The sequence below is a fragment of the Kogia breviceps genome, chromosome 18 (assembly GCF_026419965.1).
Source record: "Kogia breviceps isolate mKogBre1 chromosome 18, mKogBre1 haplotype 1, whole genome shotgun sequence".
Lineage (NCBI taxonomy): Eukaryota > Metazoa > Chordata > Mammalia > Artiodactyla > Physeteridae > Kogia > Kogia breviceps.
The window spans coordinates 14,969,706-15,103,008 of record NC_081327.1 but is presented as its reverse complement, the minus strand read 5'-3'; the positions used below and the strand labels follow the sequence as shown (position 1 = coordinate 15,103,008).

At 51.0% G+C, this 133,303-nt stretch overlaps 9 protein-coding genes and 1 long non-coding RNA gene across 15 annotated transcripts; 7 read left to right on the top strand and 3 right to left on the bottom strand.

Annotated features, from left to right (window-relative positions):
* Positions 1-21,508: 21,508 nt before the first annotated feature.
* On the bottom strand, positions 21,509-26,381 carry LOC131744683 (protein FAM187B-like). Its single transcript, XM_059044403.2, has 2 exons — positions 25,600-26,381; positions 21,509-21,920 (listed from the first exon to the last, which is right to left on the bottom strand). Exons 1-2 carry the CDS (start codon positions 26,364-26,366, stop codon positions 21,533-21,535), a joined length of 1,155 nt encoding a protein of 384 aa, XP_058900386.2. The 5' UTR covers positions 26,367-26,381; the 3' UTR covers positions 21,509-21,532.
* A 6,779-nt stretch (positions 26,382-33,160) lies between these two features.
* Positions 33,161-33,785, bottom strand: FAM187B (family with sequence similarity 187 member B). The gene is given in 2 exon segments (XM_059045697.2): positions 33,161-33,634; positions 33,636-33,785. Coding segments are annotated over 2 exon segments (624 nt in total).
* Positions 33,786-42,867: 9,082 nt separating this feature from the next.
* On the top strand, positions 42,868-58,199 carry LSR (lipolysis stimulated lipoprotein receptor). Of its 3 annotated transcripts, XM_059044354.2 has the most exons (10): positions 42,868-43,839; positions 45,019-45,363; positions 50,670-50,789; positions 52,671-52,727; positions 53,277-53,423; positions 56,492-56,653; positions 56,803-56,862; positions 56,962-57,093; positions 57,350-57,978; positions 58,073-58,199. In XM_059044354.2, exons 1-10 carry the CDS (start codon positions 43,557-43,559, stop codon positions 58,106-58,108), a joined length of 1,971 nt encoding a protein of 656 aa, XP_058900337.1. In that variant the 5' UTR covers positions 42,868-43,556; the 3' UTR covers positions 58,109-58,199. The 3 variants fall into 3 exon arrangements, with proteins under 3 accessions (XP_058900337.1, XP_058900334.1, XP_058900339.1); XM_059044351.2 differs by having other exon boundaries at positions 43,463-43,839; positions 57,350-58,199; XM_059044356.2 differs by lacking the exon at positions 52,671-52,727 and having other exon boundaries at positions 43,468-43,839.
* Positions 54,697-58,651, bottom strand: LOC136793037 (uncharacterized). Its single transcript, XR_010837766.1, has 2 exons — positions 58,539-58,651; positions 54,697-55,232 (listed from the first exon to the last, which is right to left on the bottom strand). It is a non-coding gene; the product is annotated as an uncharacterized lncRNA (long non-coding RNA).
* A 192-nt stretch (positions 58,652-58,843) lies between these two features.
* On the top strand, positions 58,844-68,786 carry USF2 (upstream transcription factor 2, c-fos interacting). Its single transcript, XM_059044404.2, has 10 exons — positions 58,844-59,425; positions 59,696-59,742; positions 59,853-59,971; positions 60,108-60,308; positions 60,730-60,880; positions 61,005-61,092; positions 61,452-61,510; positions 67,664-67,758; positions 67,915-68,043; positions 68,138-68,786. The coding sequence occupies exons 1-10, from the start codon at positions 59,361-59,363 to the stop codon at positions 68,225-68,227; spliced, it is 1,044 nt and encodes a 347-aa protein (XP_058900387.1). The 5' UTR covers positions 58,844-59,360; the 3' UTR covers positions 68,228-68,786.
* Positions 68,787-71,138: 2,352 nt separating this feature from the next.
* Positions 71,139-72,651, top strand: HAMP (hepcidin antimicrobial peptide). Its single transcript, XM_059044435.2, has 3 exons — positions 71,139-71,322; positions 72,295-72,354; positions 72,441-72,651. The coding sequence occupies exons 1-3, from the start codon at positions 71,236-71,238 to the stop codon at positions 72,540-72,542; spliced, it is 249 nt and encodes an 82-aa protein (XP_058900418.1). The 5' UTR covers positions 71,139-71,235; the 3' UTR covers positions 72,543-72,651.
* Positions 72,652-76,661: 4,010 nt separating this feature from the next.
* Positions 76,662-91,610, top strand: MAG (myelin associated glycoprotein). 4 transcript variants are annotated; one of them, XM_059044358.2, is made up of 11 exons: positions 76,662-77,203; positions 78,977-79,036; positions 79,534-79,602; positions 79,783-80,151; positions 81,562-81,858; positions 81,945-82,202; positions 83,454-83,714; positions 88,286-88,573; positions 88,925-89,021; positions 90,009-90,108; positions 91,096-91,610. In XM_059044358.2, exons 3-11 carry the CDS (start codon positions 79,557-79,559, stop codon positions 91,258-91,260), a joined length of 1,881 nt encoding a protein of 626 aa, XP_058900341.1. In that variant the 5' UTR covers positions 76,662-77,203; positions 78,977-79,036; positions 79,534-79,556; the 3' UTR covers positions 91,261-91,610. The 4 variants fall into 4 exon arrangements, with proteins under 4 accessions (XP_058900341.1, XP_058900342.1, XP_066875127.1 ...); XM_059044359.2 differs by having other exon boundaries at positions 77,122-77,203; positions 90,379-91,610; XM_067019026.1 differs by lacking the exon at positions 76,662-77,203 and adding an exon at positions 77,577-78,088 and having other exon boundaries at positions 90,379-91,610.
* Positions 91,611-106,567: 14,957 nt separating this feature from the next.
* Positions 106,568-118,335, top strand: CD22 (CD22 molecule). The gene is made up of 14 exons (XM_059044339.2): positions 106,568-106,613; positions 108,715-108,770; positions 109,034-109,408; positions 110,321-110,614; positions 111,625-111,891; positions 112,027-112,290; positions 113,335-113,592; positions 113,790-114,050; positions 114,133-114,396; positions 115,978-116,074; positions 116,229-116,304; positions 116,498-116,622; positions 117,024-117,108; positions 117,418-118,335. Exons 2-14 carry the CDS (start codon positions 108,737-108,739, stop codon positions 117,547-117,549), a joined length of 2,532 nt encoding a protein of 843 aa, XP_058900322.1. The 5' UTR covers positions 106,568-106,613; positions 108,715-108,736; the 3' UTR covers positions 117,550-118,335.
* A 5,011-nt stretch (positions 118,336-123,346) lies between these two features.
* Positions 123,347-124,246, top strand: FFAR1 (free fatty acid receptor 1). Its single transcript, XM_059044407.2, has one exon. The coding sequence runs from the start codon at positions 123,347-123,349 to the stop codon at positions 124,244-124,246; it is 900 nt and encodes a 299-aa protein (XP_058900390.1).
* A 4,093-nt stretch (positions 124,247-128,339) lies between these two features.
* On the top strand, positions 128,340-129,364 carry FFAR3 (free fatty acid receptor 3). Its single transcript, XM_059045696.1, is given in 4 exon segments — positions 128,340-128,755; positions 128,757-128,955; positions 128,958-129,039; positions 129,042-129,364. Coding segments are annotated over 4 exon segments (1,020 nt in total).
* Positions 129,365-133,303: the final 3,939 nt, after the last annotated feature.

The window sequence follows — 133,303 nt, the reverse complement described above, 5'->3', positions numbered from 1 at the left end:
ATTTGAGCTGGATACTGAGTTGCTGGCTGAGGGCTCTGAGCTGGAGGCCAGAGTCTGCTCTGTTGGAGGAGAGCATCAGGTGTCAGGGCTGTGATTGTTTCCTTACTGCCCAAAGACACTGCAGGGTTTGGGAGGCCCCAGACCACCCTTGGGTTCGATAATTCACTAAAAGGACTCACAGAACTCACTGAAAGTCATTATTCTCACAGTTATGGTTTATTACAGTGAAATACAGCGTTTTACAGTTCCCGACAGTGAAGGGAACCAGATTAGAATTAGCCAAGGAAAGAGACACATAGGGCAGAGTCCAGGAGTGTTCCAGCCATGAAACCCCCAGTTGTCCTCTCCTAGTGGAGGTGTGGACAGTGCTAAACTCTGGCCACAGTGTGTGACAGTACACGTGGAGCACTGCCAACCAGGGCAGCTCCCACAAGCTCTGGTGTCCAAAGTTTTTATTGGAGCTCAGTCACAAAGACATGACTGACCACCCACGTGGTCACCTTACTTTCCAGCCCCTCTGGGGCTGATATTGTGACCCAAAGGCCCTACCATAAATCCCATTGTTAAAAACTATCTAGGGCTTCCCTGGTGGCGCAGTGGTTGAGAGTCCGCCTGCCGATGCAGGAGACACGGGTTCGTGCCCTGGTCCGGGAGGATCCCACATGCCGCGGAGCGACTGAGTCCGGGAGCCATGGCGGCTGGGCCTGCGCGTCCGGAGCCTGTGCTCCGCAACGGGAGAGGCCACAGCAGTGAGAGTCCCGCATACCGCAAAAAACAAACAAACAAAAAAAAACTATCTAGGCTGGCCCAAGTCCCCCAGATAAAGAAGACACTCTTTTCAGGTGGGACATTCCAGGGGCTTAGAGATTACCTTTCAGGAGCTGAGCACAAAAGCCAGCCATCTCTTTACTAAACAGAGTCTTCCTCCCTCATATCATTTGATGGGTTAAAAGATATTCAAAAAGCAATTTACTCTCGTGATGCAATTCAATGTGAGTTAATATTGTTTGGGGCCTAAAACCGTTTCGCACGCCACCACTGGAGCACAGCCTGAACTTGAGGAATCACCAACAGACAAGCGTGCCTGACGGCCTCCAGGGCAGAACTAGGGCAGTGCTGACCCACTTCGTCATAACTGGGGAACTGGTGCTGGGCGTCCACGCCCCCCTCATTCCATCTTCCCATGGGGTAGAGATGAGAAAGCTGCTACTGTTTTTCAAAGATGCCCTGGATATGGAGTTCTGGATGCAGATTCAACTCTGCTAATTAGGGGCCCTCGTATAAAATTGGAAAGCCAGAGAGATCATCCTCTGCTCAACGGGCTGTTTTCTGCTGACAAGTAGGGTTGCCAAGGTGATGGGTTTGGGACCGCACCATTCCCGTGTCCAGTTGCTAGCTTCGTGGGCATTAAGAGGCAGTTATGCACACGCACACACACAAAGGATATCTAAATGGCCGATAAACCCCTGAAGAGATGCTCAACATCACTAGTTATGAGCAAAAAGTAAATGAAAACGAGAATGAGACACCACCCCACACAGAATGGCTAAAATTAGAAAGACTAACAATACCTAATGCTGCAGAGGATGTGGAGCAAGTGGAACCTTCATACGTTGCTGTAAATTGGAGTGTAAATCAGTATAGTCACTTTAGAAAGCTATCAATTCTTTAAAAAGGTAAATGTACACTTAACAGATGATCCAGCAGTTCAATTCTTACATATCTATCCAAGAGAAAGGAAACCAGATGTCCAGAAAAGACTTGTACTACGCAAGTGTTTATAGCAGCAGTATTTGTAATAGCGAAGAACAGGAAACGATCTACATATCCAGCAGCATAGGTGAGTGGATACAAACTGTGGCATACTTGTGCGATGGAATACTACTCAGCAATAAAAAGAAGAATTACTGGTACACACGTCAACATGAATGAATCTCAAACGCATTATCCCGAGTGAAAGGAGCCAGGTACAAGAGAGCACACACTGTATAATTCCACTTATATGAAATTCTGGAATAAGCAAAACTAATTGATGGTGATAGAAGTCAGGATAATAGTTGCCTCTACTACTATTATGTTGCCTTTACTGTGAGAGCAAGAGGTTGATGGAGAAGGGACATGAGGGAACTTTCTTGAAGGATTGAAATGTTCTGTACCCTGACAGTGATGCAGATTGATTGAATGTATATATTGGTCAGAACTGGCTGAACTGTACACTTAAGATTTGTGTACTTTACTACATGTGAATTATACCTCAACACAAAGCACAACAAAATGGAAAACAAAAGGGCAGTTATGTCCTGGGCTGCGATGACTTCCAGGCCCTGGATCAGAGATAGAGCTGCAAGATTCTGAAGATGCCATGTCCAGTGGATCCCCTTGAATGGGGTGGAGGGAGAAGCTCCCAGGTGGGTCAGTTTAGTCATTGTGAAATGAGAAAAAAATATATATATCTACCTATATATTTATATTTGGTTTTGCTTCTAGTTCCTGGCACACAGTCCCTAAAACCCTTGTAATTTCCTAAACGATAGGAAATTACATTAGGAGCAGCTTTCATTCTAATATTTGGTCTCAGATCGCAGTTCCTGATGTGGAGCTCCTAAATCCCTTGGAATTTCCTGGCTGATAGGAGTGTCTTTTGTTCTAATGAAGCAATGCCTGGTGGGCTCCTGGATGGGGGCTGGTCATCAGAAAGACCAAGCCACGGATAGAAGCTTGAAACTTTCAGCCCCACTCCGTACCTTCCGGGAAGGAGAGGGGGGCTGGAAATTGAGTTAATGGTTGACCATGCCTATACGATGAAGAAACCTCTCTAAAAATCCCAAAATTATGGGGTTCAGAGAACTTCCAGGTTGGTGAACACATCTACATACCAGGAGGGTGATGCACCCCAGCTCCAGGGGGACAGAGGCTCCTGTGCTCAGGACCCTTCCAGATCTTGCCTTATGAACTTCTTCATCTGGGCGTTTACCTGTATCCTTTATCACATCCTTTATTATATGATAAACTGGTCAATGTAAGTGTTTCCCTGAGTTCTGTGAGCTATTCTGGGAAACAATAGAATCCAAGATTTGGGGGGAGTCATGGGAACCTCCAATGGTAACCAAGTTGGACACAAGTTGTGGGTGATCTGAGGCCCTGCTAGTGATCAGCATCTGAAGTGGGGGGCAGTCTTGTGGGACTGAGCCCTTAACCTGTGGTGTCTGCACTAATTCTGGTTAGTGTCAGAATTGAATTGAACTGTAGGACATCCAGCTGGTGTCACAGAGAACTGCTTGGTGTGGGAAAAAAACCCCACATCTGGTATCAGAAGTGTTGTGAGTGTGGCAGTAGTGTGAGGGTAAAGGAGGAGGAATGAGTTTCTCCTTACAATCATGTTTCGGGAATCATCTGCAAAGTCTTAACCTAGAACCCATTTCACTAGCCTTTTCTTTTCTTTTCTTTTCTTTTCTTTTCTTTTCTTTTCTTTTCTTTTCTTTGCCACTAGCCTTGTCAAAGAGCTTGTCAGTCCCTAATTCCCTGTATCAAGCCAGCCCACTTTTGCTTAAATATGACAGTAATAAAGAATAAAATCTAAGTGGCTTACAACAACAAAGATTTGTTTCTCACTCACACTGCATGTCCATCATGGATCAGCCAAGAGCTATGATGTGACCTAAGATGATGGAGAAGCTATTATGGAAATATTCCTGCTTATCATTGGCAGAAAGAAAAGAGAATAAGATGAAACACATCCTGACTCTTGTAGCCTCTGCCAGGAAGGGACACTTATTATTTCTGCTCAGATTTCATTGGCCAAAGGAAATCACATGGCTACAGTTGAGTTCAAGAGAGCAGGAAGCTACAACCTTCTTATAGGGAGGGAACTGGATATTGGTGAACACTAATATAGCTTGCCGCAGAGGAAGTTTATTCTCTCACATAGCAAGAATTCTGGAAGCAGAAACCGTATTCGACTGCAAGAGACATAAGCCAGAAACAACAGTGGTGTAAGCAAGGTGATTTATTTCTCTCTCACATAACAGAACTCTGAAGCATGTAGTCCAAGGCTGGGGAAGGGGTTCTTTGATGTCATGAGGGACCAGGCTCCTACTGACTTACTGCTCTGCCATCCTTAGAATGTGGCTCTAATCCTCAAGGTCACAAAATGGCTGCAGGAGCCTCAGCCATCACGTCACATTCCAGGAGAAAAAGCAAGAGCAAAAGAAAAAGGCAGGGTTAACCACTTGGTGAGGTTAACCTACATTTCCCAGAGTCCTCCCCTTCCCTGTGTGCTTCTAGTTAGGGTGGGCCACGAAAGACATTCTAGTGGGAGGGTTGCTGGATGGATATTAGAGCAGCAGCCATTTTCTGGTTCACATTGGTTGTCACTTATTTGCCCATTCACCACTGATGAGTCAGCTCCTTTTAAAGAGACTTTTCAGGATCTCCTCCCAAAGACTTCTACTTACTTCTGATTGGCCACTCCTATCTGCAAAAAGAAACTGGGAAATGTAGTCTTTTGGCTGAGTCTACAACACTCTGAACACCACCAGGGAAAATGATAGCCTGGATGAATTTGTGGATATGGTGAGAAGGATGCTGAGCTTCTCCCAAGTCAAGGGATGGGAGCTCAAGCAATTTTTATTCAAGTACAAGAAGAGAAGGTAATTCTTAAGACTGGAGTCTGCTGAGACCTCCAGGGGACAGCAACACTGGATCTCAGACTTGGAAAAGACACTCAGAAACCTCTCCAGTAGTGTCCCAGGGCTCCCCAAAGGCTGTTATCTGATGCCCAAACCCTTTCTAGCACGACACCTTTTTCTGCTGCGTAGTGTCTGAACTGAAGCCTCTTCCTCCACTCTTGCATCAGGGGCGAGATTTCTTGCCAATAGCTAATGCAGTGGTTCTTGTCATGCAGCCAGGCTCTTGAGTATAATACTGACAAGGTTCTTGTTCTGGAAGAATTAAGGCCAAATCACAGTAACTGGAAGAAATTTGCTTTGCTCATATGAGACTAGATTGTGCTTTTCTAGGGGCATCGGGAGCGTCCTCCAAATGCTTGCTTCAGGCAGGGGTGCTGCTTCTGAAGAGGCTGGTGAATGAATGAACTCCGGCTCCTGCTGGCGGGAGATTAAACAGGATTTGAAGTACCCTCTGAGTGGCTTTGTGAGATGTCCACTTGGGGAGGTTAACCTACATTTCCCAGAGTCCTCCCCTTCCCCGTGTGCTTCTGGGTAGGGTGGGCCAAGAGAGATGTTCTAGTGGGAGGGTTGCTGGGTGGAGATTAGAGCAACAGCCGTTTTGTGGCTCACACCGGTTGTCACTTGCCTGCCCACTCATCTCGGCGTCAGGCAACAACCGGGCCTGCAAATGCTCCAGCTCTGCCTGGATCCATCTTCAGCTTCTCCAACTCCCGGGCCAGGTGCATGCTTAGCCCTGTGATCGGGACCCTCACTCCGCTGGACACCCGCACCACCAAGGTCAAAGGTGACAAGAATGACGGGGTTCACTTCCTACACTGGTGGTGGGAATGTAAAGTGGGGCAGCTTCTATGGAAAACAGTATGGAGGTTCCTCAAAAAACTAAAAATAGAGCTGCCATATGATCCAGCAATCCCACTCCTGGGCATATACCTGAACAAAACTATAATTTGAAAAGATACATGCACCCCAATGTTCATAGCAGCACTATTTACAATAGCCAAGACATGGAAGCAGCCTAAATGCCCATCGATGTGGTATATATACGATGGAGTATTACTCAACCATAAAGAAAAATGAAATAATGCCATTTGCAGCAACATGGATGGACCTAGAGATGATCATACTAAGTGAAGTAAGTCAGAAAGAGAAAGACACCATATGATATCACTTATATGTGGAATCTAAAATATGACTCAAATGAACTTATTTACAAAACAGAAACAGACTCACAGACATAGAGAACAGACTTGTGGTTGCCAAAGGGGAGGGGAGTGGGGGAGGGAAGGTTGGGAGTTTGGAATTAGCAGGTGCAAACTATTATATATAGACTGGATAAACAACAAAGTCCTACTGTATAGCACAGGGAACTATATTCAATATCCTGTGATAAACCATAATGGAAAAGAATATGAAAAAGAATATATTTTACTGAGTCACTTTGCTGTACAGCAGAAATTAACACAACTTTGTAAATCAACTATACTTTAATAAAATAAATTAAAAAAAAATAAAGAATGATGGGGTTCAGTCCACCCTCGTGGCTTCCAGATTGTTCTTGCTCTCCCTGGCTTTACATCCGTCTGCCCTTCCTGACTTCTGGCCTGTGGATTTCAAGTTCCAGCATCAAGTACAGAGACAACAGCCTTACAGAGACAGCTTACCCAGCTCCCACAACGGGGAAAGGTCAAATCCCTGTAACAAATCGTGTGTGTGTGTGTGTGTGTGTGTGTGTGTGTGTCAGTGGTTCTGTTTTGATGATATAGAATTGGCTCTAAGAGTGGGCAGACTCTTAGAAGAACAGACTCTTAAGGATGAGTTTTGTTTTTTTCTGGAATTGGTTCTCTGATCTAATCAGATTTGAAGTCATCAATGACCCTGTTTCCAGAGGTAAAGGGGGCACTGATAATCCATAGCATGAAGTGGCAGAACAGTTACTCAGATCATTACCTGTAGCTTCCTGAATCAGTTCTATAGGAGGCAAGGTTCTGGGTGAGTAAGCATTTACTTCCACGGAACATTTCAGTAAAATGAAGGAGTGTGCTGGATTGGTTGATTGTTTCTAACTGTGCTGGAAAACATGGGGGAAAGAAAATGATGAGCTCAGAGCTTCAAATTCCCAGTCAAGACCTGTATGAGAGACTCGAAAGCTTCTGTGACTACACTGAAAGAAACTTATTTCTCATGGTCACCGGGCCAAGAGTTCTGAAGACCAAGCTCAAAGTCCGATCCTGTGAGTGGCTGAATTACAACACAAAGTGAACTTCCACCTCACGGGGTCTTTTTTGTTAAAGTTAGGGCATTGATTGGGAAGGACTAGGATCCTGAAAATTGGGATTAGGATGTATGACGAGATTCTAATAAGTCTGGGGACATCAAACCCCTAAATTCTGCCATCTTCTTTGCCCAAAGCAGCAGCCTGTACCCCACATAGCGGCCTCCCCAAGGCAGTTTCCCTGCAAGGCACTGCTGACCCTCGTCAGAACGTACTCCTACTCCCTTTTCTCGCTTCCAACACCTATAACTAGACTCAAGTCTCAACAGAAACCAAAGGCTGATGTACAAAACATGACCCATGAGGAGGTGTGATATAATACCAAAACAATTGCCAATTTCGGTTTGCCAGTTTATATCAAGAGAAAACTGGGGCATATGTATGGAAATGGGTCTTAAGAGTGATGAATCAAGGTGGAAGAATATAAAGTGGGTCAGGTCGAATTTGTTGACATTGGTCCACTAAATAGAGATTCTGGATTCAGTGGTTGAGGTAGAGGGGCTGGGAACGGCTTTGACAATTTACCTGGGTATTTGACTGATGTATGTTCCCAAAGGTGGCCTGTCCTGGGTGGAAATGTCAGAAGTTCCTTGGTAACCTGCAGAGCATGAGTCAGCAAACTTTTTCTTTAAAAGGCCAGATAGTACACATTTTAGGTTTCACAGGCCAGTGTCAATAGTGACTATTCAATTCTCCCGTCATAGCTGGAATGCAGCCAAAGACCATCTGTAAATGAATGAGCATGGCTGTGTGCCAATACAAGTTTATTTACGAACACTGAAATCTGCAGTTCATATCATTTTTTAAAGTGGCACAAAATATTCTTCTTTTGATTTTAATTTCCATTAAAAATGTAAAAACCCTTTTTAGCCTGTGGGCTGTACAAAAACAGCCCCGAGGGCTAGATCTGATGAGCAGGAAGTAGCAACCCCTTTAGACACATTTGTAAGACACTTGCATGCCAGAGGATGGGAAACCAATCCCACCCACAAAAATTCAGAGGCCTGTCACCTCACTGAAAGTTCTTGGGGACCAGTGATTTGAGGCACGTTGATGCGGAAGGAAGAGTTGCTGCACCCGGCGGCCCCTCCTAACATTCAGAGAGAGGCACAGACCTGGGGACCCCCTTTGGATTTTGAAAACAACACACACCTCATGTGCTGTGGTTCATTTACTGAGCGACCTGAAAAGCTGCCAGTCTTGAGTGGGCTCCAGAACAAGAGAAAGTTCTGCCACAGATTCAGGCTGATATGATGGTGCTTGATGTGTCAGTGGTAGATAGGGATGCTGTTGGAGACTATGGCAGCCCCCAGCTGGGGAATCACTATGTGGACCTCTAGGATTTGGAAGACAGTTATGTCATTCTTTGAAAATAATTACCTTACTTTCGAGAAATAGTTTTTGACTTTCTACTAGGCTTTAGTAGAGACTGAACGCTTGACCACGGGCTCCAAGATACCATGCAATCTGAGCTACCCATCATTACCCGTGTGTTGTCTGACCCAACAAGCCATAACATAGCGCACGCACAGCAGCACTCCGTGGAAGTGGTTTATGCGAGACTGGGCTCTAGCAGCTCCTGAAGCACAGGTAGTTTGCATGAGGAAGTTGCTCGGATGTCCAGATCCCTTATTCGTGATTCGTTGTCTTCTGTCTCTCGAACAAGACCGATGGCTCATGGGGAGTTGCCTGTGACCAGCTGACTGAGGAGGAGAAAACTCAGACCTGGTTTACATATAGTTCTGCGGGACATGCAGGCACCACCCCAAACTGGACAGCCATACCACTATAGCCCCATTCTGGGACGTCCCCGAAGGACTGGGGTAAAGGGAAATTTCCCAGTGGACAGAAATTTGAGCAGTGCACCTGGTTGTCCATTTTGATTGGAAGGAGAGATGTCCAGAAATATGGCTCTACATCAATTCACGTGTTGGGACTAATGGTTCTCGGCTAGACGGTTAGAGACTGCGACAGAGTCTGGGGAAGAGGTGTGTGGATAGATCTCTACAGAGTGGGAAGATATTTGTGTCCCGTGTGACCTCAGAAAATAAAATTTTAGGAATAACCCGCACTGTGGGTTACTTTAGGGTAACCCACTCTGTGGACACCAGTCAGCCCCTTTCTCCAATGACTCTTTTTTTTTGTTTGTTTTTTGTTTTTGTGGTACGCGGGCCTCTCACTGCTGCGGCCTCTCCCGCTGCGGAGCACAGGCTCCGGACGCGCAGGCTCAGCGGCCATGGCTCACGGGCCCAGCCGCTCCGCGGCATGTGGGATCTTCCCGGACCGGGGCACAAACCCGCGTCCCCTGCATCAGCAGGTGGACTCTCAACCACTACGCCACCAGGGAAGCCCTCCAATGACTCTTGTACTTGCCCAATAAGCTCATAAATAGTGTGGCCAAGGTGGCAGCGATGGAGGTTGTACACAGGCTCAGCAGCAAGAACTTCCACTCGCCAAGGCTGATCTGGCTCCTGCCGCTGACACGTGCCTCATCTGCCAGCAGCGGAGACCAACACTGAATCCCTGCTACGGCACCATTCATTCCTCAAGAGGATCAGCCAGGTGGACCGTGCCTGATTGATTACATTGAACTCCTTCCTTCATGGAAAGAGCAACACTTTGTTCTTTTTTTTTTTTTTTTGGTAACAGTTTTATTGTAATATAATTCACTTGTCATACGATTCACATCTTTAAAGTATACAAGTCAAAAATTTTTAGTATAACACTGCTATATATAAAATAGATAACCAACAAGGACCTACTGGATAGCACAGGGAACTATACTCAATGTTTAATAATAACCTATAAGGGAAAAGAATCTGAAAAAGAATATGTATATATATGTGTGTGTGTGGTGTGTGTATATATGTACATGTATATATATAATATAAATAAATAAACATATATATCTGAATCACTGTGCTGTACACCTGAAACTAACACGACATCGGAAGTCAACTATACTTAAATAAAATTTTTTTAAAAACAACAAAATAATAATTTTTAGTGTATTCACAGATATGTACAACCACCACCACACTCAATTTTAGAACATTTTTATCATCCCAAAAAGAAACCTCAGGAGCATTCTTGGAAGATGGAGTACGAAACAGCAAGAATGTCTGTCTCCCTGTCTAGGCAACAACATTGTACTTGAACCGGCAGGATCTGTCTGATGGAACTAATTTGGAACTCTGGCTCACAACTACCAGGGGGAAGTCTTGGATGGTAAGTAGCGGTTAATTTTAGGTAAAAGCATGACTTTGTTACTCTATTTGGAGATTAAGTATGGTTTAAGGAGATGTGTATGTGCAAGTTGACAAGGGGAGTACTGTGGTGGCTTTGTAATGGTTTGACTCACTTAGATTGAACTACATTTCCCCGAATTCCCTTTTCAGGATGCTTCCAGTTATGTTGAGCTACAGGAGAGATTATTATTTTTTCTTTTTAAAATTAATTTACTTTATTTATTTATTTTTGGCTGCGTTGGGTCTTCGTTGCTGCACGCGGGCTTTCTCTAGTTGCGGCGAGCGGGGGCTACTCTTCGTTGCGGTGCGCAGGCTTCTCATGGCGGTGGCTTCTCTTGTTGCGCAGCACGGGTTCTAGGCGCACGGGCTCAGTAGTTGTGGCGCACGGGCTTAGTTGCTCCGCTGCATGTGGGATCTTCCCGGACCAGTGCTCAACCCCATGTCCTCTGCATTGGCACGTGGATTCTTAACCACTGTGCCACCAGGGTAGTCCCTTCCTTCTTTGTAGGGAGAGCCCTGATTTTATTGGCTTGTTTATTAGCCCTGTCCATGTGTTCAGAAAAAGTGGTCTAAGCCGGTCATAGCTCTCCAGCCTTTCTGTTAGTGATTAGTTCTGAAAGGGGCTGTGACACACTACTGGCCAAGATAATGTGAGGGGAAGTCAGTTGGGGAGTGGTTAGCGGGAGGTTTCTGGGGTAAACTTTTTTCTTTAAAACGTAGTGCACGGGGGCTCCCCTGGGCTCCCCTGGTGGCGCAGTGGTTGAGAGTCCGCCTGCCGATGCAGGGGACACGGGTTCGTGCCCCGGTCCGGGAAGATCCCACATGCAGCGGAGCGGCTGGGCCCGTGAGCCATGGCCGCTGAGCCTGTGCGTCCGGAGCCTGTGCTCCGCAGCGGGAGAGGCCACAACAGTGAGAGGCCCGCGTACCGCAATAAAAAAAAAAAAAAAAAAAAAAAAAAAAAAAAAGTAGTGCACGGGAAAGAAATTTCCCTCTTCTGCCTCGCACAGAAAGTGGGGCAATGTGAGGAGGTATTAATTGCCTTGGAATTCAATTCTTTTAGACTCTTAGTCTAAAGCAAAATCATAAGAGAGCTATGTTTTGTTTTCCCCTCCATCCATGTGAGAGAAGAGGGGGTGGTAATAACATTCTTTTGGTTTAACAAAGAAAAAGCTCATAAATATTTCTTTTTCAGAATCTACATGCCGATTTAAGTATTATTCCCAGCACAATAAATTATTAAGTAGGACAAGAAATCAGAATTACAGATTTTGGGAAGTTAAAATTTTCTTTCATGGGATGTTCTAACCACCTCTGAAGCCCCTATGGCCTACAAAGAATATTTGTATGAGGGGTTTAATGACGCTGAGGAGTGTCTGATTTTCTGCAGCTGCAAAGAAAGATACTTTTTCCACTTATCTTTCTGTAATATTTTTTCACTGGCACTTAGAAGAGCCAACAGCCTCAAAGCCAAGGTCAAGAATTCCAGTGGTTAGTACCAAGAGCAAAATCAGAGAGGCTAAATGCTTAAAATATGGGGGGAAAGTGGGTGGAGTAGGATTTTAGCAAAAGGAAGTGTAAAGCTGTAATGTTTTGTATCTATAGGAAATGAAGGCTGGAATAGTGGCAGCCATGTTGCCACCTTGAGGGATGACATTGCCAACATGCCAGGGAATCTTAGCCCACGAAGATGCCATTCAACTGAGGCACGGACCTCGTAGAGCCTCCCTACCTCGGTGGAACTAGTTGTTTTGTCAAATAATAAAGGCTTTTATTTTTAAGATGTTTGGAATTTGTTCTTCCCTTACTTCAGCCAATAACATCTTATGCAGTACATCCAGGATAAGTGATGCACACGAGCTTAAACAGTATAGCTCATTCATTGCTCAGGCCACCGCCTTCAGCAGAATGGTCCTGGCTGTCAACACTGAGAGACCCTCATCCTCTCCAGTCCCAGGCGCTGCTGGCATCATGGTGTTGACTATGGTCCCATATTCTGTAGAAGGGAACAGTGAATTTTTTTTCAGCTCTAGCTACTAACCCACAAAATTTAATTAAGATCACTCCCAGAACATACATGTATCAACCTTGATAATTTAATGGTAAATGTATAAAAATATTAGAACCATGATTGCTTTGGGGGCTGGAGTAGGGGTAAAAGGGAATTTTATGGGATGATGGAAGTGTTCTTTATCTTAATAGGGGCTTGTACTGCACGGTATATGAACTAGTCAAAACTCTGCAAACATGTTTAAAATGTGTGCATTTCACTGTATGCAAATTTTACCTCATTTTTGAACTGTAAACATTGAACTCTAGTTAGTGACATGAATGCTAAAGTGTTTAAGGGTTAAGAGTACTGATGTCAGGGGACTTCCCTGGTGGTTCAGTGGTTCCACTGCAGGGGGCACAGGTTCCACCTCTGGTGGGGGAACTAAGATCCCACATGCATGGTGGGCCAAAAAAAAAGAGTACTGGTGTCTGCTTTCAAATACTTCATGATAACTTATTTAAAAATCCATCAAAGAAACCACATGGATTGATGAATAAATAGAGGGAAATACAGGTATACGATATGGCAAATACGGAAAAATGTTAACAATTGTAGAATCTAGATGAGGCGTATATGCGTGTTATGATAAAATGCATTTAACTCTTCTGTAGGTTTGAAAGTTTTCATAATTGAATGTTGGGGAAACAGTAAAAGCCTAGGCAATTAGTTCCACTGCTGTGGCAGATACCTAAAATAATGGTGGCTCAAATCAGGCAGAATTCTGGATCCTTCTTGGTGACAGCCCAGTTGGCCCTTTTGTCCGGCTGCAGTGTCACCCACCGATGCTGTCCTCAACGGCTAATGACTGCCATGCCCACATTCCAGGTCAAGGGAGAGAAAAGGTAAGAAGAAATGGAGATCTTTGTTACTGAGAGTTAGAAAGACAACCAATAGAGAAACCAAAAATGATGATTATAACAACAGCCAAGGCCCTGTTCTAAGCACGTCACATGAATGACTTCATTTGCTCCTCAAGCAAACTTACGAGGTAATGATATGGGTAATAATAACTTATGAGATAAGTCCAGTTATTATTCTCATCTACGGATGGGGAAACTGGAGCCCCGGGAGGTTGAGTGGTATCATTACATCAGAAGAAGATGGTAGGAATCAAATTGTCATCTTCCAGGGCAGGAAGTCGACAGAGAATGGCTTTGTGGGTAACGCTGATGAATCAAAAGCCAGAGGCATAAACATCTTGTTAAGAGATGTAGAAACCGTGACAGAGGAGGAACGGAAAGGCACCGCTCGCCCCTGGAGGGAGGAAGCGGAGGAGGGGGAAGCCCCGGGCTGGGGGCGGGGTAGGGTAAGGGGACAGGGCACTGCCACAGCGGCCGGGAAATGAGGCCCGGGAGCTATGAATCTCAGAATCTGGCGGCCTCCGCTCATGCGATCCCAAGTGTCTGCACCTCTCATTCGTGTGAGCGTCCACACGCCACTGATGGTATCTGGGAAGAGGGGGTGACAAAATGAGAGCTGATGATGGAGCTTTGGGGGTCCCCATTGGAGGCTGGACAGCCTGACAGCAGAGAAGGCCCAGCCTGGAAGCATGTGGCCAGGGGCAGCCCACGTGGGCAAACCCACAGGGCTTCGTCCGGTGTCCTGCCCAAGCTCTCCAAAGCCAGGGTTGAATAACAACAGCGTCAGCTAGCACAGCAAACACCGACGAAGTGCGTGGTGGGCCAGGCACTGTTCTAAGCACTATACACGTATCAATGCATTTGAGCCTTCCAACAGTAAGGATGGGAGGGGAAACTCAGGCACGGAGCAGCACTTCCCCACACCCCCCTGAAGAGCCATCACACTGGGGGCCACAAATAATCACTGCAGAGTAAGAATAAACCAAACATCAGCTTCCTCCAACGTTGGACACTTTGATTCATTGCTGGTGCCCTCTCTTGAATAACAGCCACAGTGACGGGATCATCGGCCGGGGCAAGTGCTGAGAGCATTGGCAGGAGGGTGGCAAATCCTAAACGCACCAGGAGACGCAGGCTGGGGGAGCCACTTGGCATTCTAGCTGATGTGGGTGGATTACTCACCTGATCTGTGAAATGGGGCTACGAATAGCATTTCTTAGAGAGTCGGCTGAGGCTGGTGAGTTTCTGTCTGTGGAGGGCAGAGGGCAGACCTGATCTCTCTCTCTAATGCTACCTACCGTGTTATGATGATTGCCTTGATAAAAGGACATAAAGAAGAAAGAGGAAAACATTTGAATCTCGAAGAGGAAGGGAGAGTGTGGGGAGGAAGGGGTGGGCGAGGAAAGAAGAAAGTGTGAGGTGTTACAGGGATCCAAAGATTCCCAGGGACAACCGAGGAAAGAGTTTTGTCCTCAGAGGACTTGTTGGCAGGGTCCGGACCAGGCAGCCAAGCCCGTTTTCTGGGCGGGTTGAGTCCTTCTGGATTCCATTCCCAGCCCTGCCACGTCCCCGCTATGAGGGATGAGAGAGGCTCGGTTTCCCCGGGACCACAGGTGGTCACGAGAATATGAGAGCCTGCGTGGCGAAGTGCACTCACTGTCATTGCTAAGGGACGGGTGGCCTCACCTGGATTCTGCTCCTGGGATGTTATTACACTTACCCAGTTCTCAGTCGGCAGGCAAATCAAAAGGCTATAAATAGTTTCTCATAACTGCATTAAATATGACTTGGCATCTTGGCCAGCCTCCCTGTCAGGGCAGTCGGTGGGCAAGGGTTGTTTTGCAGAGGTCTTACGGGTGTCAAAGTCATGGGCTCCAACCCCCCAGCTGCCCCGTGACACCAGGTGTTGTCCTTCCCACCCCACGCCCGCCTAGGGACTGCCTCACATGGCCTCTCTTGGCCACTGCCTGTTTCTCTGGACTCAGCCCTCTGGCCCAGCCTGCATTAGGTCAGTCTGTTCACACGTGGGTTCTGGGAAGGCTGTGCCAGGCGGCGGGTGGAGGGGAGAGGAGGGAGGGGCAGACCCAGCTGGTGAGCGCTGGGCCGTCCTGGGGCCTCCCTCCATTTCACTACATCAAGTTCTCAGAGGCTGACCTCACCCCTGGCTCAGGAGTGGGACCCTGAAGGCAGCAGATACAGATTCTGGACCCTACTCTCTGGATTCAAGTTTCAGTTGCCCCACATGTGACCTTAGGGTTCTCTATCTTCTTAGGGCCTCAATTTCCCCATCTGTAAAATGGAAATAATAACAGTGCCTACCCCATACGGTTGCTGGAAGGATTACATGGATATTATTATTATTATTATTATTATATTCTGATGTTCCAGACAGTGTCAGGCAGTATCAGAGTATCTGCTGTGAATAGCGTTTGCTGTTATTACTACTTTCCCACCAGACTAGGTAAGTAGCTAAGAGCAAATACTCGGGAGCCACAGCCTGGTTGGGTTCAGCTCCCAGCCCCACCACTTATTACCTATGTACCCTTAGACATGGATCTTAACCTCTCTGTGCCTCAGTTCCTTCATCTGTAAAATGGGGATGATGATTATGCCTAATAGGGTGTTGTGAGGAGTGATAAGTTAATACTTGCTAAGTGCTTAGAACAGCACCTGGCACACAGCAAGTGTTCCATTGTTGCTATTGTTACAGGAGGTCTGCTCTCTTTCCATCGAGGTTGCTAAGCTGCTGTGATGTGATTCTGGAGTGGCCCTCATCTATTCTTGGGAAGCGTTGCTTGAGGATGAAGGCAGCACAGAAAAAGGTGGAGTAGAGAGATGAAGGAAGACAGTATTGGAGTATGTCTTTGGAGCACCTGGATCTAACTGTGCCTGAAGCAGGACTACCACCTGCTGGATTTCTTATTCCAAGAACCAATAAATTCCTTCTTAGCTTAAACCACTTTGCTTGGATTTCTGTTACTTGCAGTTAAATGTGTTCTAATACAGAAAGCTATTGAAGGGCTCAAATAACAGATAGGGAAGATATTAGAGGAGGTGGAGAAGCTAAAGAAAGGACAGAAGTGATACACCTCAAGAAGAGAAGGCTATGTGGAAGCAGTCATCCTGGGTTAGAATCCCAGCTGTGTTACTTACTGCCCTTGGTAAAGTGATTACATAAGGGTCGTAATACTTCACTCCTTTATATATACATACTTACAATGTGACTTTGTCACTCTTCCCATCAGGAGATGTAGTCTATTCCCCCACCCCTTGAATCTGGGCTGACCTTGTAACTTGTTTTGGCCAATAGAACATGGTGAAAGTAATGCTGTGCTAGTTCTAAGGTTAGGCTTCAAAAAGCCTTCCAGCTCCCACTTGCTCTCTTGGACTCTTGTCATGACCTTGTGAACATGTCCGGGCTAACCTGCTGGAAGATAAGAGACTGGAGGTTCCCCAAGCAAATGCCATTTATCCCCCTGAAGCAGAGCCATCTACCCACCCAGAGCTGACTATAGATGCATGAATGAGTCCAGCCGAGACCCGAAGAACTACCCAGCTGAGCCCAGCCTATACTACCAACTTACAGACTGAAGACAGAAATAAATAATTGTTGTATTAAGCTACTGAGTTTTGGGTGGTTTCTTATGTAGCAGTAGATAACTGATATCTAGCCCAGGGACCTCACCCAAACCTGACCTTCAGGTCACATGGCAAGCCAAGGCCACCCTGTCCCAGTCCCTGGTCATGTGCTAGTTCTGAGCCTGGACCTCAAGAGGCCCTCTATTCACTTTCTTGGACCCCTGCCACCACCTTGTAGACAAGCCTGGGTTGGCCTGCTGGAGAATGAGAGACCACGTGGAGGACAGCCCAGTTTCCCCAGCTAATGGCACCTGGTCCAGCCTACAGACAGCCAACCCCCAGATATGTGAGAAAGCTCAGCAAAGATCAGCAGAGCCAACCCCAGCCCACCGATGATCAGAGAAGCATGAACGATCGATCCCATCTGAGACCAGAAGTACTACCCAGTTGGTTTGTAGACTTGTAAGCAATAATGAATGCTTACTATTTTCAATCTCTGATTTGGGGTATGTTTTCTTTTGAAGCTGTAACTGATACACGAACTTTGTATCCGTGGGCAAGTGAATTCACCTCTCTGGCCCTTGGTTTTCTCCCGTGAAAAATAGAGCTACCATTACACGCCTATCAAAATGGCCAAAATCCAGAACATTGAACCGTTATGTAAACTATGGGTTTTGGGTGATTATGATGTGTCAACGTAGCTTCATCATTTGTAACAGATGGACCCCTCTGGTGGGAGATGGTGATAATGGGGGAGGCCATGCATGTGTGGGGGCAGGGGTATATGGGAAATCTCTGCACTTTCCCCTCAGTTTTGCTGTGAACCTGAAACTGCTCTAAAAATTGTCTTTTCAAAATTATAATATGGAAAGGAAAAGGTAGAAGAAGATGGCTAAAGATGGAATATGGGGCATGTTGTGTCTTACACTGCACTTGGAGGTGTGGGGAAGAGGTGGCATTTCTCCTGCTAGGTGATGAAAGCTTCTCATTGTCCAGTTGGCTACATGGAGAGTGGCTGCTACCCCCTGCTCCAACCTGTGGGCTGCCCCCACCCCTACCTGCAAGGAGCTCTACCTTGTCAGAATTACCTTTTTCAGTGAATATCAGATCATGTCCCTCCACTGCTCAGAAGCCTCCCATCTCACTTCAAATAAGGTCCAAAGCCCTCACCTTGGCCCACAGGGCCCTACACGATCTGGCCCCTGGTAACCTCCTTGGTAGTCCTCCATCCACTGCAGGCACCCACCCAGAGCCCTTATAAATGCTACCTCTGCCTGGAACTGCTTATGGTAGGCTAAATAGTGGCCCCCCAAAGAGGGTCACTCCTAATCCCCAGAACCTGTGAATATGTTGCCTGACATGGTGGAAAGGACTTTGCAGGTGTGACTAAGGTAAGGATCGTGAGATGGGCAGATTATTTTGGATTATTGGGTGGGCCCAATATAATCACAAGGGTCCTTCCAAGAGGGAAACAAACAGGAGAGTCAGAGAGAGAGAGAGAGACATTTGAAAATACAGTGTTGCTGGCTTTAAGCAAAAGGATTCTCTGCTTCAAGCCTCTGGAGGAATCCAGTTGCTGACACCTTGATTTTAGCCAAATAAGACCCATTTTGGACTTCTGATCTTCAGAATTGTAAGATTATAAATGTGTGTTGTTTTAAGCCATTAAGTCTGTGGTAATTCATTACAGCAGCTATAGGACACTAATACACCCTTCCTCCAGATCCCTACTTGCCCAGTTTTTTGTTATTTGGGCTCATCTGAAATGTCATCTCTTCAGAGAAGCTGTCCTTGGCTACTCCAGTTAGCAAATATTTGTTGAATGAATAATCAAAAATGGAAATATACCCTTGACCTCAATCAAGGTTGAAGCAAGACCTCACAAACTAACAGCCATGGGCTGAATTCAGCCTGCAGACATGTCTCATTTGGCTGGCACTGTGTTTGAAAACATTCTTGAGCCAACATTCATAAGTTGGATAGTTTCACTCAAACATCTCAATCTCTAGAATCACATGGAACTTTCAGAAGTACCAGGCCCATCAACCTGGGGTAAGAACCCCTACATCGCAGCAGCCCCCCAAGGCCTCTTCCCTGACTTATGTTTCCTGCTTGGCTCATGGGGTCCACTGAGTTAGCAACGTTGGTGTCTCAGTTAAGGTTTCCCTAAAAGCAAATATGAAAATAGAACATATCAATGAGGAGATAGAAGATCCTATAAAGAGCAACCAGATGGAAATGTTAGGACTAAAATATACAATAACCAAAGTAAAAAGCTCACTGATGGACTGAACAGCCGAATGGCTATGACAGAGGAAGAAGTCCGTGAACTTGAAGACAGATCAGTAAATATTCTCCAGCCTGAACAGCAGAAAAGATGGGAGGAAAATTAACCAAGTCTCAGCAACCTGTGAGACAACAGAAGCTCTAAATTCATGTCTTTGGAGTCCCAGGAGAGGGGAGGGAATGTGGGGCTGAAAAAATATTTGAAGAATATTTTCTCAGGAAGCAGAGGTAAAAGACAGTGAGGCAGGGCAGGGGGTAAGCTGATAAAAGGTGCCCTACTGAGCTGGTTGTAGCTGTGCACACTGGGATCACTGGGCACCCTCCTAGAGAAGGTGTGGAATGTGCCTCTGAGTTGTACCATCAAGGGCTGGGGAAGCTGGATGTCTACCCTCCCACTCCCACCCTTCATGAATATGGATTTCTCCTGGGAGCACTGACTGCCTGGCTATCAGCCTTCCCCACACCTGGCTCAGCAGGCCTCTGAGGGGAGTTAGGAAGTCACTGGTGCCTTCAGGAGCCATCCATGTGACAGCTGAAGCTTCAGGGGACTTCATGGTGGGCTGGGGGATATGGCTGGGTGTTATCAGTTGTCTATAGCTGCATAAAAAATTGCCATACATTTAGTAGCTTAAACAGCACACATTTATGATCCCCTAGTTTCTGTGGGTCAGGAGTCCAGATGTGGCTTGGCTGAGTCCTCTACCCAGGGTTTACAAGGCTGCAGTCGAGGTGTTGGTCAGGCTGTGTTCTCATCTGGAGGCTCAACTGGAGAAGAATCTGCTTCCAAACTCATTCGAGTTGTTGGCACAATTCATTCCCTTGTGACTGTGTGACAGAGGCTGTCATCCTCAAAGGGTGAACACGTGCATCTCCCAGAGGCTGCCCACAGCTCCCTGCCAAGTGGGCTTCCTTAACACAGCTGCCTACTTCAGCCAGCCAGCAAGCCTCTCCTGCTCTAGCTGGCGGAGACAGAGTCTTAGGTAATGTAACCCAATCAAAGGAGCAACACCCAACACCTTCATAATATTCCACTGGTTAGAAGCAAGTCACAGGTGCCATCTACACTGAAGGCGTGGGTAGTCACACAAAGGCACGGACACCAGGAGTTGGGAACCACTGGGGTCACCTTAGGGTCTGCCCTCCACAGTAGGGCACTGACAGCCTTGGCGTGGGTTGGGTGGCCTTCAGTGCTGTGCAGACAGGCCTGCGCATTGGACCCATGCTTGGCTCCGGCTGTTCCTACTTCCAGCTGCTACAAAATGGGCCGCTGTGGATACAGGGCCCTGGGGGTTTCCTGGGAGCAGGTCTGGGGGCCGCCCAGAGGTCTTCTTTCACTCTTGCATTGCTGGCCCCTTCCCAACTTCACTACATGACCTCAGGCAGCTTGCTTGAGTCCTCTGTGCCATAGTGTTCTCGGCTACAAAAAGAAGTTCAGAGTAACCCCAGCCTCATGGGTGGCTGTGAGGACATAACGACGTTTGCAAAGGGTGTGCGTTCTGACCATGCTAGGAGATCTCCAAATGTTTGCTATTATTGTCATTATTCTCTGCTTCTGCTTCCCAATGGACCCTCTTTAGTTCTCCATGAACATTTCCCCTTTCTGCAGGAATCTTTGCATCTCTGGGCACCACATGGAGCCTTAGGTGTTTTGGCAATGGTGTCTGGGATGTGAGGGGTGAACGCTTCTCTCTCCTCGGGGGCAGAAGTTCTGGAAGTTTCAGATCTGCCTTGTTGTTGCTTCACAATGGAATAGCAGGGCCATGAATTTTACAAGGCATTAATATTTTACGTCTGACACTTGCACCCTGCTCAATAGTGTATAACATTTTGGGGAACAGCTGGGACTGGTGATACCCACAGGTCAGCTGGGCCAGGCCTGGTGCCTTGTCCCAGCAGAGGGGCCTATCTCCCCTTTCTGGGGTGGCCGAGGGAGTTCTCTCCACTGCAAGAGCCAGGAAGGGTGATGCGTGTCTGCTGCCCGGGCCACCACTGTGGTGGCGCCTCTAACTTGGGGAGCTATGGTGAGAACTGGAGGCCCTAGGCACCACTGAGGCAAGGTGGGAGCAAGGGACGGGCGAGGAAATGCAGCAGCCCAGTGCAGATCTGGGGGGTGTGAGGGTGACCCACTCCCATCCGCCATCCCCGCCTTCGTCCTTGAGAGAGCAGTGAGTGACGTGGCTGCAATTTACACACCCAGAGCCTCGTCCCCGAAATGGCCTCATTGCACCCCTCCCTTCCTCCCGGTGAGGAGCACGAGGCTTGAGCCAGGCAACCTGGGTTTGAACTGGCGCCCCGCCCACCATCCAATGACTAGACAGCTAGTCTAGCCTCAGTTTCCTCATCTGTGGCATGGGGATTGCGAATGAGTTAACAGAGCAGGACCCGGACCAGGGAGAGGTCAGTCACCCTTGGCTGTGGCCCCGGGTCAGTTTTGGTCCACACACGTTCAGAGTGGGAGGTGTGGGTGGGCCCAGGGCGGGAGCTACGGGAGGACAGGTGGGGCGATGAAGGCACAGGGGGCCAGGTCTCCTGGGCCCCGAGGGCTCGCTTTATTTCACCAGCAACACCTGGTTTCTCTTCCTGCCCTGGGAAGGGTGGAAGAGTTTGAACAGCACCCCAAGCAGGCCCAGAACTGTGCCCACTAGCAGCATCAGCCTCAGCCTCTTGAGGACGGAGTCAGCCTTTCCTTTCTGGGCCTCCTCTACCTCCGGCTGTTGTCCAAAGTCTTCTGTGCTCAGAGACGCCAGTATATCCAGATCGGACATGGGGTTGAATTGAGCCGAGAGCTCCTGCTTCACGAAGCACTTATAAGTGGCTGGCTGGAAGGCCTGCAGCCGGCTGCCGCCGTTGGAGGCGTCCAGGACGGCGCTGACAGCCTGGCCCGAGAGCTGGTCCTTCCAGGTAAGGGGGATGTTGTCGGCTTCCCAGATGATGGGCCTGCAAAGGAGGACAAGGTCAGCTGCAGCACCCCAGAGAGGAAGGGGGGACCGATGTCTGAAAAGAGGTGGAGACGGCAGCACCCTTCTCCTTTCTCCCTGGGAACAGCGAACAGAGCACCCCCTCCGAGGAGAGAGACCCAGCAGTGAGTAAGGGGAGGATGGGGGCTGGAAGGCTGGGAGGTCTCAGAGCCCTGCCCCTTACTGCCCTGACCACTGGCCAAATGCCTCTATAGCTCTTTGAGCCTCCATTTGAAGGCTCAAAGAAACCTGGGGGTGTCATGACTGCCACAACTTCAGAGAGTTATTTGGAGGAATTAGCAAGGACACTCCCTATTTGATGCGTGCCCCCTTTTACCTGCCTGGCCCCATTTCCTCTGCTCTCCCTCATTCACTCTGCCCCAGCCACACTTCCTAGAGGTTCCTCTGACATGCTGGACACAGTCCTGCCTCAGGGCCTTTGCCCTGGCCGTTCCCTGGGCCTGAAACGCTCTCCCTCAGTGCACAGGGCTCTCTCACCTTCTGTCAGTCTTGTTGGCTGATGGCACCTTCTCAGAGACACTTTCCCTGACCTCCTTATTTAAAACTTTCACCTCCCTCACTCCCATTCCCCCTCCTTTATCACCATCTAAAATACTGTGTGTTTCCTTCCAACTTTGTTCCGGTTGCTGGCAGCATTTAGTTCCTTGCGGTTGTAGGGTTGTAGGATACAGGTCTCCGTTTCCTTGCTGGTTGTCAGTTGAGGATGCTGTCAACCCCTCCAGACCACCAGCAGCCGTTCTTTTGAGTTGCATTTCATTCGCTAAATTTTATTGAGTTTTTCCACCAATGTTCATAAGTGAAATTGGTTTATAATTTTCTTGTGGCAATTATAAAGAAGTTTATACTTAACATATTTTTAGTACAGATACTTATATGATGGTGATAAATGATTATTACAATAAAGTATTTTTTTCTACCAAAAATAAAATAAAATATAATATAATAACTGTGTTTCATTACAGAGTCATGTAATTGGTTTATCACTCCATGAGAGCAGGCATCTTTTTTTTTTTAACATCTTTTTTTGGAGTATAATTATTTTACAATGGTGTGTTAGTTTCTGCGAGCAGGTATCTTTTTCAGTTTTGTTCTTCATTGCATCTCTGGTACCTAGAACAGTGCTTGGCTTGTAAATGCTCAGGGAAAAAATGTGATAAGCGAATACATGAATCAGGCATATAACACACCCATTGTAGCTGGGAAACAGAGGGGACTGTCAACAGACAATACTGACAAGGCCAGTGATCATAAAAGCAATAGTAACACCTATTAGAGTGTGGAACCCCGTGTCAGACACTGTCGTAAGTGTCTTTACAGGCATTTTCCCCCTTAGAGATCACAATGACCCCAAGAGGCCAGGGCCAGCAAGTCCTCTGTACTCCCCAAACTCATGTCCTAACCAGAACCTCAGGAGGTGGCCTTATTTGGTAATAGGGTTGTTGCAGGTGTAATTAGTTCAGATGAGGCCACATTGGAGTCAGGTGGGCCCTAAATCCAATATGATCTGTATCCATATAAGAAAAGGAGAAGAGACACAGAGACACAGGCGCACGGGGAGAACGCCAGGTGGTGACAGAGGCAGAGGCTGGAGGGATGCAGTTACAAATCAAGGCAGACCAAGAATTGCCGGCCACCACCAGAAACTAGGAAGAGGCAAGGAAGGAGTCTACCCAGCATCTCAGAGGGTACAGGGCCCTGTGGACACTTTGATCAGACTTCTAGGCTGCAGAACCGTAAGAGAAGAAATTTCTGTTGGTTTAAGCTGCCTGGTTTGTGGTACTTTGTTACGGCGGCCGTAGGAAACGAATACAACCCTTATTCTACAGATAGGGAAGCTGAGGCCCAGAGAGAAGCCATAGGCTCAAAGTCACACAGCAGGAAAGTGCCAGGGCTAGGACTGGAACCCAGGCCTGGCTGAACCCAGAGCCCGAGACAGAAACCTCACGTGAAATTCTACTCCCCTCGGCTCCCTAGAGACCTGGCAATTCTTTTTTTCTTTTTTTTTTTTTTTGTTTTGTTTTTTGTGGTACGCGGGCCTCTCACTGTCGTGGCCTCTCCCGCTGTGGGGCACAGGCTCCGGACGCGCAGGCCCAGCGGCCATGGCTCACGGGCCCAGCCGCTCCGCGGCACGTGGGATCCTCCCGTACCGGGGCACGAACCCGTATCCCCTGCATCGGAAGGCGGACTCCCAACCACTGCGCCACCAGGGAAGCCCGAGACCTGGCAATTCTTGAAGCCTCACTGACCTCTCTTCTTAAGTTCCCTGTGATGGGCACTTGGGTGCTCCTTATCTGGCAAAGACACGGAGTAGGTGTCCCGGTCTAGTTGGGAGGAGGGGTCACATGCACATTCCTGCATTTCTGAATTGCGGGGGGGTTTTTTTTTTTTTAAGGAAGCAGGTGTTACTTTTATACTTTGAGGAGGAGGAAGAAAGGAGAAAGGGAGACAAAAAGATATATAAAGAAAAAGAGAAGAATAGAAGTGACAGCGGGAATGAGCAAGGGAAAGAAAACCAGATGGACGCGGGGAGGCCAGATTCCGCAGAGCCTGTGGCTGCAGAGGCCCCAAGAGGTTGCTCCGGCTCCCTGCTTGCAAGGAAGAGGCCGCCCACGGCAAGAGGGGAAGGAGGGTAAGAGGGTCCCCATGGCCGCGTATGCGAGCTGTGGGGTCTGCGCTGCCACCTCCCACCACGGATTCCCCCAGGCAAGGACTGCACCCTTCTGAGCTGCAGTTTCCCCATCTATAAACGGGCCTCCTTGGAGTTTATTAGGAGAGTTTGCCCAGGAACCAGCCCATGGGGAAGGCGCAGCACTGAGTGGCTGTAGTTCTTATTACTGGGGTAGAGGCACGTGGGCTGGGGAAAATGAGAGGCCGGGGAGATTTCCCAGGGGCTCCAGGCAGGAAGACAAGAACATGAATGGGAGCGCCGGGGGCACAGGTCTTGATGGGCCTCCCTGGGGCACCGTCCTCTCCTCCCGGGCTTGCTGACCTTCCCAGATGAGTCTGAGGCCTCAGAGTCTCACAGCTTCCCGGGCTACCCCCAGCACAGCCCCATCATTTGCCTGGGCTTCTCCCATCCCAGTCCTGACCACCCTGGGCCGTCTCCCCCCACTGGGCTGGGGGCTTCCTAAGGGCCAGGCCGGCAGCTGTCTGATGACTGCCGTGTCCATAGCACCACCCAGCACAGGGCTGGACACGGAGTCAGCTGAGCACCCCCTCTGTGTTAGCTGTCCTTGTTCTACCTGGGTGTGACTCAGTGGGCACCAGGAGATTCTTGCCAAAGGAACATCTAAAGAAGCCAGTGGGGCTTCCCTGGCGGCGCAGTGGTTGAGAGTCCGCCTGCCGATGCAGGGGACACGGGTTCGTGCCCCGGTCCGGGAAGATCCCACATGCCGCGGAGCGGCTGGGCCCGTGAGCCATGGCCGCTGAGCCTGCGCGTCCGGAGCCCGTGCTCCAAAACGGGAGAGGCCCGCGTACCGCAAAAAAATAAAAAAAAAAAAAAGAAGCCAGTGGAGAGAGCCTGCGGGGCTGACCCACGTCGAACCCCTCCCTCTCTGCACAGATTAACCCACAAAGGCTCCCAGATGGGGAGAGCCTGGCAAGGGGCCAGGGGCAGGGCTGGAACTCGCTTCCATCACCTGTAGATGGATCCTAAGGGGCAGGTGAGCCATGCAGATCCCAACTTCTCACTGAGCTTGAAGTTGTCAAAAGTGACGTATTCCACATTTGATGACGTGCACTGGACGTGGCAGGCTTCCACCTGCATCTCAGGCCGCATGCGGCTGGACCACAGAGTCACATCTCCCAGATAGAGCCAGCAGGGCATGGGCGTTTCCAGGGGCTCCTGGATGTAGCAGTACCCCAGGCGTTTGCGCTCACCTGGCTCCCCACAGCGGTTACAGTCCTGCCAGGGCTCCCAGTGGGTGAAGATGAGCTCCTTGCCACCCAGACTCAGGGTCTCATTCTGCAGGGGCTCTTGGCCCAGGTCTTTGTGTGTGATATGTATGGTTTCAATATCCTGGAAGTCAATTTCGTACTGTACCACTTTCTTGCCATCCTTGTCCTGGCAGTTGTAGAAGCCTGTCTGCAAATGCAATGGATTTCTAATGAGAAGGCTGCCATCGGGCATTGTTTCCATGTTGGAGTTAGTGAAGGGGTTGTTGGTCCAGGTGGTCTTGACTGGCAGGAAGAATTGCCACTGTGCCCCAGAGGCATTGCAGTGCAGGAAGATATCATTGTTTGAGAGTAGGGCCAGTTGGCAATGCCGGTTAGGACAGCTGATGGAAAAGTGTGACCTCAGCACCGGGACAGCATAGCTGAGCAGCAGCCACAGGGTGGTCAGCATGGTGGACTGGGACTGTGGCAGTGGGCTGGGCACCACCCTGGACTTTGTGAGGTCATCCATGAAACTCAAGTCTCAGCCCCTGGGCAGCAGGATGAACTGTAGTCCGCCCCCATGGGATGTGAGGTCACAATTCCCACATTTGTTCTGTGACAAGTTAACAATCTTATTTCATTTCTGTGATAAGCCTCCCACTCTGCTTGGTCAGCAGGACACTAAATTTGTCTATTCAGGGTTTTCTGTACCATCACCCTACTTTGGTGTTAAAGTGTCACATGTGAACATTCAACACATTTTTTCTGAACACCTACTATGTTCTGAGCACACTTCTTAGTACTAGGGATGGAGAGGTGAATAAATCCTCTCTGATTCCCTTCTGACATCCTACCCTTCCCCACCCAACTGCTCCATCCATGCTTGCCTCCCTGCAGTCCCCTGAACATATCAGGCAAGTAAAGAGCTCCTGCCTCAGGACCTTTGCACATGCTGGTCCTCCCACAGATATCTGCATGACTTGATTCACTTTAAACAAACAAATATTTTTCTCAGTTGCCTACTTCCCAAACCCTTTCCTAAACTTCTTCTCAGTTCTCAAATTAAAAATAATTATGGGACTTCTCTGGTGGCACAGTGGACGAGACTCCATGCTCCCAATGCAGGGGACCCGGGTTCGATCCCTGGTCAGGGAACTAGATCCCACATGCATGCCACAACTAAGAGTTCACATGCCACAACTAAGGAGCCCACATGCTGCAACTAAGGAGCCCACAGGCCGCAACTAAGGAGCTGGTGAGCCACAACTAAGGAGCCCTGGAGCCACAACTAAGGAGTCCCCCTGCTGCAACTAAGACCCGGTGCAACCAAATAAATAAATATCTGCCATTGTTCACTCATTTCACAAATGTTTACTGAATGCCTACTATGTGCTGGTTGGTATTCTAATCAAAGCAGTGAACAGTTTAGACAAAGCCTCTGCCCTCCTTGAGCTTACCTTCTAGTGGAAGAGACAGATAATAAACATAATGTCAGATACAGTCGATTCTCATTATTCATGGAAGTATGTTCTATAAAGTCACTGAATTACAAGATAATGAAATAGTGGTCCTAGGAGAAATACAAAGTTAGGGTCCTATAAGCCTTTGGTCACAGTATTTTTGTCAGCTGATCAACACATAACCTTGTTTTGTGTATGTTTTTGTTTAAAGACACAATATATACTGTTGATTCATTAACATTGAAGTTGTAGCCAACAGCCCTGTAACTCATGCCTGAACAAAGCTAATCTAACACATGCATTTACTTCATAAGGCACTTAGGAACATTTTAGCACCATGCTTGGGAGCCATTTTAAACAGCAAAATCACCAATAGCACAAAAATGCAAAAAACATGGCACTAAATAGACCATGAAAAGGATACTTGCTAATACAGCATGGGAGCTAAAACAAGAAGACAGAGGGTCACCTTGTTTGGCCTCAGCTGGGAACGCTCATTGTTAGGTGACTCAATTTTCTCACTACTCTGTGCATGTCTGTAAATGACTATGAGAGCACTGTGGATATCGGATTGGGGGTTACAAATAAATTTTAGTGAGTAGGTGAATTCACAAGTGTGGAATCCTTGAATAATAAGGATCAACTGTAATAACTGTTAAAGAGAAAAATAGAGCAGGGAAATGAGGATGGAAAGTAAAATGTTGGTGTGTGGGGATGGGCTATTTTAGAGGGGAATGAGCAGGCCTGTCTGAGCACTCTCTGAGGAGGGGAACTTTCACAAACACCTAAGTGAGGTGAGATAAAGAGTCATGTGGGTATTTGAAGGAAGGATATTTCCAGGAGAGGGCTGGACCCTGACATGGCTGCCTGATTAGTACATGTAAAGAGTGTGGAGGCCAGAGTGACTAAGGAGGAAAGGACAAGGGGGAGAGTGCTGTGCTGAGTGGGTGAGGTCGGAGGTTCACCTAGGTCTTTGCTAACATATCCTGCCTTCCTCTACCTGGCTTCTAATGGCTGGGGGCTCTCTTGGTCATGCCCCTACCCCATGTGGGAATTTTACAGGCTATGTTCGGCATAAGCTGTACGCTTACGTTATCTTGCTGCCACCCTCACCCCAAGAGTGGGTCACACATCCCTTCTGCTCAGGTCTACAAAACCATCTAGAGTTTTTGTCTGCTTCCCAGAACTTTATAAAGACCCTCTGTCTGAGACATATTAACATTTATACCCCTATTGCTTCCCCCCATCTCTCTCCCTCTCTGCCTCTCTCCTCAGCCCAGGGAATCTTTTCTAAACAAGTAAACAGGGCTATGGGGACACTGTGAGAAAGCTCACTTCCAACTTTCACTTTATCTAGGTGAGAAGCCACACTAGCTGGAGCCAGCCTGAAGAAATGTTTTAATTGGCCTCCCTAAGGTGTTTTTAGAATATTTAAATCTGTGAGCAACATGTAAAATCCAAGACATTTCACATGAGACTCCAAATTTCCTACTATTCTTTAAATAATATGCATGAGATTTCTGCTCACTGCTACAGTTGAGTAGCTTATATCAGACTACCCTCTTGCTAACAACAAGTGTTGACTTTAAGATAAAGTCTACACTTAGATTAGTATGTCTAAGAGATGACAAGATGAGGATTTTGAATCTATATGGAATAATCAAATGGAAACACTAGAATAAAGAAATAAAATTTGTGAAATTAATGATTCACTAGGTGGAGTAACAATCTTTTGGACACAATAGAAGAGAGGAGATGAAATATGGGTTCATAGAGAATATCTATACTGAAGCATGCTAAGGAAAACAATAGGAAAATACACAAAAGAGTGTAAGAGACATAGGACATGGTGAAAAAGTCTAACATTTATGTAAATGGAGGTTCAGAAGAAAAGGAGAGACAGGAACATAAGTAATACTTGAAGAGATACTGAATGAAAATATTCCAAAACTGATGAAAGACATCAAGGCACAAATTCAAGAAGGTCTTCAAACTCCACACAGGATAGATAGATAGATATCAAAACCAAAACAAGACAAAAAAAATACCACACCTAGGCAATTTATAGGAAAACACTGCAGAAAACAAAAGAGGAAATTTTTTAAATGGCCAGAGGGAAAAAGATACACTACTTTCAAAGCAACAATCATAACACTCTACATTCACTTTTAAACAGACATAATGAAAGTTAGAAAGACAATGGAATGACATCTTCAAAACACTAAAAGAAAATGACTGCCATATGGAATTCTACATATAGAATTCTATATACCACAATGAAAATATTCTTCAAAGATGGAGGTAAAAAATAAAGATACTTTCAGATGAAAGCTGAGAGAATTCACCACAGCAGAGCACATTAAAGGTAATACTAAGGAGAATTCTCCAGGCAGCAGGAAAATGATACCAAATGGAAGCAAGGTAATACAGGAATGAAAAGCACCCGAAGAATAAATATGTGGTTAAAACTAAATTAATATTCAGTGTTTTAAAATAATCTTGTGGGGTTTAAAATATATGTAAAATAAAAATACCTGATAACAAGAGTACAACAAATGGAAGGGGAGTAAATGGAGCTAAAAGGTTGTAAGGTCTCTGCATTGTCTAGGAAATAGTACAAGTACAAGTTTATATTAGATTGTAATAAGTGAGAATTATTGTAAGCTCTAGAGTAAACGATAAAAGAATGCATATCTAATAAGTTAACAGAGGAGAAAATGGAATGACAATTTAAAAAATACTTGGTGAATTCAAAAGCAAGAAAAGGCAAAATAACTAAAGAAGAGACAGAACAAGTAGAAAACAAATAGGAAGATGGTAGATTTAAACACAACTAAATCAGTAATTACATTAAAAGTAAATGAACTGGGCTTCCCTGGTGGCGCAGTGGTTGAGAATCCGCCTGCCGATGCAGGGGACACGGGTTCGTGCCCCGGTCCGGGAAGATCCCGCATGCCGCGGAGCGGCTGGGCCCGTGAGCCATGGCCCCGGAACCTGTGCTCCGCAGCGGGGGAGGCCACGGCGGTGAGAGGCCCGCGTACCACAAAAAAAAAAAAAAAAAAAAAAAAAAAAGTAAATGAACTAAATACTCCAATTAAAAGACAAAGATTTTCAGACTTAATACCAAAACAAACATCTAAATATATATTGCTTAAAAGAGATTCACCTTAAACAAAAGAATATAGAAAAGTTGAAAGTAAAAACATGGGAAAATGCCATGCAAACATTAGCTAAAAGAAAAGTGGTGTAGTAGTTATACCAATAACAAAAGTAGATATAAGGGTCAAAGTATTAATAGAGACTTGCAAGAGACATTTTATAAAATGTCAATCCAACTGGAAGATACAGTGACATCCTAAGTTTGTAGGAACCTAAAAGTATATAGAGAAAAACCTGATAGTACTAAATGATTAGATAGACAAATCCACAATTAAACATTCAAACAAAAATTTAGGAGAGATACAGAAGATTTGAACCATATGATATAAACTTGACCTAATTCATATATATGGAACTCTGCACTTAACTTCAGAACATACATTCTTTTCACATTCATATGAAATATTTTCCAAAGTTGACCATATTCTAGGCCATAAAACAAATCTCAATAATTTGAGATTAGAATAGAATCACATTTTTTGGTCAGTGGAATTAAGCTAGACACAAATGACAAAAAAGACAACAAAGAACATCCCCAGATATCTGAAAACTATACAATGAAATGTCTAAATAACTAATAGATCAAAAGAGAAATCACAACTGAAAACAGAAAGTATTTTTAACTGACCGAAGATGAAAGTATAACTTATAAAAACTTGCGGGATGCAGGTAAGTTGTGCTTAGGGGGAAATTTACAGCCTAAATACATACTCTGGAGAAAAAAGGATAAAACTTGGAGATCTAAGCAAGCATCTCAAATACCAGAAATCTACTGATAGAAAACAAAAGTGCAATAAAGAAAATCAACAAGCCAAAAGTTGGTTCTTTAAAAAGATGAATGAGATTGATAAAGCCCTAGCAAGACTGACCAAGGGGGAAAAAAACAGAAAGAAGCCCTAAATAACTAATAACAGTAACAAAAAAGGAGACATTACTACAGAAATTACTGGCATAAAAAGATAATAAGAGGATATTGCAAAAAACTTTTGGTCAAAACTGCTGAAAATTTAGATTAAATGGGTAAATTCATTGAAAACCTCAACAATGCTGGCACAAGGAAAAACTGAACCATTCTATATTTACTATTAAAGGCATTGAGTTTGTAATTTAAAACTTATGCACAAGCCCCCTCCAATCCCAGGGAGATTTACCAGTGTATTCTTCCAGATATTTTTTAACAATTAAGAAATGGTATAAATCTTTCAAAATCTTTCCAGAAATAAAAAAGGATGGAACACTTCCAAACTTTGATGAGGTCTGAATCACCTTGATACCAAAAACTTATAAGGACATTACAACAAAGGAAAATATCAGGCCATTTTTTCATGAACGTGAACACAATATCCTAAGCAAAATATTAGCAAATTGCCTCCAATGATAAATAAAAAGGATAAACATCATGACCAAATTGGGTTTATCCCAGGAAGGCAAGGTTGGCTTTACATCTGAACATCAATCAGTGTAATTCACCACACTAACAGAATGAAGGAGAAAAACCATATTATCATTTCAGTAGATGCATTTGATAAAATTCAACACTCATTCATGGCTCAAAATTCTTGGCAAAATAGGAATGAAAAATAATTTTCTTAATCTTCTATTAAAGTTCTATTAAAAACCTAGGGCAGAATTATATTTAATAGTGAAATATTAAGAATAACATAAGCATGTCTGCCACCGACTTCTCCATTCAGCATTTTACTGAAGGTAAGTGAATTTAGCAAAATAATTAGTTACAAGGTCATATATAAATACCAAATATATTTTTATATACAACAAAATTTGGAAAAAAAAGACACAACTTGCATGAAAATATCAAATACTTAGGAACAAATATAATAAAATGTATGTAAGACCTCTACATTAATAACTGCACTTTACTGGGAGAAATTAAAGAAAACCTAAATAATGAAAGTGTTTACAATGTTCATGGATTGGAAGACTAAATATTGTAATATTGATTCTACTCAAATTTATCTTTAGATTCAATGATGCCCCATTTTTTTTTTTTTTAGAAAAACAGGATTTTTTTTGGATGGGAACTACAAGCTGATTTCAATATTTTTTTTCCTTTTTTTTACAAAGGGTCAAGAATAACCAAGACAATCCTGAAGAACAAAGTAGAAAAATCTATACTACCAATATCATGACTTATTGTAAAGGTATAATAATTAAGATACTGTAGCACTGGTACAAGGATGGATAGATAAATTGTATCAGCCAGAGTCCAGTGAGGAGACAGAAATCACACTAAAGTCTATGTTGGCATGAGCATGGGCCAGAATGTCTTGGTCTCTAGGTTTTACATTTGGCATACCCTGAATATCAGGAGTCTAGAAGGGCAGGGGCTAGGTCTTTGTTGGTCACCACTGTATCCCCAACATCACCTACCCGGGGCCTGGCTCAGAAGGGGCAGCCAGGAATTCTTGCTCAATGAACATCCGAACAAGCCCATGAAGAGACCCCTTCCTGCACAGATTGACCTTGAAAGCTTATGGGCTGGGAGACAGACCCTGCTTTTCTATTGTAAGGTAACCCCCTGGCCCAGGTAGGCACAGGAAACAGAGCCTGGGTGAGGGTTAAAGGCAGGGCTGATGCCCTGGTCCAGTCACCTCTAGATGGAGGCCAAGGGGCAGGTGAACCACATGTTGTTGGTCAACTTGCTCAACTGGGAAATGTCAAAGGCGAAGTACAGCTGTTTGATTTACTTGATGTGGTCGCAGGGTATAAGGCAGGATTCCACCTGCATCTCAGGCCACATGCGTCTGTACTGCACCTTCTCTTCTTGCAGATAGGGCCAACAGGGCATGGGTTTTTCCAAGGGCTCCTTGATGTAGCAGTACCCCAGGCGTTTGCGCTCACCTGGCTCCCCACAACGGTTACAGTCCTGCCAGGGCTCCCAGTGAGTGAAGATGAGCTCCTTGCCACCCAGACTCAGGGTCTCATTCTGCAGGGGCTTTTGGCCCAGGCCTCTGTGCGTAATATGTAGGGTAGTGACATCTTGGAAATCAATCTCATACTCTACCACGAGGGCATTGTCATTGTCCTCATGGTGATAGAGGACTGTCTGGGAGGGCTGAGGGTTGGTCAATTGGAAGCTGCCCCCAGGCAGTTTCTTTATGTTAGGAACTGAGGAGAGCAACAAGAGATCCTCCCCCAGAAGGGAAGAGAAGTAAGTACCAGCGTGCCTTGAGATGGTCACACTGCAGGACAACATCATTGCCTGAGAGTAGGGCCTGCTGGCAGAGACTCTTGTAGGCACAGCTGACTAATATCTGGGCCCACGAAGTAGGGAGAGAAAGGCTAAGCAGCCACAAGGTGGCCAACATGGCCACCTACAGTCTACAGAAGGAGGCTGGGAACCATCGGGGCATTGTGAAGTCACCCACAGAACTCAGGCACCAGCCCTGGGCAGTGGAATGGACCTCGATCCACTGCACTTCCAGGAATCCAATTCAGTTCATGTCATCAAATAGCTTAGTGTAGGCTGTAGAGTCAAAAACTCAAATGTCTGCAAGAGATGGGCAGGAAACACAATGAGTGAACCTGTGTCAGAACGAGTGAACTAAAAAGTCAAATCATTTGCCCTCCACATACCCAATATACAATGATGGAATGGGTCAAAATGCCCAATTGGAAAGGGGAATAAGGGAAGACACCCAGAAATCACTGGTTTGTATCATTTCTAAAATCTAGTGAAAAGATACTGTAAGGACTTCTCTTATAGATGGGGAGGGTTCCTTAATTTGTACCAAATCAACTCCTTAAGGGTGGGGAGCTTCCCAAATCTTTGTTCGCTGTAGCTTATGTCTTCACTCTCCAGGGAGTTACCCCCTTTCCATTATCCTCCTAGGCTACATCTCAGGTGACATTGGAAGATGTGCCCTCCTTGGCAAATGAGCAGTTTTCTCAGCCTGCTTTCTGTCTCCTAAAGTGTGGGACCTAAGGATTCTTATAAGTCTCCAGTTAACTCCATGTACAAACCCCCACATCCACAGTTCTGTTCAAGATGTTCTTCATTCTCTCTCTCTCTCTCTCTCTCTCTCTCTCTCTCTCTCTCTCTCTCTCTCTCTCTCTCTCTCTCTCATTGCAGGTACCTTAGACTCTATCAGGCATCCATGGAAAGGCATATTCTAAGCCATTTTGTCTACCTCAGACTATCTTCAGTGTTTCCTGGGAGTACCTTAATTTACTCAGAGATCTTAACAATGGTCAATAATGATTTGATTGGTGCTAATCCTTGATTTTACCCTTGACAAAAACTGAGTTCTAACTGGACTTTGATTCTCAAAGGTCTTCCTGATTTGGGGCCATCTTTGGCCAATATTCACTCCTAGTGTCCTGTGTTCCACCTGCTTCCGCAAAAGCTGCAAGTCCGTTAAATATGTTATCTGCCTCCCAAAATATACCAGGCAATAATCTCCATCCTTCTGGTTTCAAATAATTTTCTTGTTCCCTCTGCTCTATATCTAAGCCAATGCCATGTGTTATTTTTTATTACAGCAGCACCCCACTCCTGATACTAATTTCTGTATCACTCAAGATAGGCTATTTGCTATTATAATAAACTTCATCCAAATCTCAATGACTTACAATAACACAAGTTTACTTCCCATTCATGCTCCATGTCCCTTGTGGGTTGGCATTACAATCACTCAAGGATACAGGATGATTGAGCAACTGCCATTCCAAACATTTCCAGTATTATGCCAAAGGAGGAAGAAAGCTCTGTAGGATTTCATGTCTATAATTAAATGCTCTGGCCTTAAATGACACATGTCATTTGCTCACAAACCATTGGCCAGAAATGGTTACATGGCTCTAGCAATTCACCAACCCATCAAAGGAAATGGAATTCTAATATGTCCAGGAAACATTTAGAAAATGGCAGTCAGTAATAATTACTGCAGCTAATGTCTACTACAAGCAGTGTTCTTTTATATCATAAAGTTAAAACCATTCCCCAAATCCTCCCATCAGATCTCTTCTAAAGTTCCATTGGCCAGAATTAGGTCCCATGTGCAGATCAAAATCAATCTCTGAAAGGAAAGAAAATTTCCATGACTGGATTAAGCCAATCAGACTTTGTTCTCCAGGACTGGGGAAGTATAACCTTCTCTGACCATAGAAGTCATTGAAGACTCCAAAAAAAAAAAATCAGGGCTTTGTATGCAGGAGAGATGTAGAAGAGAATGCTTATTTGGTATAACCAACCATATTTGTCACAGCATCCATGGTTAGGAAATATCAGTTGTACCAGGACTGTGGTAAGCACTATGTGAGCTACACGACCTTTAGGCAAGTTGCTGAGACTTGTTAAACCTCACTTCCCCATCTGTAAAATTGGATAGTAGAACTTTCCATCACAAACTATGGTGTTATGAAGCTTTCAAGAGATTACTGATGTCAAATTCTTGGAACGGTCCAGGTTTGGATTAACACAGTGGTTAGTTAGTGGGAATGTGGCCAAGTGGCTTCAGTCCCAGGTTCTGGGATCAGTTTCATTTCTAGATCCACCTTTTATTAGAATAATCCATGCCCAGCAACTTCACCTTCTTGTTCCTGTCATATTCAATTATTCCATAAATAAGTATTGTTTACTCATCTTTCAACAGGCACTAAGGATCCAGGCTAAGTCCCTGCCCTCTTGGAGCTTCCATTCTAGTGGGGGATGTATTAATTGGGATAAGTTAGGTTATGCTGTGTAACAAAAGAATTCTGGGATCTCAGTGGCTTAACACATTTTTTTTTCCCTCATCTTACATGTCCATTGCGGGTTGGTGGAGAGCTCTGCTTTACACAGTCCCTTCAAATACCATGGCCAGTGGAGGCAGCACCACCTGCAGCATCATTAGCTGCTATGGAATAAGGAAGGATAGTCAAATGCTTTGACCTGGGAGGGATCTACATTACTTTTGTTTGCAGGCCATTAACCCTGCCAACACCTTGATCTTGGACTTCCAGCCTCCAGAACTGTGAAGAAAGAAATTTCCGTTGTTTAAGTCATCCAGTCATTTGTTATGGCTGCATTTGTTATGGCAGCCCTAGCAAACTAATACAGTAACTATTTTAAATGGGATGGAGAGAGAAGGGCTCTCTAAAAAAAGTGACATTTGAACAGACCTACATAAGATGAACCAGAGGAAGCAAAGTCTGGACTAAGCACACTGTACATGCAAAGGCCTTGAGATGGGTACACATTTGGCAGATGCCAGTGCACTTCAGCCAAAGACTAGGAACACACTTGTTGTTGAACAAAGTTGGATTTGTTGACTAACTGCAATGAGGGAAGGTGCACACCATAGGCATGGTACAATATTTCAGTAAGAAAGTGTGAGAACAGATTTACAGAATTTGGGCTTGTTTTATGTGATTTGGGATGAGTTCAAGGAAGTGGAGATTTTCTCTGAATGGGGTGCTGTCAGGAAGTGGGAGTAATTCTATCTTATCTGGAAGGTGAGAAGAATGGGAGAGGGAGATGGTTAGTCTTTTGTGGCTTGGACAGTGTTTCTGTTTGTGTTCAGACATGATTATGGGGTGGTCTTGTTTTTGTCTTGGTTCATCACAGTCACAGAGAAACTTTGTGTGATGTTGGCATTCTATGAAATTGTTTATGTTCAGTGACCTAGCTGTGAACTCTAGGCTGGCTCCTAGAAATACCAATACCCCATTATTTGTGTCAGGTCAGCTCCCAGATACCAAGGGTTGTTTTTCTTTCTTACATATTTTATGGAACTGCAATGAAACCTCTTCCTGAATTGAAGGGCTGGTCAAACAGCTTTCTCTCTGTGAACCTCAGTTTCCTCATTTTCAAAATAGGGATTTCAATGGTACTGGCTACACAGCACTCTTATGAGGATTTGTTGAGATGCTGTATATAAAGTGCTCAGTTGGTGTTATTATTGAGAGATGGGCAATAAGGACCTTGTCCTACAAATATCAGGGTTCTGTGTTCTGATTGCAGATTACGGCTTCTGATCACAGATGTACAGACACAGAGGCAGGTCATCATTGCTTCAACCCCCACTGGCTAAAGTGGCTTCCCAGAGATTTAAAGGGACAGTTGGGTTTTCTCCCCTTTCCCCCCTATTGGGAGCCAGACATTTAGGGATTAGGACTTTCAAAAAGAACTGATACACACACAATATGAGGGGATTTAGAAAGTCACTGCACAAACCCAGAGAAAGATGTGAGCCCAGAAAAGATCTGAGATGACCTTAAGCTTTCACCTCAAGCTGATCCCCAGCACAGACATAGTCTACAACAATAACAACCCCCAACACACCCTGGGAAGGGGGAAAATATGATTTCCAGAGTTACCACTTATAAGTTTTAAATGTCCATTTTCAACAGAAAATCACAAGGCATAAAGAAACAGGAAAGTAACCCATTCAAAGGAAAACAAACAAACAAACATCCCTGAGGAAGACTATGTGGCAGACACACTAGACAAAGACGTAAACTTTCATAAAATGCTCAAAAAGCTAACAAAGACATGGAAAAATACAGCAAAATGATGTATGAACAAAATAAGAATATCAATAAAGAGGGAGAAACCATAAAAAGAAACCAAAAAGATATTCTGGAGCTGAAAAACACAATTACTAAAATGAAAAAATTCACTACAGGAGTTCAAAAGCAGATGTGAGCAGGCAGAAAACACAATCAATGAACGTGAAGATAGTACAATTGAAATTACTGAGTCTGAGGAACAGAAAGAAAAAAAGGTTGAGAAAAAGTGAGCAGAACCGAAGGGACCTGTGGAACACCATAAAGTGGAACTACATACATATTGTCTCCAGAGGGAGACGAGAGAGAGAAAGCCAGAGAAAGAACTACATTTGAAGAAATAATGGCTGAAAACTTCCCAAATTTGATGAAAGACACAAATCTACAAATCCAAGAAGCTCACCAAACTCTAAATAGGATAAACACAAAAAGATCCACACCAAGACACATTATAATCAAACTGCTGAAAGCCAAAGACAAAAAGACAATCTTGAAAGCAGCAAGATAGAGACGACCTGTCACATAAAGGGATCCTCATTAAGAGTAACAGCTGATTTCTCATCAGAAAACTTGGAAGCCAGAAGGCAATGGGTTGAATTATTCAAAGTGCTAAAAGAAAAAAATTTTCAACCAGGAATTCCATAACTGGCAAAATTGCCCTTCAACAATGAGGGAGAAATGAAAACATATCCAAATAAGCAAAAGCTTAGGGAGTTTGTTACCATTAGACCTACCCTGCAAGAAATGCAAAAGACAGTCCTTTAGATTGAAATGAAAGGATTCTGGACAGTAACTTGAAACTGTATGAAGAAATAAAAATCTCCAGTAAAGATAAATACATGGGCAATTATAAAAGCTAGTATTATTGTACTAACATTCAATTTTAATTTTCTACATGACTTAAAAGACATAAAAATAATTATTAACCTTTGTTACTGGGAAAACAATGTATAAAGGTGTAATTTGTGACCTCAATAATAAAAAGGAGGTGATGGAGAGGTATAGGAGCACCGTTTTTACATGCTATTAAAGTTACTCAGGTATAGGGCTTCCCTGGTGGCACAGTGATTAAGAATCCGCCTGTCAATGCAGGTGACATAGGTTTGAGCCCTGGTCCGGGAAGATCCCACATGCCATGAAGCAACTAAGCCCATGCACCACAACTACTGAGCCTAAATTCTAGAGCCCGCAAGCCACAGCTACTGAGTCTGTGTGCCACAACTACTGAAGTCCACGCATCTAGAGCCCGTGCTCAGCAACAAGAGAAGCCACTGCAATGAGAAGCCTGCGCACTGCAACGAACAGTGGTCCCCACTCACTGCAACTACAGAAAGCCTGCAGCAGCAACGAAGACCCAACGCAGCCAAAAATAAATAAATAAATAAATAAATAAATAAATAAAAATAATGTTAACCAGGTATAAATTCATATTGAAGTGTTATAACGTCATGTAATCCCCATGGTAACCGCAAAGGAAATAGCCATAGAATATACACAATAGGAAATGAGAAGGGAATCAAAATATTTCACTACAAAAACATTAACTAAACAAAACAAGGGAGTAATGGGGAAAATGAGGGGCAAAAAAGCTATAAGGCATATAGAAAACAAATAGCAAAATGGCAGAAGTCATGACCAAGGGAAATTTATGCATGAATGGTGGTTCAACATAAGGAAATCAACCAATGTAATACATCATGTTGATAGAATGAAGGGAGAAAATCATGTGACCATCTCAACTGATACAGAAAAGGCATTTGACAAAATCCAACGCTCTTTCATGATAAAATCTCCTGGAAACTAAGAATAGAGGGAGGGGCTTCCCTGGTGGCGCAGTGGTTGAGAGTCCGTCTGCCGATGCAGGGGACACGGGTTCGTGCCCCAGTCCGGGAGGATCCCACATGCCATGGAGTGGCTAGGCCCGTGAGCCATGGCTGCTGAGCCTGTGTGTCCGGAGCCTGTGCTCCGCAACGGGAGAGTTCACAGCGGTGAGAGGCCCGTGCACCGCAAAAAAATAAAAAAGGATAGAGGGAAAATTCCTCAACATGATAAAGGGTATTATAAAAAAACAAAACAAAACAAACCCCACTTCTAACATCATTCTCAATGGTTAAAGATTGAATGCTCTCCTCCTAAGACCAGGAAAAAGACAAAGATGTCTACTTTCACCACTGCTATTCAACTTTGTACTGGAAGTCCTACCCACAGCAATCAAACAAGAAAAAGAAGTAAAAGGCACCCAGATTGGAAAGGAAGGGGTAAAACTATCCCTAATCTCAGATGATATGATCTTACATAGAGGAAATCAAAAAGAATCCACTAATAAGCAAACTCAGCAAAGTTGCAGGGTACAAGATTAACACTGAAAAATCCATTGTGTTGCTATACACCAACATTGAACAATACCAAGAGGAAATTAAGAGAACAATTTCACTTTACAATCACATCCAAAAGAATTAAATACTTACAAAGAAGTCTAACCAAGTAGGTGAAAGACTTGTATGCTGAAGCTATAAAAGTTTGCTAACGAAAATTAAAGAATATCTAAATAAATGGAAAGACATTCTGTGCTCATGAATAGAAAGACTTAGAATTGTTATGATGTCAATACCACCCAAGCAATCTGCAGATTCAACACAGTGCCTACCAAACTTCCAACAGCCTTTTTCAAAGAAATGGAAGCAAATCTTTCATATAGAATTGCACTGGGTCCTGAACAGCCAAAACAATCTTGAAAAAGAAGAATAAAGTTGAAGGACTCACACTTCCCAACTTCAAATTTACTACAAAGTTACAGTAATTAAAACAATATGGTACTGGCATAAGGGTAGACATATAGACCAATGTAATAGAATAGAAAACCCAGAAATAAACCCTTACATATACGGTCGATTGATTTTTGACAAGGGTGTCAAGATCAATTAGTGGGTAAAGGACAGTCTTTTCAACAAATGGTGATGGAAAAACTGGATAACCACATACAAAAGAATTAAGTTGGACCCTTACCTTACACCATATATAAAAAATAACTCAAAATTGATCAAAGACCTAACTTAAGAGCTAAAACTATTAAACTCTTATAAGAAAACACTGGAGAAAATCTTTATGACCCTGGATATGGCAACATTTTCATAGATATGATACCAAAGTCACAGGCAACAAAAGAAAAAATAGATAAACTGAGCTTCATCAAATTAAGAACTTTTGTGAATCAAAGGACACTCAAGAAAGTGAAAAGACCATCGACAGGATAGGAAAAAATATTTCCAAATTATATATCTGATCAGGGATTAATATTCAGAATATAAAAAGAACTACAATTCAACAGCAGAGAACAAAACAATGCAATTCAACAATGGGCAAACGTTTCATGAGACATTTCTCCAAAGAAGATACACAAATGGCCAAGAAGTAGATGAAAAGATGCTCAATATCATTAGTCATTAGGGAAATGCAAATCAAAACCCTGATGAGATGCCACTTCACACCAACTAGGATGGCTATAATCAAGCAAACAGAAAAAAACAAGTGTTGGTGAGGTGTGAACCCTTGTGCATTGCTGGTGGGAATACAAAAGGTGCATCGATATGGAAAACAATTAGGCAATTCCTCAAGTTTAAAACTAGAACTACAAAATGACCTAGTAATTCCACTCCTAGGTATATATTCAAAAGGAATGAAAACAAGTATCTGTACACCAATGTTCACAGCAGCATTATTTACAATAACTAAAAGGTGGAAATAACTCAAGTATCTAACAGATAAATGGATACACATAATGTGGTATATACATAAAATGAAATACTATTTCAGCCATAAAAAGGACAGAAATTTTGATTGCTATATATGCTACAATGTGGATGGACCTTGAAAACATGTGTAGTGAAATAAGCCAGACACAGAAGACAAATGTCATATGATTCCACTTAAATGAGGTACTGAGAATAGGCAATTTGATAGAGAAAGAAAGTAGAAAAGAGGTTACCACGTGCTGGGGGCAGGTGGGAATGGGGAATTATTGTTTAATAAGTACAGAGTCTATACTGGGGATGATGAAAAAGATTAGATAGTGGTGATGAGTACACAACCATGTGAATGTAATTACTGCCGCTGAATTGTATACTTGCAAATGGTTAAAATGATTACTATTATGGTATGTATACTTTACCACAACAAAAAAGTGTGTGTGCGGGGTGGGGCGGTCACGGGGGTGGGGGGATGTGACCTGGTTGAAATTTTATAAAAAGTGGTCAGGGAAGGTGTCACTGCAAAGATGACCTTTAAGTAAAGCCCTAAAGGAGGGGAGGATCAGGTGGCCATCTGAGGGACGGGGGTTCCAGCAGAGGAAGTAGTGAGGGCAAGGGGCCTGCAGTGAGAGGGTGAGAGGCACATTCCCGAAGGCCGAGTTGGACAGTTCAGTAAGCCAGGGGGACAGTGGTGACGTCAGAGAGGGATCAGGCCACTTCCCAGTATCTTGATTTCTGCTGGGAGGGGGCGACACGGGAAGGTTTTGAGCAGAGGGGCATGATCCAACTTGGGTTTTAACAGGATGCGATCGAACAAAACATCCCTGGGTACATAACTCGCCAGCCAGTAACCAGTTTGCGACCTCCGGGGAGACTCCTCAGAAGCTCCCAGAGTTCCCCAGGATGCACTTCCTCTAGCCGCCATCGGGGGACAGCAGAGCTGCGTAGAGCGCCTCGCATTCCGGGTGCCTGGCCTCGCCCCACCCCGCCCTCGACGCAGGTGGCCCCGGTCCCTACGAATCCTTAGGCGGAAACCGTCCCTAGTCCCGCGCCTCCGGTCGGCCCCTTTAAGAACCATAGTTTCCAGAGGCCAGACCTGGGGCGGTGAACGCCGGGGGGCCAAACCAAAAGTTAGGAATTGGGGGGGGGGGGCGGAGAGTCGGAGAAAACTTCCAAAGTAGAATTACAACTTTTCCTGGGCCCCGTTCCCCTCGGGCATCCCTAAGGAGGCAGACTTCCTTTCCGAAAACTTCGTTTGGTTCTTTATATCACCTAAGTGGAAGGCGCGAGAGGACTGGATCGCCTCAGTCCGGCTGAACGCGAGGACCCCGAGGACTAGCAGAAAAGTCAGGCGCTAAGATCAAGCCTCTTCCAGCCCAAGGCTCGCTTAGACTTGCCCATCCCCGCAGGGTGTACCTAGGCGGGTCCATCGCCAGGTGGGGAGACGGGTGTGGGCAGAGAGGAGACAGGTGCGCGGCGGCGCCCGCCTCCCTCAACAGGTGAATCACCCCAGTTGAGTCTCGATTCTAGGTGATTCACACCCCGCTCAGCATGACCTGAGCAGGAGGGGGCCAGACGGGATCCTTACTCTGCAGGCGCCCTCCCGGCAGGCTGGTCACTTGGTTCCGGCCCTTGGGGCCGGAGCGCACCTGGGTCAGCCCACTTCCGGGGAGGGAGGTGGAGGAGCCCCTCCCCACCGCCCACCCCTAGCCCTGCCTTGTGTTCTCACCCTGTGTACCTGGGCCGATCCATTCCCCAGAGCCACGGGGGGTGGAGTGGCTCGGAGATCCACAGTGGGTCAAGCAAGTTTCTCCCCGAAAGCTGGAAGCGTGCTCTTCGTCCACGATGTTTCCTCTAGTTAAAATCCTAGAACAGGGTGGGCTTGGAATAGGAACAAGGAACGGAAGCAGGAAGGGGCGGAGCAGGCACCCCTCCCAGTCTTGGTGCGCGCCGTGCCCCCTACCCTCCGGGTACCTGGGAGGGGACGCGCGGGGCCGACGCTCCCAGACCGCCGAGATGGCGCCTTTGGCCCGCCGGCTTTTCTGGGGGCGGCTGGGCTCCTGCCCGGTCACCCCGTGCTGGGGCACGGTCATCTTCGTGTGGCTCTTTCTCAGCACCTTGTGCACAGGTACGGAGAGCGGGGCCCCTGGTGCCGCGGAACGGCGGGAGGGCACTGTAGAAGGGCGATGGATGGAGTTCTACACTGCCCAGGAGGCAGGAGAACTGGGGGAGGGGGAGCGCAGAGACTTAAGACCTCCTGATTCCCAAGGTCTCCGGAGATCCCTTGTGTGCCAGAGAGGAATTCTCTGTTGGTGCCTGAGAGCGCTCCCCCGCCCTTGTTCAGAGATAACAGGAAGTGAAACTCCCGGGACTGCGAATCCGGGAGCAGCAAGGAGAATGGGACCCTTTGTGGGGTAGGGGTGAAGGACCACCGATCACTGGGAAAGGCCGGGATGAGGACTCGGTAGCCCGCCGAGATTTCTAAGTCTTGGGGTAACGGGGAGAAGGCACTTGAGGGTTGGAGTACACGATTCCTAGGGGGAGAGATCAAGAAACAGCGCCCAGGCATTGGGTGGGTGCGGTATTGGAAACTCCCCACCCCACAACCCAACCATGTCCGAAGTATCTGTGGGTAAGAGTCTGGTGGAAGGGGCTCACGGACTTGTTTGGAAACCATCTTCTGCTGGATCTGATGTTCGTCTGGGTGGGGGTATCAGAGGTACTTTACTTTTCAGCAGGCGCTTTGGGCGTGTTCATTTGAGATGGTTTGGGGTGGGGTGAGGTGGGAGGCTGGTGGAGACATTACAGGGGGGCTTTAACCATTGTATGCAAAGCAGTCCAAACAACTCCAAAATCCCCCCCTCCAAATTCACGGAACCCGGAGTAACTTGGAACACTTGGTGGTTGTTTTTGAAGGGGGGCCTGGAGCACTGTGGGCTCTGTGGGGGCCATTTGGACTTGCCTGCACCGGCCACAGAGAGGCCCTTTCCATGACAGAATGGCCAAGGGAAGAGGGGGCAGGGGCGGTTCTGAGGCCACACTCTGGGAAGAGGGGTGGACAGGATGTTCCAAGGAATCTGGCCATGTGACCTCGCACCGGCCACTTCAGCCCTCTGGGTCTGTAAAATGGGCATGATTATCGGAGCTACCTCGCCGGTCTTGGGGATTAAGGAACAGTGTGTGCCAGGCGCTCTGTAAAACCGTACACTTGTAAATGTCAAGCTGGTGACAAGTAATGTTGCTCCTTCCTGCTGACGCACCTCCTTGAGCTCACAGCGGTCCCTCTGCTGACTCTCCTTGTCCTCAGCCCCTGCCAGCGCCATCCAGGTGACTGTGTCAGACCCCTACCACGTGGTGATCCTATTCCAACCCGTGACCCTGCCCTGCACCTACCAGTCGACCATGACCCCCACGGCGCCCATCGTGATCTGGAAGTACAAGTCCTTCTGCCGGGACCGCCTCGCTGACGCCTTCTCCCCAGCCAGTGTTGACAACCAGCTGAACGCCCAGCTGGCGGCTGGTAACCCGGGCTACAACCCCTATGTGGAGTGCCAGGACAGCGTGCGCACCGTCAGGGTCGTGGCCACCAAACAGGGCAATGCCGTGACCCTGGGAGAGTACTACCAGGGCCGGAGGATCACCATCACAGGAAGTACGTGGGGTGGGGAGCGGGGAGGCAGGGGATGGGCTGGGGCTGGGTTGGGTGGTGGCGCTGGCTTCCTCATGCCCTACCTGGAGTCCCCACCTGGAAGCTCGTCAGCGCCAGTGTCTGAAAGGATTGACAGAGGGGGGGATCCTTCCTTTTACCCATCCGTCCATCTCTTTATTTAACAGCAAAGATTTATTGAGCACCTAACATATACCAGGCACCGTTTGAGGCCTTGGATATACAGCAGTAAACAAAATCATCAAATCCCTTCCCTCCTGGAGCTTGAATTCCAGTGAGGGAGACAAATAAGATAAACACAACACATACTGTCAAGTGCTTGAAGATAAAGAAAAGTGGGTAATGGAGAGAGAGGCAGGGGTTCTATAATAATACTAGTAATATCATCAATAATAAGTAGAATTTATATAAGTAACAACTCATATAAAGAGCCTCCTGTGTGCCAGGCTCTAATCCAGCTTGACATGGATTAACTCATTTAGACCACAATAATCGTGTGGGTAGATTCTGTTATTGTCATTTTACAAAGACCCAGAGAGGTCAAGTGACTTGCACAAGGTCACACAGCTGGTGGGATTCTAAGTCAGACACTTTGGGTCTAGACTTCAAGCTAGTAACCCCTTTGCTTGCCCAGGGAGTTCAGCAAAGAACTCACTGAGGAGGTAACAGGAGTGAACCGAAGGGGTGAGGGATTTTAATGGAGAAAGCCTACAACTCGCCAGGTGCTTTATGCCCACATTTTACACTCAGGACGGCTGAGGCACAGAGAGATAAAGTAGCTTGTCTTGGTGCACAGCCAGTAAAGGGCTGGAGCTGGGATTTGAACTCAGGCAGCCCTGAGAACCCTTGTCCTTCACCATAATGCTAGCTGCTGATAGGAGGTGCCTGTTGAAACCAGGTAAAGGGCAGTGGGGAAGCTGTTCATTCATTCATCCGTTTATTTGGTATTTATGGGACATCTTCTAAGTGCCAGAAGCTATGGTAACCAGTGCTGGGGCTACAGGGGTGATCAGGTCAGCCAAGATCCCTGTCCTCAAGGAGGTGATGTTCTCGTGGGATGAGACAGGCAACAAACAAGCAGATAAAGAAAGAGTAAGAGAATTTCAGAGTCCTGCAAAGTGCTACAAAGAAAACAGACCTCGGTGATATGTGATAATGACTCAGGGCTCACCCCTTAAAAACCGCTGCAAATGTGATTTGAAGAGGACCTGGGACTGTGCCCTAAAGAATCTAGGCGGCAGAGAGGAGGGTCATGGGCAGCAGTGGGTGAGGGACGAAGGCTCACCTGCTTCAACAAGGATTAGAGTTTCAATCATGGGCATGGGGGCAGAGGAGGGAAGGGGGCATCCCTTTGCAGACTCCCAAGAGACCAGGCCTTGGAGCACACTCCTTCCCACCCTCTGTCTAGACCATGGGCAGGGACCCAGCGTGTCATTCTTGTTTTGGGGAGGGACTGGCCCTGCTGGCTCTGAATTTCCACGGGCAGCGAGCCCAAACCATCTTGCTGTTCTTGTGGATAAATGGCTTCTTGCGGGTTCAACCTGTGTAGGCCCCTACCCCATAATCCAGGGACTTCTCCAGCCTGGCCCAGGTTATGACTGGACAGCCCTGTCAGGACAGCTGCAGTCCTGAGAGTGCCCTTGAAGTCTGGCTGGAATTGTGTCCCGTTTGCTGAGTCCAGAACTCAAGTGACCTTCAGACTCTATCTGGGGCAGATTCTTCCTGCTCCAGAGGCCCCACACAGGCCCAGGTCTTTCAAGTTGCCTTGACCTGGGCCCGTGTTTGATATAGGCCGTGATTTGTAAACATCCATTGTGTGTATGTCCTTTCAGGAAGCCCAGTAGCCATGGGAGCTTCCTCCATTTCAGCTTTGAGGATGGAGAAAAGCAGAGTTCCCTTTGGAATTCCTAGGGTCACCAACGGCCCAGATTTCTTTAATTAATTAATTAATTAATTATTTTATTTTTTTGGCTGTGTTGGGTCTTCGTTTCTGTGCGAGGGCTTTCTCTAGCTGTGGCAAGCGGGGGCCACTCTTCATCGCGGTGCGCGGGCCTCTCACTATTGCGGCCTCTCTTGTTGCGGAGCACAGGCTCCAGACACGCAGGCTCAGTAGTTGTGGCGCACGGGCCCAGTTGCTCCGCGGCATGTGGGATCTTCCCAGCCAGGGCTCGAACCCGCGTCCCCTGCGTTGGCAGGTGGATTCTCAACCACTGCGCCACCACGGAAGCCCCGGCCCAGGTCTTAAAAGTGAAAGTCGTCCTGGGAAAACCACAGCGGTGTCCCTCAGCTTGGGTGGGTCCCGCTTCCCCTTCCGTTCTTCTGTCCTTTGGGCGATGTGGGCGCCTGGATTGGGGCCCTGTTTCTACCTCTTCAGGCTGCTTGGGGCCCATGTGCCCCCCACTCAGTAGCGCTGGACCTGAGAGCTCATGGGACCCCCTTGAGATCACCAGGGCTGCCTCTGCTGTGTGCAGATGAGGAATCAGAGGCCCAGGGAAGTGGAGGAAAGCCCAGCTCCTGTTTCCAAGTGGAGACCCGGCATTTTCTCCTCGCACCTAAAACAATTAGAGCAATGCCCAGCCCAGGTGATGTCAGGACCAGACATAGACTGGGAACAGGGTGCGCCTTGCAGGAAGGAGGTGGGCCCAGGCCTTAGAACTGATCAAAAGAAGCCGGAAAGTGGTATTTTTCATGGGTTTTAAAAACATTCTGCAGGCCAAACAAAACACATTGAGATCCAGATCCGGCCCACAGGAGCCCAGAGTTTAGCTTCTGGCCTAGGAGCTCTTGCTGGCTTAGGGGCTGCCTTCCTGCCCACCTCCGGCTTTAGGCGGGGCCCTGCTCTTGGGTTCTGGTTTTGGAGAGACATTTTTGGTCTGATTTAAAGATACAAGTGGAAAAAATGATGGGCCAAGAGGGTGTTATGAGGAGGTGGAGGATTTGGGAGAATGTAGGTTAGAGTTTTAGGATGATTCCATGAAAGAACATATGCAGAGGGACCCAGCACATAGTAAGAGATCAATAACTGGGTGCTGGATACGTGACCACGAAGGGGAGTGTCTGCACCCAAGGTCACCCTACCTTTCGGGTCACTTAAACTCCGCACAGTCCCCACCTTTACAACAGAGGCACTTCCTTTCTGCCTTCTATACTGCTATCACCATCTGGTCCTCGATATGTTTAAATTTTTTATTTGTCTCTCTTTCCCAGTTAGGATCTGAGCCATGTAAGGGCAGGGGTTCATACCTGTTCTCTATAGCAGTGGTTCTCAAACATGTGGGTCTTAGGGCCTCTTTACACTCTTAATTATTGAGGTCCTCAAAGAGCTTTGTTTTTACGGCTAGAAAACTGAGAAGATTAAAAAAAATTTTTTTAATGATGATAATAAACTATAGTATAAACAACATACTTTTATGAAAAAATAACCATCTTTTCTTAATGAAAAGCTTTAATGAAAATGAATGGCATTGCTTTTATATTTTTGCACGTGTCCTTAAAGTCTGGCTGAATAGAAGCTGGATTCTCAAAGCTGCTTCTGCATTCGGTGTATCGTGATGACACACACATGTAGCCTCGGGAAAGCTCCACACTATACTCATGAGATTAAGTGAAAAAGGCAAATATCTTATGATTATTATGAAGATAACTTTGACCTCAGGGATCCCCTGCAAAAGTCTTGGGAAACCCTAGGTCCCACAGATCACACTTTGAGAACTGTTGCTCTTTAGGACACCAGGTGCCTCAAGTACTGCCTGGAACATCATCAGATGTATTCAGGAGTCCTGTATCACATATTGAATGACTGTATCAAGCGCCTATTTGAATATAGCCACATGCCCAGAACGCTAAGGAAGGTCAGCACGAGGAGGGAAGGGCTTCATTTCCAGATCCTGGCCAGGCCCTGGAGGACTCAGCAGTGACCAAGACAGACCAGGTTCTGCTTGCCTGGAGCCCGCTTTCTCCTGGGGGTGGGATCACGGCCAGTCAGCCCCTAAGCTGGCTGATATAATTAGGCAGTCTGGCAGGGGAGCTGTGCCAGCAGGATGGAACCAGCCCTGCGAGGGTCTGAGAACACAGAGCCAGGCAGAGGGGACGCAGGCTGAGGCAGTTGTGAGCCCAGCACATGGGGGGACAGTGAGGCAGCCAGTGCGTCTGGAGTCCAGTGAGTGAAGGGGAGTCGGGGGGATGAGGCTGGTGTGGTGACCAGGGGCCGTGTCACTGCCAGGGCCTTGTGAGCCAGGGTAAGGCATTTGGAATGGTGTAGACAGACATTGAGAGGAGGTTTTTCTATGGGTGTGAGGTCCTCCTTCCAAAGAATGAAGGAGCCTCCGGTTCTTTCATTCCTTTGGCAGTTGACTGATGCCCAGGTGCTGTGGACTGGGGCGCATGCAGTGAGTGGCTGCCCTCAACACTGTCCTGCGGAAGGGCAGGGGGTCCGTGGGGCAAGGTGGTAGGCAGGTCCGAGGGAGCCAGAGAGCCAGAGCAGCTGGGGAGAAAGGCTGTGGGCCTCTGGGGGTGCTGTCTCTGGCCTGTTCCTACCTCCTGTCCTCCAGGGGCCTAAGGGGGAGTTGCCCTGCGGTGAGCCCTACCTCACACCCTGTCCCGCCCTGCTGAATGGCTGGAGGGATTTAACTAATTAGGGCCTGAGGAGCAGAGAGGAAACCAGATGTGCCGAAACACTTTATTTTCTGGTGTAATTAACAGGCTCCTTGCCGGAGGCTGCTTCATGGAGCATCCCCAAGCCCTGGGCCTGACCTGGAAGCGGGGTGCCGATGGTGGCTGGAGGACGAGGGAACTGGTCTAAGTCTCTTCCTCACATCCCCGCCTTCTCATGCCTGGGTGACCCCTGATTCCTGGAATCTGGCCTGTTTATCTTTGCCTCCTTATCCAGGACCCAGGCCGCTGGGTCTGTACTAGGCTCAGTGGTGGGTCGTGTCTCGGGTAGTCGACTTTTGCTTTGGGACATGGGACAGAGGAAGGCGTAAGTCTGAAGTGCTGGCTCTGGAGTCAGACCGTCCCAGCCCCACCACCCCAGTTTTTGCCACAGTTGTACAGCTAGCTCATCAGTAATTTCACCAGACCTCTTTTCTCTACAAGACAGGGAAGATAACAGCGCCGCCTAACAGCCTTCTTGAAATTTCCCACGTTAAGTGTTTAGTAGAGCGCGCTTGGTATGAGTGATTCAATTTTCACTCGTCTGTCTGCAGCCCCCTTACCCACGTGCTCAGGGCAGGGGCTGTAGGCATCAGGCACCTCTCCCCTGAGGTGCCCTCACAAGTCTCCTCCTGATGCAGATGCTGACCTGACCTTTGACCAGACAGCCTGGGGGGACAGCGGTGTGTACTACTGCTCTGTGGTCTCAGCCCAGGACCTCCAGGGGAACAACGAGGCCTACGCAGAGCTCATCGTCCTCGGTGAGTGGGCTGGGCCCTGAGGGACAGGGTCGGGGGCTTCTTCTGCCACTGCTGTATCTCTGCTCTCTGCCCTCCGGCTCACTCTCTGGGCTCTGTCGCCTGCTCTGTTCTCTCCTCACGGCACCACCAGTCACTTGGGTTTTTTTGTACCCTGCACCCCAGGCAGGGTAGGGACCCCTCGCCCGCTGCAACATTTTAAATAAGCCAGAGCCAAACTAAGAGTGGAGAGAAATCAGTCTCAGTTTTTAAAAATACAGAAACGGTTAGAGTTGATGGGCGGTGAGCAAGGAGAGTCGATGGCATATATAATTGAGAGGAGGCTTCTGCCCCACCCCCAGGGCCACCTCTCACCCCGGAGTCCCTTGCTAGAGCACAGGAACCTGGCCCTCTGCCCTGCTGGGATGGCGCTGTGTGGCTTGCATAGTTAGTGTTCCCCTTAAGCTCGGCTGCCTCTACAAGCTCAGGGGCAGGCTGGGGTACCCGCCAGCAGCCCCTGCCCGGCTGTGAGGCCCCCCCCCCCTGCCATGTGTGGAAGGGATGCTGCCGTTAGCCAGATGCTCTGTTCTCAGCCGACACATACGGTCTCGCGTGGTGTTTGCTATATGTGACATGTTGCCAGGTCTCACATTGCCATCATCACATGCACGATGCAAGGTAACACGTGTGCACGAGCACATGATGGGGGACGCATGCTCCAGGGTGCTCAGATCACGCAACAGAGTTCATGTCTGGGTGACAGAATGCATGCACCAGTGACCCAGAGAACTCTGTGTGTTCTTTGGTAAAATACATAATCTACATCAGCATGTCTCAAGTTTAGTCGCAGGACCCACTTGCACTCTAAGAGATTACTGAGGATCTCAAAGAAGTTTTGGTTAAGTTTCTGTGGGTTATATTTATAGTTGTTTAACATATTAGAAATTGAATCTGGCACACAAGCACACGATCGATTACCATCAGAGCAAATGACATCATCACATGTGATGGAGCCTGTGGAAAGCTCCCTGCCTGCAGCTCTCCTGGCGAAGGAGAGTGAGAAGGGCAAACAGTGGCTTAGTGTTATCAGGAGAGTGGCTTGGCCTCCCAGACGGGACCACACTTTGAGAACCGCTGGTTTATACGCTAGAACCTTCTTCTGGGGGCATGTGGCATGGGGTGCTGAGCTCTGGATAGAGCTTTGTTGGTGTACAGCCAGGCGTGCAGATGCCCCTGAGATAATAGCGCTTGCGGGGCACAGAGTGCTGGGCGGCACCTAAAGGAGACACTAGCTGTGCCATGAAACTTGCGTAGGGGACCCCGGCGGGCAGAGAACCAGGGCCACCCTGTGACTTTTATGGGTTGTAGGCACTTTCGCCTTCAAGGGCCTCTTCCTCTGGATTAAAAAAAAAAAATTATATTTTATGATGTGTTGTTATAAAGACAAGTCACCGTTATATATTCAGTATTGTCATGTTTTTTTCTTCAGATTTTAAAATAAAACATTTTCACGGGCCCTAGCATTACTGTGCCTCTTGTGCCTGGTGGAACAGGGACTGCCCCTCTCACCTGGGATGGAACCCTTTGGGGTGATAGGACCTGTATGTGTGGAAGAGATGGAATCCCAAACTGAGGTCGATCCTTCAGAACCCACGGGATATATCCTGGAACCCTTCTGGGCAACAGAATCCCCCGTGGCGGGAGAGAGTGAGTGAATTACGTGGTGGAAATCTTCTGGAAAACAGCACCCACATAGGATGGGGGGATGGGGGCAGGAACCACATGCTAGGACCCTCCTGGTCCACCAACCGCACCTCTTCTGCAGGGCACACCTCCACCCTGATAACCGTGGAGCTGGGCTTCAGGGCAGGGACAGCATAATCTGTCTTTCTTTTGTCCCTCCAGGCAGGACCTCTGGGGTGGCTGAGCTCTTACCCGGTTTTCAGGCGGGGCCCATGGAAGGTAGGGGGGGTGGAGTCCCCCATGCACCACTTACCGCTTCTGTCCAAGTACTCTCCCCCGCCCTAAACGCCGCTCCCTCAGACCCCACTAATAACGCTGCCTGACTCCGACTCCGGGGCATCTAGTGACCTGGCTCTGGGCCGTGGGGTGGGCTGGGCTGGCTGACGAGGGGCCTGGGGTGTAGGCAGGGGGCTCCTGTGACTGGTGCCTGCAGTGCTCTTCTGGGGGTCGGGATCTGGGCAGCTGGCTCTCTGTCTCAAGGCTACAGCCTATCTTGCTCTGGCCGGGTCGCCTTGCGTTCACTGCCTTGTCCAGATGAGCCGGGGGCGAGTTCCCTAACTTTGGGGCCAGCCTGGGTTGTAGAGGAGCGGGCGCCCCTCTGCAGCTGCACCCCAGCCCCTGGTGTGGAGACTCCAGCGAGGGCTGCAGCTTCCCGGAGAGCTCTGCAGACGGCCCCTGCCCCACCCTCACTCCGCACTGCCCCCGGTGCCCACATCCTTGTCCCCTCCCTGGCCTCCCAGCTCAGGGCCGGCTCTTGTCTCTCTGCAGACTGGCTGTTCGTGGTCGTGGTCTGCCTGGCTGCCTTCCTCGTCTTCCTCCTGCTGGGCATCTGCTGGTGTCAGTGCTGCCCCCACACCTGCTGCTGTTACGTCAGGTGCCCCTGCTGCCCCGAAAAGTGCTGCTGCCCAGAGGCTCGTAAGTGCCCCTCACCCCTCACCTGTCCTCCCCCGCTCGGCCTCCCTCCTGAGTCCAAGGAGAGGATGTGGCCGTCTGCCTGCCTCCCGGGACGGTCCCACTCACCAGTCTGGAGGTTTTTGGCCCTGAGGCATGTGGGTTCTCAGCTCCCCGACCCGCGCTCCCTGTGTTGGAAGGCAAAGTCTTAACCACTGGACCACCAGGGAAGTCCCGGTCTGGAGATTTTGAGGGGAGCAATTTGGGAGAAAGTGGGCCAAGGAGGACCTGCTGTTTTAGATGATCATTTACATACTTCAGCTCTTCACTTAGTTTTTACTTTTCATTTATTCTGAGTCTTTCCTTTTGAAAGTATAATTTATGCACGTGGTAAAAAAAAAAAAAAAAAAAAATTCAAATAGTACAAAACATTATTCACCGGAAAGTAAAACTCCCTTTAAAAACAAAATCTTGGGGACTTCCCTGGTGGTCCAGTGGTTAAGACTCCACGCTTCCACTGCCGGGGCACATATTTGATCCCTGGTCGGGGAACTAAGATCCCACATGACACGTGGGGTGGCCAAAATAAAAAATAAAAAAATAAAAACAAAATCTAAGTGAAAAAAGTGAGAAACCAAACAAGGTTTACAGCCCCAGCAAATTTAAGGATCTTTTAACAACCCACATCCACATAAGCACTCCGGATTTCCCACGGATGCTGTTTAAGGACACATCCAGTGCCTCAGAGCGGGTACCTGCAGGCCTGGGATTAGACGTGGGCCCAGAGATGGAAGGAGAAGCAGCAAACAAAACGGGGTTGGAAAGGAAGAGAGAGTCCCCCTCCTCCAGCTGCCCCGTTCCCCTTCCTCAGGGACCTCAGCACTGCCGGTTCCCTGGTTGCCTTCCAGAGAGCATCTGGGTGAACCAGCACCTCTGCACTCAGTTGTTGGGAAGTTCACGTGACTATTTTCATCAACTCTGACGTGGAAGTTTACGCTGGCTACTTTCTTATATTCAGACATATCTGCTGTCTTGTTCCTTGCATTGAAAGTGGGCCGTGAAAGCTTACTTTCCTACTAGTTCTTAGTGAGGACACCTCACCTTTTCCTTCGTCGTTGTCAAGTTCACTGTATCTTTAGTTGATGAACAGATGATGTTGGTAGATAGAAATAAATAACTTTACGTGTTAGGAGCACCTAGACTATGGGAGACCAAAAGAGGGACAGACCTGCCCCTCTCCTGGCACCTGCTGATTTCTAGGCCAGGGTGGTGGAAAGAATTGCCCATGTAGCTCAGGTGGCTGTGTGTTGGCATCCTTATATTTAAGGTTCCCACGTGCCATAACTCCAGTGTAATATGGTCCAGGTAAAATCATAGGCAGTCGTTGCAAGCTTGGGCAGGTGGAGGTTTGAGGCCTGGCTGGACACCTTACCTGTTGGGAAGCCCAGTGAATGACCTCCCCTGTCAAACCCAGTTTCCTTCTCTGTACAGTGGGGCCATGGTAGAGCCCGCTGTACAGGGTGAGTTGGGACCCGGTGAACTGGTGTGTCCCGCATCACCTGCGGGGCTTGATCTATGTAGAGTGTTCCCCGCCCACTAGCTGTTGTACATCACCGCTGTCAGCGTTGGTAAATGAGAGCCCTGCCGCTCACACCATGTGACCTCAGACGAGCAGCTGGTTTCCTTCTCTGCAAGGTCCCGCCGTCACGGGGGCGTCGTGAGCATCCAGGGAGCACTGTGTGTGCAGGCCCAGCACGGGGCCGCATCTCAGTCCATGCTGGCTAACTCTGCGGTCACTGAACTCAGCGGTGGGCAACCTGCTTCATTGCGGCCCTGAAAAAAGAAATCCACTGCTCTCTGGAGGCCCATGCTGCCCATCCCCTCTCCCTCTCACCATCTTTAGTGAGAGCTTCTTGCTTATTGCTCGGGCAGTGGGTGTTGGTCATTTCACAGGTCAGGTGGAATCCCCAAGGGCTGCAAACAAGTTCAAAGTTACCCCACTAATTAAGGCTGGGACCAGGACTGCAAATGCCAGTGCCAGGGCCCCATTTCCTCCATCCTGAGACCCTGTTACCCCAAACCGAGGTCCTATTAACTCCCTGCCGGAGGCCCTGGTGTTTCTGTCACAGCCACAGTCCTGCTGAGCTGTCCTAGAGCAGCATCTCCTACAGTTAATTATAAAAGGGCACATCAGCTGAGCTGCTGAAGGGCTTCTTCAGGGCTGGGTGGGGTGGGGCTGAGCACTGAGGCTTCTGCTTCCCAACTGAACCAGAGGTGAAGGGAGCTTTCTGAGCCCATCTCCACTCCATCTTCCTGTTGGGAGTCCCGGGGAGGAAGTGACTTGCCCAGGCCCATGACTTTTGCCTCAAAGCAGCCACCAGAACCCAACCTCTTGCCTGGGGAGGAAGGTGGCAGGAAGAGGAGGAGGATTTGCCCTTGAGCTGTCATGCCTAGAACTAGGCGGGGGCGGGATGGGTGCGGCCCCCAAGTGGGAAACACTAGAGGAGACGCTTTGCTGCTTGGCTGAGGCAAGTGAACGCTGAGGCTCCCACGATCTGGCCTCAGACTCAGTCCCATCACATTCGGGTCTCCAAGATCCTGTGGGGAGGACCAAGCAGGCGTGAGAGGGGAGCAGGCATGGGATTCTTCCCGCAAGATGATCCATTTTTCTAGAGCAAGGGTTCAGTTGCCAAAGGGAATACTTGTTTTCCAGCTTGTGAGCTTTATCTATAGGGCGCCTCTGCCCCTGTTGCTTTGTAGGAATGCAGGTCCAGGGTGGCCGCATCTTGTGATAAGCTGGCAGGAGAGTTTGATGTAAAACCTTGTCAACTGTCTAAAACATACTGGCCTACCAGATCGGGGCCGCCAGCTGCCAATATGCACCCCACCTCCTGAAACTTCTCTGAGGAGTGGCACAAGAGGTGTGGACTCAATGAAGCTGATGTCCCCTAACCTCAGGGACCCTGCAGAAACCAACCAAACACCTAGGGAAGCTCCTCAGCCTGGGTTGGGTTGGGGGACAGGGGGAGGAGGGGTGGGAAGAAGGCATGTGGCCACTGGGGGCCTTCTCATGCTATGTGTGTCCTCCTCAGTGTACACTGCAGGCAAAGCTGCCACCTCAGGCGTCCCAAGCATCTACGCCCCCAGCACCTACGCCCACCTCTCCCCTGGCAAGACCCCGCTGCCCCCAGCCATGATTCCCATGGGCCCTCTGTACAACGGGTACTCTGGAGACTTCGACAGGAATAGCTCAGGTGAGGTCGGGGGGAGCCAGGAGCAGCTGGGGCAGGGGTAGGCTGGGTATTTGGCCATTAAGGGGTCTGAGGCTGGAAGGGGGGATTGGGGGCAGAGGAGAGGGGGCTGGGAATGCAGGGGTTTGCTCCTGACAGCCAGTCTCCCCCAGTTGGTGGCCACAGCTCCCAGGTACCCCTGCTTCGTGACACAGACAGCAACGTGACCTCTGGTGAGAACCAATCCTTATGAGGTTGGACATGCCTATAGGGGAGGGGGCTGGGTCAGCATCCAACCTCCTGAACTGATCACCTCCAACTCCTGTCCCTAGAAATCCGTAGTGGCTATAGGATTCAGGCCAACCAGCAGGACGACTCCATGCGGGTCCTGTACTACATGGAGAAGGAGCTGGCCAACTTTGACTCTTCTCGACCTGGTCCCCCAAATGGCCGTGTAGAGCGAGGTGAGGAGGCTTGGGGTCTGAGGGATTCTTGTGGAGGTTGGGGGAAACATGACTCCCTGATACCTGCTCCAAATCCTGGACACAATCCCTCATTCCCTACCATGGCCACAGTGAAGTGTATGATCATCACTAAATAGATGAAAAACCTAGGATCCCCTTGAGAGTATATGAGCCAAGTAGGTAACATTGCTGGACCACAGGGCTCCTGACATTAGGTCCTGACCTCCTCCCACCAGTGACACCTTCCTTCCCATAGCCATGAGTGAAGTCACCTCCCTCCATGAGGACGACTGGAGATCCCGGCCTTCCCGGGGCCCTGCCCTCACCCCGATCCGGGATGAGGAATGGGGTCATCACTCCCCCCGGAGTTCGAGGAGGTGGGAACAAGAGCCCCCCCTGGACCGGCCAGGGAGTGGTTGGGGGGCCGGGCGGCCCCGAGCCCGTTCTGTGGACGCTCTAGATGACCTCGCCCGGCCCGGCTCCACTGAATCAGGGAGGTCTCCCCCAAGTAGTGGGAGGAGAGGCCGGACCCGTGCACCTCCCCGAAGCCGCAGCCGTGATGACCTCTACGACCAAGACCAAGACGACTCAAGGCACTTCCCACACTCCCGGGATCCCTACTATGATGACTTCAGGTCTAGAGGCCGCCCTCATGCTGACCCTAGGGCCCGCTACCACCCCTCCCGGGACCCTCCAGATGATGGCTCCAGGTCTGGGGACCCCCAATATGATGGGCAGCTACTAGAAGAGGCCTTGAGGAAAAAGGGGCCAGCGGAGAGAAGGAGACCTTACAGGGAGGAAGAAGAGGAAGCCTACTACCCTCCAGCGCCTCCCCCTTACTCTGAGACGGACTCCCAGGCCTCACGGGAGCGGAGGCTTAAGAAGGTGAGTGAATGGCCCTACCTGGCTCTAAGAGCCTTCCTGGACCCTCTTCTCCAGTCCTCCCCAGCTCACATCCTTCTTTCCTTTTCCCTTGCAGAACTTGGGCCTGAGTCGGGAAAGTTTAGTCGTTTGATCTCAACGTTTTGTATGTAACTTTTGTACTTTTTTAATTTGAGGAATTATCGATGATCTTCTCCTAAGACTAATAAAACTTATGATCACAAGCCCTAAGTCTGGAGGGAAGCGTTTGTTTTGCTGCGCGAGGTGGGGAGCCCGGACAGCTGCTGTGTGTGTCTGCAAAAGGCCGCATGTCCAGTTCTCTCTTGGGACTTACGCCCCGATCCAGGAGGAAGGGACCAGCTCTTGCCTTCTCCGTCGCTCGGCGGCCAAGAATACGTGACCCACGCTGGCTCCGCCCCGCCCTGCGTGCGCGCCCCCGGCCCCGCCCAGACGTGCGCATGCGCCTCGGGCCCCCGCCTTCGCGCGCCACAGCGCGGCCACCGGGGGCGCGCGTGCGCGCCCCTCTCCCCTTCCACCCCATCCACCCCTCCCCCCCGACCTACTTTTCTGTCTCCAAACCCCGCCGCCTGCCTCGTTCCCGGCGACCAGAGCCCCTCCTCCGGGTTCCCCGGCGTTCCATCCGGGCCCGCGTTCCACTCGGGCAGCCCGCCGGCGGGTGCCGGGGCGGCGGCCGCGGAGGCGGCGGCGGCGACGGCGACCTCGCGCCCCGCCGACACCCGGGCCCGCGCGCCCGCCCTCCATCAGAGACGGACAGCGCGCGCGCTCCCCGGGGGCTGCCCTCCCCCTGCGCGCGTCGGCCCCGGGCTCGCGCCGCCGCCGCCGCGCGCGCGCAGCTCAAGTAAAGGAGGAAAAAAAAGGGGGAAAAAATAGAAAGCGGCGGCGGCGGCTGCAGCAGCGATCCGCCGCCGCACTGGGCCAGGCCGGGCAGCGGACGCGCGAGCCGGCGACCCAGGGGAGAGGCTGCGGCCATCCAGGGCGGGCCGGGTTAAAAAACAAAGTCGCGGCGGCGGCGGCTACTCAGGGAAGGAGGCCCGAGGGCCGCGTAGAGCGGGCGGGGGGCGGCTGCGCTGCGTCCCGGAGCCTAGAGCCGCCGGGAGCCGGCCGGCGGGCGAGAGGGCGGAGGCGGCTGCAGGAGCAGCGGCGGCGGCGGCGGCGGCGGCGGCATCTCCTCCTCACATGACCCCACTGTTTGTCCCCGTGATCAGCGCGAGCGGCTCCCGTGTCTCCTCCGTCCCCTCCTGCCGCGCGGCGTGAGCGCCGGGCTCGGGGCCCCCCCGGCCGCCCGCCCCCTCCCCTCCCTCCCTCCCCTCCCCTCCCCTCCCCTCCCCCCTGGGCCCGGCGCCCCCCCCGCCCCCACCCCCCCCATGGACATGCTGGACCCGGGTCTGGATCCTGCTGCCTCGGCTACCGCTGCTGCTGCCGCCGCCAGGTAAGGGAGCCCGGCGGGTCCGCGCCCCCGCGCGCCCTGGCCCCGGCCCTTCGGCCTGGCGGCCGGGCCGCCATGATCCCGAGCGGCCGCCGGGCCCAGCTCAAAATGGAGGCCGCGAGGGAGGGAGGACCCGCGCGAATATCCCTGGCCCCCGGACCTGGCGGTGCTGCAGCCCCAGGCTGGGGCGGGCGGGATGGGGGCTCTGCACCTGGGTGAAGGGGCGGGGGCGCGGGCAACCTTGATGCCCTCTTCTTCCCGTCCTCCCCGCAGTCACGACAAGGGACCCGAGGCAGAGGAGGGCGTCGAGCTGCAGGAAGGTGAGTGCTCGCGGGGCCCACCGGGGCCGCGACCTGCGCCCGGGAGGGCACTGGGAGCGCCCTGACCCGCGCCACCTCTGACCATCCCCCCTACCCTCCTCCGACCGCAGGCGGGGACGGCCCTGGGGCGGAGGAGCAGACGGCGGTGGCCATCGCCAGCGTCCAGCAGGCGGCGTTCGGCGACCACAACATCCAGTACCAATTCCGCACAGAGAATAATGGAGGACAGGTGAGCCTGCGGGCCCGGAGACCGGCGGGCAAGTGGAGGGTTGAGCCCGGGGTAGAGTGGGCGGGATGGGAGGGGCTCGGACCTGGTCCCTATCCGGGCCCCAGCGCGGGTCTTCCTTCTCTGCCGCCCCCTGCAGGTGACATACCGCGTAGTCCAGGTGACTGATGGTCAGCTGGACGGCCAGGGCGACACAGCAGGCGCCGTCAGCGTCGTGTCTACGGCTGCCTTCGCGGGGGGGCAGCAGGCTGTGACCCAGGTGGGTGTGGATGGGGCCACCCAGCGCCCCGGCCCCGCTGCTGCCTCTGTGCCCCCAGGTCCCGCAGCGCCCTTCCCACTGGTAGGTGCCCAGCAACCCCTGGGGGGATGTTGAAGGGACACTGATTCTGTTCTTGGGGAGCCCCAGGGGGTGGGGCACGTGGAACCAAGATGCTGCCTTCAGGCCCTCAGGTGGAATCTCTGTTCTGCACAGTGAAACTTGGGGCAAGATCTTTGGAACAACTTTTTTTTTTTTTTTTTTTTTTCTGTGAAAGGGGGATCACGGTAACAGGAAAGTCTCTAAGACTTTAAGAGTGGGTCAGTTCACTAAGTGATTGCTGAGTATCTGTCGAGTTCCAGGGCTGTGAAACACAGGGCAGAGTGGCACACACAGGGGTTCTCCACTCTACCTAGAGAATGCAGTAAGCATCAAATATGGCAGCTAGGGGATGGATTGGGGAACAAAGATGGCTAAGGGTGGCCTCTGTCCTCCTACTCCCTAGGCTGTAATCCAAAATCCCTTCAGCAATGGTGGCAGCCCGGCAGCTGAGGCTGTCAGTGGGGAGGCACGATTTGCCTATTTCCCAGCGTCCAGTGTGGGAGATACCACGGCTGTGTCCGTACAGACCACAGACCAGAGCTTGCAGGCTGGAGGTAAAGGAAGGAAGGGGCCAGGGCGGAAGGCAGGGGAGGCAACAGGCCTAGCAGGGAGGGAAGCTCCCCCAGCCAGTTCTGACTCTGTCCCCAGTTTTAGCACTAACCCCTGCTTTCCCTGCAGGCCAGTTCTATGTCATGATGACGCCCCAGGATGTGCTTCAGACAGGAACGCAGAGGACAATTGCACCCCGGACACACCCCTACTCCCCGTATGTGCAGGAGACCTGGTCCCAGGAGTAGGGGACACTGGGAGGGCCTGGTGTGGGGGCCCAAGGAAGGGAATGCGTTTCTGAAATCGGAGCCAGGCAGTTGAGTACACGGCAGGCAGTTGGTATATTTTTTGGTCAGTTTTTGTTTCTTTAGTTTAAGTAAAGAAAATACCATATTCTCTCTCTCTCTCTCTCTCTCTCTCTCTCTCTCTCTCTCTCTCTCTCTCTCTCTCTCTCTTTCTTTTTCTCTCTTTGCATATGGATGTGTGTTGCAGAAATCATTTTTAAGTCTGACTCCTTAATAAACGTTTGGACCAGGCTGGAGGTAACATGCACCTATTTTTTCTATTCTTTTCTAGGAAAATCGACGGAACCAGGACACCACGGGATGAGAGAAGGAGAGCTCAACATAATGAAGGTAAGGTCAGGGTGGAACTGCTGGGCCTCACGGGCACAGCCTGGCCCGGTGCTTGGAGTCACAGATCAGCAGGCACGCGACAAGTGTGTGAGAGGTGCTTGTCGAATGCTGGAAAAGCAGAAGTGTGGAGGTTCGCTGACAGGAGCAAATAGGCAGGACGTGTGAGCTGCAGTGTGTTTATCATCCTGGCTAGTGACTCTGAATTAATTACTAATATTTTAAACGGCAAGTTTCGCATTCATGTATTGATTTTTTGCTCCTCTTGGAAAGTTGGGCTGGTTTGGCTCACCTGGACCTGCCTTCCCACGAAGTAGCTGTTTTGCTCAAGACCCCCACGCTTCTGCCAGCCTAGCTTCCAGAAGTAGCTCTGGTCTGAGAGACAGAACATCTGAAGATGAAACTGCAAGAAACCCATGTCTCTGGCTGAGGCCAGAGCATGTTCAGGGGACACTTCTACCCAAATAGCCATCATTCAGCAGATATTTCCTGAAGGTGGATACTAGGCTGGGCAGTACATGCCCCGTGCCAGGTCTGGGGCCTAGTTTGGAGTGTCCAGGAAGCTCAGAGTAGTTGAGTAGCTGAGGCTGTTTGACTGAACACTGACTGGGGGATCAGGTGACGTTTCCTCCAGGGAAGTGGCCTTTGGGAGTGCCTGTCCAGCAGAGGGAAGCACAGGAAGGCAGGGTGGAGTGAGGTTGCTTTGTGGGTGCTGGTTTGGTTAAAGCAGAGGTTCTATGTGGAGCGCTTGGGAGGAGAGAGTTGGGAGGGTCAAGGAAGTCCTTGAACGTCAGGGTGAGGACCTGAGAGTCCTAAAGGTGTTTGATTGGGGGGTGGGCTTATGCGGCTGTGATCTAAGCTGCTCAGTGAGTTCAGGCATTCATTCAGCACATATGTACTGTGTGCCAGCCCCTGTTCTAGGTCTCAGATTCAGCAGTAGATAATGGAACAGACACCTTGCCTCTCACAGGGTGTTCATTCTGGTGGGAGAGACAGAAACTACAGAAAGCTACAATAAGACGTCAGGGAACATAAGTCACGTGTCACATGAAGGAAGATAAGCCCGGGTAAGGAGGTGGAGGGTTATGGCGGCAGTGTGCTCTGTAGGTCTCTCTAGAAGTGACGCTTGAGCAGGGGCCTGAATGGGAAGAGTCTCAGGCAGCGAGGGACAAGCAAGTGCAGACACCCAGGCCTGGGCTGGAACAGACTTGGTGTGTCTGAAGAAGAGCAGGTTTCAGGAAAGATAAGAGGAAGTTGGTGGAGTCGTGGGTGGCCTGGCCAAGGCCAGATCACATGGGGCCTTGTCAGAGGCCCTCCCAGGGTCCCCATTCCTAGATCTTTATTCTGCTTCGAGGGGAAGTAAGCAGAGGGATTGTGTGTGGAGGCTGGATGGTGAGGGTGATGGGGCACCAGAGGCTAGGGAAACAAGAGTTGACTGCAGCTGTGGGCTTCAGACAGGGCGGGACCTGAACGGGGCTTGTGGGGGCCTGAGCTGTGGGGCAGAAGAGCACAGGCTGCAGAATCAGGATTTCATGAATCAGGCTTTCCTGACGGGGTCAGGTTCATTTAAAGGGAAGGGGTGAGTGTGAGCTTGGTTTTGGGTGTGACGGATTTCAGGGGTCTCCAGTTGGCTACCGGGGCAGTCCTGGCTCTACTGCGTACTGGTCGTGTGACCTTAGGCTGGTTCTTAAGCTCTGTGCCTGTTTAGTCCTCTTAAGAATGCGTTAACACGACTGACTACCCCAGAGGCTCATAGTGAGGGTGCAGCACGTTGAGTCGTGAGACCAGCCAGCCACCCTCCACCCTACTCTCGCTCTGCCTCTCACTGGATTAATCCAGCTCCAAAGTTTTGACTCCTCATCCTGTAAAAATCAGTCTCGCTCGTGACCTTGCCCTTAGACTCCAGCTGTGGCCTGCCCACTCTCTCCTAACCTGCAGTGTTTGACCCACACTCTGCCTGGCGTCCCCGTACCCTTGGCAGTCTGGCTCATTTCTCTATCAAAATGGCTCTATTTAAGGTCACTCGTGATGACCTCATTGCCAAATCCACTGGCTTCCTTTCCTGTCTGCGCTCCAAGCATCTGACCCTGCTTGTTCCCCTCCTTTCGGGAATGTTCCTTTCTGCTCTACCTGCTCTGATTCTCCTTTCCAGCCTGCTCCTGAGAGCAGGGCTTCACAATCACAGCTGTCCTCACGAGGTGCTGAATGGGTAGGTCGGAGGGGGAGCTTGGGAGTCCGTGTTTCAACAAGTTCCCCAGGTGACGCTTCACAGTGGGCGAGGTTTGAAAAGTGCTTTGGCTGTTAGTGTTTCTTGAGGTCCAGCCCCTTCTTCTAGCAGTCTCAGGAGAGTGAAACATCAGGCCCAGGGATGGTCAGTATCCCCGAGACCCTATTCCCGGTTGTCGGTGTTTGTCATTTCTCCCGGGAGTGCATCTGTGAGCTTTATCCAGAAAAGTATGTGATTCCAAAAAGGAGAGGCTGCCCCCTGATGTCCTCCCAGGGCTTCCCCCGCCCCCTGCACTGCACAAAGCTGTCTTTCTGCTCCATCTCTCTGGAGCTCCTCCGCACCCATGTTTTGAAGTGTCCGTTCAAAATCTCCATTTCTGTTTGTTCTTGAAACACCTCACACTCAACTTGTCCAAGACAGAACCTTCTGTCCCTCCTTCCCAAAGCCTCCCTTTTCCAGAGCAGCAAAAGGCACCCCTGTCATGATTACTGCAGCCACACTTGAGAGCCAGGCCACTTCAACTCTGCACTCTTCTTCCCTCACAAACCCTGAGACACTGTGCCGAAGTGAACCTCAAATCAGCTTTGACCCCTTTTTCCCTCTTTCCCACATTTCTTGGTGCCACAGGGGCCACAGATGCTACAGGGGCCTGAGGGAGTCGGGATACTTGGTGTGCCAGAAAGGGGAGTGGTGATCCCTGTGGAGACCTCGGGTCTGTGTGTCTGTCCTGCCTGAAGGGTGGCTTCATGGTGCCAGTCATGGCTGCTGTGTCAGAATTTGGGCCCACTGCTGCCAGAACCTCTGAGAAGCCAGAAATCCAGGTCTTTATATGAAGTCTGATTTTTGAGTTGCTTTTTCTGTTGCAACGCTTTCCACTCTTACTGTTACTAATTTATTTCTTCTGCTTAATTTGGGTTTAATTTGCTGGGGGTTTTCCCCCAGCCTCTTAGGATGATTTTAAGCCTTTTTTTCTCAATTTAAGCCTTTACAGTTGCAGATTCCAGTCCAACGCTGCTTTAGCTATATCCCATTTGGATAGGTTGTGCTTTCTTGTCATTCAATTAAAAATATTTCTGGTTTTCCTTATGATTTCTTCTTTGACCCATGGGTTATTTGGAAGTGTGTTGTTTAACTTAAAAATGTTTATGGATTTTTTGGCTATCTTTTTGTTACTGATTTTTAAGTGAGTTTTGTTGTGGTCAGAGAACAGTATTGTATATAATTTCAGTTATTTGAAATCCGTTGAGACTTATTTTTATGGCCCCAAATATGGTCTATTTTGGTGAAAGTTTCTGTGTGTGCTTGAAAAGACAGTGTATCCGCTGCTGTGTGTGGAGTGTTCCGTCGGTGGTAGCTCGGTCAGGTTGGCTGACAGTGTTCAGGTTTTCTATCTTGATTTTTTTATCTACTTGTCCTGTCAATTGCTGAGGAGTGTTGATGTCTTACATTTGTGGATTTGCCCATTTCTCCCATTAGTCCTGGCAGATTTTGCTTCTAAATTGTGTTTTAAATGTTGTGTGGGTGTGACTTAAGCCTCCTGAGGAGCAGACATGGCCTTGGTTTTAACTGGTCTTCCTCCATTTCACTTGTGCCGAAGTGGTCTTCCCAAGCCACAGGCCTGACCACATTGCCGAGGAAGGCCCTAGACTCGAGGACCGAGACCCCTAGGGGAAGAGAAGGCAAGGTCCAGACCTGCTAGCACGGCATTCAGGGCTTCACAACCTGTTTCTACAATCTATTCCTGCCACCCTGCGCCACCCCCTGCACCCTCCAAGGTGTTTCCATATCACCGTTTCTGGGTTTCTTGATGCCTGTCTGCCTGATGTCCTTCCTCTCAGAAACCAGCCCAAATGTTTCCTTTCTAAATCCTTCTCTGAGGATATACACCCCACCTCACTCCATGCAGAATGCATCGTTCCACCCTGGCGTTCCCCAGGCACTCGATACAGTCTTCAGTAATAACACACAGTCCTGGGGCGTCAGTGTCTCCTGTTCATGTGCATGTCACGCTGGTGCTGTGAGTGCCAGCAGGACAGAGGTTGAGTCCACCGTGGACTTCAGCCTCGCGGAGTGCCCTGCACACAGTAGGGCAGGTGGTAAGTTTTGAAGAAGCAAATGCGAACTGCTGTCCCCCGCCCCCCATCCCTGCCCCCGGTGGCTTGAAGTGAGGAGTGCATGTGGGATGTACCTGCAGCGCGGTGCCCGGACTCAGGAGTGCCCAGGCTCAGGAGTGCCGGGCTGCGGGAGGGTAGAGGAAGGAGCTGAGCAGCCATCTGCTCTTGAGCTCCTCAGCTGAACCCCTAGAATGGAGCACGCTGCTGAGGGACGTGGTGGCCAGTGCTGCCAGGCCTGGGCAGACCCTTAGCTCTGCTGCTGTTTTGGACCACAGAGTCCCCAAAGACCGTAAGATAGGGTTGTCCTCGCTGGGAAGGTTCACTCACCGTGGTAGCGATGGGGCCCAGGTCTGTGCACTCGCTGATCCCGGGGCCAGGGTCAGGCGAAGCTCAATACTGGGCACCGTTCTTACCGTGGTAGGGGGAGGTTTTGGCGGAAAGAGAGGAGAGTGAGGGAGGAAGCGAGTCCACGTGGGAGGGTGTTGTCACCGAGGCCAAAGTGAGGGGGCACTTGGAAGGACTGGTCAGCAGCGAGTGGGCAAAAGCAAGTGCCCGGAGAAGACAGTTGGTTGTGCCTGTTAGTGGCCAGGCCCATCCTTTGAGGGAGCAGCCGGGTCGAGGGGTGGGGCTGGCCTCAGCAGAGGAGAGGAGTCAGGGGCAAGCTTCGGGCCCACCCCATCTTTCTCACGCTCACCCGATCCCTCCCCCAGTCTCCCAACCCTGAGAAAATACCCCCTTGCCCTCCTTGCCAGGTCCCACCTACAGTCCCCGCTCCTCTGTAGACACCGTCTGCATTTGTCCATGGGCTGCCCTGGCACGGGGATGAGAGTTTGTGGGTGAGAGTCACAGGGGCAGCTGGGCTTTCTTGTGTGTCCCCAGCAATTGCCTAGTATGAAGGGCTGGGACAGCTTTGTTCAGTGAGCCCCAGACCAGGGGTCTCAGGCTGCTGTGCAGGCAGACCCCAGGCCGCCGTCATAGGTCGTGACAGGCCAGATGAGAAGACAGGACGAAGACACATACGAGTCCTGCCTGAAGGGGGCAGCTTCCCTGCAGCTCAGCAGACAGTGAGATTGTGGCGTTTTATGAAATAAATCACAAATCTGGACTTTTCAAGTGAAATCTGCTAGTAGTTTGTCAAACCTGGCCTTCAAGAGAGGGTTCGTAGCGTTTCTTTCTGGGTGACCCAGTGCCCTGACGGGCCAGGCCCCTGAGAGCCTCAGTGCCAGCCGGGGAAGCTGAGACTTGCTGCGGGGGCCCTGGAAAAGGACTTCCAGTGGAGGTGAGACGTGGTCAGACCGTGATTTTAAAGATGAAAAGAGAAAGAGGATCATGGGGCCCAGAGCTGTGGGGAGACCTGAGCACCGTGGAGAGTCAAATGCAGGGACCGTGGGGACTGGAGAAGGGTGCCTGGGTCCTGTGTAAAGGGCTCTGGCCCATTCTTGCCTGCCAAGAACATGTGCCCACTGTGGCCACAACTCCAGTTTTCAAGAGGCCGATTGTTAGGTGAAGTTTCCTAATTTTTAAATGTTGGTTCAAATTTTTGAAAACATGCTGGGCGGGTAAACAAAGCAAACCCTGCAGCCCCCCAGCTGTCGATTCCGCCTTTAGGTACGTGTGGCACTTGAGGGTTCCTCTTGAGGAGCGATGTGGAGTGGGCTGGAGCCAGCTGCCTGGGTTCAGATCGGAGCCCCGCACTTGCTGGCGGTGTGACCTTGGGTGGCCTCGGTTCTCATGGCATCTGCCTTAGGAGGTGAATCGCCCGGGCACAGAGGGTGTGCTGTGAACATAGCCTTGTTCTTGCTGTTCTTACTGCAGTGGAGCGGAGGCGGAGGGACAAGATCAACAACTGGATCGTCCAGCTTTCAAAAATCATTCCAGATTGTAATGCAGATAATAGCAAGACAGGAGCGGTGAGTGCCCTCCGGCCCTCAGTGCTGCGGCGGGCCGTCCCCCGACCCCCTTGCGGAGAGTCTGCCTGACCACCAGAGGCGGGAGTCGTCTGGGGCCGAGCCGGTGGGCGGCGGCCAGCGGGCGGTGCTCGCTGATGCTCCTGCCCACCCCCCCAGAGTAAAGGAGGGATCCTGTCGAAGGCCTGCGACTACATCCGGGAGCTGCGCCAGACCAACCAGCGCATGCAGGAGACCTTCAAGGAGGCCGAGCGGCTGCAGATGGACAATGAGCTCCTGAGGCAGCAGGTGAGCGGCGGGCCCGGGGGGTGGCGGGGTGCACCCAGGAGCCCCAAGACGTGGGGAGCCAGCCCTGGCTGCTGTGCCCCGTCGTGTCTGGCAGATCGAGGAGCTGAAGAACGAGAACGCCGTGCTCCGCGCCCAGCTGCAGCAGCACAACCTGGAGATGGTGGGCGAGAGCGCCCGGCAGTGACGCCCTCGCCCCGTGCGGCGGGGGCCGCCTCTGGGCCCCTGCCGTCCCTTTCCCCAGCCCTTAGCACAGAGAGGGACAGACGCCCCTCCCCCAGCTGCGTTTTTTTATAGTAGATTTTTAACAAAAAAAGGGGAGAAATAATGCATTTCTGTGGATAAGCACCCACTGCTCTCCTCAACTTGGAAACAATATCCTCCCTGCCCGTCTGTCTGTCTCCCTTCTCCCGGCCCCCACTCAGCCCTGGCACTTCTAGTGGTCTCACCTGGAGGCAAGAGGGAGGAGGACAGAGCCCCTGCCATACCCCACTGCCTCCTTGGACTCTAGAGGTACTGAGACAGGGTGCTTATGGGAAGGAGGGGAGCCTTTGGGGGGCCAGCCCTGGGGCCTGGACCTAAGCAGGGAGGCCATGCCCCACCCCACCTCTTGTTTCTGGAACCCTGCTCCCCTTTGGGTGTGTGAGTGTGTTCTAATTTTCTTTATGGAAAAAATGGACAAAAAAATAGAGAGAGAGAGAGGTATTTAACTGCAATAAACTGGCCCCATGTGGCCCCGCCTTGTCTGTCTGTGTATCTGTGCATCTCAGGTGTGGGGAGGGAGTCTGGGGTCTGTGCAGGGTTCCTGAGGGCAGGGCCTCTTATGTCTGTGGCTGTGTGCTGCTCCCTGCCATCTGGTGCCGCCTGGTGGTACCCAACAGTCTGTCGGTTGTGCGGATGAAGAAATTAAGGAATGAATAGCCTCGTGGAGGCCCCAGGTGTTGCATATGTGTTGTGGGGGACAGGGGGAGCCAGGGTCAAGGACATGTCCCATGTGTTTGGAGGAGAGGCTGGGGTCTTTTGTGTCACCAGTTCCTAAACAAGTTCCTAAACAGGACTGGCTCCTGGCCCTGCTTTTCTGGGCTGACGCCCTCCCCTCTGCACCAGCCAATGGTGGGGCCTGGCCTTGAGCACCCCCACCCCCAGGGAGGGCAGATGGCCAGGAAGCCAGCCTTGGCCCGTCAGCCTGTCGCCTTGCACTGCAACTCTGGCGCCTGTGCTGTGACCCCTGCCCCTGGTTGATGATGAAACCTGGCCTGAGCTGAGATGCAGTGATGCCTGGCAGTGCTGGGGGATGCTGCTGTGTCTCCCTGTGCAACTCCAGCCACTCCCAGCGTCTAGGCCTGGTCACCTGACTGAGCTCGCCACGCTGCGCCCATCCCAGATGCCCCCAGCTGGTTTCTTCCTTCCAAGAGCCCTGTCTCCTTTCCTGGCCACTCCTCTGTCTGACAGTGAGGTTGTGTGCAGCCGGAGGGGCCTAACATAGAGTGAGTGGGGAGGCAAGTGGCAGGGAACAGCATTACTTCCCAGGGGCCCCCCACTTTTGTGCTTTTTGAGTGGGCCCTGGCAGCAGTTTGGGGCCTGGAAGAAGAGTTCATTCCTTGAGCGCACCATCCCCGGGCTCGCAGGGTTAACACTGGATGGCCCTAGAGTGAGTCGAAGAGGGAAAATGACCAAGGGGCCATCTCTGGAGTCAAGGTTTGCTGTTCCCCTGGGCCGTGTGCGCTCTAAGATGGCTCAGGTCGTGGGTAGCAGTGAGGTTGCCGCAGTCAGGCAACCTCGGCTCAGCTCCCCTTCCCGTGGTGGTCAGGGAGCCGGCCCTCCGAAGGAAAGCCTGGGTTGTAGTGTTTGCCAACGTCTGTGGTGTAAGTGCTCCCACATCAGTGGGTTTCAAGGTACCAACACGATGTCCCTGACTTTGGAGCTGGGGTGGGACATGCACAGTCTGCTCAGTGAGCCATATGAGCCAGGTCCAGCTGACCCACCGTGCCCTCCTGTGTCTTCTAGGAGGCAGGAAAGCCTGGTGAAGAGGGCACAGGCCCCAGTCAGGCTGCCCAGTCTGAAGTCCCGACTGCCTCTGGCTGACCGAGCTTGGGCACTGCCCTAATCTTTGCCTTCAGCTCCTCTCCTGAAAAGTGAAGAAAGTTAAGTCTCAGGTCGGCATGGTGGGCTCCTCTCTCAGGAGCAGCGTGTAGGAAGCCTGGCCCCTGGGGTCAGTGGCTGAGAAGGCAGCTAGCACCCTGAATACAGAGCAGAGCCCAGGACGGGTCAGGTAGGAGCTGCTCAGAGGATAGGTGGCACAGGCTGAGTTAACCCAAAAGTGAGTCAATACATCTGCCGGCTCATAAGGTGTAGTGAGATGTTAGCTATTACTGTCACCACTGTCTTTTTTGGCCAAAAGTTCGCAGGAACATTTCCCAGATACCAGGGCCACATCTTAAATTTCTGACACTTGAACAACGCTACAGGTGGGGCTTCCCTGGCGGTCCAGTGGTTAAGACTTTGCCTTCCAATGCAGGGGGTGCGGGTTCCATCTCTGGTCGGGGAGCTAAGATCCCACAGGCCTCGTGGGCAAAAAACCAAAACAAAACAGCAATATTGTAACAAAGTCAATAAAGACTTTAAAAGTGGTCCACATCAAAAAAAAAAAAAATCTTAAAAAAAAAAAGACTCCATACGTGTTCTGGGGGCTCCTGTCGACACAGACTCCTGCACGTGGCCGTCACGGTGTTCCCTCCCCGGCAAGTGACAGCCGTATGGCATGTGAATGAGGAGGCCGGGGAAGGGTGGGGAAGGAGGGTGCCTCACTCCTGCTCATCGACCAGTTCAGCTGCTGGGGCAAAAGGTGGAATTTTCTCTGAAATCAACAGGGTGATGTCATGTTGGGGAAAGTGTTTCCCAGGTGGCTAGCAAGAGGCGTGTGTCTGTGGTCGCGTCTGTCCCGCCTCCTGGACACACCTCTGCTGGCTGAGGGTGACACAACCCTGTTCCCTGTCACTCTGTTCCCGCTTATCTCTCCCGCCTTTTCGGCGCCACCACCTTCTTGGAAATGAGTTGGGCCAAAGGGGAGGGGGCTTAGCATCCCCGCCCCCCCCCCCCCCCACCAGGAGGCCCCATAAAAGCAACAGTAACTGGGCTCCCAGACACCGGAGCAAGTCCTAGACGTAACAGAAGGACAGCCAGACAGACGGCACGATGGCGCTGAACACGCAGATCCGGGCCACCTGCCTCCTGCTTCTCCTCCTGGTCAGCCTGACCAGTGGCTTCGTTCTCCCACCCCAGGTGAGAGCCCACAGTGTCTGGGCCCAGGAGGGCAGCCAGAATCACAACGGAGAGCCAGGCCCCTGGGAGGGGACAGCAGAGGGCAGCAGGAGACCCCAGCACGGACCAGAGCTCAGAGCAAGCAAAGGGGGACAGGCAGCTGCTCGAAGTGCAGAGATGGGGTACTGAGTGGCAGGGACTTGGGGCCCTGATATAATTCCACAGTTATTTATTGAGGGCCTACTCTGTGTTAAGTCCTCTTCTAGACAGTGGTGACCAAGCAGTGAACAAGGTAGATGAGAGAAGAATATTCTTGTGGAGCTTACATCCTGGTCAGGGAAATTAGTCAGTGAACTTAGAACAACAAGTAAACACTTGTGTTTAGTAAATGCTATTTGTGAATAACGTAAAAGATGGTGGGAGAGTGATGATGAGGGTTGGCTTCTTTAGGTGGCATCAAGGGCTGGCTCTTTTGTGAGAAAATGTTATTTGACCTATGACTGGGAGAAGAGAAGGGGGCAGCCAGCCAAGACCAAGGTGGGGCAAGCATGGTGTACCCGAGGACTCGAGGGCTTGGTAAGGGAAGGAGATGGTGCTTGGAGATGAGACCGAGGGGTGGCCATGCCACGTCCTGTGGGCAACTGTGCAAACGCTGATCTTCCTCCAAGCACAGGGGAAGCCCTGCAGGCCTTTAAGCTGAGATCTGACGGATAACACATGGGGAATGGGCTGTAAGGGGCAAGGCCTGGCATCCAGGCCACGGAGAGTGTTACGGAAGAGTGAGCAGCTGTGGAGAGAGAAGACAGATCTGGGATGTCTGTAGGCAGTAGAACCACCCGTGGGAAGGTGCGGAAAGGCCAGAAAGTAAGGCCACTCCTAGGATTCCAGCTGAACCAGCGGATGCCACCCCCTGAGGAGGAGCTGGTTGGTGGGAGCGAGACTGAGAGCTCTGCCGGGGCCCTGCCGTCCTCAATTCCCCTTTTGCTTTCACAGACAAGACAGCTCGCAGACCTCCAGACCCAGGACACAGCAGGAGCCGCAGCTGGCTTGATGGTACGGTGAGGTCCCCCAGGACTCCCTTCAGAGCCTCCCGCGCCTTCCCATGCCTACGCCCCGCTCACTGCCCCTCTTTCCCACAGCCCGTGCTCCAGAGGCCGAGACGAGACGCCCACTTCCCCATCTGCATGTTCTGCTGCAGCTGCTGTCATAAAGGAATGTGTGGGTTATGCTGCAAAACATAGGGCAACCCCTGCCGCCCTGTCCCTAGTCCCTTATTTATTCCTGCTACCCTCCAACCCTCAGTGAACGGTCTTGAAATAAAATGGCCGGTTCTAGCTCTTATTTTCCAAACCAGAGTCCGTTGTCTTTTCTCCCTGCCAAAGGCCTATGCCAGAGGCTCGTTGTGGCCCCTGTGTTGGGAGGGCCAGGTGCTCGGTGAGGTGTGCGGGGTTGGTGTGTACTGGGGGTTGCAAGGCAGCTTGTTGAAGGATAGTCGGTTTCTGTTCTTCCCCATCTTTCCCCACTTCAAAAGACCTCGAATTCATGTTGCAACAGCAGGGAATGAAAGTTAAAGTTTCCTCCTTGCAATCTTCTTAAAACGGGTAAATGCACATGCCTAGCGAGGGTTCTCAGAGTAAGGTCTGGGGAACTATTCCAGGGCTCCACAAGGTGGAAACTACTAAGATGTTTCCCGTCTTTCTCACTCTCGTTCCCTCGTGAGTGGACAGCGAGGCCCCATGACGTGTGAGGACGTCATCCTTCTGACGGCTGGTGGATTGTGCGCTCGTGTGTCTTGTGCTTTAAAAAATTCTCAGTTTCAATTTCTAATAGATTAAGCACCTATAGATATAACTCACTAGAACACAAAGGTTTTGAAGTTCTCAATAAGTTTTCAGAGTATAAAGGGCTCCTGAGACCAAAACACTTGAGAACCACTGGCCTTCGGGGACCACTAGGTGAAGTAAATGAGTGAGATGTGATGGATTTGTTTCACAGGAGCATCTTCATTTATATTCTCTCAATGACGACATACTTTGCATAGGAGATACATAGGCCAATACCGTTCATCTCCATAAGGGGTTGAATTCCCTCCCTTTCTTCTTGAAAACTGTATCCCTCTCAATTTACCTGATTTCCCCACTTTCGATAGAAGAGGAAATGCAAGATGCATGTCACTATCCTCTTAGCCCGTGAGAACACATCAGCGCTAGCTTGATGATAAAGGGGCTTGGCCATTTGGCCTCAATGTTGCATAAAGATAGGGAGTGGGGAGGCCTGGGGCGCCATCTAAAGAGGGCTGCCAGGCATAGCTGCCGTGCCCACAGGCAGGCGACACATGGCTAGAGCGCCTTTTCTTTTTTCTTTTTTCTTTTTTTTTTTGCGGTATGCGGGCCTCTCACTGTTGTGGCCTCTCCCGTTGCGGAGCACAGGCTCCGGACGCGCAGGCTCAGCGGCCATGGCTCACAGGCTTAGTTGCTCCGCGGCATGTGGGATCTTCCCCGGACCAGGGCACGAACCCGCGTCCCCTGCATCGGCAGGCGGATTCTCAACCACTGCGCCACCAGGGAAGCCCTAGAGCGCCTTTTCAAGAGAAGGTGGCAATCCTTATTTTTATGTGAAATTTCCTGATTTTTAAAATATTGACAACTGATGAAAGGAATCTGATTTTTAAAAAATCAACACCCTGGGAGCCAAACTAAACCCAGCTGGGAGCCAGATCGGTCCCATACACCACCAGCTTCTGCCTTGGAAGCCACGAGGGGTTGGTCCTCTGGGAGAGGTTTTCCTGAACAGAGACCGAAGGGTGGGGAGAGGAAGACTATTTAGGGAGCTTGGCGTCCTTTTAGCTGCGGGATCTCACGGGCGTCCTCCTCTTGCTATGAAACCCCACTTCCTCATCTGTAAAAGGACAGAAGCCTCTACAGTACTCAGCTCATTGGGCTGTTGAGGTGCTCAGGGAGGAGTATGAGTGGAAACTGTCAAATACCTCATCCATGGAAAGGATTCGTATTGACAGAGGAGGTGGAGGCCTCTCAGACCCTCCTGATAAAGAAATACCGGGAGGTGGGCAACCCGAAATTGCTAATTGCATTTGATGACACCCGTGCTCTTCTCTCACCTTGGCCGGTCCTTCAGGTGGTCCTAGTGATGTGAGGCAGAGGCACCCAAACGTTAGCAGGCACCTGACTCCCCTGGAGGGCCTGGTAAAATGCAGATTTGGCAGGTCTAGGGTGGGGCCTTCGAACGTGCATTTCTAACAAGCTCCCAGCTGATACTGCTGCTGCTGGCCTGGGGGCCACAGTTTGAAGACTCCTGCTGTTGAAGCTGCCAACTGGCTGAGGGCAGAGAGTGCCTCTGGGTTGGACCAAGCACCTGCTACCCCTCAAGGGCACGTGTAACGAGTGGGCCTGTGAAGGCTTGATTCTGCCCTGAGGTCAATTTTGCTAGGTCTGCGCGATGTTTTAGATAAAAATTGGGCTAATATCTAAAGATAGAGGTATTTCACATAAAAATCTGAACTCCTGCTGTTATGGACTGAACTGTGTCCCTCTAAAATTTATACGTTGGGAATTCCCTGGTGGTCCAGTGGTTAGGACTAGGTGCTTTCACTGTGGTGGCCTGAGTTCAATTCCTGGTCAGGGAACTAAGATCCCACAAGCCGCATGGCAATAGAATAGAATAGAATAGAATAGAATAGAATAGAATAGAATAGAATAGAATAGAATAGAATAGAATAGAACAGAATAGAATGATTTATATGTTGAAGTCTTAACCCCCAGTGCGATTGTGTGGCATTTGGTGCTAGAGTCTTTACAGAGATAATCACATTAAAAGGAGGTCATTATGTTGCGTCCTAATACAATAGGACTGATATGCTTATAAAAAGTGGAAATTTGGACACAGAGAGCCGCATATAGGGAAAACACCATGTGGACATGGAGACCTCTAGCCTCCAGCACTGTGAGACAATAAACTCTGTTTCTTCAGCCACCCAGCTTGTAAGACTTTGTCGCAGTAGTCCTAGCAAACTAACACACCTGCCTTGCCTGGAAGGATCCGATGATCAGGTAGCACTGGTAGCTGGATCTGAATAGCACCTCTCCTTTCTGCTGGCACATGCTCTCCGGTCCCCCAGTCCTCCCTTGGGCTGGAGACCTGAGTGCAGATCTCAGCGATCGAACCCTCTGTGGGACTCACTCACGTGTACCTCCCGCCCCCAGGGACAGCCTTCATTCAGTTCACACCCGGAGAGACGATAGACCCACCCCCCTAAACTGCTCGGGCACAAGACCCCAAGGTGGCTGGTGTTGGTGCTGAAGGCTGTGACATATGAGTCCCCTAGGATCTCCGTGTCCTCTCCCAAAGCCCAAGCACCAGGCCACTTTCTTGTCTGGAACCCGGGCGTTCAAGCCCCACCCCACTCTCAGTGGGCCTTTGTCCCTGACTGGGAAAGGCACGGGCAGAGTCTGACATCATGAAGCCCGAGGTGGGGGTGGGACTCCCCATCCCCCTCCATCCAGCCTTCTCTGACTCCTCACTCCCCAGTCTGAGGGATTTCCCCACCCATCACCCCCTGATCCTCCCCCCCCCCCCCGCAGGGCCGGGTTCTCCCTTGGGAGAAAGGACCCTCCCCGCCTCCCTCCCTACTGCCCTGGCCTGAAGGAGGACAGAAGATGCCCCAGTGTGACCGAACAGCTCATGATCAAACCACTACTCCACTTCATCACACCACCATCACCATGCAAAGGTCACGACCAACGGGAGGGGCTGGGGTGGCAGGAGGATCACCGTGGACTCTGCACACAGAGGGTCCCTACCCAGCTCAGAGAGTCAGCACAGCCCTGGCTGAGCACCCTCTGTGCACCAGGTACTGTCCTAAGGGATACAATGGTGAACAAGACAGGCAGACAGGCAGGCAGGTGGAAACCTGAGCTCAGATGCCAGTGGGGAAGCAGCTCACTGAGGGTGCAGGTTGGCAAATGGCGTGCTGAGGGCCATGGAAGGACCGGGCAGCATTTAAACAGAGGAACTTGGCTTGGTGAGAGGGGCCGGGCAGGCTTCCAGAGGAAGCAGCTTCCAAGCTGGGAGCCAAAAGGCTGCACAGGCTACGGCCAGCATCGGACTGGGGAGTGGGATGGGGCAGGGGAGCTTTCTAGGAGGAAGGAAGAAGCGCCAAGGCCTCCAGTCGGGGTATTTGAGGATCACACCCATGCACCCACTCTGCGTTTACGAATCTTAACTCTGCCAGGAGCCAGCCTCCCAGCAGGGTAGATTGGGCATAAGCAGCCCAAGCCCTGTCCTCCTGGAGGTCATGTGATCATGGGAGGAGACAGTCAACACATAAGGTTGTTTCCGATGGCAAAAAGTGGCTGGAAGACAATAGACCAGGATGTGGGTACCCAACGCGACACCCTCTAGAGAGGGTGGACGTGACTGTAGCCGAGAGTGAGATGTCCTGCCTCCTCCTCCTGGCCACACCGGCCTCTGTGGCCTCCCAGGCCCGGGGTTATCCCTAACACTGCCACCAAGATCCCCTAGACGCTGAGGACGATGCCTTCTGTTTCTCACCCTGAGACTCCAGAGATCTTAGAGCATCCTCCCAGGGACCCAGAACCAGGGTACGCAGTGATGGAGCGGGGAATGGGTGAGGCAGCCGCCTCCAGCCCCTCCAGGAAGGAGCTCGTAGAACCCAGGCATCAGGCTGCCCAGTTCAAGCAGTGGTGACAAGGGCCCTTTGTGCCCCCCTCCCCCGGGGGCAGGGAGGAGCTGGGCCTTGGAGGCAGGCGGCCCCTGGCACCCAGGGGGAGGGGAGGGGCTGGTAAGTGGGGGCCTAGACCCTGGGAGGCCAGGGGACTGCAAGCGGGGCCTGCGGAGCAGAGGGTGCAGAAGCAAAGAGCATCAGGTGAGTCCTGCAGCCGAGAGGGTGGGGACAGGGAGGAGAACAGAGGACCGGGGCTGAGAGCGCGGGACAGGGTCGCCCAGGGCATGTGCAATGCGAAGCGGTCTGGGCCGTGGATGGTGTCTGGGAACTGCCACTAATTTAGGGTGGGGGAGGGTGCTGCTTAGGATTGCTCTGGGCGTGGGCCGGGACCGTGGCAGGGATAGTGACTGCGCCTTGGGAAGAAACCACAGAGAGAAAGAATGAAGGGCCCTCCACAGCACCCCTCTGGCGGAGGTTCTGCCCTGGGGCTCCTAAGTTTGTGGCAGATGGGGTGGAAGTCATCCAGGGTCAGGTGAGGAGTGGAAGGATGGCCAGGTGATCAGACGTCTACATCCTGCCATCTGGGAGGGTGTGGGCACAGGGGGCTGTGAGTGAGCAAGTTCCAGCACCTGAACACACGACGGGGGCACGTGTGCACATGCGCGTGCACCTCTCTTAGTGAGTCTTTATCCACATCAGTGTTTCTCCACCTTTATTTACACCCCACTAAGGAAAGCTTTTAGACCTGTTTTTCCTAATCCAACTCCCCCCATGAAATCTTAATATTATGGATAGACTGTATATGTTTATGTACCGTGGCCCTTTAGAGAGCCACAAACCACTGCAATAACTAAGACTTTTCTGGACCCCACCCCAAGAACCAATTTTCACCCCCATTCAGAATGCATGGTCTACACACTTGTTTCACACGTCTGCCCAGGCCCTGTGGCCTTCACCTGTGTCTACCTCCTGTGCCTTCCTGTCGCAGGTGCAAAGGTGGCATCTGCCGCGTGTCCATCAGCATGTGTCTGAGTGGGTCTGTCCATAGCCGGTCCGAGTGTCTTTGCGAGCATGGCACGCAGGCAGGTCCGTGTGTATGCCCAATTGCCATGCCTATGCCCGTCCAGGTGTGTGTGTGTGTGTGTGTCTGCTGCACGGGGGTCTCGGTGCCTGTCGGTGTGTGCAGAGCCCTGATCGGTGCGATCGTGCGAGCCTGCTCCTTCTTGGCTGGGTCCAGATCTGTCACATTTCACGCCAGCATTTGCATGCGTCTGACTGCATGCGTCTGTCCGTGGGAAGAGAGTGTCAAAGGCCAGGAAAAGCAGCCACTTGGAAACACTGGGTCCAACCCTGAGGCGACCCACAGAGGAGCTGGGTGCCAGGGAGTCACTAACTCCAATCCCTGGTCCTTCCTGGCTCCACTCACAGCCCAGCCAGGCTCGCCCAGCTCTTCCCTCATTCCCACCTACCCCAGAAGCCCCCCAGGATGAGGCACCCTCACCCTTGAGGGAACAGGGCTCTTTTGTACCGGGCTCTCGCCTCTGGAGGGTGGGGACACCAGGGGCCGTCTGTAGGGTGGGAGAGGGCGGCAGGAATTCACGCGGCATGTTGGGAATGCTGATGCTGTGAAACCCCGTCATTGATGGGGCTGGGTCCCTGCCTCCCACCCCCAGGCCTCAGCCGTGGGACATGTGCTCCCTCACTGCGTTCACTCCCCCCGCCTCCCCCCACCCCAAACCTCTGCTGCTCCCCTTTTCTTCCGGAGAATTCTCCTCCATCACTGCTTGCCTCGGGAGGTGAACACAGAGTAGCTTTGAGGCTGTGTGGGAGGGTCCCAAGCATCCATGGGCAACAGAGACCATGTGGGCAGCCTACTGGATCTACTCACAGTAGATCCTGAAAGCGGGACAGGGCGGGGGGGGCAGGAGACCCTCAGGCCCCCACCTCCTTGCACCTGTCTGACTCTTGTTCCAGGTTGGCCGGCTGACAGCTTCAAGTGGGACCAGAAGACATTCCCAACTCAGGGAGACGGAGGTGAGGGGGAGGGTTCCAAAGTCCCCTTCCTCCTGGCTTCCCCTGCTTCCTGCAGCTGGTCCAAACTTGGCTCGATCCTTACTCTTTGGAGATCCCCAAGGGCAGGATGGTGATGAAGATAATTATTAGCACGTCACTACCACATAGAGTCAGGACAGTTTGGTGGTGAAATCTGCAGACCTGGACAGGCAGACAGGGCTTGAATCCTAGCTCTGCCACTTACCTGCTGTGTGGCCTCGGGCAAGTTACTCAACCTCTCTGGACCTCAGCTACAAAGTGAGGATAATAATTGCACCTACCTCAAAGAGATCAATTGAATCTGTATAGTAAAGTACTGGGGGTGGTTCATGGTTGATGCCCATAGATGCGTTTGTGATTATAAATAATAATAGCAGCAGTCGCTAACATCTGAACAGGCTGCTTCCTAAAGCCTTACTAGAAACACCCTTTTCACTTCCCCTGGCCTTTAACCCTCTCCTCTCTTCTCCCCTATCCAGCTGTTGCTCACTTGCTGTACAAAATGATATTCCTCACGGCGCTGCCTCTGTTTTGGATCATGATTTCAGGTAATGCCTGGGGGTCTGGGGCTCCTGGGGTCTTGGCCCCTGAGCAGGCTGGGGTTGATTCTGTGGGTCCCTGGACCCCGCCCCCGCCCCACAGGGCAGTGGAAGGTGATGGCAGCGGGGGGGTTGGAGGCATCGGGGCAGGACATGTCCCTCAGCCTCAGCGGTCCTGCTTGTCCACAGCCTCTCGCGGGGGTCACTGGGGGGCCTGGATGCCCTCGTCCATCTCGGCCTTCGAGGGCACGTGCGTCTCCATCCCCTGCCGCTTCGACTTCCCCGACGAGCTGCGGCCGGCCGTTGTGCACGGCGTCTGGTACTTCAATAGCCCCTACCCGAAAAACTACCCGCCAGTGGTCTTCAAGTCACGCACCCAAGTCGTCCACGAGAGCTTCCAGGGCCGCAGCCGCCTCCTGGGGGACCTGGGCCTGCGCAACTGCACCCTCTTGCTCAGCAACCTCAGCCCTGAGCTGGGCGGCAAGTACTACTTCCGCGGGGACCTGGGGGGCTACAACCAGTACACCTTTTCTGAGCACAGCGTCCTGGACATCATCAGTGAGTTCCCAGGGGCTGTGCAGATGCTGTGGGGCTGGGGCCATGCAGGGGGCGCAGGGGGAGGAGGAAGTCCTCCTGGCACCTTTCCAGGGAGGTCTAGCTGGCAGGACCAGGGACTTGTTGATTTGGCTGGGGGGAGGGGTGCAAACCCCCCTGCCCACATGGACCAGGCAGATGACTGAAACGGGCAAAGCAGGGCTCTCAGAGGAAAGCAGTGCTCTTACTCTTCCAGAAACACCTGGGGTAAAGGCAGGGGGCCCAGGGGTTGGGGTCAGGCCTCTGGATTCCTATGTTAGGTGGGCTACTGAGGGCAAGTTACTTAACTTCTCTGGGCCTTGTTTTCCTCTTCTGTAAAATGGGGTTAAGAACTGCCCTCAAAGTTCAATGAGGGAATAGTTGTCAAGTGGGCAAAGCAGTGCCTGGCACATGGCGCCCAGCTCTATCTAAGTGGTGCTGGGTGAGGATGCCAGGTCACTGCTGTCAAGCATTCTGAGTTTTCCATTTGTTTGTTTTGTTTTGTTTCTGGCTGTGCTACACGGCATGCGGGATCCTAGTTCCCTGACCAGGGACTGAACCCGTGCCCCCTGCAGTGGAAGTGCAGAGTCCTAACCACTGAAACACCAGGGAATTCCCGAATTTTCAAAGGGAACTGTGTATTTTTCTATGTTTTTTCAACATCAGCTGCTGATTCAGGTATTTTTTTTTAAAAATACCCTAAATTTAGGTCAAATAAAATGCAGCTCTGGGCCAGTTTTGGCAATTAGAGTAGGGTCTACTGCGTCATTTCTGAGAGGCCCTGAGAGGCATGGAACCCTTAGACTCAGGTTTGCCATCAGCTCTGAGTCTATACGAGGAGCCAGATTACAGCCCTGATGCAGAAAGAGAGCTCCCCCTTCCGCCGCCAGGCACAGCCAGACAGCTCCAGGACACACCACCCCCCCCACACACACACACACGCACACGCACACACACACGTGGAAGGTAAACCAAAGCAAACATGGGAAGGAGAGAGGTTTCTTGAGGAATATAATGTAGTGTCCAGAGCACAGGCGATGAAGCCAGAGGGACAGGGACTGAAGCTCAGTTTTACCCCATGCTAGCTGTGGCCTCGGTTTCCTCATCTGCAAAATGAGCAAAATAACATGACCCACTTTCTACTTTCGGCATGGCTGGAAGGACTGGCAAGTTACACACAGTAAAGTACTCAGACCACTATATTGTTGCTTCTGTTATTATTACATCTGCGGTTGGATCTGCGGAGGGCTTCTGGGTGAAGGGTACCCAGGAGGAGAGAAGGTTGTAGGGAATTCTGCATCCAAGGATGGGGAGGGGACGGGGTACCAGGACTGGAGTCGGAATGTGGGGGTCCGATGCTGCTTCCTTCACCCTCCATCTCCCCGTCTCACTTAGACACCCCCAACATCATGGTCCCCCCAGAGGTTGTGGCAGGCACAGAAGTGGAGGTCAGCTGCATGGTGCCTGACAACTGCCCCGAGCTGCACCCGGAGCTGAGCTGGCTGGGCCACGAGGGGCTCGGGGAGCCGGCTGTGCTGGGGCGGCTCCGCGAGGACGAGGGCACCTGGGTGCAGGTGTCGCTGCTGCACTTCGTGCCCACCAGGGAGGCCAATGGCTACCGTCTGGGCTGCCAGGCATCCTTCCCCAACACCACCCTGCAGTTCGAGGGCTACGCCAGCCTGGACGTCAAGTGTGAGCCTGGGTGCGGGCCGGGGCGGGGCGGGCTGAGGGCGGGGTCTGCGGCACGTGCCCGCTGACGTCCTGTGTCTCCGGCGCAGACCCCCCGGTGATTGTGGAGATGAACTCCTCGGTGGAGGCCATCGAGGGCTCCTACGTCAGCCTGCTCTGTGGGGCCGACAGCAACCCGCCGCCGCTGCTGACCTGGATGCGGGACGGCACGGTGCTCCGGGAGGCGGTGACCGAGAGCCTGTCCCTGGAGCTGGACGAGGTGACGCCCGCGGAGGACGGCGTCTACGCCTGCCTGGCCGAGAACGCTTATGGCCAGGACAACCGCACCGTGGGGCTCAGCGTCATGTGTGAGTCGCCGCCCCCGCCCGGGGCGGAGCTGGGGGCCCACTGGGGGGCCGGCGGAACCCTGCCCGTGGTTGAGGTGGAGATGGAGAGGAAGTTGCAGGTTAAGGAGTTCCTGCACCGCTCTCCTCGCTAGGACAAGATGGGAAGAGACAGAGGCGATCCCTGCCACCCAGGAAAGCCTGTTAAATTCAGTTTCCTGCGGGTAGAGCCGGGCCTGGCTCCGGGAATCTGCATTTTTTTTTTTTTTTTTTTGCGGTATGCGGGCCTCTCACTGTTGTGGCCTCTCCCGTTGCGGAGCGCAGGCTCCGGACGCGCAGGCTCAGCAGCCATGGCTCACGGACTTAGTTGCTCCGCGGCATGTGGGATCTTCCCGGACCGGGGCACGAACCCGTGTCTCCTGCATCGGCAGGCGGATTCTCAACCACTGCGCCACCAGGGAAGCCCGGGAATCTGCATTTTAAAATGAGCCCCATTGCAGTTCTGATGGGAGGGCTGAGGAGAACCCAGGCCTCACCCAGCCCCTGAACATTATGGGGCCCCAGGGAGAGGGGGCCCCTCAGACAGGATTCTTAACTAGGAGCCAAGGAGAGGTCATTCATTCATTCATTCATTCACAAATATTTATTGAGGCAAAGTGCCCAGGGCTGGGGATAACAAAAATGACAGCACCGGCCAACATTTACTCAGCAGTCTCCGGGTGCCTTCCACAAATACTTCTCCTCTGGGGCCTCCCCAGGGCTGACTCCTACTCACCTCCTTTTAGCCTCCCTGCGGCCCTCCCTCACCATCCTAATTAAAACTGTTAACGACCCCGATTTCCAATCCCACCTTTATTTTGCTGCAAAGCACTTATCCCCATCTTGCCAACTATATGTTTGCTTGCCTTATATAGAATCTGTCCACATGGGCAGGGATCTTCATCTACCTTGTTCAGGCTAAAACAGTGCTTGTCCCAGTTGGTTCCCAGTGACCCCTATGAGGTTGGGAATATTATTAAGCCCATTTAACAGATAAGAAAAATGGGGCCCAAAGGGGTTTAGACATGGGTCCACACGCAGCTGGGAAGGGGTAGAGCCGGGACTCAAACGCAAGCACTGTAGCTGCAGAGCCCCTGTCTTTGTAAACGAGACAGCCAGGCCTGGGCTTACCTGAGCCATCCTGAGCTGGTGTGCCCTGATTGGGGGGGGGGGGTGTCGGGGGTCACATTTGGGGGTGGGAGCTTCTGACCATCGGCCCCCTGTCCTGCCCCCCAGATGCACCCTGGAAGCCGACGGTGAACGGGACAGTGGTAGCCGTGGAGGGGGAGACAGTCTCCATCTTGTGCTCCACACAGAGCAACCCGGATCCTATTCTTACCATCTTCAAGGAGAAGCAGATTCTGGCCACGGTCATCTATGAGAGCAAGCTGCAGCTGGAGCTGCCTGCCGTCATGCCTGAGGATGATGGAGAGTACTGGTGTGTGGCCGAGAACCAATACGGTCAGAGGGCCACCGCCTTCAACCTGTCCGTGGAGTGTGAGTACTCCCCTGCCTCCACTGCCGCTGCTGAGGGCAGCCGGGCTTGATTCCTGCCCACCCGCCCCCGTGGTAGACGGCTCAATGGGGGACACCCAGGTTTCCGGGAGGTACCCACGCATCCCAACCAGGGGTCGGCTTCGCTCCAGCAGTTGAGGATGAGGAAGGGAGGGGAGCGGAATCCACAGCAAGGAAATAAAAGCCCCACCTGAGAATACGGTATCCCCACATCCTGGTTGTGGGCTTTTGACCAAGGAGATTTCTGAATCCTGTGGCCACAGCCCCTTTGCGTTAACTAAAAGAATAACCACGACCTCTAACCCTTGTGGAGCATCTCTAGGCACCAGGCACTGTTGGAAGCTCTGTACAGGGACCCACTCTTTCGTTTTTGTTACATCCAATGAGGGAGGTTCTCTTACTGTCTCCAGTTTCCAGAGAAGGAAACTGAGGCCCTGAGGGGTTATGTCACTTGCCCAAAGTCCCATAGCCAGAAAACGGCGGAACTGAGGTTCAAATACAGTGGTCTGGTTCCACTCTTCCGTACTGCCCGTTGACCTCATCCTCTGTTATGACATCAGAATACATTGATCAAGCCGTCGTCATGTGCACGGGCTGTGTGGCTCAGTGGGAGGTGGGGGGGGGTGGGACCAAGAGGACACCAAGTGTATTAACAGATAATAGTACAGCCAGAGAGATGAGACGGATGCATATAAAAAGCTAACTGTCTTGGGAATGAAGCCCTTTGTTCCATTGCCAACCAGAGCCCTTCCCAACCTCGTATGGACATCACGGCCAACACCCCACCCCCACCCCGGCCGTCACGCGTCACTCGGGTCACAGCTCCCAAGTCGCACGCAGTTTCCACTCCCCCCTCCTCCAGCAACTCCCTCTGGAGTGTCACCTTCGTAGTTCCATTCCGCCTGCTTCCTCCCCAGCTCCAGCCTGGCCTCTGGCACTTGCCTCCAAATTATTCCACCCACAATGGCCCCTGCCACACAAGCTTGCCAGAAGGTTTTGAGCACAGTCCGTATACTCAGTGTGGCATGTGGCCGCAGTCAGCAGAGACAGATCATTCCCGGAGTGCCATCCTCCAGGGCAAGGTGATGGCCACCACTGCCCTGCTAACCTTTCCTCTTTGGGCGCCTTCCTCCCCAGTCTCTACGGGCTCGCAGCGTGCGGCGTGATCACGCATGTGGGTTGTGCGGGTACCCCACCTTCTCCATACATGCCCACCCTCCTGCCTCACGCTTTTCCCCATTAAACCTATATCCCAAGCCGGGGGTTCTTAGGTGTAGAGACAGAGAACCCCCTGAGAATCTGATGGAAATCTGATCGTGCACACACCTCCAGCTCACAAATGTTTTCAGCCACAGACCCTCCTGTATAATAAGAGTGGTGGCAGCGAACGATCATTAAGGGCCCACTCTGGGCCAGGATTGCGTCCCCTGCACGTGTTATTTTGCTGAGCCCTCGTGGGTCGCCCCTTGAAGCAGCTACGTGTTAGCGTCACCCCCTTTGAGGAGAAACTGAAGGTCAGAGTTCCCCAAGGCCATGCAGCTGGAAGGCTGGCCAGTGCCACGATTCTTCCGGACTCCTGTCTACCCAGTTCTTAAACCTCTGGCTGCTTCATCTCCCCTGCAGTCCTTGGTATCCAAGGTACTCAGGGCCTTCAATCTGCCGGAGGGGAGGAGGCAGCTGTGCCTCCCACCCCACCCCTGCTGAGCCGGTCACTGGGCTCCAAGGCCTGTGTCGCTGTGCTTGCCCTCTGGGTGTCCGGCTTCAGGCCCCTCTCTGTCCCCGAAGTCTGCGTCCCCTAGCACCGGGGCTTCCATGCTCGCTGACAATGGTGGGTGCTCCTGAGCGGGGGCGGGGGCGGGAGGGGGGTTGGGTCCCAGCACAGCGTGGGACCTGCGGGGCACTCACCTCACTGAGACCTTGTGGTGACTAGAAGACTGGTTTCAGGCCTTTGCGCGTATTGATTGACCTATTTCATTCTCACAACGGCGTGATTGGGGGCAGGGACTGCCCTTCACCCATTTAATAGGAGGAAACGGAAATGTTACTGGTGTCCAGCACCCGACAGAGCTGAATCGACCTGGGTCCGAACCCCAGCTCTGTCTCCATCTTGTGATGGAGATGTGCTGTGTGATCCCAGATGAGAGACTTCACCTTTGCTGAGCCCCGATTCTCTTCTCTGAAAAACGGGTATGACAGTATCTTACACTAAGGAAATTATGGTGAGCGCCCATAGTGTCCGACATGTCCCACGTGCCCCGTAAGTCTTAGACATCCTCTTAGCTTCCCACTCATCTCTCCTTTGAACTCCTGGCTGGGTATCTGCCTGCCTTCCTGCTGCCAAGACTGCTCACTTGCTTCCTCTGCTAGAATGGTTCGATCCCTGGGTGGGATGTTAAGCTTTCTTTTTCTTTTCTTTTCTTTCTTTTCTTTTTTTTTTTTTCCCCCCGCTGCACAGGATCTTTGTTGCTGCACAAAGTCTTTCTCTAGTTGCAGCGAGCGGGGGCTACTCTCCGTTGCGGTGTGCAGGCTTCTCATTGCGGTGGCTTCTCTTGTTGCAGAGCGTGGCCTCTAGGCGCACGGACTTCAGCAGTTGTGGCTCGTGGGCTCTAGAGCGCAGGCTCAGTACTTGTGGCGCGCGGGCTTAGTTGCTCCACGGCACGTGGGATCTTTCCAGACCAGGGATCGATCCCATGTCCCCTGCATTGGAAGGCAGATTCTTAACCACGGCGCCACCAGAGAAGTCCCTAAGCTTTCTTTTCAACACACTCATGTGCCAACTTCAGAACAGAGTCCCGTAGCCCCTCGCAAGTCAAGGACCATTACCCCTCTTTGAGCACATGAGAAGTCCATCTCGGAGGCCTGATCGGGGCCACCAGCCAGTAGATGGCAGAGCTGAGATTCAAGCCAAAGCTGTCCCGCCCCAAACTCCCCATCCGTTGTGGGACCTGGGGTTTATCTAGTGTCAATCAGGGTTTCATAGGTCGCGAGGCTGCCGGCAATGCTGCAGAGATACTGAGCACATGCAACAGGGTGTCAGCGTTCCTGCAACCCTGCCACAACAGTACCAGTGGTGCAGTCTTGAATGAAAGGATTTTGAAAAAATTAGTCACTGTCCGTTCAGGTTTGTCATTACTAATTTACTCTGTGGTGTGTTAATTTGTTAATACTACAGCAAGCATAGTGCACATCTGCCTCAGCAGAATTTGGAATATTTAACTGTTAATTTACTAGACGTAGAGATATGTACACATTGAGGTTCCAAATGGAATGATCCCTATTGCAAATACACGGGTCATGTGACTCCCCGCTCCGTCGCTGTTACCTGCATATTCTTTTTTACTGGAAATTGAAAATAAGTGGGGTAGGTGGGCCAAGGATCTTTTGCCCATGTGGAAGTGGGTTTTGCTCAGGGCTGAGAACCAGAGGTCAGTCTAGAGCAAGCAGAGGGGAGTGCCAGACTCTCCATGAGGGAAAGAAAACATAGTTTAAAAAGCAACATTCAATGTTCTATTATAATTTCATATTTTGGAAAATGAAAGGAAAAAAAATACCAGTATTGTTTTTGTAATTTAAATGGCAGCAAAGCAAAGCTCAACAAAGTGATCTTGGGTGGAGGGTGGTACCTGGTACCACAGAGAATCCTGCCAGGGAGGGGGGGGTCAGGATGCAGGGGGGTCTAGGGAGTGAGTAGGGCATCTGTAGGATGGCCTGGAAGGGGAGCTGGCTGAACGCAGTAGCTCATCCAGCGAGGCTTTCCAGAGCTCCTTCCGGGTGACAGGGATGTTCTAGGGACTTCCCTGGCGGTCCAGTGATTAAGAATCTGCGCTTCCACTGCAGGGGACTTGGGTTTGATCCCTGGTCAGGGAACTAAGATCCTGCATGTCGTGTGGTATGGCAAAAAAAAAAGAAAAGAAAAGAAAGTCATGTTCTAAGTGTGGGGGACAGAGTGGAGAGTGAGCAAGAGCCTGTCTCGATGGAAATACAAAAGCAGCCACATCAGTGTATGACCCAGGTAGGGATAAGTGCTGGGGAGAAAACTCGAGTGAATGGTTAGGGAAGCGAGGTGCAACTTACATGGGGTGGTCAGGGAAATAGACATGGTCTGCGCGGAAGCTGCCTGGAGTGAGGGCGTGTGAGTTTGGCAGGTGTCAGGGAAGTGTTCCCCGCAGAGGGAGAAACGCAAGGCCCCCCCCTCCCCCACCCCGGCTGTGGGAAAAAGCTCCACCAGTATGAGAAACAAGCAAGGAGGCTGGTGTGGCTGGAAGGGAATGAGCCAGGGTGACAGCAGGAGATCAGAGCGTGGCTAAGTCCTGCAGGGCCTCGCAGGCGAAGGCAAAGAATTGGGGTTTTATTCTAAGTGACACGGGGAGCAGTTGGAGGGGGGGGCTTTGAGCAGGCAGCACCGTGATCTGATTTATGTTTCACAAGGTGATCAGAGTTAGAGAGGACGTAAAAGAGAGTGTGGAGGGGAGCAGGCAGCTCATCTCTGCGACAGCCAAGGAGACCCCGGGGCTCTGTCTCCAGCCCGCGGGGTCTTGGTCTTGCCCCTGCAGTTGCCCCCGTGATCCTCCTGGAGTCCCACTGTGCGGCGGCCCGTGACACGGTGCAGTGCCTGTGCGTGGTCAAAGCCAACCCAGAGCCGTCCGTGGCCTTCGAGCTGCCCTCGCGTAACGTGACCGTGAACGAGACGGAGCGCGAGTTCGTGTACTCGGAGCGCAGCGGCCTCCTGCTCACCACCATCCTCACGCTGCGGGCCCAGGCCCAGGCCCCGCCCCGGGTCGTCTGCTCCTCCCACAACCTCTATGGCACCAAGAGCCTGGAGCTGCCCTTCCAGGGAGCCCGTGAGTGGTGTGGCCTGGGGCTGGGAGTCAAGGGACAGACAGGACCCCTCTTGGATCCAAGCTCCCCTCCCCAAGGCTGATCACCAGCCGCTGCACGTGGGTCAGTCTGCGCGGATGATCGGGTGGTAAAGATGACCTTTCCAGCCAGTTAGGAGAGGCTGCCCCGAGCTTGCCTGTACTTTACTGGCCCCTCCAGCAACGAAGGCCTTCAGGCTAGGCAGTCAGTGCAAGGATATGCCAGCGGTGTAAATATTTTCCCTCTCAGCCCTGCCCTAGCCTGTCTCCTAAGAACCCAGGTGTCCTCACTCCCACCGGCAGCCCTGAGGGTGCCTGGGTCTTCTCTTTCCTCAGATCGCCTGATGTGGGCCAAGATCGGGCCTGTGGGAGCGGTGGTTGCTTTTGCCATCCTAATTGCCATCGTCTGCTACATCACCCAGACGCGCAGAAAGTGAGTGGCCTTCCGGGCTGAGCTGGGACGGGGTGGGGTGGCCTCCAAGGGCAGGGCAGGGGCAGATCAGTTGGAGGCTAGGGGTGGGCAAGGGAGAGCCGATTCTGCTCTGAGAATGTTCAGCTGGATGGAGGAGAGAGGGGCCCGGCTAACATGGGCCGCCGTGGTCAGGTCACGTATGCCAGTGCCTGGGCCGAGCACTTCTCACCAGTCAGTACCTGTGCTCTGCATCCTGTGCTGTGGCCTCCTGCCACGCCGGTGTGATGGGGAGAGCCGGTACCCCTGGCTTGCAGCCAGAACATAATTCACACTTGGTTCCAGAAGCACCAACGATTACACATATCTGTGGTATCAAAAACGCTCCTCAGGGACTTCCCTGGTGGTCCAGTGGTTGGGACTTCACCTTCCAGGGCCGGGGGTGTGGGTTCGATCCCCGGTTGGGGAGCTGGGATCCCACATGCCTCGTGGCCAAAAAACCAAGATGTAGAACAGAAGCAATATTATAACAAATTCAATGAAAAGACTTTAAAAATGGTCCACATCAAAGAAATCTGAAAAAAACAAAACAGAACGCTCACGAGTCCCAAGCCACATCCACCTGCCACAAGTGCGCTGCTGTTCTTTTTCTTCCTTGTGGTGCACACACATCAGCTCTCCTGACAATGAATTAATCTCCCGCTCCACATCCTGGTGGCAAGGGGTTGCGGATAGCCCCAGAGCGAGTGAGGAGAACCCAGAGCAGCCAGGCTGGGGTCCTGAAAGTGGCAGAGACCAGGGCCCAGGTGGCTCTGAAGCAGAGGAGGGGTGGGCAGTGGTGGACAGGGAGAGGCCGCTCAGCGAAGGGGCTGGCCGGCCATCTTAGAGGGGTGGGTGGGAGCAGCTCTGGGGTCCCTTGGGCCAAACTCCTTAGGTTGATGGGGTTGCAGATAGAGAGGGGAGTGGGGGGACCTGGGGGTCCCACTGGAGCTGACGTGTCTTGCCCCGCAGAAAGAATGTGACAGAGAGCCCCAGCTTCTCAGCGGGGGACGACCCCCCCGTCCTGTTCAGCAGTGACTTCCGCATCTCTGGGGTGCCGGAGAAATATGAGGTGAGGCCAGAACCCTGTGACGCCAGGCTAGCTGAAGATCCTGTGTGCCAGGGACCCCGAGGGCCTGGGGGGGACCTGGGAGACCCAGGGGCAGAGGGGGAGCTGGCCCCGCAGTTAAGGGAAGGAGGGGTCGTGCAGAGGGCTGGCTTGGCCCTGGGCTGGGAAGGGGTGCTCAGGCTGAGGCCTGGCGGGGGGCTGTGGAGCTCGGGGCCCAAGAGAAGCCCTCATCCACCCCACCTGCGTCTATGACTGCATTTCCTTCTCCAATAGTCCAGAGAGCTCTCTACCCTGGAATGAGCACCCCAGGAGGTAGGTTCCGGGGGCCTCTGGGCCCTTGTTGGGCCCTGGGGTTGGCGTGCATGTGTGTGCGTCCTTGTCAGGCGTCCAGGTCGGTCCCCGCTTCAGCCTGGCTCTGCCCAGCGCTCCTGGCCTTGTCTATTCTGTCCCATTGCTGCTCCCTTCTGTGTGTCTGTGGCCGCTGTCGTGTGTGTGTGTGTGTGTGTGTGTGTGTGTGTGTGTGCAAAGGTGGGGGGCAGGGATGGAAAGCGTGACAGGGAAGCCGAAGTTGCACCTGCAGGATCTCCCAGGTTGAGGAGGGGGACCACACCAGACCCAAACATACTGAGTCAGGCATTTACAAAAATTGGGGAAGGTGGGCACCCCACCAGGTGGCTTTAGTCTAAGAGCATGTTATGGACTGAATTGAGTGCCCCCCCCCAAATTCCTATGTTGAAGAAGGACTTCCTGGAGATGTTGAATTTGTGGCCGACTTTCAGGCTTGGCAGCAAGAAGGTTATTTTGCGTAGGGGGGATCGGCACAGGCCAGAGCTCCGGCGGGGACCGGGGACCGTGGGGCTGGCTGGGCTGGCGGTCCTTAAGGAAGGAGGCTTACACAGGACTCAGCTCTGGGGGGGGTGCAAGCGACTCCAGCCTTTGCATCTGGCGAGCGTGGAACAGGACCTTCTAATGGGTTGGTTCCCTTCTTAGAGTGAGAGGCGCCTGGGATCTGAGAGGAGGCTGCTGGGCCTTCGGGGGGAACCCCCAGAGCTGGACCTGAGCTATTCTCACTCGGACCTGGGAAAACGGCCCACCAAGGACAGCTACACCCTGACGGAGGAGCTAGCTGAGTATGCTGAAATCCGCGTCAAGTGAGGGAGCTGGGGGCGGCCCGGATGGCCACCACCCCTTCAGGACCCTCACTGGCCCCCACTGGCTGTGGGCTCCCTCCCTCCCCAAAGTAGCGGGGGCTGGGGCAGGAAAGGGATGGGGCAGGTCACAGTGAGGTCCTAGGGCCTGGCCTCCCCCTCCTTCCCAACTGCCCCCGCCCTGCCAGTGCCCCAGCTCTGCACTGTGGCTCCCCTGTAACCTCCTTTAACCTCATCTGTCTGGAGGGGAGCCTGTCTGTCCGTGTTATTTATTGCTACCCCTGCCTGGTCTCTTGTCCCCATAGCTGGCCCCAGGGCCTGTACGGAGAAACATGAAATAAATGCCCTGAAGCCAAACACCCGTCTAGATCCTGATGATTTCAGATCCGTCCTTGGGGACCCTGCCACCCCCACCCCCCCCGCCTTGCCCTTCCATGGGTCCTCAGGGATCCTAACCCTGAGCCCAGGCCAGCGCCCTTAGGTTGCTTCCACTCCGAGCTGGCAGCTGTGGGCTGGCTCTGGTCCACAGTAGGTCATGTCTGACTGCTGGGTGATTTCACATCACAACCTTCATTCCTGCTTCTGCCACAGGTGGAGCACCTGACAGGCCTGGGCTTGCCCTTACACGTCTCACTGAAAGCGATGGTGGCTGCTGCTCCTGAAGGGGCCTGGCTCCTAATCTGCCACATTGCTCACCATTGCCTCTCGTCTCACACCTGGCTGGCTTCACTCACTGACATCCCCTGCTGTACCCTGCGGGTCTCGGGGGGCGCCTCAGATCTCAGTGTTTCATGAGCCTGTGTCGGTTTGACCACCGTGCCTCGTATTCATGCTGTACTCTGCAGCTTCAATCGTTTTTCCTTTTCCTTTTAAAAAAAAAAAAAAAATTTATTTATTTATTTTGGCCATGCTGTGTGGCCTGTGGGATCTTAGTTCCCTGACCAGGGATTGAACCCGTGCCTCCTGCAAGTGGAAGCACAGAGTCCTAACCACTGGACCACCAGGGAATCCGCAATCTTTCGAACTTCACTTGGTTCAAGAAATATCCATCAGGCATCAGCTGTGTATTGAAGGCCTTTAGGAAGCTCAGGCTATGCTGGGAAGCGACCTCCGGGACAGTCCTGTGAAGATGAAAATGCTGAGGCTCAGGGAAGCCAGGTGATTTTCCCAGGGTCCCAGAGCCAGGAAATGGTGTGGCCAGACCCTGGACTCGGTGTGTGTGGGGGGTCTTCTTGAATTTAAAGAAGGCCAGACTGACTGGCATGAACTGGTCTCAACGACTAACGTTTTTGTTGAGCGTTTACTATGTGCCATGTGGTTCTACCTGGTTTATATGAATTCATCTCCATTTGCTTTCCCTAACGGCTACGACAGTGGTTCTCCAAGTGGGGTCCCTGCACCAGCGGTAGCAGGCCTCAACCTGGGCACTTGTCAGAAAGGCAGGTTCTCAGGCCCCACCCGGACTGCAGGAATCAAAACCTCTGGGCCGGGGCCCAGCAGTCCGTGTTTTGACGAGTCCTCCTGGTGACTCTGAGGCACTGACGTTGAGAATCTGGAGGAGCTGAGGCATAGAGGCTGCATCACTTCCTCGAGGTCCCCCAGCTGCAGCCCCGACTTGAGCCCCCGGGGCCCGGCTCTGGGGCCCACGCGCTGACCACTGTGCCTCACTGCCGTCTCGGTGAGAAGCAACGGGAACCCGTGGGTCTGAAGGTGCCGAGGGGCTGCGGTACGAAGAGAGCCGAGGGGCTGAGGGCGGTGCCAGAGAGGCTCCTGAGGAAGGTGGGCCTGCCCTGGTTTCTGAAGAGGGCGCAGGATACAACAGAGGCCAAAGTCAAGGTCTAGAGGCAGAACTAACCAGACCGTGGTGGAAAGGAAGGTGACGCGCGGCCACTTCGGCTGGAGTGGGAGGTGTCCGTGTGCATGAGAAAGGAAGAGCGGGGCTGCGGGCGGTGGGGCGGAACCCCACCCGGAGGCCTGCCCTTTCCTCGCGGAGCGGGCAGTCATGCAGGGAGAAGGACATTCAATAAATAACCTCAGGCAGAATGCCTGGCTGCACAGTGGGGAAGCACGGGGGAGGCTGGTAGAGGCTAGAATGGAAGTGTGACTTGGGGTCTCGGGGTTGGGGAGGCGTCCCCATGGAAGGAAGGTCACTCGGGGGCTCCCTGTGTGAGGGCCCCAAGTGGGAACGTGTTCGGCAAAGTTCCAGGAGCTGAAACAAGGCTGGAGTGGTCAGAGAGGGTGGCAGGGAACAGCAGGGGCTTCATAGCAGCCACACGAGACATTTCGAGCAGAGCTCCTGCGCACGTGCAGGGGTCCCGCCCTGACACACCTGTCCCCCGACAACAGGCTCTGGCTCCAGCAGGTCTGGTCTGGGAGGAATGACCGTAAGGACTTCGCCCTGAGAGGCAGAGGAGTGTCAATAATAAGGGACGTACAGTCAGAGTAACCCTGTGCTGCCCGCACCGCCCGGGTGAGCTGGGTGTCCCCAGGAGGGGTGTGGAGCGACTTTTACATGAATAGTCATGCTTTACTTAGTCTGTATTAGAGCAAAAGGAAAGCAGCATACCAAACGTGATTTTTTGCTTTTTGATGAAAGCTTAGGATGAGGCTGAGTTAATGATTTAAAGAAATGTAGGAAATAAAAGTGTTTCAGGGCTTCCCTGGTGGCGCAGTGGTTGAGAGTCCGCCTGCCGATGCAGGGGACGCGGGTTCGTGCCCCGGTCCGGGAAGATCCCACGTGCCGCGGAGCGGCTGGGCCCGTGAGCCGTGGCCGCTGAGCCTGAGCGTCCGGAGCCTGTGCTCCGCAACGGGAGAGGCCACAAGAGTGAGAGGCCCGCGTACCGCAAAATAACAAAAAAAAAGTGTTTCAGGTGGTTCACAGACAGGCTAAAAGTCCTGAAGGTCACAGGCAAACCTTTAAAGTTTGGAAAGCAGTCATGTGATCTGACACGAAGACCATCTCTTAGGAGGGACTAACGTTCAGTGATGACACACAATTCAGCTATCACACTCTGCCCGGCGCCTGGACCCCCCAGCATTCATCCATTCTGTCCACACGTGGTTACTGAGCACCTACTCTGTGCCAAGCCAGTGCTGGGCTCTAGGGATGCTACACTGACCAAAAGAACCACACTCTGACCTGGTGGAGCTGACATCCTGTGGAAGAGATAGACAAAGACCAGATAAACACGTGGTCAGATAGTGAGTGTGCTAAGAAGGAAACTAAGAGAGATAGAAGGACAGCGTGTGCTTGCAAGGCTGCCGATTTAGGAAGCGGTCATCTAGTAGCGACCAGAAGGAAGAGAGGGAGGGAGCTCTGTCGATTTCTGAGGAATGTGGGTCCAGGGAAAGCCAAGATCAGGTGCAAATGCCTAGAGTGGGAATGTACTTGTTATGTTCATGGAATGAGAAGGAAACCAGCGTGCGTGGAGTGGGATGTAGGAGCCGGAGCGGTTGCCCAAGGGAGCCTGATCACAGAGGGGCTTTAGGCCACAGTCAGGACTCAGGGTTTTACTCTGAGTGACCTGGGGAGCTGCTGGAGAGTTACATGCAGAGGAACGTTATGGAGGGGCTGGAGGTTTCAGAGACCCCGCTGGCAGCTACGTGGACAGTGAATGCAGGGGGTCAGCGGATGCAGGCAAGGGGCTCAGGAGGCCACGGCTCTTGTACAAGAGAGAGAGGAAGTGGAGATGTGAGAGAGAAGAGCATCAGGACCTATTCTAGAGGGGGAACTTATGGGACTGGCTGGTACGGAGGGGAAGGAAGAGAGGAGTCCGAGATGCTTAGATGCTTAGATCTAAGGCCACTTCCTTGGATGCTGGAGAGGTCGAGAGGAACTAGCTTGGTGGAGAACACAGCATGCTCTGCTCAGCAAGTTCAAGGACAGGCAAGGCTGATGGGACCCCTCCCTGGGGACATTTCAAGCTGAGGAAGAGTCAGAGTGACTCAGAGGGACGGGGACACATGCAGGAGAAGAGGTCTGGCTGTGCTGGAATAGAGGCGAGCAGGTCTCACGGTTGCAGCTGGCGGGAGGGCTGGGCCACCCGATGCAGGAGGGAGGGTGGCCAAGGCACCAGGCATGACCACACGGACCACTTTGCCCCCCGCCTCCCGCCAACATCCTGGGTCGCTCCTGGCTGAGAAGAGCCATGCCTGGTCGCCCCCCACGCTGTCCTGAGGACCGGCGCCTGGGGTGGGAGGCTCCATTATCCCCATCAATGAAAGGGCTCCAGGCCATGCTGGCCACTCCAAGCCTCCTCTCCTGGGCGGGGCTCACAACTCTGCCAGGAGGATCCAAGCCTCCTCCTTTCCCTACCTTCCTCACTCTCAGCTCCCATCTGCTCCCTGGAGGGCAGGGGACAATCTCAGCTCATGGGCAGGGCAGCAGCCCAAGAGAAGACCCCTCCCGCCACCCCCTGCCATCCCCAGAGCTTGGTCTGCCTGGAACATCTTTGCTGGGGAGCAGGAGGGGAACCACTGTTTTGTCTCAAAGGGCCTCTCTGTCAAACTCAGTCTGGAACTGAGCAGCCAGAGGTATGTGACGTGATGTCACCACGGAGCATTGGTCAAACAGAGCAAGGGACTGTTGGTAATAAGGACAGCTCACTTTCCCAGAGGGCCCGTGTCATGACGGCCACCCTGCAAAGCGTTTTACATGCTCGCGGTTGCTCAGGGCACACGCAGGAAGTCAGAACCGCCAACGTCTGCATCATCCTTAGAGGGGAAACTGAGGGAGGTCACAGGTGACAAGGGCAGGACAGGGATTTGAAGCCAGCCAGGTCTGTTTACCAGGTTCTTGTCATTCATATGCAGCTGAGTGCAGCACGTGTGTGACCTCCCTAACCCTGTGAGAAAGACACTGTCTTCCCCATCTTTCAGCCTGGACGGTGGGCTCAGAGGGGACACACAGCCAGGTGGGGACGGCAACCCAGGCCTCACACGGATGCTCCCAGGTACTTGGCTCCACTGCTGCCAGGGCAGGGTGGGGACAGCCAAGCCAAGTGACCCAAAACAGAGACCATCTACCTCTTTGGAGGGAAAGATGTGAAGGCACCAGAGCTACATTCTCAGGAGCCCTGCTTCCCCACCCTTTCCTCCTCCATGCAGCCCTTGGCCTCCAGAAAGCGAGGCACGTCCTTGAACCCCCTGCCCCGTTTCCTCCTGTGGCGGGACCATCCGCAATGCCTGCAGCTGTGCCAGCAGAGGCCCCAGACGCTCCTTCTAGGTGATAAGGGAGACTGTGAGTCCCCAGTGGGTCCCAGAAGACTTTTGGGATCTTGTCCCTTGGCCTGGGAGTCCCCCATTGAGATCACTGGGGTTTTGGGGTTTTTTTTAACTTTGTATTTTGAAATAACTATAGACTTACAGGAAGTGACAAAGATAGAAGAGAGAAGTCTGGCGTGCGCTGTGTTGTTTCCTCCCATGCTTACTTATTATATAATTACGTTTAGTACAACCTGTGTGTAGTTCTAAGTCCTTTTATCTCTTGTCTAGATGTATGTAACACTGCAGTCAAGATACAGAATTATTCCATTACCACAAAGATCACCCTTGTTAGTCACATCCACTTCCCTTTCCTCTATTGTCTCTAACCCCTGGCAACCAGTAATCTGTTCTCCATCTCTACCATTTTGTCATTTCAAGAATATTACATAAAAGGAATCATATGGTACGTGACCCTTTAGGACTGGGTTTCCTTTAACTCAGTAAAATGCCCTTCAGAATTTTCCAAGTTGCTGCTTGTTCACTACTTCATTCCATTGCTACACAGTACTCCACGGTATGGATGTATCACGATTGTTGAAACATTTAACTATTGAGGCACGTGTAGGTTGTTTCCAGTTTGGGGCTCTTACAAATAAAGCTGCTATGAACAACCACGTACAGGCTTTGGTGTGGACATAAATTTTCATTTCTTGGGCATCAATGCCTAGAAGTGTACTTGCTGAGTCATGCGGTAGGAATATTTCATTCGTTTTTCAAGAAAATTACAAACTATTTTCCAGAGTGGCTGTACCATTTTACATTCCCACCAGCCATGCATGAATGATGCAGTTTCACTGCACCCTCACCAGCATTTGATAGTGTTATTATTTTTTATTTTAGCTGTTTCGTTGGGATGCAGTGATTTGCACGGTCTTGATTTGCATTTCACTAATGGCTAGTGGTGCTGAACATCTGTTCATGGGCTTATTCACCATCTGTGTATACTCTTTGGTGAAATGTCTTTGTCTTTCGCCCATTTTCTAATTGGCCATACAATCCACCTACTTAAAGTGTACCCTTTAATGGTTTCATGTATATTCACAGCGTTGCAGAACCATCACCACAGTCAATTTTAGAACATCTCATCACCCCAAAAAGAAACCCATGGCCAGTAGCAGTCACGCCTGGTTTCCTCTTGACACCACTTCCCCAGCCCTAGGCAACAATTAAATCTTCTTTCTGTCTCCACAGATCTTCTTTTCCTGGACATTTCATAGAAACGGAATCATACAATTTGTGACTTTTCGTGATTGGCTTCTTTCACTTAATGTTTTCAAGTTCGTCATTTTGCAGGATCTCTACAGTACTTCATTTCTTTTTATTGCCGAATAATATTTCATTGTATGGATACACCATATCTTCTTTATTCGTTCCTCGCTTGACAGACATCTGGGTTGTTCCCATTTTTTTGGCTTTTATGAATAATGTGCTATGAACGTTTGTGTTCAGATTTCTGGGTGGGTGTGTTTTCATTTCTCTTGGGTATATACGCTAGGAGTGGAATCACAGAGGTAGATGGGAATTCTATGTTTAACCTTTTGAGAAACTGTCTTGAGACCGTTTTTCCAAGTGGCTGGACAATTTCACATTCCCACTAGCAATGTATAAAAGATTCCATTACTACACATCCTTTCCAGCATTTGCTACTGCCACTATTTTTTTTAATTTTAGCTGTCTAATAGGTGTGTGGGAGTGATAGCTCATTGTGATCTTAACTGGCATTTCTCTAAAGGTTAATGACGTTGAACATCTTTTTATTGGATTACTTTTAAAATTTTATTTATTATTTATTTTGGCTGTGCCAGGTCTTAGTTGTGGCACCCGAGATCTTTCTTGAGGCGTGTGGATTTCTTACTTGCGGCATGCATGCCCCATCTACTTCACACACCAGGGATCGAACCCAGACTCCCTGCATTGGGAGCACAGCGTCTTACCCACTGGACCACCAGGGAAGTCCCTATGTGATTATTTTCTATCCATATAGCATCTCCAGTGGAAATGTCTCTTTGTGCCTTTTGCCCACCTCTTTTTTTTGCCCATCTTTTAATTGGATTGTTTGATTTTTTTTTTGAATGTTGAGTTTTGAGAGTTCCTTATATATTCATTCTATATATCTTTAAATTAATTAATTAATTAGGCCGCCTTGGGTCTTCGTTGCTGCGCGCGGGCTTTCTCTAGTTGCCGCGAGCGGGGGCTACTCTTCGTTGTGGTGCGCGGGCGTCTCATTGCGATGGCTTCTCTTGTCGCGGAGCACGGGCTGTAGGTGTGCCGGCTTCAGTAGTTGTGGCTCGCAGGCTCTAGAGCACAGGCTCACTAGTTGTGGCCCATGGGTTTAGTTGCTCCGCGGCATGCGGGATCTTCCCAAGGCCCCTGCATCGGCAGGCAGATTCTTAACCACTGCGCCACCGGGGAAATCCCTACATATTCATTCTAGATATGAATTCTTTGTCAGATTAGTGGCTTGCAAATATTTTCTCCCAGTTTATGTCTGTCCTTTCATTCTCTTAGAAAACTCTTTCCCAGAGCCAAAAAAAATTATTAATTTTGGAGTCCAGTTTATTGAGTTATAGGGGTCATGCTTTTGGTCTCATGTCTAAGAACTCTTCATCATCCCCTATGTACCCCAAATTTTCTCCTATGTTACCTTCTAAAAGTTTTATAGTTTAATGTTTCACATGCGAGTCTATGATCCACTTTGAGTTAATTTTTGTATGAAGTATGAGATTTAGGTTGAGGTTCGTGTTTTGCCTATGGCTATCCAATTGTTCTACCGCCCTTTGTTGAAAAGACTATATTTCCTCCATTGTATCATTTTTTGCTCTTTTATCCAATATTCGTTGTTCGTTCTTGTGTAGGGCTATTCCTAGGTTCTCTAATCTGTCTAATTGATCGACATCTTTATCCCCCCACCAATACCACAGAGTTTTGATTATTGTATATTCCCTTCTAATAAGCCTTAAATCAGGTAGAGTGATTCCCCTCCCTTCTTCTTTTTCAGAAATGTTTTCTATTCTAGTTCTTTTTTCTTTCTGTATAAACTTTAGAATAATCTTGTCTGTATCTACAAAAAATCTTGCTGGGATTTTGATAGTAATTGCATTAAGTCTGTATATCAGTCTGGGGAAAATTGACATCTTTACTATGTTTCGTCTTCTAATTCATGAACGTGGTATTTATTGAAGAAGTCTCCTTTGAGTTTTTTCAGCAGTGTTTTGTAGTTTCAGGATACAAGTCTTACATATGTTTTGTTAGATTTATGACACCTAAGTGTTTCTTTTTTTAAGCCACTGGAAATGGAATTGTATTTTAAATTTCAGCTTCCACATATGCATTATTAATATAAAGAAATGTGACTAATTTTTGTGTTCATCTTGTATTCTGCAACCTTGCTGAATTCATTAATTAGGTTTAGAATTTTTTTTTGTAGCTTCCTTGGGATTTTCTACATAGACCATTATGTTATCTGTAAATAGGTTTTATTTCTTTCTTTTAGATCTATATGCTTTTTATTGCCTTTCTTTGTCTTATTATGCTGTCTAGAACTTCCACTATTATATTGAATAGGAGTGATTGAGAGCGGATCAAGGCAAGGATCCTTGCCTTGTTCCCAAGCTTAGAGGAGAAAGTATTAACACTGTTAAGTGTTAAATATGTTAGCTGTATTTTTTGTAGGTCAGTTGTAGGTAATCAAGTTGAGAAGTTTCTATTCTTAGTTTTCAGAGAGTTTTTATCAGAAAACGGTGGTGAATTTTGTCAAATGCTTCTTCTGCAACAATTTATATGATCATGTGATTTTTCTTCTTTGTCCCATTAATGTGAGATTACATTGATTGATTTTTGAATATTGAACCAGACTTGCATACCTGGAATAATCCCCACTTGGTTATAGTTGTATAAGTCTTTTTATATGTTGCTGAATTCTATCTGCTAATATTTTGTTAAGGACTTCTGCATCCATTTTCATGAGGAATATTGACCTGTAGTTTTCCTTTTTGTACCATCTTTGTCTTTTTTGCTTTGGTTTGGTTTCAGGGTAATACTGGCTTCATAGAATGAGTTAGGAAGCATTCCCTCTAATATTTCTACATAATAGATTATGTAGAATTGATGTTAATTCTGCTTTAAATGTTGGGTAGAATTCTCCAGTAAAAATCATATTGGCCTGAACATTTCTTTTTCACGTTTTAAATTACCTTAGTAGTTATAAGGCTATTCAAATTATCTGATTCATATTGATTGAGTTGTGGTAGTTTGCACTTTTTGAGGAATTGATCTATTTAATCTAAGTGGCGAAATTTATGTGTATAGAGTTTTTCATAGTATCTTTATTATCTTTTTGATGTCTGCAGGATATGTACTTATATCCTCTGTTTCACTCTTGATATTAGCAATTTCTCTCTTTTTATTTGTGAGTCTTTCTGAAGATTTGTCAATTTTATTGATCTTTTCAGTGACCCAGGTATTTTATTTCCTCTATTATTTTTCTGTTTTCAGTTTCATTGATTTCTGCCTTTATATTTATTATTTCCTTCCTTATGCCTGCTTTTTGCTCTTATTTGTCTACTTTCTAGAGATGGAATCTTGTATTATTGATTTGAGACTTACTTTTTTTTTTTTTGACTTGCACGACCTTCTTTCCCCAACCAGGGATTTAACCGGGACCCTCGTCAGTGAAATCACCGACCGAGTCCTAACCACTGGACTGCCAGGGAACTCCCAAGACTTTTTTTTTTTTTTTTTTTAGGTACGCGGGCTTCTCACTACTCCCATTGCGGAGCACAGGCTCCAGACGCGCAGGCTCAGCAGCCATTGCTCACGAGCCCAGCCGCTCCGCGGCACGTGGGATCTTCCCGGACCGGGGCACGAACCCTCATCCCCTGCATCGGCAGGCGGACTCTCAACCACTGCACCACCAGGGAAGCCCAAGACTTACTTTTTTTAATGTAAGCATTCAGTGCTATAAATTTCCCCCTTGTATTTTAGTTGTGTCCCCCCAAATTTGATAAGTTCTATTTTCATGTTCTTTCAGTTCAATGTATTATTAAATTTCCCTTGAGATTTCCCCTTTGACCCATAGGTTATTTAGAAGTGTGCTATTTGGTTTTCAAGTGTTTGGAGATGTTTCTGTTATTGATTTCTAGTTTGATTCCATTGTAGTTAGAGGATATACTCTATGTGATTTCAATTATTTCCAAATTTGTGAGGCTTGTTTTATGGCCCTCAATTTGGTTTATCTTGGTATATGTTCCATGGACGCCTGAAAAGAATGTGTATCATGTTGTTTTGGGGTGGAGTGTTCTATGAATGTCAGTTAGATATTGTTGGTTGATGGTGTCGTTGAGTTCTTACATATCCTTGCTGCTTTTCTGTCTAGTTGTTCTATCAGTTGTTGAGGGTGGGTGTTGACTTTTCCAACTCTAATTGTGGATTTGTCTGTTTCTTCTTTCACTTCTGTTGGATTTTGCCTCACACATTTTGTAGGTCTGCTGTTTGGTACTTACACATTTAGATTTCTATGTCTTCTTGATGGATTGACTCTTTCCTTATTATAACATATCCCTCTCTGGCTTTGGTCATTTTCTTTGTTCTGAAATCCACTTTATCTATTATTATTATAGTCACTCTTACTTTCTTTTTAAAACTGAGGTATAGGCTTCCCTGGTGGCGCAGTGGTTGAGAGTCCGCCTGCCGATGCAGGGGATACGGGTTCGTGCCCTGGTCCGGGAAGATCCCACATGCCGGGGAGCGGCTGGGCCCGTGAGCCATGGCCGCTGAGCCTGCGCGTCCGGAACCTGTGCTCCGCAACGGGAGAGGCCACAGCGGTGAGAGGCCCGCGTACCACAAAAACAAAACAAACAAACAAACAAAAAAAACCCCTGAGGTATAATCAACATATAACATTATATTAGTTTCAGGTATATAACATAATGATTTGGTATTTGTATTTAGTGCAAAACGATCCCCACAATAAGTCTAGTTAACATCCATCACCATACATAGTTACAGAATTTATTTTTCTTGTGATGAGAACTTTTAAGATCTACTCCCTTAGCAACTGTCAAATATACAGTACAGTATTAGTAACTATAGTCGCCAGGCTGTGCATTACATCCCTAGGATTTATTTATTTTATAACCAGAATTTTGCACATTTTGCCCACCTTCACCCCTTTTATCCACCCCACACTCCCTGCCTCTGGCAACCACCAATCTGTTCTTTGTATCTATGAGTCAATTTTCTTTAAGATTCTACATGTAAGTGAGATCATATGGTATTTGTCTTTCTGTGTCTGACTTATTTCACTTAGCATAGTTCTGTCCAGTCCCATCCATGTGGTAGCAAACGGCAAGATATCCTTCTTTTATGGCTGAATAATATTCTTTTTTTAACATCTTTATTGGAGTATAATTGCTTTACAATGGTGTGTTAGTTTCTGCTTTATAACAAAGTGAATCAGTTATACATATACATATATCCCCATATCTCTTCCCTCTTGCGTCTCCCTCCCTCCCACCCTCCCTATCCCACCCCTCTAGGTGGTCACAAAGCACCGAGCTGATCTCCCTGTGCTATGCAGCTGCTTCCCACTAGCTATCGGTTTTACATTTGGTAGTGTATATATGTCCATGCCACTCTCTCACTTCGTCCCAGCTTACCCGTCCCCCTTTCTGTGTCCTCAAGTCCATTCTCTAGTAGGTCTGCGACTTTATTCCTGTCCTGATCCCAGGATCTTCATAACCATTTTTATTTATTTTTTTCTTTCTTTCTTTCTTTTTAGATTCCATATATATGTGTTAGCATATGGTATTTGTTTTTCTCTTTCTGACTTACTTCACTCTGTGTGACAGACTCTAGGTCCATCCATCTCACTACAAATAACTCAATTTTGTTTCTTTTTATGGCTGAGTAATATTCCATTGTATATATGTGCCACATCTTCTTTAGCCATTCATCTGTCTATGGACACTTAGGTTGCTTCTATGTCCTGGCTATTGTAAATAGAGCTGCAATGAACATTGTGGTACATGATTCTTTTTGAATTATGGTTTTCTCAGGGTATATGCCCAGTAGTGGGATTGCTGGGTCGTATGGTAGTTCTACGTTTAGTTTTTTAAGGAAACTGCATACTGTTCTCCATAGTGGCTGTATCAATTTACATTCCTACCAACAGTGCAAGAGTGTTCCCTTTTCTCCACACCCACTCCAGCATTTACTGTTTGTAGTTTTTGATGATGACCATTCTGATTGGTGTGAGGGGATACCTCATTGTAGTTTTGATTTGCATTTCTCTAATGATTAGTGATGTTGAGCATTCTTTCATGTGTTTGTTGGCAATCTGTATATCTTCTTTGGAGAAATGTCTATTTAGGTCTTCTGCCCATTCTTGGATTGGGTTATTTGGTTTTTTTGATATTGAGCTGCATGAGCAGCTTGTAAATTTTGGAGATTAATCCTTTGTCAGTTGCTTCATTTGCAAATATTTTCTCCCATTCTGAGGGTTGTCTTTTGGTCTTGTTTATGGTATCCTTTGCTGTGCAAAAGCTTTTAAGTTTCATTCGGTCCCATTTGTTTATTTTTGTTTTTATTTCCATTTCTCAAGGACGTGGGTCAAAAAGGATCTTGTTGTGATTTATGTCATAGAGTGTTCTGCCTATGTTTTCCTCTAAGAGTTTTATAGTGTCTAGCCTTATATTTAGGTCTTTAATCCATTTTGAGTTTATTTTTGGGTATGGTGTTACGGAGTGTTCTAATTTCATTTTTACATGTAGCTGTCCAGTTTTCCCAGCACAGCTTATTGAAGAGGCTGTCTTTTCTCCATTGTATATTCTTGCTCCTTTATCAAATATAAGGTGACCATATATGCATGGGTTTATCTCTGGGCTTTCTATCCTGTTCCATTGATCTATATTTCTATTTTTGTGCCAGTACCATACTGTCTTGATTACTGTAGCTTTGTAGTATAGTCTGAAGTCAGGGAGCCTGATTCCTCCAGCTCCATTTTTCTTTCTCAAGATTGCTTTGGCTATTCGGGATCTTTTGTGTTTCCACACAAATTGTGAAATTTTTTGTTCTATTTCTTTGAAAAATGCCAGTGGTAGTTTGACAGGGATTGCATTGAATCTGTAGATTGCTTTCGGTTGTAGAGTCATTTTCACAATGTTGATTCTTCCAATCCAAGAACATGGTATATCTCTCCATCTGTTTGTATCATCTTTTAATTTCTTTCATCAGTGTCTTATAGTTTTCTGCATAGAGGTGTTTTGTTTCCTTAGGTAGGTTTATTCCTAGATATTTTATTCATTTTGTTGCAGTGGTAAATGGGAGTGCTTCCTTAATTTCTCTTTCGGTTTTTTCATCATTAGTGTATAGGAATGCAAGAGATTTCTGTGGATTAACATTGTATCCTGCTACTTTACCAAATTCATCGATTAGCTCTAGTAGTTTTCTGGTAGAATCTTTAGGATTCTCTATGTATAGTATCATGTCATCTGCAAACAGTGACAGCTTTACTTCTTCTTTTCCGATTTGGATTCCTTTTATTTCTTTTTCTTCTCTGATTGCTGCGGCTAAAACTTCCAAAACAATGTTGAATAATAGTGGTGAGAGTGGGCAATCTTGTCTTGTTCCTGATCTTAGTGGAAATGGTTGCAGTTTTTCACCATTGAGGACAATGTTGGCTGTGGGTTTGTCATATATGGCCTTTATTATGTTGAAATAAGTTCCCTCTATGCCTACTTTCTGGAGGGTTTTTCTCATAAATGGGTGTTGAATTTTGTCAAAAGCTTTCTCTGCATCTATTGAGATGATCATATGGTTTTTATTCTTCAGTTTGTTGATATGGTGTATCACATTGATTGATTTGCATATATTGAAGAATCCTTGCATTCCTGGGATAAACCCCACTTGATCATGGTGTATGATCCTTTTAATGTGCTGTTGGATTCTGTTGCTAGTATTTTGTTGAGGATTTTTGCATCTATGTTCATCAGTGATATTGGCCTGTAGTTTTCTTTCTTTGTGACATCTTTGTCTGGCTTTGGTATCAGGGTGATGGTGGCCTCGTAGAATGAGTTTGAGAATGTTCTTCCCTCTGCTATATTCTGGAAGAGTTTGAGCAGGATAGGTGTTAGCTCTTCTCTAAATGTTTGATAGAATTCGCCTGTGAAGACATCTAGTCCTGGACTTTTGTTTGTTGGAAGATTTTTCATCACAGTTTCAATTTCAGTACTTGTGATTGGTCTGTTTATATTTTCTATTTCTCCCTGGTTCAGTCATGGAAGGTTGTGCTTTTCTAAGAATTTGTCCATTTCTTCCAGGTTGTCCATTTTATTGGCATACAGTTGCTTGTAGTAATCTCTCATGATCCTTTGTATTTCTGCAGTGTCAGCTGTTACTTCTCCTTTCTCATTTCTAATTCTATTGATTTGAGTATTCTCCCTTTTTTTCTTGATGAGTCTGGCTAATGGTTTATCAATTTTGTTTATCTTCTCAAAGAACCAGCTTTTAGTTTTATTGATCTTTGCTATTGTTTCCATCATTTCTTTTTCATTTATTTCTGATCTGAACTTTATGATTTCTTTCCTTCTGCTAACTTTGGGGTTTTTGTGTTCTTCTTTCTCTAATTGCTTTAGGTGTAAGGTTAGGTTGTTTATTTGAGATGTTTCTTGTTTCTTGAGGCAGGATTGTATTGCTATAAACTTCTCTCTTAGAACTGCTTTTGCTGCATCCCATAGGTTTTGGGTCATCGTGTTTTCATTGTCATTTGTTTCTAGGTATTTTGTAATTTCCTCTTTGATTTCTTTGGTGATCTCTTGGTTAAGTAATATTCTTTTGTATACATTTTCTTTATCCACTCATCCATCAGTGAACACCTAGGTTACTTGCATGTTTGCAGGGTTGCGATGCAGATATCTTTTCCAGTTAGCATTTTGTTTCCTTCAGATAAATACCCAGAAGTGGCTTTGCTGCCAAAGAGAGATGGCGGGGTGTGGCCAAGAAGAGTGAAAATCAATCACTAGCGACTTTGCTGTGCTTCCCCTTTCACTCTTAGATGCTGCCAGGGTCCCTGAAGAAAGAAGACACATGAGGAAACAGGTAAAAACTATTTTGTTCTCTTTTGCATTCGACAAGCAAGTAGGGAGCCGCTGCCATGTGCCAGGCACAATTCTAGGGGCTGGGAGTGCAGTGGGACTCCCCTCCCTTTCTCTTGCCTGTGTGACAACAGATAGTAATCCCCGGTCTTTGAGCATCTCCCTTGCCAGGCCTGGCAAGTCTTCTGAGAGCAGGAGGCATCACTGGTTGCCCAGGAGGGAAGAATGGACTCAAGGAGGCCGGCTCTGAGGTTCTGCAGGGCTCTAAACAGGCCCATGTTGAGCAGACCAAGGGTCCAGAGCCTTTGTGCCCAATGCCGACCGTTCCCAGCATTCCACGCCCCATCCTGCCTTAGTTGCCTTCCAAGCGCAGGCCTGGGGCCCACTTCTTGTTTTCCAGAGACTGCCTGGAGCTCCGTGGGGTAAGCATGCAGCCCTGCTCTGAGAAGCAACCCTCTTCCACTGGTCCTGGCATTCTCCAGCTGGTCCCCAATGAGGGTGTGACTGGTGGCTGCTGGCAGAGGGGGTACCCTGGCCCAGCTACTGGAGGCTAGTCTTTGCCATGGGGGATGGAATCTGGCCCTGGCCATAGCCCTTGTGGAGACCCAGAGGGGACCTGAGGGAGCATCCCTCAGAACACTGACCCTGCAGCCCTGCCAAGTTTCTCATGGAAAACGTAAAATAGTTCCCATGGCTAAAGAAGTATGGGTCGTGTACTCTACTCTAGCCCCCATGCTGGGAGATGCATGGTGCACATACAGCTGGTTAAAGGGCTTGAAAAGGCCTGCACTAAAGACATCTATTTCACTTCTTAAAATCCAGCTTCCCTCAAACAGATGTGACCTTGAGGACTTTTTTCTGTGTAACACTATTAGCACCTGCAGGGCTCTATGAGCTCTGCATGGAGAGTCTGCCCTAATCCATGCCCAGGCCAGACCAGCACGGCCGCCATGCCCGGGAACAGACCCCCTTCCTACTTTCAGCCAGCAGCCTAGCTTTCCCCACACCGGTCCTGGACACCCAACGGTCCTTTAGCATAAGCCACGCAGCCGGGGTAGATAAACAGCCAGCCGGGTGGGGGGGGGGGGCTTGGGGAGGGGACGCCGATGTGTGGGAACTGTCGGCTGGGCGGGTGGGAGAGACGCAGGTCTGTGCTGAGACAGGAGACACACTCTGTTGGCACGTCCTGCTGGCTCCCCGGGGACAGGCATTCAGGGCACGACCATGTAAATGGAGACTTAAATTTAACTCTATGTAAATGCAACTCTATGTAAAAGTCCGGCGAGGCGGCAGTCCAGCTCACCGCACGTGCGCCCACACGTAGAGAAGGGCAGCGGTTGCACGTGGGCAGCCCTTGGACTACCTCTGGCCCACAGACACGTTTTGTTTGACCAGCACTGTGTTTATGTGTTGTTTGCAAAGCAGGTCATTTCACATGAAACTCCGGCTTCTTACTTCTTTTAAAACAGTAGGAGATCAGGCAGTGCTGAGCCCACGTTCCCACTTGACTGGAATTGAGAGAGTCATGGCCTTGACTCAAGAGGTGTCCCCACCTGCTTGACTTGTTTCCTAACCAGCCCATGGGGGCATCTGAGGGGGACCCTTGGACCACATTCTCCTAAGTCCTTTCAGACCCTTCTAAATGCTCTCCTGGCATCATACTTAATGATTGGTTTCAGAGTGCTTTTTTTTTCCTGGTCTTTAAAATCAAGTTTTGGCCACGTCTCTCCGCTATGTGAAACCCTTCGCTAGTTGACCCAAGGTCCCCTAGGGCCTGGCATTCGAGGTGCTCAGCAGTTTGGTACCACTCAAAGCCTGAGAGCTGGGCAGCAAGTTTATAAAATTTTGGATGGATGGACGGAAGAAAGGAAGGAGTGCTGGGAAGAGAGAGGCTAGGCTTACATGGTTCTCGGGCTGATGGAAAAGGCACAGCATATCCAGAAAAAGGCCCTGTGAGCTTCCAGAATTCCCTATCCTGCCACGCAACCAGACACGGTCTTCTCGGAATCAGGGAGAAGGGATTGGAGCGCAGTGGGTGAGCAAGAAAAGCTGTCTGGAAGATGTAAGTGACCAGATGGCTTAAAGACAAACTCTTCCTGGCCCAGGCTCCCGCCTAGACAGAGCACCATGCATCTCCTCGGTCCCTTGCTTCTGCTTCTTGGTAAGGATGGTGGCCTAGGCAGATACTTGGGTCTGGGATGCCTGTGGGAGCTGGAGGAGGAGGAGGAGGAAAGGTGGGGGCAGAAAGAGTAAATGGGGGGCAGGGTGGGGACATTCAGTGCATGTGTGTGTGTGTGTGTGTGTGTGTATGTATACTTCTCTCTTTGTGTATCTGCCTGTCCCCTGCGTCTCTTCAGAGGAAATTCTTTAGAATGCTCTCATTGTCCTTCAGTAATGCTTTCTGTTCACTCTGGTGGGTTCCAGAATACTTGGCTTTCTCTGACTCAGCCCGCTGGACATTTGAACATCCCAAGACCCTCTACGCCTGGGATGGAGCCTGCGTCTGGATTCCCTGCCACTACCGTATCCTAAACAAGCAATCCCTAGATAACCTGACCGTGTACCACAATTATAAGTACGACAACTCCACCAAGAGCTACAATGGGACCATCCTCTATAAGAACCTAAAAATCAGGAATTTTCCTCCTCGTCAGGGAAGGGTACAATTCCTGGGAGACAACAGATCCAACTGCACCCTCCTCATCAATCCTGTGAAAGCCAGTGACAGCGGTCAGCTGGGGCTGAGGATGACGTCGAGGGAGGACAAATGGATGGAGCCCATAAGCCTCAACATCTCTGGTAAGGCCCCGAGGACGGGCTCCTTCGTCTCGGCAATGAGGAGGGCGGGAAACACCTGACTCCTGGGACAGCTCACAAAACAGGTTGCCTGCCGAGGCCAGACGGGGGCGCCAGTGAGAGGCCGGGGTGCCACAGGACAGTGGCGCCCGTGGCAGACTGGAGAGTGGGCGCTCATCTCTCCTTGAGCATCTCCCCTGCCACTCAGCCTCTGCCCATTCTAGAATCTGGCTTCCAGGTTGCCTGGCTTTTCCAGAGATGGAAATCTGAATTTTCAAGTGAAATCTCCCAATGTGTTAATGCGGGGGATCGATTCTAATTAGGCCTTCGTGGCTCCACGACACACGGAGAGGGTGTGAACCAAACACAGGTCTGGGGCCTCCACCCCAGGGAGTGTGCTCGCTCCATTCCACGGCCTGTTTATTCGGCGGGTGGTTCTAAGCAGCCCTATGTTTGGGGTGAGAGATGCAGCTTCAGGCGCTGCAGTCTGAGGGCGGCCCAGCCTCGGGGAGAGCAGGGACTTGCTGCACACAGGCCTCTCCGCTAAAGGAGTCCCCTCCAGGAGCGCCGTGTGGGAGGTCTCCGATACTAAGGCCTCTGAACAGATGCAGGTTTGCCCTCCAAGCTAAGCGTGGTGAACTAAACGTGGAGTGCCGGGGGAGGGGTCTGGAAAACATTTAGAAAGCAAACACCAGGGGGTGTGAACGAAGTAACTATAAAACATAAAACACAATTTCTAAGGAGGATCAGCTTTCACAAGACCTTTCAGGGGGTGTTTTGGCCGAGCAGAGAAAGGCAGGCTCGGAGAGAGGTGGACGGGACTGGCCAGGGATTCCTGATGGGTTATCTGGGGCAGGGCATCTAAAGCTTGGTCCAGGCTCCCAGACCTCCAGCGTGGCCCCTGCTCTTTTGCAGAGACGGCTCCTCCACCCCACATTGAGCTCCCTCCGGAAATCCGGGAGCTCCGCGACGCCACTGTCACCTGCTTGCTGAATTTCGCCTGCTTTGAGTACCAGGTTCATCTGCAGTGGTCCCTGGAGGAGCCTGCGGTCACCTCCACCTCCCTGTCCACTAAGAGTGTCTCCACCCAGAGCAGCCTGACGTTCCAGCCTCAGTGGACTCACCACGGCAAGAACCTGACCTGCCAGCTCTGGGACCCCACGGAACGGCAGTTACTCTCTGAGGAAACGGTGTGGCTGGATGTGAAGCGTGAGTCTCCCCAGCGCTTCTGTGGGAGGGCCGAGGGTCCTGTGGTCTCTTCACCCCCGCAGGGGGTAACAGGAGCCCACGCAGAGGGGAGCATTGGGAATGGTCCAGGCAGAGCTGCGGCCCCTCCTCCACCATTCCCACCGTCAGCGCTGGTATTTCGGGGGACACCTGATTCAGCATAAAATAATCTATCCTCAAACCATGACCTGATCTGGGGATCACCTGGTTAAGGTTTTCTTGGTTCCCCTGGGGGGCGGGGTGAAGAATTTTTTCACATCATCTTTTTGTGCCTCATTCGTTCGTTCGTTCAATAAATATTTGTTGTGAACCTACTAGGCCTTACTACGGCTGCCAGGGATAGAGCAGTGAGCAAAGTTCTCGCCCACGTGGAACTAGCATTGCAGTCAGGGAGACGAAGAGTAGACAGGTGAAACGGGAAATAGAGAACATATGTGTAGGTGGTGCTAAGCGTAGCACGAAAAAATAAAGCAGGGCTGGGACAGAGGGAGTGAGGGATGGAGGCTGAACTTGAGCTGAGACTTGGGTGAAGGGAGGGCCTGAGGCAGGCATATCTCTGTGAGAAGAGCGTTCCAGGGAGAGGGAAGAGCAAGTCCAAGGCCTTGAGGTAGGAGCTCGGTGTGTCTGCCTCAGAGCAAGGAGCCAGCAAGCTTGGCACCGCGTCCAAGGGGCCCAGTGGTAGGAAAGGAAGGCCGAGAGGGACCGGGACGCTAGATCTCGTGGGCTGCAGTGAGGGTTTTGGATTTTTCTCTAAGTGTGGAATCCACTGAACGGTTTCAAGCAGGAGACTGGCAAGGTCTGGCGGACAGTCCTGGGAATGCTGCTGGCTGCTGGTGGAGACCAGACCTTCGGGGTCTGGGGTGGGGGGAGCAGAGAACCCGGTTGGGAGACTGTGACGGTCAGTCACCTGGCGCTTGGGCCCTGCAACTTGTGAGTACTTCACACCCTCTGAGAATTCCTTCCCCTCCCTCACTGTGCCTTGGCTCCTCCAGATGCACCAAAGTTGAAGATCCAGGTCAGTCCCAGAGAAGCCACTGTAACAGAGGGAGAGTCCGTGACCATGACGTGCCAGACTGTCAGCAGCAACCCATGGCACCAGGGTGTGTCCTGGCTCAGGGACGGGGCCCCGCTGGTGGGGGAGGAGACGCCCACGCTTACTCTGCCCCAGGTGACCAGGAATATGAGCGGGCAGTACCAGTGCAACGCCCGCAACGATGTGGGCTCAGAAAGGTCGGAAGCAGTGGACCTCCAAGTGCACTGTGAGCCTCCTGGGAGCTGGGGAAGGGCCAGGCCGGGGGGTCAGCAGGGGCACCTTCCAGGCCCATGGGAGGGGAGCCCCGGAGGCCTCTGCTCACCCACGCCCCCAATCCCCTGGCCTCGGCCTCTTCTTCCAGATGCTCCGGAACCTTCCAGGGTTCAGATCCTCCCCTCGCCAACTAAGGAAGGAAATAAAGTAGAGCTGACCTGTATATCACTGGCCAATCCTCCTCCCACAAATTACACCTGGTACTACAATGGGCTAGAGATGCCTGGCAAGACAGACAGGACCTTCCAGATCCCAGAGGTCCTCCTCAGGCACGCCGGGAAGTACTCCTGCCTGGCGGAAAATAGTCTTGGTCCTGGACAAGTCGGCCAGGAAGCTGACTTGGAAGTCCAGTGTGAGTAGTCGCAGAGCTACTGGAGGGAGGAGATGGCTCTGGGGGCGGGAGGAAGGCAGATGAGCCCGCGAAGGGACAGCAAGCAGAGACCAGGGGGTCCTGGCAGACAAGCTTCTTGGGGCGGGTGTTGGGTTCACAGTTGTGTCCTTAGCACCAGACAGGGCCTGGCTCGCGGGAGGTGCTCCGTAGATCCTTGTTGACTTGCATGAACGGCAAGATGCCAGGGTCCCATGAGGGACGCGGAGACTTGGCGTCACTCGGCAGTGGCCGAGTCCCCGAAGGGGTCCTGAAGCTTTCGAGGAGAACCGGGGCAAAATGCTTCATTACCTCTCGGTTGTCAGGCCCTGTTTAACACAGTGAGTCTTGGCACTGAGGAGAGCCCAGGACAAAGAGAATCCCTAGGTTTGACCCTTGGACCCTGGGATGTCATAGTCGGGGCCAGATACTCTGATGTGGATGCCCCAATCCTGAAATCGAGACACCGGATATGTGGTAACAGCAGCAGGAGCAGCGTGTGTTGCGTGTTTACGGCGCGCCACAGGGCTCTAACGGCACCCTCGCTCCACCTCCAACGAGTCCACAAGGTTAGCTACTCACAGGACCCCATCTGACAGACGAGTCAACTGAGGCCTGCAGCCCATGATCACACAACTCCAAGGGGCAGGATCCGGCAGGCTGGATCCAGAGCTATGTTTTTCTTTTTCTTTTTTTTTAAATTAACGCCCTTACTGTAGTGACCCGGCTCCGCGCCCCAGACCCGTGCAGAGACCCACAAAGAGTGGCCCCTGCCTTGCACGGCACCACACATACTCCGCCCAGAGCTGCGCTCTTAACCGCTGCACCATCCTGTCTCAAACCACAACCAGGCCAAATGGCCAGGGCAGGGTTTCTGTCCTCAGAGGCAAGAGGGAAGCACAAGGCTTCCCTCGGCTAACAGAGGAACTGCGTGAATGCAGGGCTCGGGAAGGGGGAAGAGGAAGCGGGAAGGGACAGGTCTTATGGGTGGCTGACTTTTCTTCACCCACCTCTCTGGTTTTCTTCCAGATCCCCCCAAGGAGGTAATCACAGTGATTCAAAACCCCACACCGATTCGAGAAGGAGACAGTGTGATCCTGTCCTGTACCTACAATTCCAGTAATCCCCGAGTTACCCGATATGAATGGAATCACCTAGGCTTCCAGGACCAGCTATTACCTGCTCGGCTGACGATTCGAAAAGTTGCCTGGGACACAGGGCCAGTCAAATGCGCAGCCTGTAACCAGTGGTGTCTGTGGTCTCCCCCTGTCAACCTGGATGTCCAGTGTGAGTGCTCTGGGCCGGGGAATCTGGGGGGGGGGGCCAGGTGGGGTGCAGGGCTCTACGGGTGAGGAGACCGAAGCCTGAACCGCAGTCCTCACAGAGAGTTGAGGGGTGAGAGTCAGGCCTCAGGGCCAAGGGGAGAGGAAGAGGGGAAGAGGGGAAGAGACCCAAGAGGTCAGCCTGAGGTCCTTGCTCTCCAGATGCCCCCAAAGACGTCAGTGTCCAGGTCACTTCCCACAATGAGATTCGCTCTGGGCACCCGGTCCTCCTCCAATGTGACTTCTTAAGTAGCCGCCCCACGGATGTCCGCTTCTTCTGGAAGAAAAATGGAATCTTTCTGGAGGAAGGAAAGAAACTGAGCTTTGATGCCATCTCTCCAGAAGACGCTGGAATCTACCACTGCTTGGTCAACAATTCCATAGGACAGACCTCGTCGAAGGCCTGGGCTCTCCAAGTGCTGTGTGAGTGGCTGGAGCCAGAGGCTGAGAGCAGAGACGGGCGGGCGACCGGCTACCCGGGTCCTGACTTCGCCTCTACTTACAGATGCACCCAGGAGCCTGCGTGTGTCCATCAGCCCGAAAGGCAGAGTGGTGGAGGGGAAGAAGGCAGTCCTGACGTGCGAGAGCGATGCCAACCCTCCCACCTCCCACTACGCGTGGTTTGACTGGAATAACCAAGACCTCCGCCATTATGGTCAGACGCTGAGATTGGACCCTGTGACGCTGCGGCACTCAGGCGCCTATTGGTGCCAGGGGACCAACAGGCTGGGCCGCGGCCAGTCGCCACCCACCACCCTCACTGTCTACTGTAAGGCCCCTTCCCTCTTGTTCTCTGGCCCTGGCCACTCCTGCAGCGCGTTCCTCCCCGCCTCTGCTCCTCCCCTGCCCCACCCTCCTGCCCTGCGAGTGCACGGAGGGTGGGGAGTGGGCAGCCTGTGCGCTCGGAGGCGCCCCTGCTCCACACACAGCTCCCCGCTCAGTCTCTCGCCACCCCAGGAGGATTCAGGCTGCCCCTACCTTCCAGACATCCTGAGCTCTTCCTGGCTCCCTCTCTCTGCCTCTTTCTCTCTTTGTCTCACCCTTGATAGGCTGCTTGTTTCTACCTTTTTATTTATTTATTTTTTTTGCAGTACGCGGGCCTCTCACTGTTGTGGCCTCTCCCGTTGCGGAGCACAGGCTCCGGACGCGCAGGCTCAGCGGCCGCGGCTCACGGGCCCAGCTGCTCTGCGGCCTGTGGGGTCTTCCTGGACCGGGGCACGAACCCGTGTCCTCTGCATCGGCAGGCGGACTCTCAACCACTGTGCCACCAGGAAAGCCCTTGTTTCTACCTTTTGAGATTGTAGTGTTGTTGTTGTTGTTTTAAAGACAATGTATGTACATGGTAAAAAACTAAAACAGCATGAAAGGGTAAATAGTGGAAGGACAGATACCTCTCCTTTCTTGCTCCCTGAGAACTCTACCCCCTCCCTCCCTTGAGGCTTTCGCTGTTGGCAGCTGGATATGGCCCCTCACAGAGATTTTTCTGTACGTGCACCATAGGCCTATAGAGATTTATGTCCATACACCCTTCCTTGTTACTCAGACGGTGGGAGAGCTCACACGTTGCCCTGAACTTCCCTTTCTTCCATGTAATAACAGCGCTTGGAGATTGTTTCTCTATCTGTGCATATACAGGGTGTCTGAAGAGTCTGGAAACACAGGGGAAAATATTTAATTTATTTATTGTGCTTTTTTCAGGTTAATGATTGGAGGCATGGCTTTAAATTTAGAGGATTGTCACTGGCAAAGCTGGTGCTGAAGGGAGCCAGTCTGAGGGTGTCATTTGGAAAAGTTACACATTGCATAAAAACATGTTCCCTGGGCCTCCCCTCTGCAGGCACCCTGGAGACCTGACTCTTTACTGAGGGTGCACTGTGGTCCCGTGTACGGATGTCAAATAACTCTGTGCCCACTGCCCTCCTCAAGGCTGGGTGCAGTCCCCTGCTCTGGGCACACCTGCGAAGAAAATTGTAGGCTAGGTTCCTACACGGACTGGCTGGCTCAGAGGACAAGTGATTTTAAGCATGGCCAAGCTGCCCTCTGAAGAGGCGGTACCATTTATGAGGGTTACGTGTTCTGTGTGTGCCCGAGTCTGTCACACAGCAGGAGCTCCTCTTGAGAAAGAGCTGCCCTTCCCTCCTAATGAGACATCCAGAGGGCAGGGCTGGCTTCTCCCTCTTTCTCTGCACCACACCCCCTGGGCAAGGAGGAGATGTCGCACAGGCCAGAAGGACCGTGGCTATGCAGAGAGAAGCCAAGGGTGCCTCCCAGGCAAAGATCACAGGGCAGAGCTGGCCTGCTCCCTGACTGAGGCAGTGTCATCAACTGACGTACCTCCTTTCTCTCTCAGATAGCTCAGCCACCATCAGCAGGCGAGCGGCCTGGGGGCTGGGGCTCTGCCTGGCCATCTTCTTCCTGGCAGCCTGCGGAGTCAAGCTTCAGCGGAGGTGAGTCCCTCCTGCTACTCACCACCCTTGCTCCCCCTCCGCCCATCCCAGAGAACGACCCCGGTGACTCAGTCCTGCAGCCCCCAGCACTCTGAGTCCACAGGGTCCTTTTCCCAGGCCCTGCATCCTCCCTGAGCAGGTCTTTATTTCCCAGCTGGAAGAGGATTCAGAGACAGCAGGGGCTACAGGAAAGTTCCAGTGGGCAGAGCTTCTTCGTGAGGAATGTAAAGGTAGGATGGGAGAAAGATGAAATGCAGGGCAGAGCTTCACGTCAAGAAAGAAACAAAGTGGAAAATCAACTACGTGTCAAATAAAGAAAAAAAAGAAACAACAAAGTGGGGAGGGGTGATAAAGAGTATGAGGGGCAGGGCAGCTAGGGTGGGGAGAGGAGTGGTAAGGGCTGAAATCTTGTCTTCCTCTCAGGCTCGAAGGATCCCCCAAGCTGAAGACCCCCACTCCCAGGGGTGCTACAATCCAGTGATGGAAGATGCCGTCAGCTACGCCGCCTTGCGCTTTCCTCTTGGCGAGACTGATGCACCGAGACCTGGGTACTGAGGGCACCGGGGGGGGGGGTGACACCTGCACCCTGGGAGGGTTGTGGGGGGAAGAGCTCGTGTCTCGCCTGCCCTCTTTGTGCCAGGCCCCTGCTTCATCTCCTCATTCCTGCTCCGTAACAACCCCCCCGGTAACAGTCTCGGGAATTGGATCTGTTCCTACAAACCGGGAGCATGCACAGCCACAGTCGGTCTCTATCACCAAGGTTGGGACTCTGCGATACATACATACATACATTCACTCATTTGACACATCAGCCCCTGCTGTGTGCACTAGGTATGATACAAGGGGCTGAGAGGCCGGGGGTGCTCTTAGGGTCTACGGGAGTTGGAAGAAGGAACAGATTTCATGCAAAAGGCTTCATTTGTGGTCATCTCTCTGCCTTCCCTCTCAGAGATGCAGGGACCTCAGAGACGCGGGGACTTGCCCCAAACAGGGACGACACGGTCACTTACTCTGTGGTGCAGAAGCGTCAAGTGGTAAGAGGGCAGAGCTATGGAAGGTGGGGAAGTGACGGGACCTGGCCTCGGCTGTGAGTCCCAGAGCCTGGGTGGGCTCGGTGCTGGCAGAGGCTGGGCGGTGGGGAGGGCTGCCCAGACCCTGGTGAGGTCAGACCCAGGGCAGGCACCTCCAAGTCTGAGGCCAGCTGCAGCCAGTTTCCAGACAAGAGGACTTGTGCTGGGGCTCTTGGACCCCCAGGCGGAGCCGAGGAGAGAAGGGACAGGGAAAGCGGGCTGTGGGAGGCTGGTGAGTGTGCGGCCACGCTCACCACCATGTGGTTTTCTCAGGGCGACTATGAGAACGTGACTCCAGAGGTCCTAGAAGAAGAGGGGATACATTACTCGGAGCTGGTTCATTTTGGGTTTGGGGAGCGGCCGCTGGCCCAGGAAGGAGTGGAATACGTGACCCTCAAGCACTGATGGCCAAACCAGCTGAGGTGGAGGTGTCAGGGGCTGCAGGGGCCAGGGTGGTCCTGGAACTTTCTCAGCCTCTGCTGTTCAGCTGCGAAGTCACACACACGCACACGCATGCACGCACACACACACGCATTCACGTACACACACATGCATTCACGCACGCACACACATGCACGCGCGCACACACACACACAGGAGTGCGCACACACGGTCACAGTTACTGCAACCCCAGCTGGTGCAGAGAACTTTGAACATGGTCCACAGACAGTCTTCCTTCTTAGCACTGGTAACCCCGACCCTCCAAAGGGTCTGTCCCTGGTCCTTTCCCACTCCCCTTCTCACCCAGAAATTCATCTAAATACCTGTCCTGAGCTGTACAAATCCCCCTGCTCCTTCCCAGCCGTCTGGCACCACCTACCCACTCCCAAACCCCACTCCCCAGCTGGCTGTGTCCCTGCGGGGATCAGTTGGTCATTCTTTTTATTACTCTCTCTCCCCATCCCTTTGACAACTCACCCCTGCTCTGATAACTGCACTCACTAATCTTATGCATAATTTTTGACTCCAGGGCAAAGCCCAGGGAAAGAGGCACAAAAATGAGGTAGAGGTACTGCCCTGGGCTGGTTTCTTCTCTAAGAGGCATTCCACGGGGAGGATTATGCTGCTGCGGCCCCTTTCCCCAGGGGCCTCGTGGTCTGAGACGTACACTGATGTGGACAAACGTGTAACAGACACAGAGCTACACAATAAACATGGCTCAGATGCCACGTCAACGAGCCAGTGAATGATTTCCAGTCTGCAGAGTCTGAGTGGGGACAGGGAGATGGGGCAGGCATCCTGGGGCTTGGGGAGAGGGGAAAGGTGACCTCACGAGCAAATCGCGAGCAGAGGTGACCTCACGAGCAGATAGGAGGGTCCATCGTCTTGTTGCCAAGAGTCCGCTGGCGTCACAGACAGAGTCTGAGTCTCGATTCTTCTGCTTAACCAGCCGAATGATCTTGGGCAAAGTTCACCGGCTTCTCTGAGCCTCAGTCTCTGTCTGTAACATGGAGATGCAGGTGGTTCGAGATAGGAAGTGAGGTATAACCTTATGTCATGTTATAAGAAGATTAATGCAATAGCCAAAAGTCCCTAAAAACCACATCCCCGTCTGATTTACATCTCTTGAATACCATAAAAAGGGGAAGCCAATGCATTACTCACAGCACTTCTCAAAAGTGACCCTGCCGCGTCGTTTCACAGCCCACAGCTGCCTGCCTTCTCGAAGGCCAGCTACCTTGAGGAACCTCTCAGCTTTTCTACCTCCCCTCGTGACCCCCACTAGCTCTCTAGTATGTCCTCTGGCCGACTTGCCAGGGAGGAGCTTCCGGCTTCTCCTCCGCTTCTCCGTCTGTTCTCTCTCCACCTGTTCTTCTGCTTCTCCCAAGGGGCCAAAGCCCATTCTCCTTCAGGGCAGGAACCTGTGGTTAATCATTCATCAAGATGACAGTCAAATTCCTGGCCTGTGGTGGGCGCTCTGAAGGCACCGCCTTCCTTGGCTGCCCTACTTTCCGTCTGCTCGATTCAGATGCTCTCTGAGAGGTTGTCCTTGGGATGCCCGAGGAGTGGGGCACTGATTTCCCCATCAACCTACTTTGTCCCTGGTTTGACGTCGTTTTTTTTTTTTTCTGGCCTCGCCACGTGGCTTGCAGGATCTTAGTTCCCTGACCAGGGATTCCACCCGGGCCCCCACAGTGAAAGTGCCAAGTCCTAACCACTGGACCACCAGGGAATTCCCTGGTTTGACTTGCTGTGAGCACCATCCACTTTTCTGGAGAAAGGGAAGGCTTCGAGAACTGTTGAAATGAGAGGGCAAGGGTCTGGGGACCAGTATCATTCAACCGTTTATTCAGCAAACATCTACTGAACACCTCCCACTGCATCCACCACAGAGCCAGTTGTTGGGGTACAAAAAAGATACAACATGGTCCTAATCTTGGGGGTCTCTAGTCTAGGTGTCCAGAGGGTTTTAGGAGCTGAAGGACCTAAAGGCAGCCGCCTGCCTGATGAGGCCTGGCACGGGCTCCCTGGCAACCAGCGGGTGACTTGCCACCCTGGACCTGAGCCTGACTGCTGATATCAGCCTACTTCATGACCAATTGCCCGAGAGATGTGGCTGTCATCAGGCCCTGCTGAGGTGTGCACAGCAGGTGACCGGGCAGCGTTGGGCCTAGAACACAGGCAGCCCCCCACCCAGCCCCGGACCTCACCGTCCTCTTGGAGCCGAACAATTGACCATTCGTCCGACTCACTGAGTCCCTGCTATGTATGCAACATGCAGTGGACAAAGCACACAGAAAGCGTTGCCTTCACTGACCAACATTCTAGTGGAGGAGCCGGCAAATCTGACGTTGCAGAGTCGTGGGTGCTTGGAAGAAACCACAACGCAAGATGAAAGCAGAGGGGCTGGAGCAGGGGAGGGTCCCATTTGGATGCAGGGATCAAAGGAGGCCCTCTGAGGAGGGGACACTGGGCAGACACCTGAACTGCCAGGTGGGAGGGCCAAACAGAGAAGAGCTTGAAAACCCGCTGTCTCCCTTTATAAATTTATGTATTTATTTTTGGCTGCGTTGGGTCTTCGTTGCTGCGCACAGGCTTTCTCTAGTTGCGGTGAGCGGGGGCTACTCTTTGTTGCAGTGCACGGGCTTCTCATTGCGGTGGCTTCTCTTGTTGTGGAGCACGGGCTTTAGGCGCGCAAGCTTCTATAGTTGTGGCATGTGGGCTTCAGTAGTTGTGGCTCATAGGGTATAGAGCACAGGCTCAGTAGTTGTGGCTCATGGGCTTAGTTGCTCTGCAGCATGTGGGATCTTCCCAGACCAGGGCTCGAACCTGTGTCCCCTGCACTGGCAGGCAGAGTCTTAAGCACTGCACCACCAGGGAAGCCCCTGCTGTCTCCCTTTGCACCCAGCTTTGCTCATCTACCAAATGCTTGTCACAACAGGTGAAATGGCACTCCTGTTCACTTTTCCTCAGTTCTGTCAGTTTCGCAGCGTTTCCCAGAGACAAAATACTAAACAATAGGTCGCAAGTTCTTCTACATTCCCAGAGAGGTGCTGGACGACACATGTAGGACTTAGAAGGGGGGTGACCAAGAATCAGTTTGGTTCCTGGGGTATGAAAAGGAAATGAGATCCTTTCTTTGGAGGGAGCCGTGGATATGCTGAGAATCTCAGGCTGCCTGCTCTGGAAGCCTGGTGGGAAGCACTTCCAGGGAACCACTCAGAGAAGCTTATTCTGGGTGACTTGGATTTTAGGGAGGACATGGGGGCCTGGTGACTGACAGCCACACCCAAGAAAGCTGAAGTCCAGAGAGACCATACTGTCAGCCTGAGGCAGGAGAGAGACAGACAGAGAGACACGTGCACAGTCAGAGACAGAGAGAGAGAATCACAGAGACAGCTTAGGGCCGCTTTAAATCTCAGGACATCTCCTTAGAAGGGCAGGATGACCCCAACAGGGAGGTGAACGACCAAGTTCTCAGGGCCTGAAAGTTAAGCGACCAACTGGAGGCACGAGCCACCCGACGTCCCTACAAGTGCCCCAGGGAGGAGTCCCTTTTGACATCCGTGCAGCCCAGAGAGAGGCAGGGTGGAGACCACAGCCCGGGTACTTCAGTGCCACCGAACTCGACTTTGCTAGTTCCAGGTCTCTCCTCCTCTCCCTCCTGCCAACACAGGGAGGGGTAGAAACCACTGTCATCAGGTCAGAGGGGAAAGGAGAGGGAGGATGGAGGAGCCCAAGGCCTGTGCAGGTGCAGGGAGAGTAGAAGCTCTAACTGGGAATGAAGATCTCATTATCCCACATAGTAAATGCCAAGTGGAGATGGTATGGGTGACTAGAGGGACTTTTCATTATTTGGGAGTGAGCCTGGGCCTTCCCACAAGCGCACCCAGGAGTAGAGAAGACCAAGCCCCCAGAGCCAGTTTGAGCGGGCTGGCAGGGGTGGGGATGGAATAAAGTGTGTTCTGGTTGCACCACCAACCCTACTCTTTAGAGGTGCTGATAAGTCCAAAAGATACATGCACCCCAGTGTTCATTGCAGCACTATTTACAATAGGCAGGACACGGAAGCAACCTAAGTGTCCATCAACAGAGGAATGAATAAAGAAGATGTGGGTACATATATACCATGGGCTATTACTCAGCCACAAGAAGGAGCGAAATTGTTCCATTTGCAGAGACGTGGATGGACCTAGAGACTGTCATATAGAGTGAAGTAAGGCAGATGGAGAAAAACAAATATCGAATATTAACACATATATGTGGAATCCAGAAAAATGGTACAGGTGAAGCTACTGGCAAAGCTGAAATAGAGACACAGACGTACAGAACACATGTATGGACACCAAGGGGGGAAGATGGGGGCAGGATGAACTGGGAGATGGGGACTGATGTATATACACTGCTACGTATAAAATAGCTAACTAATGAGAACCTACTGTATAGCGCAGGGAAAGCTACTCAATGCTCTGTGGTGACCTAAGTGGGAAGGAAATTCAAAAAGGAGGGGATATATGTATACGTATAGCTAAGTCACTTTGCCGCACAGCAGAAACTAACGCAACATTGTAAAGCAGCTCTATTCAACAAAAATTTAAAAAAAGAAAGGTGCTGGCTATGCATTCTTTACTCCCCCCCAGGAAAAGCCCACATTTCTAACCTCTCCCCTTCCTGTGTTTGCATCGTCTTGGAGCCTCACCTCCTTCTGAGCTGCCCCATTAGCTGCTTATCCAGGCTGTGAGTGCCTCAGGCTAATGGCCCTGCCTCCCCGCCCTTCTCTCACTTCCGGCTCCCTGGCCACCCTCCCTCAGGGGACTCCTGAGCCTCAGAGACATCTGGCAACACCAAGAGGTGAGTCCCTCTTTCTGTGGCTTCTCTCCCGGCCAACAATTTTTCCTCAGATCCCCAGATGCCTCCGCTTAGGGGGAACCCCTGAAGCCGGCTAAAGTCACTCGCTGTGACACCAATGGGAGCTCGCTTACCCCTGGACTCTCCCCGGGCGACCTCCTTCTCTTGCCCTTTGCTACAACCTACACCCCGACTTCCCCTCGGCTAGGCGTTGCCACCAGCCCCGCACTGCCTGCTGTCGGGGAACATCTCCTGCTCTTTCCAGGGAACTGGGGAAGGGGTGCGAACACAGGAATCTAGCTTCCTTGCCCGAGAAAAACACATACTGTCGGGCTCAACTCTGTTCATTTTTTTTCCTTCTTCGTCTTTTTAAAGATTTTTTTGATGTGGACCATTTTTAAAGTCTTTATTGAATTTGTTACTATATTGCTTCAGTTTTATGTTTTGGTTTTTTTGGCCACGAGGCATGTGGGATCTTAGCTGCCCAACCAGGGATCGAACCCGCAGCCCCTGCGTTGGAAGGCAAAGTCTTAGCCACTGGGCCGCCGGGGAAGTCCCTCAACTCTGTTCTGAATTCTCTCCACCGCTTGTGTCCCCAGAGTGTCAGAAGTCAAGAGGCCTTCCCTCTTCCGGGACCTGCATGCCTGTGTTCCATCTCCTCCCGTTACACCACGATCCCTCGCTTCCTTGTAAGGGGGCACATGGTGGAGAGAAAACAGAGGATTGACGGCTAGTGGTCCTCGCTTCTAATCCAGGCCACCTCCCCCTACCGGCGTCTGTCTCCCAGCTATCCCACTAGATGGCTTCTCGCACCCTGAGCGAGTGCTGAAAGCAGTCTGTGACTCTGGGAGCCCCCCTCTCCTGGGCTCTGAGAGCTGAGGCCAGGGAGCCAGTGGAGCGCACGAGGGGCCCCATGGACCTGCCCCCGCAGCTCTCCTTCGCCCTCTATATGGCCGCCTTCACGCTGGGCTTCCCGCTCAACGCCCTGGCCATCGCAGGCGCCGTGTCCCACGCCCGGCTGCGCCTCACCCCCAGCCTGGTCTACGCCCTCCACCTGGGCTGCTCTGACCTCCTGCTGGCGACGTCTCTGCCCCTGAAGGCGGCGGAGGCCCTGGCCGGGGGAGCCTGGCCCCTGCCGGCCTCACTCTGTCCTGCCTTCGCCCTGGTCCACTTCGCTCCGCTCTATGCGGGCGCGGGCTTCCTGGCCGCCCTGAGCGTCGGCCGCTACCTGGGCGCCGCCTTCCCCTTGGGCTACCAAGCTGCCCGGCGGCCGCGCTATTCCTGGGGCGTGTGTGTGGCCATATGGGCCCTTGTCCTCTGTCACCTGGGGCTGGTCTTTGGGTTGGAGGCTCCGAGAGGCCGGCTGGACAATACCAGCTCCCTGGGTATCAGCACGCCAGTGAACGGCTCTCCAGTCTGCCTGGAGGCCTGGGACCCGGCCTCGGCGGGCCCTGCGCGCTTCAGCCTCTCTCTGCTGCTCTTCTTCCTGCCCCTGATCGTCACGGCCTTCTGCTACGCGGGCTGCCTCCGGGCACTGGCCCGCTCGGGCCTGAGCCACAGACGGAAGCTAAAGGCGGCCTGGGTGGCCGGTGGGGCTCTGCTCACATTGCTGCTCTGCTTGGGACCCTACAATGCTTCCAACGTGGCTGGCTTCCTGCACCCCAGCATCGGAGGCTGCTGGCGGAAGCTGGGGCTCATTACAGGCGCGTGGAGCGCGGTGCTCAACCCCCTGGTGACCGGCTACTTGGGAGGGAGCACTGGCCGGGGGACAACACGTGGGGCAAAAACAAAAGGGGGGCCACCCCAGAAGTAGTCGTTACTGCAGGGGGCAAGGGGCAGGGAGCAGCAGAGCCAGACTGCGTCTCCGGGCGCTTGGCGAGGGCTGCTCCAAAGGAACTGCAGGGTGCTTTTGCCTGTGGGGCGTCCCCGGAGCCACTTATGGGAAGAACTGAGCCTGGCAGAAGATGGCATCCCAGGTGGAGAAAGAATGGAGGCCTGGAGCTGGGTCACAGGAGGAAGGTAAGCTGCCTGTGCACACATCTGCGCGATCTCCCACCTCTGTCCGTTTCTCTCCTCCTGAGTCCTGACTGGCCTGACTGCCAGGGTGCCCTGTGGGGAAGGAGGAGGGAGGTTTTGCTTCTAAGCCAGAGGAACTGCCGCCACTCTGATGGTATACTTTGGGAGACGTTACTCCAAAATCATTTCCTAGGAAAGACCATTTCGAATTTCTGAGTAAGAGGCCGGAGGCAAGGTAATGACACTGTTATACCATTTGACACCCACAGGGGGCAGCATTGGAACTGTGAAGAGGGCACTGGTAGGAAAAGATGCGGGGGAGGCGGGGGGGGGGGGGTGGGTACACTAGCAACACCAGAAATGTACCTGACAGTCACCAGGCCAAGTACTTTACAGGCGTTGTCTCATTTCATCCTCCCACATTCCTTTCATTTAGCCCTGCGGCCGCTGTACAGATAAGCAGACTGCTCACTGCAAGAGGGTGTCAGGCAGAGGGGCAGACACCGACTCAATTCTACCCTGTGCTTTGCTCACCAAGCCGTGGGTCTGGCATGGGGCTGCTTCCAACCAGGGGAAGCAGCAACTTATTCTAATTTGAACAAAGGCACTCCTCAAGCAGTGCGCCCTGGTGCTGGGCTGCGCTCACCTGCAGGGTGTACCTTTTCCTAATTTGCACTAAGGTGCTGCGTGAGTTGGCTGTGGTCCTGGAACCAGGTATGATTATCATCTTCATTTTGCGAGGTTTAGAAACGTACCCGAGGCCCTACGGCAAAGAAGGGGTGGACATAGGATGTGATCCTTCCAGGAGGATCAGGGGACATTTGAAAAGCTTGGGGTATCAGGGTTAACCCCTGTCCTTGTGCTCCCTTTTGCGAAGATGAATGGTAGCCCCCTGAACCCGAGAGAGTGGGCAGAGGACAGTGGCCGCAAGAGCCAAACGTCTGCGCATCTGCTCTGAGGCGAGGAGTAGGAAACAGACTTGTTCCTCTAATGACGATAAAGACATGAACACACAGAAGCAAAAAAGTGGTAGCTACGTGCCTGACGAGCACGAACTGGTTTACACAAGTTATCTCTTTCCGTGCCTAAGTGTCTACAAGGGGGGACTCCCCTGGAGGGCCAGCGGTTAAGACCCTGCACTTCCACTCTAGGGGGCACGGGTTCGATCCCTGGTCGGGGAACTAAGATCCCGCGTGCCATGTGGTACGGCCAAGGAGAAAATAAAATGTCTACAAGGGCAAGAAATTTTTTTTTTTTTTTTTTGCGTTACGCGGGCCTCTCACTGCTGTGGCCTCTCCTGTTGCAGAGCACAGGCTCCGGACGCGCAGGCTCAGCGGTCATGGCTCACGGGCGTGTGGGATCCTCCCAGACAGGGGCACGAACCCGTATCCCCTGCATCGGCAGGCGGACTCTCAACCACTGCACCACCAGGGAAGCCCAAGGGCAAGAATTTTTGTTTCATTCGCTGATATATCCCCAGCAACTAGCATAGAGCCGAGCACACGGTAGGCTTGCAGTAAATATTTGCTGACTGAGTGAATGCTCATAACAGCCCTCCAAAAGAAGTCTTATTATCTCTGTTTAAAAATATGGAAATGGGCCAGAGAAGTTCAGTCACTTGCCCGAGGCTCTGCCGAAGCCAGAAACAAGTTTGTTCTCTGCGCAGTGGTGACATCAGAGGATTTCAGCGGGGAGGCAGAACTCCAGCCCAGGCAGCCCCTCCTGTAACCCGAGAACCACTCTCCTTTCCATGGCACTGGAGCACCTGCTGGTGCCGGGCCACTTCTTCCAGGGACTTGTGCCTCCTCCACTTAGGGGAGATCTCAGTTCCTCCCTGGGGCCCCGCACGACCCACCCCCAGCATCCTCTGGTGACCCTCGCTCCTTGGGCCCTGAACTTTCTACCAGTGCCCCTAGCAGGTCAAGTCTGTGCACCGCCCCCCCGTTCCCTCTGCTTGCACTGTTCGCTCCAGGGGCTCTCAGCCTCTGTGTTATTGATGTCTTTATTATCCTCCCACCACTCAGACCCCCCGAGACTGCTGTACTTCTTGTTTTGTTCACTGCTGTACTTCTAACAACTTACCTGAGATAAAATTTACTTATCATAAAATTCACTCACTTTAAATGTACAATCCCGTGATCTTTGGTAAATTTACCGAGGTGTGGATTATGTTATATCACTATAATCCAATTTAGGACATTTTTATCACCCCAGGAAGAGCCCTCATGTTCACTTACAGTTAATTCCATTTCCACTCTTAGTCCCCAGGCCACCAGTAATCTACCTTCTGTCTCTACACATTTGCCTGTTCCCGACATTTCATAAAAATGGAAACATACATGGTCTTCTACGTCTGGCTTGTTTCACCTAGCACAATGTTTTTAGGTTTATCTGTGTTAAGGTGTACATGGGTATTTCATTCCTTTTCGTTGCCAAATAGTATTCCATTGTGTGGCTGTGCCACATGGTTTATCCATTCATTGGCTGACAGACCACCAGGTGATGTTTCCACTTTTTGGTTATTATGACTACTGCTATCACGAACGTTTATGAGCAAGTCTCTGCGTGGACATATGTTTTCATTTCTCTTAAGTAGATACCTACAGCAGAATCGGGTTACGTGGTCGATTTATGTTTACCTTTTAAAGAAACTGCCAAACTGCCTTCCAAAGTGATTCCATCATTTTACATTCTCGCCAGCAATGTATGAGGATTCCCATATTTCCACAACCTCACCAACACTTGGTATTATCTGAATTTTTTTTTTTTTGCTTATAGCCATTCTAGTGGGTATATGAAATGGTATCTCATTGCACTCCATAAATATTTGAATGAATAAGTAAATACTCTCTGAAGCTGGACAGAAGTTTGAACCCTGGTGGCGAGACTTAACAAGCTGTATTACCTGGAGCGAGTCATTTCCCCACTGTGAGGATTTCAAGACACAAGGTGATGCCCTGAGAAGCAGTGGGTCTGCTATGGATTATGCGCCCACTAAAAGGTAGCTGTCGTCCTCATTGCCACCAATGCTAATATTATTACTATCAGCCCAGAGACAAGCCCACACGAGTAACTGGCGGCCCGCATCTGTCAAGGGCTCACCACACTTACCGCTTAACTTAGCCTTTGGCACGTATGAACGCTTTAATGTACACAAACCTATGAGGTTGCTTACGATTATCCCTGCTTTATAGATGAGAAGGCAGAGACACAGAGGGCGTAAGTCACTTGCCCCAAATCACAGAGTTAGTAAGCGATGGGACCAGCATTGAACCCAAGCCCCGGCTCCAGAGCCCAAGCTCTACATCACTGTGTCACACTTCCTACCCTTACAACAAGGCAAACTGGATGAGTGCCGTTCTAGAGGAGCAGATAAAATTCAAGTAGCGGATCAGCGAGAGGAAGACGAAGTCTGCTCATCCCATCGAAGGCTGCTGGGGAGCCAGGCACTCAGGCAGTCGTGGAATTTGCCCCTCGTTTTGTGTACTGGGCCGGCACTGCTAACAGAGCTAAAGGCATCTTTTGTGCTGTTGCTCAGCAGCGAGTGACATGATAGGCACTGCCAGGTTTTTATCAGTTCTGCCAGATAGTAGCTCACCGGCCTTGTTCTGGAGGAGCCAGCAAGTCGCTGAGAGGCAGAGAACTTGGGTTCTCAAACCAGCAGGTAAACCCGGGACCCTGAGGGGCTCTGTGAAGGGCACCCAGGTGCTTAGAGAAAGGAAACAGGAGACGGGGTCTGATCAGGAAGAGAGGGACAGGAAAGGGATAGGAGACAGGGTATGGCCAGGAAGACAGGCAGGCTGACCCCGCTGGGGAAAGCACTGGGGGCAGGAGGGAATGAGGCTGGAGATGATGTTCCCTTCTGATAGCTGAGAGGCGGATGGTGCAAGATGCCCACCCAGACTGCCATCTCTGTCCCTCTCTTGCTAGTGGCCGTGACCGTGAACACCAGCTCAGACCGGTCCTTCTTGCTCGGCAGTCACCGGCTCTACTTCTCCGTGTACCTCTTCACCTTCCTCGTGGGGCTTCCCGTCAAGCCGCCGGCCCCGGTGATCTTCGCGGGCCAGCTGGCCGCGCACCTGCTCTTGCTGAACCGGACCCTATCGGACCCGCTCCTGTTGCTCTTCCTGCCATTCCGCGTGCTGAAGGCAGCGAGCGGCTCGCGCTGGCCCCTGCCCTTCACCTTCTGCCCCTTCTCCAGATTCCTCTTCTTCACCGCCATCTATCTCGCTTCCCTCTTCCTGGCAGCTATGAGCGATGAGCGCTTCCTGAGCGTGGCCTACCCAGTTTGGTACAAGAGCCGGGAGACAGGCGGGCCTGGTCAGCGGGGCCTGCTGGCTCCTGGCCGCTGCACACTGCAGCGTGGTCTATGTCACTGAATTCTCGGGGCGCTCCTCCCCCACCCAGGGTATCAACGGGACCTGCTACCTGGAATTCCGGAAGGATCAGCCGGCCTTTCTCCTGCCTGTGCAGCTGGAGATGGCTGCGGTCCTATGTGGGGGGGGGGGGGGGGGGGGCTGCTCATCACCAGCCACTGCTATAGCCGCCTGCTGCGCATGCTCCGTAAGGGAGCCAGCCAGCGCCGGCGGAAGACGTTGGCGGGCTCGCAGCAGCCGTGCTGCCCGACCTCCTCGTCTGCTTTGGGCCCTACAACGTGTCCCACGTTGTGGGCTACATCCAGGGTGAAAGTCCGAAGTGGAGAAGTTATGTGCTGCCCCTCAACACCCTGAATTCCTGTGCCGACCCCCTTGCCTACTATTTCTCATCATCTGGGTTCCAAGCCGACTTCCAGGGGCTGCTGGGGAGGCTGACTGGAGCCTGTGGCCCTAGGTGGCAGGAAAGCAGCGTGACACTGAAGAGTGGAGGAGAGGGGCCGCCCCAGGAGCTGCTGTCTAACCTAGAGGCCAGGGGGTGAACTCTAGGAGGGCTCTGGAGCGGGAGGCCAGGGGGACCGGCCTGCAAAGCGGATCACCCCTGGGGCAGTTCCAAGCTCAAGTCAGGCAGAACCTTGGAGAGGCGGGCGGGGGACCTGCACTGTCTGGGTCCGAGCAGGTACCCAGCCCTCCTCAGGATGTGCCCACAAGAGCCCAGCTCTTGATCTCGCCACACTGCCCTCCCGTCTCATCCCCCAACATGCTCAGCGAGCGGTCAAGGTGAGAGAACTCTGGAGAATAAGGAGCTCCCCAGGGCAGCCGGCGAGCTCCTGTGCTTTGCTGAAGGTGAAGGAGGAGTTGAGAGCAGTGTCCAGGGTCTGAGGGAGCTGCCCAGTGACTTGGGACAGGAGAGAGGAAGAATCTGTCCTTCAGAACTACTAACTCAGCTGGGCAGGAACGGGGACACAGGACTCCAGGAATGAGGGAGCATCCTGCCGTCACATGCGCTCTTCCAGAAAGTTTCCACTGTTCAATAAATTCAGACTTTCAGGGACGTTTATGAGAAATGACAGAAGAAAAATTACCTAAATAAATTTGGGAGCAAGCAAAAGAGAATGTGTTTTCTTGATTATTTTTTTTATGGTGTGTGTGGGTGGTGTATGTGAGTGTATCTTAGGTGGTGTTGATGGATGGAAGGATAAAACACGAAGACTCTGGGGGCTTCCCTGGTGACGCAGTGGTTGAGAGTCGGCCTGCCGATGCAGGGGACACGGGTACGTGTCCCGGTCCGGGAAGATCCCACGTGCCGCGGAGCGGCTGGGCCCGTGAGCCGTGGCCGCTGAGCCTGCATGTTCAGAGCCTGTGCTCCGCAACGGGAGAGGCCACAACAGTGAGAGGCCCGCGTACAGCAAAAAAAAAAAAAAAAAAAACCAAAAACCCACAAAGACTCTGAAAGAAAAGTGTTAAACTATAAGATGCCTAGTTGCTGGGAGAAGATTTGGATTGGAAGAATGAAAATAATAGCTAACCTATCTTAAGGGTTTAGCCTGACATCGTCTTCAATCTTCTCAGTAGCCGTGAGGCAGGTACTATTACTATTCCCATTTTACAGGTAAGGGAATGGGCCCGGCGAGGTGAAGTCTCTCACCTGAGATCCCATAGCCAATAAGTGACTGAAGCAGAACTGGAAGCTGAAATTAGCTGACTCTGAAACTCAGGTCCCTGAGCCACTCTGCCACCAGCTATGTGTCATCTGCCGTGACTGGGCCCAGTCAGACTTCCAGGGTCGGCTAAGGCAGTCTGACCAGGACGAATTTAAACAGGCCACAGTGAGAAACAGAACTAGATGCAAAGCAGATCAGCTATTTGTGTGGATACATCCTCTTCCCAGGAAAGAAACCCTCTTGGGAAAAAAAAAAAAAATGAAGAGAATTAGTTAGCCCAGTTGACTTCGGGCTATTACAAAGACTAATGTGTGTTCTTAAGGGCTATTTTTATCAAACTGTTATCACTTAGTAATTTTTCGTTTTCCACTGAGGGGCGGTGCATGAGAAAGAGTTGGTCAGGGCCTCCTCCCATGGGGAAGCAACCAGAGAAATGCTGGCACCTGTTTGCACTGTCAGCTTTATTATTTCTTTTTTAAATTAGCTTTTTTTTAAAAAAAAAATGACAAACCAAGAAGTCTCTTTATTTTTTTATTTTGGCCGCACCGCACAGCATGTGGGATCTTAGTTCCCTGACCAGGGATCAAATGCGCGCCCCCGGAGGTGGAAGCTCGGAGTTTTAACCACTGGACCGCCAGGGAAGTCCCGGTCAGCTTTAGTTCGAAAACATTTATGGTGCACTTACTGTGTGCAGACGCCTGCGGCTCAGAACTTCCGGGATTTCAATAATAACGTCTTTAGCATCTGTTTTCTTCCTGAGGTTAAGCTCGCTGGGGAATGAGGACTGGCTGTGGATGGGGACTGGGTCTCAGGTGGAGGGAGAGAGACATCGTCTCTGTACAGAGATGAAGGCATGAGCTGTCCCTCTGTCCCATGGCTCATCTGTCTGTCCCAAGGCACTCAGACCTTGATGTGAACGCGGGTCTGCGTGGTTCAGAAAGGGCACAGTGGTGACGTGGAGTCTTGCAGCTCCAGGTATGGTAGCAAGGACCCACGAGTGAGCACAAAGAGGAGTTGGAAACCCCGCATTCCAGAGAGAGCCATGAAGAACAGGAGTCTGACTCCTCCCCCAGAGTTTACACCGAGGAAGAAGAGGCAGCTTAGCTGGCTTTGCTGCCCCCAGCCATCACCCAGGACCCCACCCCTACCCTAGTCTGTGTAAACTGAAGGCTGACGAGTGGGGAGGATGAAAAGTCATCAGAGGCTGGGTGGTGGTGAGGGCAGAGTTGTAGTGTTCTCCATATCTCTTGGAAGTCAAGGGAAAGGGGTGCTCAAGGAGTAGAGCGCGCGTTCTGGGGCAGCTGCCCTGTGCCCATCTAAGCAGAGGAGGGAGATGGGCAGGAGATGGTGTGGGCGTGTATGTGTGAATGATGGGGCACCAGGCACTCTCCCCACCTGGCAGAGCAAGCAGGTATGAGGCTCCCATGGATGAGGGCATCGCAGGGACAGGGCTGAGTGGGGGAGTTCTGGGTGCTGGGAGAGGTCAAGCCAGGTTGGGTCTCCCAAGACCGAGGTCAGAAGAACTCAATTCTAGCTGCCAAAGAGAGCCAGCACCCGGGCACCTGACTCACAGCAGACACCAAAAGCTATTCAGTATTAGCTAAAGCACTGTTTCTCAAACTTTTGTATCATTGTTCCCTCAAGGAGCCTTTCTGGATCTTTCCCTTCCCCTCCCTGCCCATGAAATTTTAATACAACAGACATACTATGTATCTGTTTATGTGTGTGCCTTTTGGAAGGCCACAAACCACTGTAAGACTTTTTGGCTTCCCCAGAACTAATTTTCATATCTTTGGGGACAATACTGACTGTGCTGAGAGCACATGAGCTAGATAACAGGTCTCCTCACTCACAGAGTGATGAAGCCTGTCTCACACAAACTGCAGCCCACCGACGTTAGGTTCGTTATCTTGCTGGAGCAAAGGAGACCACATTCCAGAGGAAGCATGAGGCATCTCACCAAAGAAGAGACGGGGTTATTAGCGGTCTGGGGTAAGGGTGACGTTTAGGTGATGCTTTGATGAAATAGTATTTGATAGGCTCAAAGCACAGGAGGCCTGGGTAGAAAGAGGTCAATTTCAGGCCTGGGCTGAGAAGCAGACCCAGGGTCCGATTCTTTGGAAAATACAAAATAAAGATAAAGGTAGAACTTTGTGCCTGAAAACTCCTTATCTGAAGCTCTGGGGGCTGAAAAGCAAGGCTGCTTCTCTGTGTCACAGGCTCCTGCCCAGAGCCTGCAAACAGCAGAGGAATGTTCCATTCTCACTGACGGGATTTCAAACAGCCACGTTTCTGACAGTCGGTGATTTTATTTTATTTGTTTATTTTAAATTTATTACTGTTATTATTTTGGCCTTGCCACACGGCTTGTGGGATCTTAGTTCCCTGACCAGGGACTGAACCCGGGTCCTGGCAGTGAAAGTGTGCAGTCCTAACCACTGGACCACCAGGGAGTTCCCAGTCTGTGACTTTTAGAGAACTAGGTTTCTTAGCAGTAAAATTTTGTTAATAAACAAAACAAGTTTCTAAAGGTTTATAAAAGGGAGTCATTGATGGCCATGGGAGTAGGAACCTTTCCCTCTTAGAAGGAAGTGTCCCCCCGCAAAACCTAGGGCAGTGTAACCCAGAAGGATGGGAGGAAGTGTAGACTCCATTCATCTCTGCCATAGGTTCCCTGGGCCACAGGTCAAGTCTCAGCCCGTAGGAGAATGGGGAGGAGGCTAGGAGTTTTAAATCACCAAGCGTGACCAGAAACCTAGGGAAGCCACTCAAGAAGGCATTAAGAAATTGGCAAAGATGGTCCACCGCAGCCCGACT

What these genes read in the sequence shown, in the direction of transcription:
- LSR (XM_059044351.2), top strand. Translation starts at nt 43,557, where the DNA reads ATGTTTCCTCTAGTTAAAATCCTAGAACAGGGTGGGCTTGGAATAGGA. An exon ending in TCTCAGCACCTTGTGCACAG is followed by an intron (nt 43,840 to 45,018) that starts GTACGGAGAGCG and finishes CCTTGTCCTCAG; the next exon opens with CCCCTGCCAGCGCCATCCAG. An exon ending in AGACAGCAACGTGACCTCTG is followed by an intron (nt 56,863 to 56,961) that starts GTGAGAACCAAT and finishes TCCTGTCCCTAG; the next exon opens with AAATCCGTAGTGGCTATAGG.
- MAG (XM_067019025.1), top strand. Translation starts at nt 77,905, where the DNA reads ATGCATGGTCTACACACTTGTTTCACACGTCTGCCCAGGCCCTGTGGC. An exon ending in CGAGCATGGCACGCAGGCAG is followed by an intron (nt 78,089 to 78,976) that starts GTCCGTGTGTAT and finishes CTCTTGTTCCAG; the next exon opens with GTTGGCCGGCTGACAGCTTC. An exon ending in GCTGCCCTTCCAGGGAGCCC is followed by an intron (nt 88,574 to 88,924) that starts GTGAGTGGTGTG and finishes CTCTTTCCTCAG; the next exon opens with ATCGCCTGATGTGGGCCAAG.
- USF2 (XM_059044404.2), top strand. Translation starts at nt 59,361, where the DNA reads ATGGACATGCTGGACCCGGGTCTGGATCCTGCTGCCTCGGCTACCGCT. An exon ending in GCTGCTGCTGCCGCCGCCAG is followed by an intron (nt 59,426 to 59,695) that starts GTAAGGGAGCCC and finishes TCCTCCCCGCAG; the next exon opens with TCACGACAAGGGACCCGAGG. An exon ending in ATAATAGCAAGACAGGAGCG is followed by an intron (nt 67,759 to 67,914) that starts GTGAGTGCCCTC and finishes CCACCCCCCCAG; the next exon opens with AGTAAAGGAGGGATCCTGTC.
- FFAR1 (XM_059044407.2), top strand. Translation starts at nt 123,347, where the DNA reads ATGGACCTGCCCCCGCAGCTCTCCTTCGCCCTCTATATGGCCGCCTTC.
- HAMP (XM_059044435.2), top strand. Translation starts at nt 71,236, where the DNA reads ATGGCGCTGAACACGCAGATCCGGGCCACCTGCCTCCTGCTTCTCCTC. An exon ending in GCTTCGTTCTCCCACCCCAG is followed by an intron (nt 71,323 to 72,294) that starts GTGAGAGCCCAC and finishes TTGCTTTCACAG; the next exon opens with ACAAGACAGCTCGCAGACCT. An exon ending in GAGCCGCAGCTGGCTTGATG is followed by an intron (nt 72,355 to 72,440) that starts GTACGGTGAGGT and finishes TCTTTCCCACAG; the next exon opens with CCCGTGCTCCAGAGGCCGAG.
- LOC131744683 (XM_059044403.2), bottom strand. Translation starts at nt 26,366, where the DNA reads ATGGATGACCTCACAAAGTCCAGGGTGGTGCCCAGCCCACTGCCACAG. An exon ending in CCCTTAGGATCCATCTACAG is followed by an intron (nt 21,921 to 25,599) that starts GTGATGGAAGCG and finishes CCTCCTTTGCAG; the next exon opens with GCCCATCATCTGGGAAGCCG.
- CD22 (XM_059044339.2), top strand. Translation starts at nt 108,737, where the DNA reads ATGCATCTCCTCGGTCCCTTGCTTCTGCTTCTTG. An exon ending in TCCCTTGCTTCTGCTTCTTG is followed by an intron (nt 108,771 to 109,033) that starts GTAAGGATGGTG and finishes GGTGGGTTCCAG; the next exon opens with AATACTTGGCTTTCTCTGAC. An exon ending in TCTTCGTGAGGAATGTAAAG is followed by an intron (nt 116,305 to 116,497) that starts GTAGGATGGGAG and finishes TCTTCCTCTCAG; the next exon opens with GCTCGAAGGATCCCCCAAGC.